Below are 144,179 nucleotides of genomic sequence, written 5' to 3' on the forward strand. Positions count from 1 at the left end.
AAAATCGTCAACACTCAGCTCACTCGGTACCTCGAAGACAACACCATCCTCGACCCGTCCCAGTCCGGCTTCAGACGCAACCACAGCACCGAAACCGCTCTCCTCGCCGCCACAGATGACATCAGAAGCCACCTCGACAATGGAGAAACATCAGCCCTCATCCTCCTAGACATATCAGCAGCCTTTGACACTGTCTGTCACCACACCCTGAAAACCCGCCTCCGTGCAGCAGGAATCCAGGACCAAGCCCTCAAATGGACCCCATCCTTCCTTGCCTGAAGAACACAAAGAGTCTGCCTCCCCCGTACCAATCCAAAGCCTTCAACATCATCTGTGGCGTACCCCAGGGCTCAGCCCGACGCTGTTCAACATCTACATGGCCCCCCTCGCACAAGTGGCCCGTCAGCACAACCTCAACATCATCTCCTACGCCGACGACACCCAACTTATCCTTTCCCTCACCAAGGACCCGCACACCGCCAAAACCAACCAGGGACTAAAAGCCATCGCCGACTGGATGAGAGACAGCCGGCTCAAACTGAACTCGGACAAAACAGAGGTCCTCATCCTTGGGCCCACACCCTCCGCCTGAGACAACTCATGGTGGCCGACCACGCTGGGTCCCCCACCGACACCTACCGACAGTGCACGAAACCTCGGCTTCACCCTCGACTCTTCACTCTCCATGTCAAAGCAGGTCAGCGCCATCTCCTCCTCCTGCTACAACACCCTCTGCATGCTTCGCAGAGTTTACAAATGGATCCCAACAGAAACAAGAAAAACAGTAACCCAGGCCCTTGTCAGCAGCAGACTCAACTACGGCAATGTCCTCTACGCCGGTATCCCATCCAAACTCCTACAACGCCTCCAATGCATCCAAAACGCCTCCGCCCGACTCATCCTCAACATCCCTCGACACAGCCACATCACCCCCCACCTAAGAGACCTTCACTGGCTCCCTGTCAACAAGACGATCCCCTTCAAGATCCTCACCCACGCACACAAGGCACTCCACAACACTGGACCAACATACCTGAACAACAGACTCAGCTTCTACACCCCCACCCGGCAACTCTGCTCTGCAAACCTCGCCCTCGCCTCCATCCCCCACATGCGGCGCAAATCTTCAGGCGGCAGATCATTCTCGTACCTCGCCGCCAAGACCTGGAACACCCTCCTGTTGGATCTACGACAGACCCAGGACCTTCTTTCCTTCAGAAAACTCCTCAAGACATGGCTCTTCGAGTAGTAGCAGCACCCCCCCCCCACACAGCGCCTTGAAACCCTCACGGGTATGTAGCGCGCTTTACAAATAATTTTGATTGACTGATTGATTGATAATGTATGGGATGCCAAGGGCATGGCACTGTTTTAACAGCTACAGAGTATAATTTCTATGCCTCACAAATATTTAAATACCTCTATCTTAAGCATGTACTAGCCTCATATATCCATGACACAGTTATACTGGAGGAATCACCATTGGAGGGCAGATTGCTAGGAATTTAGCAAAGGCAGACTCACAAACATATGTCACCCTGACGGCCAACACACAAAAATAGTTTACAACTCTGAAACCCCATTGGAAACAACACATATGTGCTGTGAAAGATGGAATGTGGGAGAAAGCGCTTTGCATCTCAAAGAAGTGTTGGTGCGATCTAGTTTGTCCAGCAAAACATTGTTCACAGGATATATTTTACAATGATCAATTTAAAGCATTTGTTAAATGTACAACTGAAGGGTGTATGAAAGTATGCAGCAAACGGGCACTCTTTTATCCATTGCCAACAGAGCTGGCTGAACACAGAGCACTTTTGGGGGCAGGATAGCTTGCATAGAACTGGAGGATACACTGAGATTGCTGCTAAAGCTGGAAAAACCCACTGTGTTGCCAGGGATATGAAGTACACAAGAGCTGAACAGTTATCAAGGGGTATCCACTATTAAAGGTTTTATCCTGGCACAGAGAATTGTAATGCAGAGGTGGGACAGCCTATTTTCCTTGAGGAATAGGGACTGAAATATAGACTGGTCGGCTGCTGTTTACAGACATTGGACCGTATTAATGATCTTGTTTGTGTTGCTCTTGCACCAAACAATTGTGAGCAACACAAATCTGAAGTGAGATTTATAAAGTCATGCAAGTCCACTGTGCATGGCCCTCCATGGCTTCATAAATCTCGACTAATGTAACGCAGCGAAAACCACTGCATTACATTACTCTGTGCCAGGGAGGCGTTTCCATGGGTGTTGCGTGGGTGTCCCCATGCAACATCCATGGATTTTGACTTATTCCCAGATTTACCAGAACTAATAAACTTGGGAATGTGCCAAAAAGATAAGCCTCCCATGAGAGATGTAATCAGGAGAAATATGTTTATTTCTCCTCGTTTTTTACTCTTCCTATGTGTGCTGCATTCTGAATCACACATAGAAAGAAGAAAGAGCCTCTTGGGATTGTTTTTGTGCAGGAAGGTGCCCCATCTTACACAAAAACAATCCTGTATGCAGTGCAGGAACCCTTGCACCATGGTTCAAGGGTGCCTGGGTTGGAACTAGGCTGCCATAAGGATGCCAGCTTTGGGGGAAAGGACAGGAGTGCACCATGTTGTATAGATAAGGTGACACAGGGCAGCCCAGCAAGGTGACTTGCCGCACTGCACTGCATGACATCCCCATCAATATGAGCCATTGTTTACATAGGCAGAGGCTCTCTCTCTAGAAGGTTTTTAAGGTCTGGGGGCCTGAGAGATGTATAACAAACTCAACTGGAGCATGGGTAAGCGTTTTGTCATTGAGCTCCAGCACATATTCTTACATCCCTTTGGATGTGAAGAACTCTGCAAGACATATTTTATTACTGGCGAGGTATCCACTTCTGCCAACGAAGGGAGAGAGGGCATGCTATTTTACTTGAACTGCACCATCGCCCATTTTCGTTTGAGACTAACATTTTGGAAATGCATTCCATGCTTTCCTAGTATTGTTATGCCATATGTTCTTATGAGCATGAAAAAATGATAAAAATCTCCATAAAATTTGAAAATAGTGGTAACCGTGGTCATGTTAGCAGATGTGGTAGTGATGGTAAGGAGGATGGTGGTACCACCAGTGCTATTAGAGCTAATGGTGGTAACAGTGGTAACAATGACAGTCTAAGCGGGTGTGATGTTGATGCTAGTGGTACTGATCATGGTGGTGGGAATGATGATTGTAGTGGGAATGGTGATGGTGGGAATTTTTGATATTGGTAGAGATGGTAGCTCCAATGGTGGTGGAGTTATGGCTGGTGGTAATGGTGATGGGGAGTAATGGTCATGGTGATGTCAACGGAGGTACTGGCAATGTAACAGCAGTAATAGTTGTGGAAAAGGTGAAGGAAATAGTGATGGTAGTCATGGTAATGTGTTAAAGGTGGTGCTAACAGTGCTTGTGGTAAAACTGAGGGGGATAATGATGGTTGTCATGGTAATAGTGCTGGTGGTGATGGTAATGGTCGTGGTTGTCATGTTGATATGCAGATGGTAGTGGTGGTAGCCGTGATCATGGTAATGATGGTTATAATGATATAGGTTTCAATGATGGTGCTGGCATTGGGCCTGTTGGCAGTGCTAGATTTGAGCAAGTGGTTGCAGGCAAAGCCCACTGGCACTCATGTTTTGGGCACCAACACCTATTTTTCATTATCAGACTTTGACTCAAAACGGAGAAAAAATAAAGATGAAAAACAGTGAAAAAGGGAGAAAGCAGGAAAGAAAAAGAATCCTCATGGGAAAGTTAAGGTGGCCACGGATGTATAGAGAGATGTATATTGGCAGATGAAGCCTTGATATTCTGCCACACTGACATTTGGCAGGACAAATGGCAGCATTTAGTCCAGACCCTGGCACTTATATGTTTACAAATTAAGCACTGCCTAAAGGTAATGATGGTTGTTGCAATGGAGATAGTGGTGATGGTAACAGAGATGGTGATTGTGCTATGAGTGGTTGTGGTAATGATTGTGGCAAAGCTGGAGGTAATACGGTGGTAATGATAATTGTAGTGGTGACATTTTGGATCACAGGAAGCTCTTTCACTGAGCAAACTATTTAGCTTACTCAGTTTCTTAAATGAACAGCTTTGTGGGGGACTATAGAAAAAATGCACCGGGAAGGCGGTGTTGTCTTGATCGGTCACTGTGAGTCTCTGCTGCTGCTGCCACCCCCACCATGTTACGTTGTGTGGGTGACCGCAGATGCCGCCACGCATGTGGCTGCCCTCTCAGGACTCACTGATCCTGTGCTGTGAAATGCTGGGAAAAAGATCCTGTGCTGGGAATAGTGGAGGAAATGGGGGGTGTTCGTGATAATTGCGGTGGTTATGGTAGTGATGGTAATTCTTATGATGGTGGTGATAGCGGTGTTAATTGTAAGGGTGGCCTTGATTGCTTAATGACTGTGTTCATATTGGTGGTGGCAATCAATGTCAGAGTATTTGTGTTGGTGTTAATGGTTATAGATGTAATGGTGGTGACAGTGGTGGTGGTTATGGTAGTGGTGGTATTTTTATGGTGATGGTAATATTGATGTTAATAGTAAGGGTGGTGCTGATTGCTTAATGGCACTGTTGATATTAGTGGTGATGGTGATGGCAGCAGTATTTGTGTTGGTGTTAATGGTGATAATTATAATGGTGGTAGTGGCAATGCTGGTAACAGTGGTGGTTATGGTGGGAGTAATAGTGCTGTTGATGGTGTTAATTGTTGTGTGGTGGTAATGATAGTGGTGTGATAATGGTGCTGGTGATGGTAGTGGTGCTGGTGCTGGTAAGTGGCAATGTGATAGGGGTGCTAGTATTGAAAATGCTGGTGGTAATAAACGTAATGGCGTTGTAATGGTGGCAACAAACTTAATTGTGATGGTACTGGTAAAGACGTGAGTGATGGTAATGATGGTGGTGATTTTGGTAACTGTGGAGCGGGATGGTGAAGCTAGAAGTTGGGGGAATAGTAATAATGGTGGTGGTAATGGTGTAGGAGTAATGGAGTTATAAGCTCCTAGAATGTCACAATCTCCAAATGTTTTGCTTGGTGCTATATAACCTTTTGATGGACTTTACCACGCACAGCTGTTGCTAAGTGTTTAGCAGTGATAAAAAAAGGAATACTATGTGATGTGAGCAGACTGGAAGCCGAGAGCACCATCAGCCTTAGTAACAAAGAGACAGCAAGAACGTCCTATTAAAGCAGGATTTGGGACCTGAGAAATTCACCAACTGGCATGCCTGTTACTCTTGTGGATGTAGACGCAAAATTAAGCAGTCACTATAGTGTCACTCAAACTGCTTGACCAAACACTGAATGACTATCCTACTGGCTGGAAATGTGACAAATTATTTACAAGCAAGTGCTCAATACAGCCGGTGGTTGCAGGTGGGGCTATCCAATACTCATTTTTGGGGACAGGCACATATTTTTCCTTACAAAACTTTGTCCCAGAGTAACTAGGGAAAGAAAGAGGCAGAGAAAGACAGTAAAACAGTGACAAAAGAAGAGAGGCAGGAAGAAAAGGGACCATCAAGAAAGAGATAAAGTGATAAGGAGTGCATGGTGATGGATGAAAGAGGGATGAGTCTGAACCAAGATTACGCAGCCTTAGGTATTTAACACCCATGACACTTGGGGGTGGTGGCCGCAAGCTTCCAAGAAATCTTTGGGCACCAGCACTACTTACTTTACAGATTAAGGGGGTCATTACGACCCAGGCAGACGGCGGAGAAGCGGCAGTCTTACCGCCAAACAAGCTGGCGGTAAAGATTTTGCAATTATGACCATGGCGGTTACCGCCATGGTCATCCGCCATTTCTCCATTCCGCCCGCCAGGGCGGAGACGACCGCTGGGCTGGAGATCTGGGTCTCCAGCCCGGCGGTCGTCACAATACCACCGGCGGTATTATGACCCGGCTGACCGCCATGGATTTCATGGGGTTTGGAACCGCCATGAAATCCATGACGGTAAGCACTATCAGTGCCAGGGAATTCCTTTCCTGGCACTGATAGGGGTCTCCCCCACCCCCCACCCCCACCCAAGTCCTTCCCCTACACCCCCCACCACCCCTGCCACCCCCCAAAGGTGGTAGTACCCCCTTCCCCACCCCTACCCCCAACATCACATCACTCATACACACCCGACACGCATGCAGGCACCACCAACACACATACACGCACACACCTCAACATACATGCCAACAGCCACACACACAGTCATACACGCACACCCACATTCAGACATACATGCACACATCCATACAGACATACTTACAGTCATACACGCACTCATTTCCAAACACACAACACCCCCGCAAGCGTACACGCACTCACACACCCCCTCTACATACACACACGCACACCCCCATGCACGCACACAACACCCAACACCCCCTCTACCCCCCTCCCCTAACGGACGATCAACTTACCTGGTCCGTTGATCCTCCGGGAGGGGATGGGAACCATGGGGGCTGCTCCGCCGCCACCACACCGTCAACAGAACACCGCCACGCCGAATCACAGGACGTGATTCGGTGGACAGTGTTCTGTTGGCATGGCGGTGGAGGTGGAGCAACCTCCACTTCCCCGCCGCCCGCCTGAATGGCTGCTGGCAGCTCTCCTTCCGAAAAAGGACAGAGGGCTGCCAGCAGTCATAATACGCTGAGGGGAAAACCGCCACCACTGGCAGTCTTCAGCACGGCGGTCCCTCTGCGGTCTTAGCAAAAGACCGCCGAGGTCAAAATGACCCCCTAAGGCCTGCTACAAGCTGAAAGAGGTTGACCCACTCACCCACTCTATGTACCCTGCCCTGTGGGCTGAACTAAAGCACGAATAACACATCAAGGCAATGGCTGAAGAGAGCTGACTCAAAGATCCCTTCTCTTTGTAGTTTATATACATTATTATTTTCGATATTACAATAGGCTGGCCAGACAATTAAAGCTGCTTCTTTAGCCCACTCTAAATACCAGGGATAGCAGAATGCCAGATGTTATGAAAAATTAAGTCAAGACTGTTATTATTAAGTAAGCCATGCAGACTTCAAGGATAATCACAGTATCTTTAATAACATGCATGTTGCTGAAACAACAATGCTCTTATGACAAAGAAAAATCTGTCAAATTAAAATCAAAGTAAAGGTAATTTAAATATTTTTGATTAGATAACTTTATAGGGAGAACCAGAATGACTATTTTATATTTACCTGAAGGAGCTGAGGAAGAAAATTAAAAAATTCTTCCCTTCCTGCAACACATATCCAGTGAAGTTAATCTTGTACACTAGTCCCCAGAATCAAAATCTCAAAGCAGAATTCACGTATCATGTGGCATTTCTATAGCACAAACCTAGCCAAAAGGCAGCAGAGTGCTGGACAGGGTTAAATACAAGCATAAATTCTAGAGAGAAAGCTGGTTTGTGAATGTTTAATGCATTGTGATTTTGCGAATGTTTAATGCATTGTAGTGTTCGTTAAAGAGTTGAGTCTTCAACTCTTTCCTATATCAGGGCGGTGTTGTGGTCCTGATGGATACGAAGATGGTCCTGATGCTTTGTGCATTGAGGGAAAAGGCCTGTTGTCCTGTTTTTTTCTTTTTTGATGTATAACTATTTTATATGAATTTTCATGGACATAAGGTGGCAGGCCTTCACGCAACATGTCACAGCTTGTTTGGACTTTTATCGACCACCCATCAAGTTTGCATTAAATTGTCCTCCTACAAAGTAAATATAGAACACAACCACGCTCTCCTACTTTTCCCCGCTCCCCTCCACGACACTCACTCAGTTCACGCACATTTGTTGAAAAGTTCAAGGAGCCCCTCATTCGTGGACATCTCATTCCACCTCCCTCCTTCCTCTTCAACTCCCTGGCTTTAACAGTGGGATTGGTCCCCTCCTCAGTGAAGAGGTGAGATAATTGTGCAGAGAGGACCATTTCATTTTAAATGTTTTAGCCATAGGCACCATGTTGTGGTTTTTTTTCCCCTAAACGACCGATCGCCGTAGACCTACCAAAGGTATTTTTCTTTTTCCAGTATAACATGATCAGTGTCTTTGCTGCTCCAAGGAGAAGGCATTGCAGTATATTGCCATGTGAGCCCCCCATTCCCATACATAGCTATGTTTCATATTTAGCAATATTACTTCTCAATCTCTTGGTGAGTGTTCGTCAGTATAGAGCCTATGGCTACGTATCTCTTTCCAGAATGGCTTCAGTATGTTATATTCCCCACTAGATATTGAGGAATGTTCCTTTCTCTTTCCCATATCACCAGCACCTCTCCGAAGTAGCAGGGTACATAGGGCCAGATTTACAAGGCCCATGCGCCTCCTTTAGCCAAACTAGCATAATTTTTAAATGCTAATGTGGCGTTAAGGAGGCCATTCTCCCTTGCCATATTTGCATGCTAGCATTGCGCCACTTTGATACCCCTTGCACCACATTATACCTGTGCCAGGTATAAGAGGGGCGTTCCAACCCAGACAGGCCTAAAAAAATGGCGATAGTAGATTTCACAGCGACGTTTGTTCAGTCATTTTTAACACCTGCTTGGGGCAGCTGTTAAAGTGACTGGCCCATAGTAACCTATGGGCCTTCCTAGTGCTTTTTTCCACTAGCGCCATAGTTTATGGTGCTAATCCAGCAAAGCGCCACAATAGCGTCATAAATCATGACGTAATTGTGGAAACGAGTGCCATGGTACGCCATATGTAAATATGGCACAATCATGGTGTCGTTAGGTGGGGCATCACAAGAAAAGGGGTGCATCGGGAGTGATGAACCACTTTCTTGCAGATCTGGCCCATAGTTTTGAGTCTGTTGGGAGTGAAATGCTATCCAACGGGTAGTTTGCAGTCTACATCTCTGTAACTGAGACTCTTAAAGTTCTTGTGGGTGTTGTGCCAGACAGAAGTCCACTCCTTCTTCCTGAGTCAGCCTCCCAAGCTGTTTGATAAGACCATCTGGTTTCATGCGGACCATCTGTCAGCATCTGGTACAGGTTTATAACTTGTCCTTTTGTGGTGTCATATGTCCCAACAGCTTTTCAAACGAGGCTAGGGTGGTATTCGCGATCTCTTTTAACTCTGTGTTCATGACCCAGTGTCCAATCTAATTTTAATACATTCTGTCTGTCTCTATCAGGTGAAATTCTCATTTACAATCTTCAAATGATTTAATTTGGCTTTTATAAAACATGTCTCGAATTCAGATGGACGGAGGGATATTAGAGCTTGTCTAAGTAAGACCTTATCACTTTGGGGTTTTCTCAGATAGAGAAGTATAGGGCCCTATAGAATTTAAGAAAAATAGCATGTATCCCTTGTTTGTTAGTGATCTTTGTGCATTGTGTAATTTATTTATATGCTCCTTCAGTCTCTGCGTTCTCAATTTATTGGCTAACATTCTGTCAGCTTTGTTTGCATTTCATAACATTTCTGTTTTAGTTTCAATAGTGTTGTCTTAATTTTCTTTGTGCTAAGGATCCTTAACTGCCCCCAAACATGGTTCCTTTCGCTTTCTGTTTGCATTGAGGGTTTTTTGTTTATGTTCATTTTCCGCGTATTCATACTTCTTTAGGAGTTTCTGTCCTTTAAGCCTCATCCCCCTTCTTACACTGGACGTCCTATGTATAGTGATAGAGCGAACCGTAGTAACAATTTACCTGTGTTCGGACGCTCTTTAGGCCGATGAATCTTTTGACTAAGTGGGAACTCTCTGTACTCTTAATCGATCAGTCGCATCAGATCAATAATCAATAACGTACATAAGCAATACCTTGATCAACATAACACTTAATGATTAATCCAGAATACATTTCGGCGAACCCTGACCTTTCAGTCAGGAATAACCACACCAGTTTATTGCAAAGTTAGTGAATTTATTTCCCTATATTAACAAAGCTAGCACGATATAGATGTGTCTCAACACCAAATGATAAACATAAATGAACATTAATAGCTGTCCATATCGTCGAAACAAGTGTAATCTATGTAGCATTTGAATCACAAGGCATTCGATAATGGCAATGCAAAGCACTAATACGATAATCTGTAATGGGCTAATTGCATACATTTAGTCAGCATAACAAGATCTCAAATTGCATCGTGCAACATGTGGGATCCTCATCTAACCTCAAATTAGAATCGGAATGTGGGACTTCATGCAAAAACAATTTAGCAACATAAATTTAGAAAACTCCTAAATAGGGATCTTATCAAAAATCAGCAGTTGGTTACCTAAAAGGAACACAATGAAATTTTACAATTTCCTTTCATATTTACCAATTACGATCAGCATACAAGGAAGTCTTCGTCTCACAGATACCGTTTCTCGATCAGCATGGGACGGGACAAAGGGGCAGGGGTGAACGGGGCAATCGCCTCACGGCGGCAAGTTAAAACTACTACTTCATGCAAAGGGACAAATCAAAGTTAAAGTCTCTAGGGCAAGAATCATTTAAGTCTCTTTCTCTCGACTAGAGAAAGCATCAAAGTCTCTCAAAATGGCGTCGCAGCAAGGTGGGCCATAATAGCTACGAAGTCTGCAAAATGGCGGGTATCGAGCTGGTAATGGCTGCAAAAGGCTACTTTCTCCTCGTGCACCTGGGTTTTATAGACAACAGTTCGAGTCCAGTAGGGTCTCCATTGGAGGGTTCATAGGTTAGCTTCAAATTGTCCAATCAAAAACGACAGTTCTCAAGCTTTTACTTAAGCATACATTATCCTTGGAGATGGGTACGCAAATCGCAACATTGTCTCCCAATTAGCTCACTTTCAGAGCCTCCATTGTCCGCACCTGCAAGTCGACCTTGAATTAAAGAGAAAATATGCCAGGCTGGCACGAAACTTTAAGATAAGCATGTGAACAGTTTCTGTGGAAAAGTACAGTTTCAAGCAGAAATACACGTTTAATAGCACATTGGAAAAAATGCGAACATCTAAACCGTGAGACCAGGCCACTAGGCCAAAGCCTCCTCTAAAGTAATGCTAAGCTAACGTAGTTCAAACAAGCAAATCGAAGCACACGTTTATGATTATGTCAGATTAGTGCAATTCTAATACACCACGTTATATAAAGCACGCTTATAAATGTTGGCAAACTACTCTGAGGGCACATTTTGTCCCCGTACAATCTTTATTAGTTTGGTTAATGTCACACATGATTATTTCACACTACGTTTATGCGTTAATAAATCAAAACCTTCATTTTCTGCTTCATCAACCCCTCCTCTGATGACTACTTGTCATCACACAAATTTAGCCCACAAATTTTATTCCATTAAAATTCTGTCAGTTCCCTTTTCCTTTTAGTTCCCCTAGTTTGTGCTTTGTATTCTTCTGCCATTCTCTTCATAATTTTCTCCTCCTTTCTTCTTTTAATTCTTTCCATAATCATTATTATTCCCCTTTTTATTCCCCAAATTCCAAATATACAAATTATTACTATTAAAATTCCCTCTATTATTTTTAACAATATTCCATTCCAAATTCCCCCAATCCAATGTCCCACTGAAGCAAGTCCTTTTCCAACCTCCTCCCACACTCCTGGTTCTTTCAGTTCCTTCAAATCTGCACTTTCTTTTGTTAGATTAGCAAGCATAGTTTTAATTTTCACACTATTGTCAGGTATATAGGTACAACAGTGTCTTGCACCAAGCATTTTGCAAACACCTCCATCCTTTGCTAAAAGAATGTCTAAAGCAAGCCTATTTTGAAGAGTCATAGCTCTTTCCGCTGCAAGTTCAGCATCTATCAGGATTATAGCACCTGAAAACTTTGTCAACATGTTATCCACTATAGTAGACAACTTTCTTATTTTGATGGAATTCAGCACAACTCCCAATGAAGGAATCATGGCTCCAAATATATCACCTACCACAGCAGCTGCGGTCTCTCTTTTCTGGATACGATGGGATCCAGATGTCTTTTGAATCATCGATAGGTCATCCAGTTGATAAACCTTTGGGAACACTATACCCAAATAACATCTTCCCCACCATCCCTTTGGAAGACGATAATAGGCGTTATACCCACAAATGTAATATACCCCTGGAATGACAGGGTCAAGTCCGTCCATCATGAATGTCCATTTGGCCTTAAAGATAAACGTGTGTTTACATTCACTCGCCCCTACAAAAATGTTGTCATAATAAGATTCACCTCGATATATACAAAACTTCCCTACATGCCAAGCATCTAAAGCAATTTTCCCTTGTGTCTTTATTGCAGCAAAATCATAATTATCTACTGAAGTCCTCTTATGTAACTCCTTTTCTAATTTCGCCTTCATTTGAGCCCTTCTATCATCTGTGCGATCTAAAAAGCTAATTTCTACTGCAGAGAGTGAACAGGTAAGATTTTCCCTATGAGCGTGAGCCGTTTCAAAAGGTAGCATTGGCTCGAAAAATTCCCTCATAATTTTTGCATCCCAATCCTTTGCAGTCTGGCTTAGCTGTGCTATTATAGGAACATAAGCAAAGGTAACATCGTAATTTGAGTAAAAATACTGTATGTTAGTTTGACCATAAAACCTAGACATTACTATACTACATGTAATCCCGTATGTAAGAGGCATGTGGTGATATGTCACCCCCTCCTTCACTGATGTTGGTATCTGGGTACATACATAACAATCTTTCGCATCCATTGTCTCAACATATTCTGTTAGTAAGCGATAGAAAACATTATACGAAAGCTCTTTCCTTTCATGCAAGAGTCTCTCATCCAGTGCTAGCCTTTTCAATGCGGTTAGTTCAGTGACAGTAACAGGAGCAATAGTAGAAGCCTCAATAGTCTCATTCTCACCTTTCCATGCATTCCAAGCACAATTGCCATTATTATTAGTACACATGTAACTACCAAGCCTATACACACATATTTACAATATTTCTTTCTATTGTTTTGCGTCATGATCTGTATAGAATCAGAGAGTTAGAAGCACTTATAAATGAAACTTATTTAGCAATTTAGTTACAGAGCTGAGCGAGCGCAATGTTCACACCGTCTTCTTCAAGAGGCCAGTCACTTATCGGTTAGCAGCATTTGTCTCAATTCGGCAATAACTCAGTCTTTATCGGTTTAGCAAATGTCTCATCCGGTTTAGCAATGTCTCAGCTGGTTGTTTGTTTCATATGGATATTGTAGCAAGCAATATCATTTATCACCCCTTCAATCAACACTGTCCATGAAACTTTTCTTTTCTATTGGTATCTCTTCCTCTTCTTCGTTCTCGATGCTTAGAGATACAAACTCGTCAGTCCAATCGTCATTGACTGCATATGCCCATTCAGGACCGGAATACCTTCTGTTCGGTATCCTTTTCCTTTTCAATTTTGCTTCTCTTTTCGATTCTGCCTCGCTGGTACTTTCCTCTTTTGTCAAGTCTTTTTCTTCACTCGAGGTTGGTACCACGACAGACACTTCTTTTCTTTTCTCTTTTACTTTTGGCCTTTCTCCGTCGTTCAAACCTTCTCCGGACCTTTGTTTTACTGGTGATATACTTAGTCTCCTCTTTGCGCCATGTCCATTTGATGGACCTGCGACCTTTTCTGTAGAAGTTTGAACTTTTTCGTTCTGCTCTGCCTTGTCCCCTCCTTCAGGGGAATCGATCACGTTCTCTTTTTCTTTTTCTGTATCGTCTGTTTCTGGGAAAGCCCCCTTCTGATCAGGCTCTCCTGCTTTTTCACCTTTTTCGAGCCCTTCGTCACCGTTACTTTCGTCAGGCTCTGTATCACTTTCAGCTGCTTCAGGTTCTTTGTCACCTTCAGCTGCTTCAGGCTTTTTGCTACCCTCAGCTGCTTCAGGCTCTTTGTCACCTGCAGCTTCTTCGTCGCTGTCTGAACTTTCTCCTTGGTCTTCCCCAAGTGAGTCGGACTCTTCGTTCTCCAATAATATCTCCTTTTCTCCTGCTGCTGCTTGTTCGCTTTCAGTTCGCTTTTGTTCTGTCTCAGGACTCGGCACTTTTTTATCAGGCACTGGCAATTTCAGCGCTTCAACTTCCTCATCTGTGGGACACAACACCTTCTTTGTGTGACTGGCGTGAATCCAGTTGGGAACCCCCGCACACTTCACAGCGGTAGTTGTCGTCAGGATCACTTGGAAAGGGCCTTTCCAACGGGGTTCCAGGCACGACTTCCTCACGTGCTTCTTCACCACGACCCAGTCACCTGCTTTCAGTGCGTGTCCTGGACCTTGGATCGGTGGCAAGGTGGTTGCTTCCACCTGGTGAGAGAAAGAGCGAACCACGTCAGCCAGACCTTTGCAGTAGTCTAACACCATATCATCTGTAATATTCAAAAGCGCGTTTGCGGGAACTGCAGGAAGTCTCATAGCCCTGCCCATGAGAATTTCGTGCGGAGACAATCCAGTTTTTCTATCAGGAGTGTTTCTCATTGATATTAGCACTAAGGGCAATGCGTCAGGCCATTTCAAATTTGTTGATGCACATATTTTCGCCATTCTTGATTTCAGTGTACCATTCATCTGCTCCACCAGTCCTGATGCTTCAGGGCGATAGCTACAATGCAGTTTCTGCTCAATGTTCAGCGCTTCGCAAAGTAACTTTATCACCTCGTTGTTGAAGTGACTTCCCCTATCTGATTCTAAAGAGATCGGGAATCCGAAACGTGGTATCAACTCTCTCAATAATAGCTTGGCAACTGTAAGGCTGTCATTTCTACGTGTGGGGTATGCCTCAATCCAGTGACTAAAAATGCACACGATCACCAACACATATTTCAGACCTCCATGCATAGGCATCTCAATGAAGTCCATCTGCATACGACTAAAAGGACCGCTTGCCCTACCAATGTGGCTCGCGTTCACAACTGTTCCCTTTCCTGGGTTCATCTGCTGGCAAGTGACACATCGATGGCAAACTGCTTCTGCAGCTTGACGAAATCTGGGGTTAAACCAATCAGTTTTGAACAATCTTATCATGGCATCTCTCCCTAGGTGAGCTTGCCCATGATAGAACCGCGCAAGCTGTGATAAGAGACTATTTGGCAAAACAAATTTTCCCTCATGTGAAACCCATAACTCGTCTTGTCTCTTTATACATTGTGATTTAATCCAGGAATCTCTTTCATCCTCCCTGACATTATTCTGTAGTGCTTTTAGTTCCTCTATCGTATCTACGACCTTCAAGGCAAATGCTTCAGCTGGTTCGAGTTCTGGCTCACTTATTGAGTTCCATTCATCTCTCAGTAATATACAGTTCAAGGCACAAAATCTTGCGACTTGATCCGCATATGCATTTCCCAGAGAAACATAGTCCTGTCCTTTCGTGTGAGCACTGCACTTTACCACTGCAACTTCAGCTGGCACTTGAATAGCGTGTAACAATTCCCTTATTCTCTCCCTGTTTTTCACTGGGGATCCTGAAGAAGTCAGGAAACCTCTCTGTGACCATAGTTGTCCAAAGTCATGCACAATCCCAAACCCATATTGGCTATCAGTGTAAATGGTGACTTTCATCAATGCAGACAGTTGACATGCTCTGGTAAGGGCTACAAGTTCTGCTACTTGTGCAGAATAAACTCCTTGGAGCCATCCCGCTTCCAAGACCCCTGTTACAGTGCATACAGCATATCCTGCTTTCAAAATCCCCATCCCATCTCTTAGACATGAACCATCAACAAAAAGAATTTGGTCATTTTCATCAAGTTTAGCATCCTTAATGTCCGGTCGGGGTTTTGTGCAAAATTCAGTCACCTGAAGGCAGTCATGCTCGACGTCTTCAGCGTTCTCAATTTCGACATTTTCTCTAGGAAGCAAGGTTGCTGGATTCAACGTAGTACACCTTTTCAGCTGCACATTCGGGGAGCCCAAAATTATCGTTTCATACCTTGTGAGTCTTGCTCCAGTCATGTGCTGCGTTCGGGAGCGGGTCAAAAGTATCTCAACTGAGTGAGGGACCATGACTGTTACTGGGTGTCCCATCACTATTCCTTCACTCTGAGTGAGGCTGATACCAACTGCTGCTACGGCGCGCAAACACCCTGGGAGTGCTGCTGCGACCGGATCCAAAGTAGCTGAAAAATACGCTACTGGTCTGTTTACGCCACCATGGGCTTGAGTCAAGACAGACAAAGAACATGCATCACGTTCATGGCAAAACAATGTGAAAGGCTTTGTGTAATCAGGCATACCTAAAGCTGGAGCCCTACACATGCATTCTTTCAATTCAACAAAGGCATCCATCTCATCTCCTTTCAGCTCAATTTGATCCAAAGCGTCCTTCTGGGTCAGTTTCAGTAAAGGCTTCGGTAGAGTCGAGAAGTTGGGAATCCACTGGCGACAGTAGCCCACCATTCCCAAGAATTTCCTCACCTCCTTTCTCGTCTTGGGCGGACTCATCTGAAGTACACTTGTAATTCTTTCCTTCATTATCCTCCGTGACCCTTTCTCTATCTGGTGACCCAAGTATTTCACCTTCTTCTGACAGAACTGTAATTTGGAAGGAGACACTTTGTGTCCATTCCTTCCCAAATGGTTCAACAGAGTAATGGTATCGGCTGTGCAGCCATTTTCTGTCTTTGATGCAACCAGTAAGTCGTCAATGTACTGTACTAGGGTTGACTCGAATGGCAACTCTAACTCTTCCAAGTCTTTCTTTAGAACCTGATTGAATATTGACGGTGACTCAGAAAACCCTTGAGGAATTCGACACCAACTGTACACTCTGTCTAGGAATTTGAAACAAAAGAGAAATTGGCTGTCCTCATGAAGAGGCACAGAAAAGAATGCTTGTGACAAATCGATGACCGAGAACCATTCGGCATCGCAAGGGATTTGAAACATTATCACAGCTGGATTCGGTACTACTGGGCAGCATTTGACTATGATGTCATTTATTTTCCTCAAGTCTTGCACAAGTCGGACCTTTCCACTTGGCTTTATTAGTCCCATTATCGGTGAATTACATGGACTACTTAACACTTCTTTCAGTACCCCCTGTTTTACAAATTCGTCAATGAGTTGGGCAACTTTCATGAGGGTGTCTTGTGGCATGTGGTATTGTGGGGTCTGGGGAAAGATTGCATTGGGCTTTACGGTCACTTTCACTGGTTCCACTCCTTTCATCAATCCCACCTCTTTCCCTGTCATGTCCCACACCTCTTTTCCGACTGTTTCCCGTAATTCAGCTGGAATATCTTCTTCAGTTATCATCGGGAAAAGACAAATCAGAGGATATTCTTCATCGACAGTTTCCATTTCATCCCCCTCTACGCTATCCTCTTCTTCCCCATCGCTGCTCGTCTGGATTGTTATTCCTTCGTTCGAACACATGATCGAACATCCCAGCTTGCACAACAGGTCTCTCCCTAACAGTGCTATCGGGCTTGAATCGCATATCACAAACTGATGCACCCCTTGATAGTTACCGATGCTGACTGGTACCGGATCTGTAATTGGGTTCGTCAGGTGCCTGTTTGCTACTCCCACCACTTGAACTGTCCTCCCTGAGAGTGGCAAATTTGGTACTTCACTACTCTTAACAGTTGAACGTGTGGCTCCCGTGTCCACCAAGAATGAAACACGATGACCCATTACTCTTCCCTCTACGTACGGACCCTTTTGATCAACTACTAAGGATGCTGCAAGCACACAATCTCCTTCTTCTTCTGAACTTTCACTCTCCCATACATTGTTTATTCCACTCTCACTGTGTAATGGGAACTGTTGTACGGTGCCATTTGTACTCATTACCTGACCCGAGACCTGTGGAGGAACCATCACTTGCTGCTGACTCATTGGTGCCAAAGGTATTTGCATTTGCTGATTAGGTACCATGGGTAACTGCTGTTGCATCGGCTGCATTTGCGTCATCTGCATACGAGGCATCTGCATCTGCTGTGGCTGCATAGGTTGTAATCCCTGCAATTGATTTATGGTCTGAAAATTTGGGTTTGGACCTCTCATTTTCGGTCCTCTCATTGTCTGAAATGCATTGACATCATTGTTTTGCTGACCAACACCTGCACCTGCACCTGCACCTTCCTGCACCACCATCGGGCACTCGCGTTTCCAATGACCTTCAATTCCGCACATGTGACACGGCATCACTTTCTTCATTGCCTGCACACCCGTCACAACAGTGTTTAAATCCGGACCATTATTCACAAAACCTCCTCTGCCTCTGCCTCTCGCCTGTGGCTGAAATGCCATGTTTCCCTGCAACTGCGGCTGCGGTTGCGGTACCTGCTGTTGGAACCCTTGCATCCCTTGCAAACCTTGCAGACCTGTCTGAGCTGCTTTAAGCTGCATCATCATCACCTTCTCTTTCAGCCTTTTCTGTTTTACCTCAATTTTGTCGCTACAATATTTCGCGTAAGTCAAGACCTCATCAATCGGTTTAGACTGCCAACAAATCAAATGCGACTTTATCATCTGACTTATTTCTGGTCTCAGCCCTTCCACAAATCTGAACACAAAATGAAGCATATCTTTTGCCTCAATTGTTTCCGTGCCACTGTAATTCTTGAACGCCTTCAACAACCTCTCATAGTAACTATGAATCGATTCTTTTGCCTCTTGGGCCGTTCGATCAATCTTCTGCCAATCCACATTTTTCGCGGCAACCTTCGTCTTCAAATGCTCAATCACCTTATAGTACAAACTCATCACCATAGGTGATGGTGCACCCGTCTCCCTGTCTCTCTCTGGTTCACTTGTCGGCCAACCTACAGCTCTTTTGCAATCCTCCCACAAATCTGCCGGAACCACGATCTCAAAGAGAGTGTTCAGGTCTTCCCAGAGACATTTTGCAAGTTTCACAAACCTATCAGTCTGTTGATACCATTCAATCGGCTTCTCTCTCAGTTTGGGAAAATCATCCGTAAATGACTGAATGTCGCTTCTGTGCCACGGTACATGTATTAACTTTCCCCCTGCTGTCTCCCTCATTGGTAACATGGTTACTGTCTCGCTGCTTTGTGGTCTTTTCTCATTATGCTCTGTAGCACTGTCCCTCCTCTTTTCCTTTCTCTTTACCCATCTGCTTTCCCACTTGTCTAAGCACCTCCACACTTGTGCACTCTGTAGCAATTCTCTAAGGTGTGTCTTCATGCCTGCTGACCTCATGTGTTCAAAATCTGTGGTCCCAAAATCCAACCTGTAGCTTCTGCTCAAGTGTTTCATCTTGTCTATGTCAACCCCGTTTCTGTCAGCTGCTTCCTGCAAGCCCTTATGTACTTTGTTCACTTCCTTCGTAATCCTGGGACATAGATACCTCAGTTCTTCTTCCGTGTAGGATTCTAGCCTATTTACACCCATAGTCCCTTCCACCAATTCTTGTGCTTCCATGTTCAACCTGACCCTATTCATATAGTCTTCTCCTTTCCCACTGGCTGTGTGGAATTTAAACTGTTGAACCACTGTGTCAGCTGTTGCGCATTTACCCCCATCAGTGTAGCATTCACATGGACTGCCATTGATGGTTGCGGCAACTTTCCAGTATTCGATGTTAAAGGTATTATCAGTGGGGGGCTCGACCTCACCAGTGTAGACTGAGCACATATGGGACTAAACTCCATCAAGGATCCAGATCCACTTGGCTGAGCCGCTATCGGAGTTATCCCTGGAGTGTTCTCTATGCACCTCCTCTCTGTCCCATTCTGCAGCATTGATCCCTGACTGTTCATGCCTAAGTTAGGCTGGCTATACAGAGGTACCGGTGGACCTACAGTAATGGGTAGGGATATCGCGTCTGGGTTCTGTCCATATCCCATGTTCTGAGGCATGCTCATCCCCATACTATGGGTCATCATTGTCGGCATGCCCATCTGACTCCCCGTCATCTGAGCATGAGCGTTTCCTCCCTGCATCTGCTTTTGAGGCATCATAAACTGAGTTGATTCAGCCTGTGTCATTGTTGGATTGTGACCATTCTGTACTCCCCTTACTGTTTGTTCTAGAACCATTCCTCCACTATTGTCACTGCTGTAGTACCCTGGCATCTGCGGTTGGTAATTTTCTGCTGGTTTCATTATGGGCACATCTGGATATATTCTCCTAACCTGCGGTATCTGCGGGGTGAACAGTAAACTCGGGTCCTTAGATCCCGATGGCGCTCCTGAACTCTGGGTTTCACTGTTCTGTACCGATGCCGGAGGGGCAGAACTGGTATTTGGACCTTGTCCATTCTCCGCGTAAGGTGGTGGACGGTCGTTCAGCAATTGCATTATTAACTCCTCATCCTCTAACTCCTCTTCTCTTCTCAATTTTTCCTCGTCCTCTCTATCCTTGGAACACTTCCTGTCTGTCTTACAGGTAGCTTTCTTACCTGTCTCCTCTTCCTCCTTAGTAATTGCGGGAAACAATTTTATCCCCTGCAATACATCTGACCTCCACACCTTCTGCGCATTATCCCACCTAGCATCCGCTAGTGTCTTTTCTACCTTCCTCATCCTTGTTTCAAACTTATTTTTCTGTTGCTGTCTAGCCATTAATTCCCAGATTGCTAGAGCCTCAAACTGGGCTGGCCTTGGAGGCACCTTCATGTCATACATCGTGAATCTCAGATTCTCTAGAATCCTTATATTGAATGTCCCATGTATCGGGAACGCTACGCTCCCATGTTTCTCTGTCAGTTTGTGCCATTGCTTTAGCCAAAGACACGGAGCTACCCCTTTTTCCTCCATTACAATGTAAGCTGGTGTGCCCTCGGGCGGCGTCTCCTCTCCTACGCTCGCTTTGATGTAAGACTCCCCTTTCATCGCGCTCCTAAATGCTTTAAGGAATTTCATTTTCTCGTCTTTTATTTTACAAAGTTTATAATCAATGGGTCACTTTTATTCCACAAAGTTTGTAATCAATAGGTGACTTTAATTCCCGGAATACTCTTCGCTTGCCTTTCCCCTTCCAAACGAGCCCCACGGACTGCGTCCAATCCGTGCGCGACCCTTCTCTCCAACCAACCTATCCCAGCGCGGCTCCTAGTGACGTCACACTCACACACACTGCGGCTGACAAAGCCTCGCGGCTAGTCTTCCTTCACTCAGCTCCTCTCGTAACAACTTCTTGCATGTATCGCGAGCTACCAAAAACTAAAACAGATCTGTTGGTTTACTACAGGAAGGGTAATACAATCGCTTCAGGACCTTAGGGACCTTTCACTAGCCTCGGCCGCTATTCCGTCTTTCTCAATCCCCACGTTCGCAAGCAAATCTGACCTGCAGACCTACCCTCAACTTGTCAATGATCTGTGCTAGTGCACTTAGAATCTTGTCAAAGCCCGAAGTCGAATTTTCTTTCACTCCCTAACACACGTACCGACTTGTTGACCACGCCCGATCAACCTACTAAACCGCCCAGACCACAACATGGATCAACATACTCCGGAGTCTCTTGACCTCGCAGGGCCCGTCTCAACAACAACAACCACGTGGACCTTTTTATGCACAAAGCGCCACACGCACATGAAGTTCGACGACTTCCCTACTCTCACACCCGGAGCCGCACCTCCGCTGTTTCTATGAAGTTCGACGACTTCTCTACTTCTACACTCGGAGTCGCACCTCCGCTATCCTTTAAAAGAAAAAAAATCCTCGCAACCTTTTCACACACCCTGTGGCAATAAGCTGTGCAAGCGCAAAAAACCCTAACTTCACTCATACCATCACTAGTACCGCCAACGCTGTTTCCACACCTCCGTTCTCTCCATTCGCAAACTCCGAGATCCCGGGAAAGTCTCGGTGGACCTAGCCCATCATCATTCTGTCAATCTATTTTATCCAAGAAAAATCTAATTCAACTTCTCGAATGAGGCCTCAAAATGCGTAACCGTTAATTCAACACCATGTACTCTAATAGTACAGGGTCCCAAAAGACGTAACCGTCCTCTGCTACCATCTACTGATAGAGCGAACCGTAGTAACAATTTACCTGTGTTCGGACGCTCTTTAGGCCGATGAATCTTTTGACTAAGTGGGAACTCTCTGTACTCTTAATCGATCAGTCGCATCAGATCAATAATCAATAACGTACATAAGCAATACCTTGATCAACATAACACTTAATGATTAATCCAGAATACATTTCGGCGAACCCTGACCTTTCAGTCAGGAATAACCACACCAGTTTATTGCAAAGTTAGTGAATTTATTTCCCTATATTAACAAAGCTAGCACGATATAGATGTGTCTCAACACCAAATGATAAACATAAATGAACATTAATAGCTGTCCATATCGTCGAAACAAGTGTAATCTATGTAGCATTTTAATCACAAGGCATTCGATAATGGCAATGCAAAGCACTAATACGATAATCTGTAATGGGCTAATTGCATACATTTAGTCAGCATAACAAGATCTCAAATTGCATCGTGCAACACGTGGGATCCTCATCTAACCTCAAATTAGAATCGGCATGTGGGACTTCATGCAAAAACAATTTAGCAACATAAATTTAGAAAACTCCTATCTAGGGATCTTATCAAAAATCAGCAGTTGGTTACCTAAAAGGAACACAATGCAATTTTACAATTTCCTTTCATATTTACCAATTACGATCAGCATACAAGGAAGTCTTCGTCTCACAGATACCGTTTCTCGATCAGCATGGGACGGGACAAAGGGGCAGGGGTGAACGGGGAAATCGCCTCACGGCGGCCAGTTAAAACTACTACTTCATGCAAAGGGACAAATCAAAGTTAAAGTCTCTAGGGCAAGAATCATTTAAGTCTCTTTCTCTCGACTAGAGAAAGCATCAAAGTCTCTCAAAATGGCGTCGCAGCAAGGTGGGCCATAATAGCTACGAAGTCTGCAAAATGGCGGGTATCGAGCTGGTAATGGCTGCAAAAGGCTACTTTCTCCTCGTGCACCTGGGTTTTATAGACAACAGTTCGAGTCCAGTAGGGTCTCCATTGGAGGGTTCATAGGTTAGCTTCAAATTGTCCAATCAAAAACGACAGTTCTCAAGCTTTTACTTAAGCATACATTATCCTTGGAGATGGGTACGCAAATCGCAACATTGTCTCCCAATTAGCTCACTTTCAGAGCCTCCATTGTCCGCACCTGCAAGTCGACCTTGAATTAAAGAGAAAATATGCCAGGCTGGCACGAAACTTTAAGATAAGCATGTGAACAGTTTCTGTGGAAAAGTACAGCTTCAAGCAGAAATACACGTTTAATAGCACATTGGAAAAAATGCGAACATCTAAACCGTGAGACCAGGCCACTAGGCCAAAGCCTCCTCTAAAGTAATGCTAAGCTAACGTAGTTCAAACAAGCAAATCGAAGCACACGTTTATGATTATGTCAGATTAGTGCAATTCTAATACACCACGTTATATAAAGCACGCTTATAAATGTTGGCAAACTACTCTGAGGGCACATTTTGTCCCCGTACAATCTTTATTAGTTTGGTTAATGTCACACATGATTATTTCACACTACGTTTATGCGTTAATAAATCAAAACATTCATTTTCTGCTTCATCAATAGCTTCCCCCAGAAAGTGGTTTTGAATAGTGTTCTGTAATGATATTTGTATTTAACCACCGACTCCATCTTGACCACTGACTACATTTTGTGCTCAGCTTCAGGTGGCGTCACATCAGTGGCGAAGAGTTTTTCCACACCAAGCTTGTTTTCCACATAGAACGTGTTTGAGCTTTTTCTCAACAGCACCAGGTTACACTGTGCAGGAACATAACATGGAGGATGTGGACAGTAGAAGGGATAAGAGAGTCTCGGCCTGAGAATGTTTTCAATGGTTTCCTTAACCCCTTCGCTGCCAGGCCTTTTACCCCTCAGGTACCAGGCCTTTTTTTGGCTATTTGGGGCAGGGCGTGCTTAGGCCCTCATAACTTTTTGTCCACATAAGCTACCCACGTCAAATTTGTGTCCTGGTTTTTCCAACATCATAGGGATTCTAGAGGTACCCAGACTTTGTGGGTTCCCCTGAAGGAGACCAAGAAATTAGCCAAAATACAGGGAAGATTTCGTTTTTTTTTTTTTTTTTAATGGGAAAAAGGGCTGCAGAAGAAGGCTTGTGCTTTTTTTCCCTGAAATTGGCATCAACAAAGGGTTTGCAGTGCTAAAATCACCAGCTTCCCAGCTTTCAGGAACAGTCAGACTTGAATCAGAAAACCCAATTTTTCAACATAATTCTGGCATTTTACCGGGACATACCCCATTTGTACGATTTTTTGTGCTTTCAGCCACCTTCCAGTCAGTGACAGAAATGGGTATGAAACCAATGCTGTATCCCAGAAACCCAAACATTTCTGAAAAGTAGATAAAATTCTGGATTCAGCAGTAGGTATTTTTGTGTAGATCCTACAAGGGTTTCCTACAGAAACTAACAACTGAAATAAAAAAATATTGAAATTGAGGTGAAAAAAAAGCAATTTTTCTCTATGTTTTACTCTGTAACATTTTCCTGCAATGTCAGATTTTTTAAATCAATATACCGTTATGTCTGCTGGACTCTTCTGGTTGCGGGGATATATAGGGCTTGTAGGTTCATCAAGAACCCTAGGTACCGAGAGCCAATAAATGAACTGCACCTTGCTGTGGGTTTTCATTCTACACCGGGTATACAGCAATTCATTTGCTGAAATATAAAGAGTGAAAAATAGGTATCAAGAAAACCTTTGTATTTCCAAAATGGGCACAAGATAAGGTGTTGAGGAGCAGTGGTTATTTGCACATCTCTGAATTCTGGGGTGCCCATACTAGCAAGTGAATTACAGGGCATTTCTCAAATAGACGCCTTTTTTTACACACTGTCTTATATTTGGAATGAAAAAATGTAGAGAAAGACAAGGGGTAATAACACTTGTTTTGCTATTCTTGTTCCCCCAAGTCTCCAGATAAAAATGGTACCTCACTTGTGTGGGTAGACCTAGTGCCCACGACAGGAAATGCCCCAAAACACAACGTGGACATTTCACATTTTTCCAAAGAAAACAGAGATTTTTTTTTTTTTGCAAAGTGCCTACCTGTGGATTTTGGCCTCTTGCTCAGCTGGCATCTAGGGAAACCTACCAAACCTGTGCATTTTTAAAAAATAAAAACTTAGGGGAATCCAAGATGGGGTGACTTGTGGGGCTCTGACCAGGTTCTGTTACCCAGAATCCTTTGCAAACCTCAAAATTTGGCTAAAAAAACACTTCTTTTTCCTCACATTTCGGTGACAGAAAGTTCTAGAATCTGAGAGGAGCAACAAATTTCCTTCCACACAGCGTTCCCCTAAGTCTCCCGATATAAACGGCACCTCACTTGTGTGGGTAGGCCTAGTGCCCGCGGCAGGAAACTCCCCAAAACACAAAGTGGACACATTACATTTTCTCAAAGAAAACAGAGGTGTTTTTTGCAAAGGGCCTACCTGTGGATTTTGGCCTCTAGCTCAGCCGGCACCTAGGGAAACCTACCAAACCTGTGCATTTTTGCAAACTAGAGACCTAGGGGAATCCAAGATGGGGTGACTTTTGGGGCTCTCACCAGGTTCTGTTACCCAGAATCCTTTGCAAACCTCAAAATTTGGCTGAAAAAACAATTTTTCCTCACATTTTGGTGACAGAAAGTTCTGGAATCTGAGAGGAGCCACAAATTTCCTTCCACACAGGGTTCCCCCAAGTCTCCGATAACAATGGTACCTCACTTGTGTGGGTAGGCCTAGTGCTCGCAACAGGAAATGCCCCAAAACACTATCTGGTCACATCAAAATTATCAAATAGAAAACTACCTGTTTTTGAGGGGGGCATCTGCGTTTTTGGTCCTGGGCTCAGCAGCCATGTAGGGAAACCTACCAAACCCAGACATTTCTGAAAACTAGACACCCAAGGGAGTCAAGGGAGGTGTGACTTGCGTGGATCCCCCAATGTTTTCTTACCCAGAATCCTCAGCAAACCACAAATTTAGCTAAAAAATCACATTTTTCCCACATTTCTGTGTGAGATCACCGCACCGGGACAGATTTCCTACCAACCAACGTTCCCCTCAGTCTCCTGGTAAAAATGATATCTCACTTGTGTAGGTGGGCCAAGTGTTTGTAACAAAGAAGAGCCAAAAACACGCCGAAATTGAGTGGGAACCAAAGTCGGTCCAAAAGGGCAGTGTGAAAAAAAAACATTTTTAGGATGACAAGCGTAGCAGAAATGTTATCGGAATAGATGAGGCAATGCTGGGTGGTAGGAATTTTGTGGATTCCTGCAGATTCCGGAAGGTTCTATCACAAAAATGTGGGGAAAATGTGTGCTTTCCAGCAAAGTTGCAGGTTTGCAGGGCATTGTGGGGAAGGAAATGGTGCGGGGTGCCTGTGAAGCACACCACCCTGGAATCAACTAGATGTTTAGGCCCATATTTATACTTTTTGACGCTAAACTGTGCTAACGCAGTTTAGCGTCAAAAAATTTAGCGCCGTCTAATGCCATTCTGAAGCGCCATGCGGGCGTCGTATTTATGGAATGGCGTTAGCCGGCGCTAGCAGACCGGCGCTGCCTGGTGTGCGTGGAAAAAAACCACGTAGACCAAGCAGCGCCGGCGTAGGGGGAAAATGGCGTTAGGGCGTCTTAAAATGGCGCAACTCAGGTTGAGGCAAAAAAATCGCCTCAACCCGATTTGCGCCATTTTTTTCGACGCCCAGACGCCATTGAAATGACTCCTGTCTTAGTAAAGACAGGAGTCATGCCCCCTAGCCCAATGGCCATGCCCAGGGGACTTATGTCCGCTGGGCATGGTCATTGGGAATAGTGGCATGTAGGGGGGCACAAATAAGGCCCCCCTATGCCACCAAAAAAAAATAAAAAAAATAAACAAATATACTTACCTGAACTTACCTGAATGTCCCTGGGATGGGTCCCTCCATCCTTGGGGGTCCTCCTGGGGTGGGCAAGGGTGGCAGGGGGGGTCCCTGGGGGCATGGGAGGGCACCTGTGTTGGCTCATTTTGATCCCACAGTCCCCTTAACGCCTGCCCTGAGCAGGCGTTAAAAAGTGGCGCAATTGCGAGGTTTTTTGCCCCGCCCACTCCCGGGCGTGATTTTTGCCCGGGAGTATAAATACGACGCATTTGCGTCGCCGTCATTTTTTTAGACGGGAACGCCTTCCTTGCATCTCATTAACGCAAGGAAGGCGTTCACGCAAAAAAATGACGCTATTTGCCCATACTTTGGCGCTAGACGCGTCTAACGCCAAAGTATAAATATGGCGTTAGTTTTGCGCCGAATTAGCGTCGGAAAAAACGACGCAAATTCGGCGCAAACGAAGTATAAATACGGGCCTTAGTTTTCAGATGCGTCTAGGCCTTGTGGATTTTTCTACATGGCAGCGTCCCAAAGTAAAAAAAAGTGCAGCCCTCACCATTCCAAGTGGGAGGATTTTGAGGGTTACCAAGCTCTCATGGCCCAAATGTAAAACAAAAGCCAAAAATAATCAAATGTCCTCTTGCTTGGCATGGGATAAGATGTTTTAGTGTGCGGGGGAGAGCTGAAAGACTGTTAGCCCCATCATTTCGGGTGGGGGCATAACCAGGCCCATACTGGTTGGTAGCCACCACCCCACTATTTTCTTTTATTTTTTTATTCCCTGGCATCTAGTAGACTTTCTGTCCCCCCGGGGTGTGGATCGGGGGTAATTGCCCAATCTGCCCACTGGTGGGCAGAACAACTTTGGCCCCATTTATTTGGGGTGGGGGTATGGCTATATCCCCCAACCTCTGATTTTGAACAAAAAATCTTCCCTGGTCTCTTGTGGGCTTTCTGCCCCCCTTGGGGGCAGACGGGCCTTCCAAAAATAGGCCAATCTGCCCCCAAGGGGGGCAGTTATGGCCAACAGTAATGTGCCCCCATGGGGAGCGACTCTTGCCCAAGGGGCTGCCCCCCCAAACAAAATACACACATACACACACACCAATCCATGGTGTCTAGAAGTTACTGCCCCCTGTGAGGGCAGATTGGCCTAACAAAAATAGTCCGATCTGCCCCCAATGGGGGCAGAAATGGCCTAAATACAATTTGCCCCCCAGGGGAGTGACCCTTGTCTAAGGGGTCGCTCCCCATACATAAAAACATAAAGTAAATTAAAAACAAATATATATCCATGGTGTCTAGAGGTTTCTGCCCCCCCTATTAGGCCGATCTGCCTCTGGGGGAGGCAGAAAAGGCCTAAAAATATTTTGCCCCCCCTGGGAAGTGGCCTTTGCCAAAGGGGCCGCTCCCCTTAAGCGTTAGTATTAAAAAAAAAAAAAAATCCCTGGTGTCTTGTGGTTTCGGACCCCCCTGGGGGCAGATCGACCTAATTATTTTCTGCCCTAGGTGGCAGAAATGGCCTAAAAATAATCTCCCCTCCCCCCCGGGAGCGACCCTTGCCTAAAGGGTCGCTCCCCAAACATAAAAAAATAAAAGTAAACAAAAATAAATGATCCCTGGTGTCTAGTGGTTTTCTGCCCCACCTGGGGGGGAGATTGGCCTAATACGATCTGCCCCCGGGGGGCAAAAATGGCCTAAAAATCATTTGCCCCCCCCAGGGGAGCGGTCTTTGCCCAAGGGGCTGCTCCCCTTATGCACAAGTACGGAAAAAGAAAAAATATACCCTTGTGTCTAGTTGTTTCTTTCCCCCCTAGGGGCAGATCGCAAGGCCGATCAGCCCCCAGGATGACAGAAATGGCCTAATAATAATTTGCACCCCTGGGAGCGACCCTTGCCCAAGGGGTCGCTCCCCAAACATAAAAAAATTTAAAAAACAAGAAATAAAATTATCCCTGGTGTCTAGTGGATTTCTGATCCCCCCTGGGGGCAGATCGGCCTAATAATATTAGGCCAATGTGCCCCGGGGGGGTAGAAATGGCCTAGAAATAATTTGTCCTCCAAGGAGCGGCCCTTGCCCAAGGGGCCACTCCCCTTATTTGAAAACAGCCCCTCCCAAAAAAATAATCCCTCGTGTCAAGTGGTTTCTACCCCCCGGGGGTAGATCTCAAGGCCGAGGGCAAGACCAGCTCGTCCGGGGCACCCAAACGGTTAAGGAAAAGCACTGCTTGTCTGTCTCTGAAATGCTCATTGGGCAGGGCCCGTTCCTCTGTATGTTTTTTGACGCATACCGAGTACAGTCAACATTTCAAGTCAATACCCGAAGGGAGGAGTCAATTGCTAGAATCTTGCTCTTATAAGGTGGGGCACCTTGGGACTGAGGCAGAAGATACTTATTTTGAGGGGTGGATGCACTGCCAAATCATATCCCATTAGGGAATTTTCTCCTGTCTCGGCGTCTAGGGTCCTCGGCTTGATGTTGGCAAGGATGATGATGGATTCGATCCCCATGGTGATGCATGTTTATTCTTAATTAACTAACTTGGCTGTGCGCATATATATCTATGTATTCACTGCATATATTAATTGCTGATGTATTGCAGTTTTTATGCCTGTCCTTGTTTAACTGCAGTCAGTATTTTGGCATTTACATGTTTTACAGCATTCAAGTTAAATGTGCATGTTCATATTTTCGTGTGCTTTTATTTGATATCTGGGAAGTGCCTTAATAAATTAATTACTCAAATTAGGAGTGTAGCATTCCTTGGCATTGTTTGAAGAAAAGCAGAGCATGTTCTTAGTAACATTTTCTGTAAAGAAGTTTCGTAAGCTTTGGGCCAGTTCCTCTCTATGTTCCCTAGCCCTAAGATCTCCAAACCCTCCCTCTCCTTTCCTTGGCAGCTTCTCCTATCCATATATTAATTTTGCTGTGATCAGAGCTAGTGCCCCCTGTTATCTGTACATCTATCATTTCCCCCCAAAAGTCTCTACTGATATAGACAGTGTCAATACATGTGACTGATTTATCACTTTAGAGAAGTATAACTATCTTCTGCTCTTTGGGTGGAGGCCTTTCCAGCAGCCTACTAGGACCATCTTTATGAATCATGTTCTAAACCACTTCAAGGCCATCTTAGCTGTGTACATGGTGTTCAGAGTGCTGTCTCTTTCAGTGTCCCAGCTCTCCCAAAATCACTCCATTTTGCTTTGAGCTCACTACTGGAGAGGAAAAGCTTGTGCTGGGTGTGGGTGGCTGTGAACAAATGAACTGTAAGTGGAAGTGTAAGGTGTCCAGTAATGTCTTAATAACTTAAATCTGAGCTAACCCCTCATTAGCTGTAGCACAGAGTTGACAGGCTTAAATTTGAAGAGGTGTATAAAGTACCAAGTGCCAAAATAGTTAAAAAGTAGAAAATACAACACAATCAAGATCCTGCTCCTATTTTTAAAAATAGAGGAAAAATGATAAGCAAATAGACACCAAAATGACAAAAAGGCAGTTGGAAGAAGCTGGAGATATGATTTGTCAAAGTTTAAAGTCTTTCTTGTGGCAAAAAGAATAAAGCTCCAACAACAGGTATCTGGTCACACTGTACTGGATCAAAGTCAAAAGTTAAGGCTAACCACAGTGGAGCATGGGTAGGATACTGGAACAGGTTCAGTCCAGTCGAAAGTTTTAGCTTCTGTCATAGAACTTTAGTTGAAGTTGTAAATCCTCAATGGGTCAAGGCAGCAGGCTGTGGCTGAAATGGGTTCCACGAGGCCAGGTAGCATTCAGATGAAGTCCATTGAATTTATTGAATTTTTTCGGGAAAGCTCAGAGTTGTGCAATGTTGAACTTCAGCCCAGGCAATGACACCCACCTGCTGAAAAGTTTTAGGGGCTTCAACTGAAGATGATTTCTAACTTGTGACTTTTGGGAAGTCAAACTTCTTTCACCTGGGCAAACCAGCAAGTTGAATCCGACCAGCGATGCAATGTCAGCAGCTTTTTTGGAAAAAGTTTGGAAAATGTTTCTAAGTGTCTGTTTTGTCTTGAGAGAGTCTAGTCTTCACCAGCCAAGTGTCTTGCACGTTTTGGGCACCACTTGGGGGTTAAGAATCAATCTCCTAGAGGCAACAGCAGAGTTCAGGACACATCCAGTTGGAAATGGTCAGATAAGATGAGCAGAGTATTGGGCTTCTTGCATCTTTTGCCTTCCTAGACCTGAACAGGAGTCTAGCCAACTAGCCCTTGGAGTACACTCTTCTCTCATAGTGTACGAGTGTGGAACAGATCCAGCCATTGGGGTTTCTCTCCACAGGTTTAACAGCAGGTGCAGCCCTGCTTCTTTCTTCCACAGGTCTAGAGGTGTCCTGAAGAAGGTACCTAAGGGTGCCACTTTTATGCCTGACACAAACTTGTGGGTGGCAGAGAATCCTTGACCAATAGGAAAAAAAGTTCCTAGGACCAACCCTTCCCCTGTAACATCACTTCCTGGGGGGTATCTAAGCAATCACATAGTACGCTGTTCTGCCAAAATCCAACATGGCAGAACCTTTCTTTCCCTGGGCAGAGCTCTAGGCACACCACAAGGTAAGTTTACGTAAATGAGGTACTCCCCATGCAAATCAGTTCTGAAACAGCCTCCTCTGCCCATTGGGATTTGTGCTGCTCATTCTAGTTGAACAGTGGAAGGGGCAGATATATGTGTGAGTTACATCTGCCTGTAAAAGGGGATGCACTTTCAAGTTTGGGCAGTTGTTAGCAGCCATTTATAGTGTATTTGTGCATGGCATTTTTTCCCTGACGCCATGCATCGCCACTGCTGCTGAGGACGAGGACATCACAGCACCAGCTGCGCACCTTGGATTCGACACAATGCCCTCAGCACTGACACATCATCTTCGCGTTGTCAGCTGTGTGACTCAAAGATGACACGTCACCTTCACCGCCAAGGGTCCATCGACAACTGCATGATCAGAACCGACACATTGCTTGCGTCTCACCTCCCATGCTTCTTGCATCAGGTCTCTGAGGTCAATGCATCTTCCAGCTGAAAGGTACTTTTACAGCAGGACCAGGTTGGTCCCTGTACCCAACTTGAACTTCATTGCGGTCCTCTTAACCTTTCAGATTTGATCCAGTCTAGCACTTTAAACTTCTAAGCACTATATTTGTAGATATCCCTCTAAAATTCAAATCATTGTTGTCTTGTTTTGTTCACTAAATTAAGCTCTATTTTTCTAACCTGGTATGGATCCTTTTTGTGTTGTGCCTTCACTGCTTTACTGTTTTAAGTGCTGCAAAAATACTTTACACCTTGGGTCATAAGTTAAGCCTCCCTGCTCATTGCCAAGCTACCAGAGGGTGAGCACTTCTTAATTTGTGGTGTGTAACTGAATTACCCTGACTAAGATTGTGGTTCCAGCTTGGAAAGGGTGCATAGTTCTGCCACCCAGAAACCCAATTTCTAACAGTGCTCACCTGCCACTATAGTACTTTCCAGACTCATAGTTAATAACCCAGCTGCCTATCGATTGTTAGGGTTTAGAAATAGTTTTGTGTAAGGAGTAGTGTGCTATTAGAGGGTTTATGTCCTCAGAAACTCCAGCTCAAACTGTATTATGGTATTCACTCTTCATTAAGAACACTTGCAGCTGATTATTTGTTTTTGCCCTTGTTCACTATGTGGTACCTGATTTTGGGTTGACGGATATTACCATGAAAGGCTCCACAAGGGCCTGTTTATCACATCCTGTAAGAATGCAGAAAAGAGGCAAACCAGGTTGTTCCCTTGGTATTGGTTTGGAATGTTGTGCCCGTGTCAGATTTACGAAGTTTTTGTGTTGTCCTTGTCATGCACGGGGATGCAAGGACAACGCAAAAGCTTCAGTAACACAAATACGTACAAGGGGCAGTTTGTGCTGCCTGTGTAGCTTTGTAAAGAAATGTAACTCAACAGAGCAGCTAGAGCTGCGTCACATTGCATTTCAAGCATGGAGGTATTCTATGTGTGCGCTATACGTTATAGTGCATTCCCAGATTTACTAAAGCTAGTAAACCTAGGAATGTGCCAAGATGCTATACCTTCCCTATTGAGGCATAACAGGCGTCGACAAACAGTAAGTTGCTTGGCGTTTTAGTTGTTCTCTGCCTGCAGCTTCCTGCCATTGGTTTTACCTTCCTTGTTTCAGGGTTCCCTGCTTTAGGGTTCTTTTTGACTCCTCATTGAGTCCCCCTCACGATGCGATTACTCTTGTTTGCTTTGCTGGATTCCTTTCTCGGTTGCACCCGCTCTTCAATCCTGGATATCCAGAAAAGCAAGGAAGAAACCCGTTCAAGCATTGACACTTTGCAAATTCCAAGCTGGGGTAATGCACTATGTGCACCTACATGTTTTAAAAGTGATATCAGAAAAATACTTCTCTGAACTTGCATCTTGTCTGTGAATTCCATATTATGAATTTGTCATATTTGCCTCTCATTATACTAAACAAGACTGTTGGAGTTGGGATGGCAGTCCCACCGGGCTGTGGGGAACTTAGTACAATTCCACACTTTGTGGCAACTGTCTGCCTAACCGTTTCAGCCAGCTAGCAGTACCTCACCAGCACCTAAAAGTGGCAGTGATTTGCGGCCCCTGTATGCATGACATTCTGACTTCTCAGGGAAATCGTGATGCAACAGATCTCATCCTTTTCTCCCAGTGACATTGGTCTCACACATGCAAAGACAAACAGGAGCAACGATTAGTTCACTCTACTGTATTGAATGAATAGCGCTCTAGATAAAATGGCATGTACTGCAATGATTAGGGTGATAAAAAATTATAATAATAACTCATTGACAAAGAAAGTGAAACATAAGAAAAGTCCCATCATAGTGTCAGAATGTTAGGTTTTGGAATGCCTACCTATGCCACTAAAATACTATATTAGAGCACAGCAGTGCTAGCCCTAATCCACACTTCAGAATCCCTAGGAAGACACCATCCCCCATACCTGGATTTGGTAGCATTGAAAAGGGCTGTTAGACTACTTGAGAGAAACGTCAAGTCTCAGCAGACAGCTGCAATGAAACAGCATGCAGTGGCAATCCTCTGGCTGGAACTCTCCCTCTAACGTATAGGTGGCACAGAGATGTTTTATAATAAACAGCTAACATTCTAGGGAAACTTCCCTAATGTTAAACACGCATGTTTCCATCAAGTGGCGGAGATTGTCATGTTCCATTTTGGGCAACATATTGGAGACAGCCTTGAGCAGAGCACAGAATGAGGATGTCAGAGTACAAAGAATAAAAGCAGTTTCTGTGCTATGAGCATACATAATAAAGTGAAATAAAACATCACCACAAAAGAGAGCTTCTGCTCAGAAAATAGAAATGAATAAAATGAATAGCAACTAGGCTAAAGGGCACAGGCCGTAGGTCTATGGGTAAAAGAATGTGCCCTTAAAGCGGCTAAGGTACCCTCATAACACCCTCCCCTTGTCGGTTCGAAGTGTAGAGGCAAACCTAATCAAACTCCATAAAAAATGAATTAAAATATATGTATACATGTCCATGTTGTAAAGCAAGCATACTTGAAGCAGGCCAAATAAAAAACTGTCAATTAAAACAGAACCATTTTGGAGATAAAAAGCTGAATGTCAAATTTAAAAGTCAGAGTCATTTTTTAAAACTGCCAGGTAAATCCAGGACAATTGAATCGAGGAAAGCTCCCACTTTGGCAGATGTTAAAGCAACCAAATTGGTGCCAAGGAAAACCAAAGAGCACTCATGTTCCAAGACCTCTGCTCCAGCAGAGGTGACAATATCCTGTGCCAGATGTTGAAGTGCCCAGAGCCACTTGATCCACAAAGAGCGGCTCATATGAGGCTTCCTATAGCCTCAACGTGCATGTCTGGTAATGAGCCCTCATCAAGAACATGAACAGATCAGCATCCAATGAAAGTAAGCGCTGCGTATAAAGTTACAGTTGTAGTGCACAGTCGAAAAGGCACCAGAGGCAACGAAACATGGGTTGCACACTGTTCAGTACCGTTCAGTACCAGTCTGAATAACAGAGACCAGTTGCACTCCATTTCCCCAAGGAATGGTAGTCCGAAATACTGCATCATGCGTTCATGCCACAGTTGCACTGGTGGAAACGCCATCAAACCTCCTTGTTGAATTGGGTCAGCCACTGAGAATGAAAAATAGCAACAGAAGAATGCCACCAATTAATGCCAAAGTAATTGGGAATCCCCCAAATACACCCAAAAGTATTGAGTGTATGGCTGAAGGTATTATGCCAAATATAGATGAAAAGATGCTCACAAACCCAGAACCAATAGCCTCAAAGAATTTTCAGTCCCAGTAGTATTGGATGCATTAAATATTCATCCCACGAGTTCACCAAAGCGTCTCGGAAAGTTTGTGTTGAAACGGGACTGTATTTCAGCAGATGACCTCGCTACTTCGAGTGCTTAGGTCTCCCACGCAGATGTAAGCACTACATTTTTTTGAAACAAACAAACTTTTAGTCAGCTCAGCATGTCAAAATGTACATTAGAAGTAGCAATATGAGGCCAGATGCCTACTACTTTCATCTGTTGCATAGGTGGAAAAAGGACGTTACCGCAGCAAGTATTCGGTTGGGAGACCAAAATTACGTGTGCAATTCCGGATTGCATTCCACAACAGCTCTCACTGTTTAGAAATGCATAGCTTCCATTTGAGAGCACCCTTCGGATAACAGGACAAATTCACTGCTGAAGCATTACATGCTCCATGCAAGGGAAGTTGTTTGCAAACCATCGAATGGCTTACCGAAGTCTTGCAATCGCTGACACTAAGAAAGACCTCTTTCATGCCATTGAAAGATTTGTACGAAAAGGGTAGCTCCCACACCTCATGAATGTAACTATCTCCCAGCCTTTCATATCTGTCTATAGGAATGTGTTTCAAGCAGGATGTGAATTGTAGTGTTGAAATATGCAGTTTAAAAACCACATGAATTAGCCTTACTGCAGGTTGTATTTCTGCTACAGTAAAATGCAACTTTTTGGATGTTCAGCATAGTATAAGTTGCTTCTTTCTTAGCCATTATTTGTTGTTGTTTCATCAAATTAAATTGCGAGAAGCAGGTGCTTGCCCTGAAATAATGCCATGGAATGAGACCATTTTTCAATGTCTGTAGTGTCCAACCTAACTGCATAATGGACCTAAGTCGACTCTGTCCGTGGTTAAAAATGACAAGTCGTTTGCAGAGTTAATCATGTTATTGAGAGTGTAAATTTGGTCGGACAAGGTGTTAATCCCATTATCTACAACCGCTAATGCTTTTTGTAAGTTTTCCTGATCTATTTGCCTTAACCGGGCTGCGGTTTCTTGTTGTGAAAATTTCCAAATTTCGTTATAAATTGCATATAAGAAGCACTTTTTTCACATATTATTCTAGGGCCTAACAAAAAATCTTGTAAATCTGTGTTAATAGACAGGAGACTGAGGTATTCTTTTACAGCATCTAGTGAGGAACTTCTTAAACGTTGCTGGCATAATTTTCCTACACTGTATGTTGACACAATACCTGAATGTTCTGGTGACACATAGTGAGGGTTCGGTCTGTTCGCTCTAAAACCCCCGTGGAGTTTACAAAACGCACATGACAACCATTTGTGTCCACTGGCCACAATAGCCACCCGCCAGGACTTGAAAGTGATGGATTAAATATTCTATTTTGGACCCACTCCTCAAGTTGATCTTCAGTTGCATTAATATAATTTGCCATTTGTAAAATGTTGCCGGAGTGGAGATACTAGATGCATTTAAAGGCATATTCATACTTTTTGATGCAAAACTGCACTAACGCAGTTTTGCATCAAAAAGTTTAGTGCAGGCTTGCGCCACTCGACAGCGCCAACCGGGCGCCATATTTAAGGAATGGTACAAGGTGGCGCTGAGCTTGGGCTAGCATCAAAATAAAAGGCGCTAGCTGGGTGGGTGTGGCAGTAGAGGAGATGGAGGTTTAGCATCAAACAATGACGCTAGGCTGGTTAGAGGCAAAAAAAATGCCGCTAACCAGCCTAGCGTAATTTCCTGACACACAACCATCCATAACACATGACTCTTGTCTTATAAAAGACAGGAGTCATGCCCACCACCCCAATGGCCAGCACAGGGGACAAGTGTCAGGGCCACCAATGACACCTAGAAATATTATTACAATTACTTACCTATACTTACCCTACTTACCTGGGATGGGATCCCCCATCCTTTGGTGTCCCTCTGGTGTGGTGGGGGTTTTCGTGGAGCTTGAAGTGGGCACCTGTGGGCCCATTCCACGGCGTTTAGCCATGGAAATGGGTCCACAGGTCCACTAACTCCTGGTCTGACCCAGGCATTAAATAATGGCGCTAAGCAAGCTTAACACCATTATTTGGGTATGCCTCCCACCTGTGCAAACTTATCCATATATGTTTTAAAACTCCCCAGCAGTGGGGTAGGACAATGTACCCGATGTGTATAGCTAAAACTAGTCCTCTGGGTACTTGCTCTATGAAAAAATTATGTTCATAATAATTATAACAGAACATATCAGCATATGGGACTTTTGTTTGGTAAATATCATCACTTTCAAATACAGTAAAATACTATAATTCATGTAGTATAGAATCAGCTGTTTTTACATCCCAGTCATCAGAAACAACCCCAATTATTATTACATTGTTAGAAATGGGGTTTTTGGTTGGCAGTCAGGTTACCCTCTGTCCAAGCAAAAGCCCTCACTCTAGTCAGGGTAAGTCACACACTATCCAAGATTATCCTGTGCCAACCCTCTGGTAGCTTGGCACGAGCAGTCAGGCTTAACTTAGAAGGCAATGTGTAAAGTATTTCTGCAATAAATCATACAATACCACCATATAGCACCACAAAAATACACCACACAGTGTTTAGAAAAATATATAATATTTATCAGGATAATTGTAGGTCAAAAAGAATAAAGTTGCAATGGGAAATTGTAGAAATATCACGGAAAAGTGATATAAAGTGTCTTAAGTCTTTAGAATACAAACAAAGTCTCTTTCAAGCACAAGTACCTGGTTGGGAGTGGAAAAATCTCCTCAGAGGGCCACAAGAGAAGAGGTGCGTGGAAAAAGGGTGTGTGCGTCGATTTCTCCCCAGCACACTCGGACTTGCGTCGTTATTTTCCACGCGGGAAAGTCGGGCGTCATTTTCCGGCGCGCGGACAGTCTCTTTCTGTGGATCGCGGGGATTACCAGATGTCCCGGGTCTGTGCGTGGATTTTCCTGCTTGTTCTCCGGCTGCGCGTCGGTCTGCGGGGCTGTGCGTCGAAATTACGATCTCACGGCAGGCGTCGCGTCGATTTCTCCTCTAGACTTCGATCTGCGGGGCTGCGCGTTGAAAATATGATCTCACGGCAGGCGTCGCGTCGATTTCTCCTCTAGAGGTCGGGCGGCGTTGTCCTTGCGAGGCCGTGCGTCGGATCTTCGATCGTCCCCAGAGCGTCGCGTCGATCAGCGTCGGAGTGCGGCGTTTTTCTCGCCGCGAAACAAGCTGTGCGTCGGAATTTTCGGCGCACGGAGCGTCCAAGTAAAAGAGAGAAGTCTTTTTGGTCCTGAGACTTCATGGAACAGGAGGCAAGCTCTATCCAAGCCCTTGGAGAGCACTTTCACAGCCAGACAAGAGTTCAGCAAGGCAGCAGGGCAACAGCAAGGCAGCAGTCCTTTGTAGAAAGCAGACAGGTGAGTCCTTTGAGCAGCCAGGCAGGTCTTCTTGGCAGGATGTAGTTTCTGGTTCAGGTTTCTTCTCCAGCAAGTGTCTAATGAGGTAGGGCAGAGGCCCTGTTTTATACCCAAATGTGCCTTTGAAGTGGGGGAGACTTCAAAGAGTGGCTAAGAAGTGCACCAGGTCCCCTTTCAGTTCAATCCTGTCTGCCAGGGTCCCAGTAGGGGGTGTGGCAGTCCTTTGTGTGAGAGCAGGCCCTCCACCCTCCCAGCCCAGGAAGACCCATTCAAAATGCAGATGTATGCAAGTGAGGCTGAGTACCCTGTGTTTGGGGTGTGTCTGAGTGAATGCACAAGGAGCTGTCAACCAAGCCCAGCCAGACGTGGATTGTAAGGCACAGAAGGATTTAAGTGCAAGAAATGCTCACTTTCTAAAAGTGGCATTTCTAGAATAGTAATATTAAATCCATCTTCACCAGTCAGTAGGATTTTGTATTACCATTCTGGCCATACTAAATATGACCTTCCTGCTCCTTTCAGATCAGCAACTGCCACTTCAACAGTGTATGAGGGCAGCCCCAATGTTAGCCTATGAAGGGAGCAGGCCTCACAGTAGTGTGAAAACGAATTTAGGAGTTTTACACTACCAGGACATATAACTACACAGGTACATGTCCTGCGTTTTACCTACACAGCACCCTGCCCTAGGGGTTACCTAGGGCACACATTTAAGGGTGACTTATATGTAAAAAAAAGGGGAGTCCTAGGCTTGGCAAGAACTTTTAAATGCCAAGTCGATGTGGCAGTGAAACTGCACACCCAGGCCTTGCAATGGCAGGCCTGAGGCAAGGAGAAGGAGCTACTTAAGTGGGTGGCACAACCAGTGCTGCTGGCCCACTAGTAGCCTTTAATTTACCAGCCCTATGCACATAGAGTGTACCTTACTAGGGACTTATAAGTAAATTAATAGTCCAATCAGGTATGATTCTAGGTTACCATGTTTTAGGGGAGAGAGCATATGCACTTTAGCCCTGGTTAGCAGGGGTAAAGTGCGCAGAGTCTATAAACCAGCAAAAACAGTGTCCAAAAAGTGGAGGGAGGCAGGCAAAAAGTTAGGGGTGACTACCCTAAGGCTGTCAGGTCTAACATACATCATTTAAAGATAGTTTGAAAACATATGAAATTTGAAGAACCTCGCTGACTGAATATATCAAAGGAAACTTTACCCCAAACAATCCCATCAGGAACTGATATATTTGCAATGTTCATTAGGGACAAGTCTTGACGGATCTTGTGTGAAGAAAAATGTGGTTTTAGGACCTCATCTAGCAGTTCAACTACATACCGTTCAGGAAGGTAAGACCATGTATCAGTAAGAAAAACATGATAATAAACCAAATCAAAAGAAGAAAGGCAAGTATAGTTAATAAAAGCCACAGATAGTTCCATGGATGAGTGATGTAGTTATCTTTAAGCCAAGTTATAAGATAGTTATCTTTAAGCCAAGTTATCTGCCTACGTGCTCTTGAGGGTGGTGTTGCAGAAGAAGTGGATGAGTCAAAAGAGGAACCATCTCAATTGGTGAAGTATCCAGAAGCAGTTTGTGCATAAGGAGTTGGAGAACTGACAGAAGTCTTCCTCGGTGGTTCATAGTAGACAATTTCATCCGTTTGAGTTGCACTTATGTAGTAGACTTCATTATTTCTCTTGTTTTCTCTTGCTCGGGGAAGTGTCAGCATCGCTGCTCAAAACCTGTAGAGGAATATCCTGGTCTGTAGTGAGCAGGATTCAGGAACTACCCAGGAGTCCACTAGGTCTGCTGTGGAGGATCTGACATATGGTGTGGCTTGTCATTGTCAATAGAAACAAAGCAATTTCCTTTTGATCCAGGCAGTGGTGGTACAATAACAGTTCTGGTACTGTGCATTTCCAGAACTGGAACCGGTGAACTATATGAAGGACCAAACTCCTTCTTCACAGCAATCTTTTCTTGTACTATATCCCCAAGTTTCAGAATCCAGCCGGTAGATGTTATTGGTGCGGCCCTTAGTCCCAGTGAGGTGGCACAGGCAGAAGCATTTTTGTACTGAACTGTTGTAATTCCTGCAAGACAGTGACACGTTCATTTATGTCAAAAGGTGTGTCTGCCACCTCCACGCTAGAGTCATCATGATCTGGATCATGTATTTGTGTCCCAAACAGCCCCTCCTATGGGGTATGCCCTCCCAAGGACCTTCTGGGCAGATTATAAAGTACTCTCTGGACTCCATGCAGGTGACTAAGATAACTATGACCCATGCCTAATACTCTTGCTGTTAAGGATTGCTTTATGTCTTGATTTTTCTGTTCCACTACACTGTTACCCTCGGATGGTAGGGAGACAAGAAATTTAGTTGGACCCCTAATAAACCCTTGGTGTTCCTGAATACCCTTGAGTTGAATGCATGGTCTTGTCCGAGTGCAAAGCCGCAACAGCATATGTATCGATAAGGGCATGGAAATATTTAATAGCAGTTTGAGCGTCAGTTGATCATTGTGTCCATACCCATAGAAATCTGGAGCATGAGTCAGCAGCAACTAAGATGTATTTGAATGCACCACCAGGTGTCAGGGGACCACAATGGTCCAGGTGCCCACATCGTAATGGTTTGTTTGAAATTAGAAGGGGTGTGTCTGCTGGGTGTTTGCCTCAAGCTCCCCTTTTATCAACTCAGATCTTTGATCTTGGTTGGCAATCACCCGCCCATGTTATTGTTACTAAAGCAGTGTTTAGGCTAGTTATCCAGTAGAAATATTTGGCAGGATATGCCTTTGGTAACGGTTTGCCATCAGCTGAAGTTTTCACAGCAGCAAGTGTTTCATCATCCAACCTCATTCGTGAATGAGTTATTGCAGCAACAGAAGCTATAGCTACTGCTGACTTGGCCGCTTCATCAGCCAAGGTATTGCTTGCAACATGTACTCCTACACGTTGATGTCCCAGGTATACAGTACATCGGCATTTGGTAGCATTTCCTTCAGATACACTACTTTGCCCCACAGTTGCCTTTTAAATCTCTGAACCCATTTTGATGTCAATAATGCAGGTATTTATTGAAGGACTGGACACAGTAGTACGAATCACACACTACCAACGTTAGCTGTTCTGGTGTGTTTCAGTGCCATCACCAGAGCTTTAAGCTCTGCTAGTTGTGCAGTGCTGTCCCCTAAGGTCTGCGTGTAAAATTTGGTGGATGGAATTCGCCATCCTTTATGCAGCCACTCACAGCTGCGCAAGCGGCGCAATATTGGTGTTTTGTGCCCATGGCTGCTTGGACTAATCCATCAGTGTAAATAATTGTTTGATATTGATCAACTGGCAAAGTGTTTGTTGGCATTCAATATTCTATTTCATATTGAAGGAATTCTTGAGTTTGTCATTTTGGATCGAAGCTGTAGTCTACATCAGTGGCTGTCAGAGACGTTACCCATTGAAACCACCGTGGATGTAATGCTTTTGTGTTCGGAATGCTAGCCTTTGCGACATCCTCAAGGACTGGGATTGGAGAGACGACAATAATGTGTTTCCCCTAAGCCAGAGGTCTCTCTTTAATGACCGCCATCTGAACAGCAGTCAGATTTTTTTCTGCAGAAGCAAAGAGTTGTTCAGCTTAGAGTACAAGTGTGATATTTATGCAATAGGGACGGTATCAACCTCTTTAACTGTTACGCAGGTGAAACCAATGGCACTAGCAATTACTCTGATGACCAAATGTGTTTTGTTGTCCCTTGTGTGTAAATGTTTGGCTGCAAGCATGTTTTGTTGCAATGTTCTTAGGATGCGTGTATGCTTGAAAAGTTGAGATGTATTAAATCATACAATGATTTAATGCAATAGGCATAATCAGGAATGTAAGTTGTGCCAAAGTTTAAAAAGCTCAATAAAGACTCAAGCTTTTTTATGGTCTTTGGTGGTTGCAATTGTGCTAATTTGTTCTAGTAAGTGGGGCGCTAGGCTGTTGCCTTCATCTGATAACTCATATCCAAAAAACTGATAAAGGCAATTTATTTTTCTTAAAATTGAGATTGCAGGCAAATTTGACAAGTCCCATAACAATGCAGGCCACCCGTTTCAGAAAGTGAACGAGATCATCATCCGTTAGGTAGAAGTCATTAACATAGGGCAATACTGCAGGGTCAATGTTGTGTAAAATGGATGTTACACGTGTTGAGAACTGCCCGGGACTGTTTTTATTTCCCTGTGGAAGCTTTGAATTTTTTCTGTGAGTCTAAAGTGCTAAAGCTCATTAGATCTCTGCTTTCAGGTGCTATATTTTGGTAGAAGAAGCCTTTGGAAACATCCAAAGTAGTTTTGTATTTTATGCGCACTATATTGTTAATGAGTGCTGTTCTGTGTGAGTTTTAAATAGCAAATGTGCTCATCTGACTTTTTAAATGTCTATAATCTAAGATTATTCTATATGAGTGGTCTAGTTTGTCAACAGGAGATAGAGTATTGTTCATTGGTGAGACACAGAGCTCAGTTACACCCTGGTACTCTAGCTGTGCGTGAGTCTATCTCACAGGAGCGTTAGCCTCATGCTTAATAGGATATTGCAGTTGAGGTTGCGATTGGGACCTGATTGGTATCATGTGGTAGGGAGAATCCTTTGCCCCCCAACATGGTTGCGATACAGCGCAGTGGCACAGGCTGCAGGCCTATGGCTAAAATAATATGCCCATAAAGCTGCTAAGGTACCCTCACAACAGATTCTAAACTTACCCAAAAGGGCAAAGATGCTATGAGTATGATGGTTTCTAAGGATTGAAATGTTACACATTGTTTACATATTTGTGCACTAATTTTAATGCTCCTTACATTTTTTATGTTGACTTATGACTAGAAATTAAATACATATAGGAATGTATGTTCTCTCCTTTTTTTCTTTTCTTTCTTTTGTCTGTATTTCTAGTCAATGTTTTTGAGCTGTAAAACCTGAGGTGTGCTTTACTATAGGAACTACACGTTCTAATCACACCTGTTGCTCCTTGCCATATATGCATACTCTCTCCCTTTTCCCTTAAATATACAAAAAAATTATTTAGCTGCCATTTTCTTTTTCTGCTGATAAATGGAAGAGGGTAATTGTCCAGGTATTTCATTACACGTAGAAAGGTATATGTACATTGACACTCACCTAAAAGGCGATTTCACTGACTCCTTCTTTGTCTCTATTTTTCTATTAGGTCATAATGCGGCTGGTAGTCACGGCAACAGTCTTTTGGCGGGCGGCGTCGCGGCGGTAGGCGGTATATGCCGCCAATGTTTAAATGAGGGCCTATATGTCTGCTATTTTCTGGAACAACAGCTCCTAGATTTTATTAAGTTACAAACTCTTCCTTCTTTCCCGAGGATAATATCTATCGCTAAACACTTCTGCCCAGTCATAATAGCATAGCAACCATTTCTGCATTAACCAGCTGAAGTAAGAAAAAAAGTGGAAACTAAGGGCCAGATGTAGCAAAGAAACATTTTGCGAGTTGTAAATAGCGAGTCATAGCAAAATGTTATGCAGAACGGTGTCTCAGACACCGTCTGCGAGTCGGTATGCGGCCCCATACCGACTATGGGCACTCGCAAACATGGAGGCCTGCTGCAGTCAGCAGACCTCGGTGTTCGTGACTGCTTTAAATAAAGCAGTTTTTTTTTTTTTAAGTGTAGCCCGTTTTCCTTAAAGGAAAACGAGCTGCACTTAAAAAAACAAACCGAAACCTTTAGTTTCGGTATTTTTTCAGGGCCTGCCCTGAAAAAATGTTTTTGGGTCCAGTCACAAACTGGAAGGGGTCCCACGGGGACCCCTTCCAATTTGCGAGTGGGTTACCATCCACTTGAAGTGGATGGTAACTGCAACACCATTTGCGACCGCATATGCGGTCGGAAATGGTATTGCATACCACTAGGAATCGCAAATAGGAAGGGAACACCCCTTCCTATTTGCGATTCTGAAATGCATTTTGCGAGTCGGTCCGACTCGCAGAATGCATTTCTGCATAGGAAAATGCGATTTGCAACTCGCAAACGGCAGTTTTTGCCGTTTGCGAGTTGCAAATCCTTTCCTACATCTGGCCCCAAATGTTTTCTAATTCTCACTATGTTTACATATTCGTGAATCATTCTACTACACGTTATCTTGACAATCAAATCATGAGCTAAATTCTTGTTATGTTCTGTCATATCATGTTCCAAATTATTGCCTACAGTATTTAATTCATTAGATGCATGTCTCATGGAGAAAGTAAGCACACCAATAGCCAGGCTAAAATGAATAATATTATTAATATTTTTACTAACCATACAATTTTTGCAGCATTTATTGTACACCATCTTCTAATTCAAGACAAAAACTCATTGTGGTAAAAATTCAAAATGAATAAAGTTTTCTTTAAAACAATAATACAACTTTTCTTGTTATTTTGTTAAACCAATTATCAAAACGTAAAAATATCAAAAAATCTTCTCTTTATGGTTTTTTAATAGTTCAGTTTATTTCTGTCATTATGGGCCTCATTAGTGATGGCCGTCAGAGTTGTGGCCATGAGAAGGCTGGTGGAAAGCTAGTGCTGGGGGGAAAAAGGGGTCCTTGCACTGCAGGGTCACTCCTGCCAGCACCCTCGGAATGCGCTGCAGACAGTGCACATTCCAGAGTGTGCTGGTGTGCCACGGCATTATCCTCTGCACCCTTAAGGGAGCCGAGGCAAATGCTGGGGCACTGTTTCTGCCGATCTGACCAGTAGAAGCATCGTAATACAATGTTTCCGGTCATCCAGGTGGAAGCATTGAAATACAACTGGGGAGAGGCTGCCGGCATGATGCCAGTCTCCTCCCCGGTGGTTTTGGCCGTCAGCTCAGCCCGACCGCCAAAGTAGTAATTAGGCCCTTTGTTTTTAGAATCTCTTGTTTAATTTAACAGCAATTGTTTATTGAAATGTTGGTTTAACAGTCACTTTTCTTTTTCAAGGTGGTTCTTTTTCTACTTCACTCTCAGATTAAACTTCAAACTTGTACTGCCAATGACTCTCAAAACTGTAATTTTCTTCTTCTTCTTTTTCTTCTTCTCCTTCTTCTTCATTTACTGTGGCTAAATACACCCATTTAGGTGATGCATACTTTCAGTTTAGTACTCTCCTTCTTGTTGATCTTTTGCCAACTGATGATTAAACTGGCTATTTGCTCCCACTAAGTTCAGATTCTATCTATCTCTTAAGTTTTTCTTCTAATTCACACTGTTTTCTTTTGCAAGTTCTTTTCTTTGTAATATCTTCTTCAGCTTTTGTCAGTTCACCAACAGTCTTTTCCAAAGTCTCTTTATTTTCCAAGGAACTTAGGGCCTAATTTAGAGTTTGGCAGACAGGTTACACCATCACAAACCTGACAGATACCTAGTTTGCAGTATTAGAATTTCCATAGTATATAATGGAATCATAATACAGCAGAAAAGATATCCATCACATTTGTAACAGAGTAATCCCATCCGTCAAACTCTAAATTAGGCAATCAGACTTGAACTTGTGCTTGAACTTGAACCTTGAACAACTTTGCATACTTGGGTCACTTTGTATGTCTTACTTCCTCAGGGTGTTCTTGTAACTCTGAATTTCAACTGCAAATTCTCTTTGTTTGGATTGGAAACTACTTCCTCTTGCACCTACCCATGCTTTTGTCTTTAACAGCTCTTCACTCTGATCCTTGCTTTGAAACTAGACTTCAGACATTTTAGGTTCTTCATTAGAGCTTTCCATAACTTGAAACTGTAATTTTCTCACCTCTTTACTTGCCTCTTTACCCGTTTCAAACCTTTTGCCCTCCCCCGCCCACCTTCCAGATTCACACTGGAAACTCAAGTTTGGCTGATAACTTCGCTTTCAAAATTGGGATCAGTGGTTGAGTCTACCACTTCTTCTGCTTTCCCTTGCATTGTGTGAGCAGGGTGGGTCCATTGCTGTGCTCCAGTGTGCATCACCGCAGTGTCCGTCGTCAAAATCACCTGGTAGGTTCCCTTTTACCTTTCGTCAAAGCAGCTTTCTCTAACATTTTGCTTGCTATGCAATTTGCTGGATTCAGATTGTGGAAGAGAATGTCTTTTGTTTCTTCTGTTTGCCATATTGACCTGATGAGAAACAGATGTTACCATGTCAGCTACACCTTTGCAATAATCCAACACAATGTCATCAGTTAATGAAGCTAGTGCAGTTGAAGCAACCTATGCAAGACTCAATGATCTCCCCATAATGATTTCTTGGGGCAACAAACCAGTCTTTCTGTCCAGAGGACTTCTCATGCTCATCAAAAAAAGAGAAAGTAAATCAGACTATTTCAAACCAGTTGAAAGAAAGATTTTGGGAAATTTACTCTTGAGAGTACCATTAGCACTCTTGACTATTTCAGAAGATTGTGGACGGAAAATGTGGTTGATATGAAATGCTCTACAAATTATTTGCAAAACATTATTTTTAAAGTGAGTACCATGATCAGTCTTATTAGAAGTGGGGAAGACAAATCTAGGAATCAATTCCCTCAACAACAAGTTGGCCACTGAAAGGCTATTTGATCTCTGGGTGGGATATGCCTCAACTGACCCATTTAGAGAAAAGGCAGATCATTACTCAGATATGTTTCAATCCATTTTAACTAGGCATCTCAATACCATTTGCCAGACGCCTCATAAGTGGGCTCTCTGATTTGCCAATATGGTTCATCACTGTCATTGTCCTCCTGCCTTGATTATTAAATTGGCATATCACAGATCATTCTACAGATGTCTTCAGCAACATTACTAAAGTTTTTATTTTTCCCAATATTTTATAAATATTTACACCAGAAAATGTCTTTCTGCATGTGATCTACTATGCAGGTACTTTCCCATTGGGTACACATATTGGGTACACATATGAATCTGGAGGGATAAAGCTAGTTTCAGGATTGACATATAAATACTGACAGTTTTTCTTGTAACCCAAGTTTTCCCATTTCTTTTTCTCACCGTCTTGAGCTTGTCCTGGAGATATCTCAGCTCACTCAGAGAAGTTTTGTATAACACTTATTCTTGATCCATCATTCTCATTTTCCTGCACAAGTGCCTCAGTGTGTAATGCACAATATTTTGCCATTGATTAGCATATTTATTTTCAAATGTGAATAAATCCTGTCCAGCCTAATGGGCAACACTGTTCATCACATCTTTAAACTTTTGGATAGCTTTCAATAAATACAATATATAAACACTATTCTCTTTAGGAGCTCCTAATGATGTCTGTCATAAACCACTCTGCAATCAAAGTCATGCACAACTCCAAAACCATACTGGCTGTCTGTGTAAATCATCACATTCAAATCCTCTGACAAGCAGCAAACTCTTTTCAATGCAAACAATTCTGCCACTTAAGCAGAAGCTACTTTCGACAAGTAGGATGCTTCCAAAGTCTCTGAAATAGAAAATACTGCATAAGCAGCTTTCAGTTCTTCACATTGGTCTATTAAACAAGAACCTTCAACAAATAAAGCCAGATCAGCCATTTAACAGGTGTGGCTTTAATATCCGTGCTCAGGTTCCTCTGCAGTTTTATCAGTTTTCCTGCCCTCAAAATTTCTGTCTGAAAAAGTTCTTGAGTTTAATGAATCACACCTCCAAATAGAGATGTTTTCAGCTTCCAGAAGAACTTGCTCAAAATGAGTCAGCCTGCTATTTTTATATGCTGAGTCCTCGTTTGGGTCAAAAGAATCTTCACTGAATGTAAGACATATACAATTAAGCTATGACTCAGCACTACTCCTTTACACTGTTCAATGGCAATGCAGACAGCTGCAACCGATTTCAAGCAACCTGGAAGACGTACAGTTGGATATAATACGATTGACAAATAAGCCAATGGGCACATTCAATCACCATGTTTCTGATTGAAAATTGGAAGTGCTCATCCACCTTTTTCATGACAAAACAAGTAAAAGGTTAGTCCGTACTCAGGCTTCCTAAGAGCTGGTGCATGACACAAACTCTCTCATTTGCATCAAAGCACTCCTTGTCAAATTGTACTAGATTTTGTATATCCTTGCATGCCATTTATAATAAAGGTTTTGTAATCAAGGAAAAGTTAGAAGCCATTGATGAGAGTAGCCAACCATTCCAAGAAACATCTGAACCTCCCTCATGCTGGGTGATGAGCTCATTTTCAGAATTGCAGAAACACGTTCTTTTGAGACTTTCCTCACATCTTTTTCAAAATGGTGTCCTTTTAAAAATACTGCAGTTTTATTGGGGAAACCTTATGTCCATTCTCAGCTAGATGATTTGTATCCAGCATACAGTCTTCCTTTGTCTTAGATGCAACCAGTAGATCATCTATGTACTGCACTAATTCTGAATTTAAGGATAACCTTGAGCTTCCTAAATCTTTCTTCACAATTTGACTGAAAATCAGAGGAAAACCAAAAAATAGAAAAAGTAATCAAAAGGATATCACTGAAAGAACCAATGGGGGATGCAAGCAGAAGCATTAGTGTTGCGAAAAAAAGCTTTCATGTGCCTGCGGAACATGGAATAAGAATTAAGGCTCATAAAAATGTGGATGGAGTGTATTCCATAACCATGCTGCTGCCACTGAAAAAGCTCATTCACCCCATCTAGTTTTATGGTACCGAGGAACAATCACTTTCCTTCATACTGCAGGTCTTAACTGTATTTGGTAAGTATCATTTGAAGGCATTTCTCAGATATCTGGAGCCCTGCTGATGAAGAGCCTTATAAACCAAACAAAGTGCCTCATTTATGAGGAAGTGGTGCAGTGTGGGGCTGCAACAAATTTGGCAATGCCACGCTGAGTCACTTCAGAAAAGCAGGGATACACTCTATTTACAAAAGGATGGCACACAACTGTATTTCCCCTAGCACTGGAACTAAATTTAGCTGCCTAGCGCCAACGCAGGGCCCCTTGAACCATAGTGCAAGGGTGCCTGTATTGCAGGGAATGACTGCATGTGTGCAAGAAGGTGTCCCTTCTTGCACATAATGATAATTTGCTACTTCCATATGTGCTACAGATTCATAACAAAGTCCTACACATAAACATCAAAAATGGCGATAGTTCTGTGTGTGCTGCATTCTGCAGCACATATAGCAAATCGTCATTATTTAAAGATTGTTTATGTGCAGGAAGGGATACCTACCCACACATAAACAATCATTCATGGTGTTTTACTCTTTCTATCAATCAATCAATCAGGAAATTTGTAAAGCGCACTACTCACCTGTGAGGATCTCAAGGGGCTGAGGTCCGGGGAGGGTTGCTATTGCTCGAACAGCCAGGTCTTGAGAAGTTTCCTGAAGGTAAGGAGGTCTTTGGTCTGATGCAGGTGGGTGGGAAGAGTGTTCCATGTCTTGGCGGTGAGGTGCGAGAATGATCTGCCGCCGGTCATAGTTCTGCAGATGCGTGGGACAGTTGCGAGGGCGAGGTCGGCGGAGTGGAGAAGCTGGGTTGGGTGTAGAAGGAGAGCTGACTGTTGAGGTATTCTGGTCCCGTGTTGTGCAGTGCTTTGTGAGCATGGGTGAGGAGTTTAAAGATGATTCTCTTGTTGACTGGGAGCCAGTGCAGGTTTCTCAGATGACCTGTGATGTGGCAGTGGTGGGGGATGTCCAGGATGAGGCGTGCGGAGGCGTTCTGGATGCATTGCAGCCTCTTTTGGAGTTTGGCTGTGGTTTCTGTGTAGAGGGCATTGCAGGTAGTCCAGTTTGCGGCTTATGAGGGCTTGGGTGACTCTTCAGGTTTCGGTGGGGATCCATTTGTAGAGCTATCGGAGCATGCGGAGGGTGTTAAAGCAGGAGCAGGAGATGGCGTTGACTTGCTGGGTCAAGGATAATGAGGAGTCCAAGATAAATCCTAGGTTGCGTGCGTGGTCGGTGCAAATCGGAGTGGCTCCAAGAGTGGCAGGCCACCAGGAGTCATCCCATCTAGAGGGGGTGGAGCCAAAAATGAGGACTTCTGTCTTGTCAGAATAAAGTTTGAGGCAACTGTTTTTCATCCATTCGGCGATGGCCTTCATTCCTTTTTGGAGGTTGGTCTTGTTGGAGTCTTTGGTGAGGGAGAGGATAAGCTGGTTGTCATCAGTGTATGAGATTATGATGAGTTTGTGGGATCAGGCGATGTTAGTGAGCGGGGCCATGTAGACGTTGAAGAGGGTAGGGCTGAGGGACGAACCCTCGGGTACGCCGCAAATTATTTTGGTGGCCTCGGAGCAGAAAGGGGGAGGCGGACTCTCTGGGTTCTGCCGGTGAGAAAGGAGGTGACCCTTTCCAGGGCTCTGTCGCGAATTTCTGCAGAGGATGGGGTGTCAGACGGTGTCAAACGCGGCAAGAGGTACAGGATGATGAGGGCTGCGGTTTCGCCGTTGTCCAGTATAGTTCTGATGTTGTCGGTGGCGGCGATGAGGGCAGTTTCAGTACTGTGGTTGCTGCAGAATCCAGATTGGGAAGGGTCCAGGGTGTTGTTCTCCTCAAGGAAGCGGGTTAGTTGTCTGTTGACAGCCTTCTCTATGGCTTTTGCCGGGAAGGGGAGCAGGGAGATATGAGGTCTTTTGGGTCCGCCTTGGGTTTTTTGAGGAGGGTGTTGATCTCAGCGTGTTTCCAGCTCTCCTGGAAGTTGGCGGGCTCGAAGGAGCTGTTGATGATCTTCCGTAGTTGGGGAACAATGAAGGAGCTTGCTTTGTTAAGGGTGTGATGAGGACAGGGGTCAGATGGAGAGCCGGAGTGGATGGTGTTCATAATTTCAATGGTGTTGTTGTCATTCAGCGGGAGTCCAGGAGAGCAGGAGGTTGGTCGGAGGTGAGTTTGTGGTGTTGGTGGTTGCTGGGGGGGTCTGGGTGCTGAAGCTGTCATGGATGTCTGCAATCTTGTGGTGGAAGTAGGAGGCTAGGGAGTCGCAAAGGTCTTGAGATGGAGGGATGTTGTTGGCGTTGGAGCTGGGGTTGGAGAGTTCCTTCACGATGTTGAAGAGCTCCTTGTGGCTGTGTGCATTGTTCTTGATTCAGTCTTTGAAGGCGGTTCTCTTGGCAGTTCGGATAAGTTGGTGGTGTCTGCGGATGGCGTTTTTGAAGGTTGTCCAAAGTCTGATCTTTGCGCCACTTCCTTTCAAGTCTTTGGCAGGTTTGCTTAGATTCGAGGAGGTCGGCGGTAAACCAGAAGGCTTTTCTGCCGGTCAGGCTGTTGGAGGGATACTTGATCGAGGCAAGAGTATTGACACAGGTGTCGATCCATTGCCTGAAGTTGCGGCAGCTGTGTCAGTGTTGGTGGTGTCGATGTGTGGGTTCCGGGAGAGGGTCACGATAAGTTGGTGTTCGCAGACCTTGTTCCAACTGCGGTGGGGGATCCGTTGTGGGTTTCTTGAAGGAGCAGCGGTGATCTGTCCAGTGGAGTTCAGTGGTGTGGCTTAAGGAGACGTGATTGCTGGCGGAGAAAATAGGGTCGAGTGTGTGTCCTGTGGAGTGGGTCGGTGTTGTGACAAGGTGTTTGAGGCCGAGGTTGGAGAGGTTGTCGACCAGGGTGGTGGTGTTGTTTTAGTTGGTGTTGTCGAGGTGGAAGTTTAAGTCCCCAAGGAGTATGTAGTCAGTGGATGCAAGAGCGTGCGTGCTGATGACGTCAGCTATGGAGTCGCTGAACTGCTGTCGGGGGCTGGGAGGCCTGTAGACCAGGGTCCCTTGGAGGGTGTTGTTTGGGTTGGTGTGGATCTGGAAGTGCAGGTGTTCGGTGGTGCTGAGGGTGTCTTCAGAGCTCGTCATGATCCTGAGGGTGTTCTTGTAGATGATGGCGATGCCTCCTTCTGGTTTGTTGGAGCGGTCCCTGTGGATGATCTTTAAGCTGTCCGGGATGGCTATGTCAATGTGAGGCGCTGAGGAGGGGTTCATCCAGGCCTCGGTCAGGAAGGTGACGTCGGGTGAGGCTGAGTCGAGTAGATTCCATAGCTCTACTGCTTGTTTGTGGACGGAGCGGGTGTTGAGGAGGATACATCTGAGATGGTTGCGTCCTGCCTTGGTGTGTGGGTCATTGGCGTGGAGGCTGGTGAAAGTGCAGTTCGGCAGGAGAAGGATCCGTGGGTGGTCTGCATGGAGGCTTGAAGGCAGGTGGTGGAGCGGCAGGTGTTGAGGACACGGAGGGTGGTGGCGTCGTAGTGAAGACGTGCATGGCAACGGTGGGGGGGGGACGAGATCCAGGGATTCCAGCTCTGGGCGCGATCCAGGCTCAGACGGGCTTGCCTTTGGCGAGGAAGAGTGTAGCACGAAGCAAAATGAGCACAAGGGACAAACACAAAACAGAAAGCAGAACAGAGAGCAAGTAGAACAGAGAGCAAAGCAGAACAAAGGAGGAGAGAGGCAGAGGGCAGCCTAGAAGCAGAGCTCTCCCACTAGACACCAGTGATGATGCACAGGCAGAAGCCTGCGGGTGGAGGAGGGCCTCAAACTCCTGACAGGGGTCAGGAGTTCAGAGGAGCGAGGGATGAGGGCTCTACTTACCAGGTGGAGACACGGGAGGCAGAGCAGTGCACTCACCAGGTTAGTGGTATTGCTCAACCTACCACGCAGCGGCCGCCATTAAGTAGGGAGGTGAGGGGGAGCAGAGGACAGCTGGGAGGCGGGGTAAAAATGGCACAAAAAAGGGGGTGGGGCCGCGGGGACAGCAGCGGCGGGAGTGCACTGTGAGAGAGAGAGGAGGTGGGTGGGCCCACAGGGTCAACAGCAGCGGGGGAGAGAGAGAAGGGGAGAGCAAAAGTGAGAGAGAGAGAGATCGGAGTGAGGGTAGAGAAAAACAAGGAAGAGTGTAGTGCGAAGCAAAAGGAGCACAAAGGGACAGACACAGAAGAGAAAGCAGAACAGAGAGCAAGCAGAACAGAGAGCAAAGCAGAAAATAGGAGGAGAGAGGCAGAAGGCAGCCTAGTAGGAAAGCAGAGCTCTCCCACTAGACACCAGGGATGAGGCACAGGGAGAAGCCTGTGGGTAGAGGAGGGCCTCAAACTCCTGACAGGGGTCAGGAGTTCAGAGGAGCGAGTTATGAGGGCTATATTTACCAGGTGGAGCCACGGGAGGCAGAGCAGGGCAGTGCAGGATGCAGCACAGATAGAAAAAGCAAAAACAAGGAGAAATAAAAGTATTTCTCCTCGTTATACCATGCTAATTCCACCACTTTAATGGGTGTTGCAGTGGATTGCCTACAGCAACACCTATTGCACGCACCTTCCACACTAAGTGATGTGTTTAAATTTGTCTTGTAAACACCGGAGCATCGCTAAAAGTGATGCTCTGGTGGTGCAAAGGCCTCCTAAATGAGGACCTAAGTGTTTTAAAAAATCATCAACTTCCTCACTGGTAATCAATGGAGTGTCCACAGTCCCTCCCTCACGTAGATATGTTTGGGAGCACCCAGGACCAACCGAGCAGCCGCATTTTGGATGACCTGGAGTTTATTGAGCGAATACTGGTTGACGTTTAAATACAGGACATTACAGTATTGAAGGCGAGGTGTAATGAACACAATGACCACTGAAACTTTTAACTCCCTGCGTAGAAAGGGAAAAATCTTCTTTAGGATCTTAATAATCTAGAAGCAGGAGCTCACCGTTTTATTGACCTGAGGGTCAAATGTCAGAGTATTATTAAGATTGTTAGTGGAGGCTGCCAGAAAGGGTAACGGACCACATGCTTCAGGTCACCAAAGATCAGTTATGAGGTTAATTTCAATTCTAAAATATCCCACCTCACACCCCTCGATGGCAAGAATGTTAACAGGCCCTAAGGAGCAATTCAGCTGGTCCCTGATGATAATGGCTAGTTTCCCTCCTCTCTGAGAGACCCGGTCTACCCTCACAATGGTGTCACCTGGAGGAGTGGGTGCCCCCAGGTCCAGTCCAGAGTCTTTCCTCGCCCAGGTCTTCATAGTAAACAGACAGTCTAACTGTACTATACCAATCAGCAATCAGATTTTCGTGTTGTGTTTTATCATGGAACGCGCAAGGAATGTTATTCAAGAATTGGAACGTGCAGGGGCATTGGCTTTCTTCAAACAGAGGAATTGAGAAGAACACTCAGCAAAAGTTAATGACTGTATACTGTTCTGCACCTGATGGAATTTGAAGAAAAGCATGCTGGATTCAGTAACACTGGACAACATGGTACAACAATTGTATTAATCTTGAGCAAGTGTTGAATTATGCGCCATTTGCCATTCGGCTTTTTAATTCTGATCACATCACAGGAGAGTTACAAGGACTATCAAGTACCCCACAGAGGAGTTCCTGCACAATAATTTTTTCAAATACTGGCTTCATTCCCTTCTCTGCTCAATTTGAAAGTCCGTAGTGTCTAGGGTGAAGAAATAATACAACTGGCTTCACTTTTATTTTAAATGGTTTTGACTTTGTAATTCAATACATCATCTTTTATCAAAGCTGTGAACAACTGAACTCTAGCACCTGGCGAGTTTGATTTAAACATCTTGGGGCATATTTAGGAGCACCTAGCGCCTCCTTGTGCCACATTTGCGTCATTTTTTTTTATGCAAATGTGGCCCAAGGAGGTCAAAACCGCCATGCCATATTTATAACCTCTTGCACCACATTATGCCTGCGCCAGGCATAATGTGAGCAAGTTGGTGTTCCAGCACTAGGGGGGGCCATAAAAATGGCACATTTTTATTGGCATTGTTTAACACCTGCTAAGTGCAGGCATTAAACAGAGGCTCCGATTGATTACAATGGGACTCTGGGTGCTTTGCAGGATTAGTATCATCATTTTTTACACTAATCCTGCAAAGCGCCGGGCTAGCATAAAACATTATGACACTAGTCACCCTAACTACTGCCATGATGCGCCGTATTTTAAATATGGTGCTACCATGGTGGTGTGAGGGTGGTGCTAAGGGAAGTAAGAAAAGTGCAGTGCCATTTTTCATAACTCTGCCCCCTTGTGTTTCACTTACAAGAACCTCTTGTGTGCAATAGGTCACACAATTTATTTAGCCAAGCAAGTCCTTTCGCAGCAGATTCACAGGGCATGAAACATACAAAATGAATTGGAGTTTGTCTCCAATTAACCAATGTTAACTGGTACATATTTTGGGACCTGATTAACAATTTTTTAATTGCTGATCCCTGCAATGTAGACTTCTTTTCCAGAGAGGAATACATTTGGGATTTTCACAAAATGAACTGGATAACTGGTAGCCCTTGCATTAATTAAACATGAAATGAGATGGCCATTGACTTATCCGTCAACATATGGGCCACTTTGGTCTACCTCTACGTCAAGGATAGGAGGAACTCATGGAATTCGACTCAGCAGAATTCGGCAGAGTTATGTAAAAAACAATGGTCAGAAATAAGCATGTTATGTGCTCTGTGATCTAGCTCAGAAGGGGATTGGCTTCAGCCCTTTTGAACTTCTGTACATGCACCCTGTGAGAGGGCATCTCAGTTTGGTGAAGGAGGTCTGGGAGCAAGCTCACAAAAAGCCACCCCAGGATGTGTTTAGTTACATGCTGGCCTTCAGGAACCAGACAGCCCGCTTCCAGAAGCTTGCCAAGGAGAACCTGGAAGCCAGCCAGGAGAACATGAAACACTGGTATGACCAGTATACCCCTCTGGTTGAGTTTCATCCTGGCCAGAAAGTGTGGGTGATGGCCCTGGTAGAGCTCCATGCTCTCCAAGACCTTTGGCGTGGGCCATTTGAGGTAAAGGAGCGCAAGAGTAATGCCACCTACCTGGTGGACTCCTAGGAACCCTTTGAGGGTCCTGCATGTAAACCGCCTCAAGCCACACTTTGAGAGGTCTGAGTTGACCATGCTCTTGGTCACAGATGGTGGGGTGGAAGAGGAGAGTGAACCTCTCTCTGACCTTCTGTCTTCCAAAAAGCAGGATCGGTCAGTAGAGGGTGTGACCATGTTGCCTGCTCTGACCCTAGAGCAGCAGAGGAACTGTTATTAGTTACTGGGACAGTTCACCTCAATGTTTTCCCTCACCCGGGAGTCTCCCAGTGGTGTACACATGACACTGGGGACAGTCTGCTTGTTAAGCACAAGTCTTACAGGGTGACAGAGTGAGAAGTAACATCAAAGAGAAAGTCTCCAGATGCTGAAATTAGGGGTGATTGAACACATAAACAGTTCTTGGTCCAGCCCATTGGGTCTGGCAGCTGAGGCTGCTCCACAAGGTGTCACAACTGAATTGAGGTTCTGTGTTGATTACTGGGGGCTCAATGTCATTACTAAGACTAACACATACTGCATTTCCTGAGCTGACAAGCTCATCGATCGGTTAAGACCTGCCAATTTCCTCAGCACATTTGACCTAAGGTGTGGGTACTGGCAGATTGCCTTGATTGAGGTGGGCCAAGGAGAGGTTAGTATTCTCAACCCCAGAGGGGCATTATCAGTTTTGGGTTATGCCCTTTGGGTTGAAGAACGGCCCTCCCACATTCCAGAGGCTGGTCAACCAAGTCCTGGCTGGGTTGGAGGACTTCAGTGCCACCTACTTAGACGACATTGCTATCTTCAGCTCCAGCTGAGAGGACCACTTGCACCACCTCCAGGAAGTGTTGAGGGTCTTGCAGAGTGCAGGCCTCACTATCATGGCCAGTAAGTGCCAGGTAGGGCAGAGGTCTGTGGTATATTTGTGACACCAGGCAGCGAACGGCCAGATGGCACCCCTGCAAGCCAAAATTGACACCATTTTGGCTTTGGCACCCACCAAGACCCAGACAAAGGTGAGAGCCTTTTTAGGTTTCACTGGATACTATAGAAGATTCGTCAAGGGATATGGCATCATTGCTGCCCCCTTCACAGAGCTGACTTCCAAGAAGCAGCCCTGTCAGGTGATCTGGACAGGTGCGTGCCAGACCGCTTTTGACACCCTGAAAGAGACTATGGGGGTTATTCTAACTTTGGAGGAGTGTTAATCCGTCCCAAAAGTGACGGTAAAGTGACGGATATACCACCAGCCGTATTACGAGTTCCATAGGATATAATGGACTCGTAATACGGCTGGTGGTAAATCCGTCACTTTTCCGTCACTTTTGGGACGGATTAACACCTCCTCCAAAGTTAGAATAACCCCCTATGTGCACAGCACTTGTGTTCGAGGCTTCTGACTTTTCTAAGGAGTTTGTGGTACAGACAGATGCCTCAGAGCATGGTGTGGGAGCTGTGCTTTTACGCTAATTGAAGAGGGCCTAGATCAACCAGTAGCGTCCATTAGTAGGAAGTTCCATACCAGGGAAACAGAATTGGAGCGCAACAGAAAGGGAAGCTTTTGCTGTGGTCTGGGCACTGAAGAAGCTAAGACCCTACTTGTTTAGGACTCACTTCTGGGTTCAGACAGATCACAGGCTCCTCAGATTGCTAATGCAGATGAGGTGGTCCATCTCTCTACCAGTGGCGGCTGGTGGATTTTAAAAGTTGTGGGGTGGAAGGTTTATACCAGAGTATAATGAGCGAGTGAAGTGAGTGAGTCTGAAGTGTGAAAAAAAGGGTGCCGGGGGTTCTCCTCCCACAAGAAAAGTTTGAAAAAAAAATATTCAAATGGTGGATTTTACACCACAAATTTACTGCAAATTGTTGAAAAAGGGAATCCAAATATAGCATTTTGAAGCACAAGTGTGAAGAAAGCATGAAAAACAAGTCAAAAATGTGCCCAATCCTCAAACTGGTCTGCTTGCAGAATTACCCCCAAGCCAAGCACATCCATCCAACGGAAATAGGCTTCCTAAGTGTTTCCTACCTTTAAAACATCTCTTCCTGCGTTTGCGCAGTTTTGCATCAAAAAGCATAAATCTGGGCCTAAGGCCCAGATTAATACTCTGTTTGGGCTGAATTAGCATCATTTTTTTACACTAATTCAGCGCAAGCTTAACTCCATATTTATATTTTGGTGCTAGACAAGTCTAGCGCCAAAAATTGGAGTTAAAGTCATTTTTGGGATGTGTGAACCTACCATGCGTCAATGAGATACAAGGTAGGCATTCCCGTCCAAAAAATTACCCTCAGGCCCTAACGCCTTATTTATCCTCCCGTGCAAAAAAGGTGCACAGGAGGGAGGCGGGCCCAAATAATGGCACTAAGCCTGCTTAGCACAATTATTTAACGCCTGGGTCAAGGCAGGCGTTAGGGGACCAGTGGACCCACTTCCATGGTCAAACACCATGGAAAGAGCCCACAGATGTCCACTCTAAGCCCCACACCCCCACCCACACCAGAGGGACACCAGGAGATGGGGGACCCTATCCCAGGTAAGTATAGGTAAGTAGAGGTAAGTCATTTTTTTTAATTTGTAAAGTGCCACTGCGGGCTCTGAAATGGGACCACTACATGGCACTGAGTGCAATGGCCATGCCCAGAGGACCCTTGTCCCCCGTGCTGGCAATTGGGGTGGTGGGCATGACTACTTTCTTTTATAAGACAGGAGTCATGTGGTATGGATTGCTTTGCGTCAAGAAATTACGCTAGGCTGGTTAGAGTAATCTGTTTTGACTAACCAGCCTAACGTAATTTTTTGGTGCAAAACCTCCTTCTCCCATACCGCCACCCCCACCTGGCTAACGTAATTTTCATGACATTAGCCCACCCTCTGCGCCAGTTTGCACCATTCCATAGATTTAGAGCCCGGCTGGTGCTCAGGAATGGTGCAAGCCAGCGCTATGCTTTTTGATGCAAAACTGTGTTTGCGCAGTTTTGAGTCAAAAAGTATAAATCTGGGTCTAAGGGCCTTAACGAGGCAGTATGCCTGACACTCTTTTTCACATTCCCCTATTGCACTATAGCGTCCCTCTCACCCAAGCAGCCCCCACTTACGACAATGAAACAGTATATGAAAACACTGCGTGTGCATTAGTAGTAGTACATAATACAAATAACTTTATTTTGGTCGGAGCCATAAAAGTTCCAATAATATCAGGTAATATACAAAATAGAAATAAACCAGAAGATAAAAAGCATTTAATTACATTAAAATAACATGAATAGCAGTGTGATTGTAATAAAACACGGGATGCTAGGGAACCTAGCTAAAAAAAATGGCATTCCAACAATCAACAAAGTGGCAGAGAAACAGTCCAACACATCCACCAATGTGGAGCCACTAAAATTGTAATCACTAGATTACAGCCCTTCTTTTCACCCACATCAGGCCCATAAATGTAGCAACCCCACAAACATCCAGGCTAGTGTAAATGTGCACTTGTTTTGGGAATTTCTGACTGTGCAAGGGTTTTTATGTGGGAGTGTGTGCCAGCGTGTGGCTGTGATGTCTGTGGTTGATTGTGTGTCTGCTGTGAGCGTTCTTTTAAGTCAGACAACCTTATCTACAAAGTGGGATGTGTTTTCTTAAGGAGGACTGCCTCTCTCCGGGTGTCGAACCACATCTTCAGTTAATGTGTCTTGTGGGCACTCTTTTTCTCGAGATATCTCTGGTAGAATATGTAATGTCTATGCCCTTGACATGAGGCCCATATGCGATGCGTGTGTGCAAATGCTTGTGTACACATGACCACTGCTCCGTGGGAGGTGCGATAGGAAAGACCCCCACACACCACATAAGCATTTCCTGCACGCAAATCCAACCAATCCTGGAGCTGCTCTAATGCTGTATTCCGAATGACAGGGCCTCCAGGACTGGTTGGAGCAGGCTAACCCGGTGCTCATCTTGAGGCTGTGGGCCTTTGTCTGCAATCTCCCAGCTGCTTTACAGCACTGGGATTGCTGTAGCTGAAGTGCGCATGTCAGATAGGCCTGCTGTAGACAGCCGGCTTATCTGACATACACACTGAGCACTGGCAGCAGTCATCCACCAATCTGCAGGAGTCTGCCCCTCACACTCACGCTTCAACAGCGAGGCCGGCAGCACACAGAATAATAAAATGGTAATGACCATTTTATTAATCTGTGTTTACCGCTTCACTCGCAGTAGGCGGGACGACGCTCCTCCGCCCTTTAGGAGGAACTGCCGCTGCTCCCTACAAGGAATGGACTGTACTGTGGAACACCGCCCTGGAACCGAACAAGTCAGTGCTGATGGTCTGTCCAGGTTTTTCTGCCTTAGTGATGAGAACACAAGAGAGGTTGGGTAGTTCTCCTCACTTTCAGCTGGGGGACACACATGTTAGACCTGCCAGCTCTTTGCGTGGTTTCCCTTATCTTTTGGCTTCTGACCTCTTGTTTTTGATCCTGTGCTTGATTTCGTTTTTGCTGGCTTTCGGACTCTGTCTAAATTGTATTGGTGATAAGTTTATCCATGATTGGCATATCTGATTTACTAGTAAGTCCCTGGTATAAAGTACTATATGTGCCCAGGGCCTGTAGAATAAATGCTACTAGTGGGCCTATCACTGATTGTGACTCCCAGAGGAGTAGCGTGGAAACATGTCTCAGACCTGCAACTGCAGTGTCTGTGTGTGCAGTTTTGAACTGCCAGTTCGACTCACTTGCCAGGCCCAAACCTTCATATTTTTCTACATGTAAGTCACCCCTAAGTTAGGCCCAAGGCAGGCAACCCCATGGGCAGGGTAGAGTTTATTTAAAAGGTAGGAAATGTACTGGTTTGTTTAACATGTCCTGATAGAGAAATACTACTAAATTCGTTTTTCAATATTACAAGGCCTATATCTCCCATAGGGTAACATTTGGTTTACCTTGAAATAGCTTTTATGTGTAATTTCCCATTGGGAGAAGATACAGATATAGACTTTGGGGTCTCTGAACTCACAATATAAAAATACATCTTTTGGTGAAGTTGTTTTTTAAAATTGTAAGTTTGAAAATGCCACTTTTAGAAAGTGGGCACTTTCTTGCTTAACCATTCTGTGCCTCTGCCTGGCTGTGGAATACACGTTTGGGTCAGGATGACAGTTGGACTGTTCGTGTATTCACTCCAGACAGTCAGACAAAGGGAGCAGAGGTGTGCCCTGCATATTCTGATGGGTCTTCCTGAACTAGAGTGGTAGAAGGAGTTGACACTTGCACCTGAATAGAACTGTCCCTGTCCTTACACAAAGCAGTCTCCAACCCCCTGGGGTGTGTCTGGGGCAAGGACAGGAAAGTCAGGGTCTTGTGCACTACAAAGACTTTTCTTTGAAGTTTGTCTACTTCAAAGACAGAAATGGGTATAAATACTAGACCTCGGACCCCACAAAGTTAGAACACTTCTGAATTGAGAACATTCTGCCAGGAAGAAGAGATGAATGCTTTAGGAGGGACTGCCACTCTGCCTGTTGCTTTGTTGTGCTGGCCTGCTGCTTGCTGCTTCGGTCCTGGGAGTAAAAGGACTGGACCTTGCTTTCTACATCCTGCTTTCCAAGGTTCTCCAAATGCTTAAACTGAGCTTGTCTCGTGTTAAGAGGTGTCAGGGACATCAATGACTTAATTTGCCAGTGCCTGAGCTCTTCTGGTGAGAGTCCTGACTTCCCAAGTGGTACCAAGTGTAAGTGTAAGCTGGTGAACTGATGGAGAAAACCCATGCACTGATGTGCCACAGCTGAAAAATAGATGCAACGCCTGCAGAAATGACGCAGCAGCTATCCTGTGGTTGAAAAATCGACACAGTGCCTGCAGAATCGAAGCAGTGCATATTTTACAGCAGTTCCATCATCGAAGAGCATCCAGATTTTGCATGCATCATCCATGGGCGTCAATTTCTCTTTGACTCCACACCAGAATATTGAAATGAGGCATCATGCCTGAAAATCAACACATTGCCTTTCATGCGAGGAAAGAATCAATGCATCACCTCCACTGCCAGTAAGAAACTAATACATCACCTTCCCTGCGCAGTAAGGAACTGTAGGAGACTGGCCCTCTATGTAGTGTACAGAACGAGGCACACTGTGCACGAGGTCGAGGAAACTGCACTTTGGTTTACAGAGGTAAAAACTAGACCACCTAATTCTCTACTTTTTATGGTAGCTTGGCAGAGCAGTTTTAATCTTGGAGAAGTGCAGAGTATTTGTTGTACTCACAGTATCAAAAGGGGGGTGGAGTGCCACCAAACTTGGCACACTTGCAGGGTTGGTCCCCTTGGTCTTTCGGGTGAAGTGTGGTCTGGCTGTGGTGTATAGTTCCTTGGTTAGAAGCCAGTCAGTGAAGTGGCCTTCACCAGGTCTTTGGTTCCCTGCTGCTGTAGAGTAATGCATTCAGTCTGGAGGGAGTTCTTTGGTGATTTTCAAAGTGTAGAGGACCTCTGGGGGTTTGTAGAGTCTGTCCAGTGTCCAAGCAAGCCCTCGGCGATGATTGTCGAGTCCGGCGTGCAGCAGGCAGGGTTTGGCACCTTTTCTTGGAGCAGAAGGACTTCAGTTCTTTAGCCTTAGGTCTTCTTTGTTGCTTGTCTTCTTTTGTCTTTGGAATCTGATAATCTGGTCTATGGATGATCACTAAATACTGTAATTAGTGGTGTTTAGGGAAGTACCTATTGGTGACCAATGGATCATCTACCTTAGGGTGGGCACACCCACTAAGTGACCACTTCCTGTGGGAAGAGTTCACTTCCCTAAACCTGATTGGCTATTTTCCTTCCATTCAAGATGGAGGAAAATGTAATAGAGGGGTCACCTTGCATGCCACATCTTAAAGGTGGTGCAAGCTGGAGCTGACCATTCCTTCTGTTCTTTGTGTGTTGTCCCGCTGTCGCTCCAACTAAAAGAGGGAGTTTGCAAAGGGGGCAGCCATCTGCTGCTAGCAGCAGGCTTAGGGGTTGAGTTTCAAGGGCAGTAAGCCCTTTGAAAATCGCTAGCCGGGCAGCGCACATTCCTGAGGGAGGGGGTGTTTACACCTCCATCGATAAAGGACTTTGTTCTGCGATCCAGAGAGCAGAATCTTTCACTTCAGGGTTCCATAATCTTGTCTGGTGGTGGGAGGCTGGTTGTGACCGGCCAGCAACCATGCCAGGGTAGTTAGCTTCTTTTCAGGGGGCACCTCTAAGGTGACCCGTGGGTCCATTTTAGAATAAATCCAGAGCTGGTACCAGATTGGATTTATCATTATGAGTTGTTTGATACCAAACAACCCAGGGTTCAGAGTAGCTATCATGTAGCTGTGAAACTCGTACTGAGCACATGTAGTAAAATGGCTGCTCTGTTCACTTACTATGTCCCAGGTTTGGCAGGGACACAGTAGGGGCATATCGCTTCACATACATTATAGTGCACCCTGCATTAGGGCTGGAAGGCCTGCCGGGGGGCGACTTACCGATATTCCATGCAGTGTGTATTGGAAAGGGCACACAGGCTGTGTGCCATGTTGAGTTTGCTTTTTAAGATTGCCCCAGGACACTCAGCCTGCAATAGCAGTACTGGGTGTATCTGGGTGCAGCGCCCTTGAGGGTGGCACAATCTGTGCTGCTGCCCTCAGGGGGTCTTCTCTTAGTACCCCACGCCCTGGGTACCTAAGTACCATTTAATAGGGACTTACATTGGCTGCTAAAGGTGTTGACAAATGTGTCAATACCTTTGGAATTTTTAGGGAAAGAACACTGGCACTGGGGACCTGGTTAGCAGGATCCCAGTGCACTCCAGCTCAAGTTGCATCCAGAAACCAGGCAAAAAAGTGAGAGGGTAGTGCAACAGGGTGTTAGTTTCCCACAGGAACCGGCACATCACTTTGCTTTTTTCAGCACCTCATCTCCCCTGCAGCTTGCCTCGGCTTTGGTTTTGGCGCATCCCAGGTACTTTGTGCTAAAAAGATACAACAAATGATTCCCATGGACTAAGATTAATTTAAACCTTTGAAAAGAGATATCTTTACTTGTGTATACTGGATTGCTTGCTGTTTTTGGTCTTGTATTACTCAGAGATATTGCTATTTTTTCTAAACTGGTGTGGAGTACTTTTGTGGTGTTTTCACTGTGCTACTGTGTGTGTGTACAAATACTTTACACAGTGCCTCTGAGATAAGCCTGACTGCTCGTGCCAAGCTATCAAGGGGGTGAGTAGGGGTTATTTTAGCTGTGTGACTCCTTTACCCTGACTAGAGTAAGGGTGCCTACTTGGACAGGGTGCAAACCACTGCCAACTAGAGACCCACTTTCTAACACCTGCCGATTGGAGAAATTTGACCAGAACTCCTCATTACAAGAGTACGTTGGGTTGGCCAAAATTCCACCAATTCTGTGGGTGAAATGAAATATTCTGGCCACCCCTAGTCTATGACTGTTCCAAGTGTGCAATCCTACTCCCCTTCTCCTCCCATGGTCTGTCATTGTGAACTGCTCCCTCCCAATTCATCAATCAGAAACAATGGATTCCACTGACACTTTGCAATATAGGGCATTTTGTTTCTTATGCTTTGAAATGATCTCTGATCCTGGACACTTTTTTTCAGAATTTGGTTTTGTCAGAATTACCACTTTCTCTGCATTTGTGGAGCAACATCCCCTTAAATTCAATTTGAATTCCGGCGATGCTGCCTCTTCCAGTAACTGATTTTCCACAGAAGTAACAAGCAGTGTTTTTCTTCATCACATTTGTTCCATCATTGTTCATCATCCCTTTTCCACCATTGTGCATCTGCACGCCTTGAATTTAATTAATTCCAGGCTGAACAAAATTAATCTTTGAATGCAATCGGCTTTGAAACCTGCTCTCAAGATTGCTTTGTCTGGGAAATCGTCAACTTCTCCTTAACGATCTTCTGCTTTGCTTCAAAATAATCACTATAGTATTCCACTGTCTTTAACATCTCATCTATCTTCTGCCAACAGAGATCACTGTGCTGAATGTGATAGCTAAGCTCTAGGCTCAAACCCATCACAAAAGCTGGTAAGAAACCACACACTATCTTTCTCAGGATCATCAACTCTGCTGTGTTTCTTCAAAATATGCATTAGCACTGACTCTTTCGGCTCCTGTAAAGTTCTCACAATTTTTATCCAATTTGTGTCCTTTTCAGGCACTTGTTTCTTTAAATATGTAATCACATGCTTGTGTGTTTTTGCTACTGCCTCCAAAGGAGCATTATTAGGAGATCTTCTAGCTGGTGCTTGTGATGGTCATCCATCTACAGCCTTACATTTTGTCCACAAGATACTGGGAATCAAGTTCTCAAAGAATAAAATTTGAATCAATCCACAACACTTGAGAAATATTTGTCAATCTGTGTAACTCTTTGTGCCAGCTCTTTGGTTCCTCTTGCAACTTTAGAAGGTTTTTAGTCAAATCAGCTCCAAGTCCAATTCATGTGCACCAAATTCCCTCTATGCACTTCCCTTAAGGGAAATTCTGATTTTTCCTGTCATAGCGTCAGAATCCCTTGCTGTTTCCTTTGTCCTATCTTCAGGTCCTTTAAATTTCTTTTTACTTGCCATCCTTTTCTTCTATCTTTCTCGATAGTTCTTCAAATCCATTTCTGTAAGAAACTGAGTTACTGGCTGAGGAGGGTAAAACCCTGCTCAAGCAGCACCCACAATCCTTGTCACGATGGACTCACAAGCACACCCCAAACTAACCTCTGCTCAACCCCCGGGTAGCTTGGCACAGGCAGCCAGGCTTAACTTAGAGGTAATATGTAAAGTATTTGTGTAACATTTCAAACAATAATAAAATAACAACATACCACAAAGGAGATCCTACACCAGAGTAGTAACACAGAGTAGTTTTTAAAAAGTAAAACAAGACCAAAATGACAGAAATCCAATTATTGAAACCAAAGAAATGTAATTTAAAATATTTGAGTGAAAATAGTGCCAACAAGCCTAAAGTAAGCCAGTCACATCTGTCTGGTTGTGCGAGACTGGGAGGAAGTCACAAGTTCAGGGTGACAATGATGGAGATCTTGGATTTTGGGGAATCCAATAAGCTGTGATGATCAGGAATGACTCTGGCTGTTTCATGTATATTTCCATGAACAGGAATAGTAAAACAGAAAAGTTCCTTTATTTTACAAGGCGATGAGTGCCATAATCCTGTGCTATGATCTGGCTGAGCATTTCCTGTTTATAAGGTAGACACATCCAGTTATCAGTGCTTATTATTCGAAAATCTCTCACTGGATGGAGAGGAGGAGTTCTCTCTTTTGCCCAGTTTGTCGAACCCATGAAATCGTAAAAGGAAAGTTTTTTATGACTCGGCAATCAGATTCCTCGTGAGATTAATTGCTCATGAATTAGCCAAATGAAGGGGCCTCTGCTCCACTTTTGTGATGTGCGGAAGCAGCTCTGGAAGGGCGTTCTGAGAAATCAAAGTAACATCTGAGAATATCTGACTTTGTTTTCTCTTTAAGTCCGGAAGACGTGCATTTGTCTTTCTTGGCAGTGAACACTGTTGATAGAACTCAGTTTAAAAACAAAAAAGACTATGCCAAGAATGAACTCTTCAGAGAAAATATGTCTCACTTTGTTTACCAAGAAGATTGAGGACATGCAATTAATAATTGTTTAGAACTGCGAGGTCCCTGAGAAACACATTTTCTTTGTCAAATTATGAACTCAGATCAAAGTATCATTGACTTTGCTTTTAACTTAACAAGAGCTGGGGATAGTTGTTCTATAACAGTGTTAATGAAGCATCAAGCTCTGGGCAAAGAGCAGTTGTTTGGAGACTCAAAGGCATAAGTGATTAACAAGGGCTGAGGAAATCAGGCTCAATGGTAAGAAAACAATCACAAGGCAATCATAGCTAGGAAGTGAAAGATACGTGTTATTTTTAATTTATGAGAGAACATTGTGGAAATTCAACCGGATCAAGCCTTTCTTATCTCATCAAGAGAGTACATGGATCAAGTGCTGTTTAAATCTTACTTGATTGTTCCCTTTCTGTATTTTTTCTTTCTACATTTCATGAAAGACAAATAAGGATCTCATATTAAGAAAGATAATCCACTTCTGGGAATGTAGATTTTCAAGACAGTTATTGAAGGTACCTTTCATATAATAAGTGAATACATTACATGTGATTATAGAATTTGAGACAGAAACATAGTATTCTCATTTTTCTTCCAGCTGTCGTTTCAAGGCTCCCACCCAGCAGTCCCTTTCCCATTTCCTTCCCCTCACCTGGCATCGCACGGGTCATGTATTTGTTTTTTGGGACCCAGTGGTGCCTGGATTTTCGGTATCTTCTAGCATTGTGCCATTCCCAAGAAGCATCAGACCCTTCCATGGCAAAACCAAACAAATCAATGCAAGAAATCAAATGAAATCAAAAATATGAATAATACGTCAACAAATCAGAGATCAATCCACCAATTGAGTCCACAATGAGCATTCATAACCAAATATCTCATACTGATCAAAGCAATCTATTCTTCAGACTCATGTTTTAACATGCCATAAAAAATATTACCCATCAATAAATCGGTTAGACCTAATCATCCAGGTCGTTCAGAAACCCACAGGAGGTCACTTCACAAGAATCTCCAGCACCGGAAAACTTTGTCAAACTTCCATAAAATCCACTATTCCCCAGACCAGCCATCAGGGACTAGGAAATCCTTTGGTGGAGCCCCTAAACAGACGAGGTGCTCTTTGAAACACAACCATTCCCTAGTAACAATTTGGGAGAGCAGAACCCCATACCACAAAATTCAAGACACCCCAAAATTTAACCCCCCCAAAATGTACTTCTGGCGCTCCTACTCGGGTGTTGATCTTGCACTAAAAAGCACCAGTCCCAACATCAGACCCAACATTAGTTTAGCAGAGTAGCAAATAAGTAACTGGGACCACTCGCATTTTTTTAACTTATTGAAAAATCTCAGAATCAAGTGATACACAATAAATGCCATGAAGGCTCTCAGGATTCAAAGTACAGAGTATCCAGAAATCGAGTCCCAAATAAACCGCAAAATCATAAGACATTGAATCGCATCCATAGCTGTTGGAAGTTCACGTACAGCTCTTCTGGCTCACCCCCACGGTCAAGAATTTTTTATACAACATTCTTGCTTAACAAATAAGAAGAAAACACAGTCTCATTGTGGCTTGATCAAAATTACCAAGTGTTAGAAAAGTCAGCGGTTATAGCATCCCAGTTAGGTTCATAACACTAGCCAACTTTTTAGCATTGAATATCTTCTGCATTATTGCTATTTGGAAATGTACACATATGGAGCATTTGTATAACAACTACACACCAATGAATGGCTCTAAGCAATGGAACTAAGGTGGAAGGGTATTGAGAAAAGTAACATTAGGAACACAAGGAAGTTAATCTACAATACAAGCACACAGTAGAATTCAATTACGTTGACCTGTCTTCTCTCATGAAGAGGCAGTGGGGAGACAGATGCACAGAGGAACAAGCTAGGACTGGAAACACAAGAGTGAGCAGCAAACAGCATCCATGTTAACCGGGTTAACTTAGCAGCATCCATGTTATCTAAACCGCATCCATGTTAACGACACTGACATTTTCAACGGAATGTGTCCTTACTAAATTACATTGATAAACACATGCCTGTACATTATATTAAGCTGGTTTTAACTGTAATCATGTAAATTAATCACTTATGCATTAGATCCATGGTAAAAAATTATTATTCATCATCATTTATGTTTTGCAACCATGGTGTGTCCCGTTCAAGCCTAAACATACCAAAGTACTGAGATAATGTCTGGGATCACATAACGTGCTAATCCAGAGCAGATATCGGGGTACCCTGTTCAAGGCATTTATGAAATCGATAAAAGGCCTGAAAGTTCATAGAATTTCAACCGAGTGGTCCTTCCAGAGCTGCCAAGACTGCTTACCTCCTTTCCACAGTTCTCAGCAACAGCAGGTTTTTACTCTTTATTCCTGCATTATGGTCCCTACTCCTCCTGGTGGCTAAATCAAGTGCCCTAACTGGGTCTTGTCTTTTGCACTGATGTGCATGGCACATTACAGATGTATGATGAACATGAATGTCTGGCTCACAGTGCCAGTGTATGGTCACAGTGGCAGATGTGTCTAGCCAATTGGCCACTAGGGTATATGTTTGTAGGAATACAACCACTACCAAGTGGTTGTATGATGGAACCACACATGCCGGAACAACGCATGCCTTAACAACATGGTCGGAACCATGACTGCATCATTTCCACTCATGCCTTTACTACGCATGCCTTTACAACAAATTTAGTTGTGAAAGCATGCCTAGTAAAGGCATGTGTGGAAAATGGCATGCGTGATTCTGTCATGTAACCCCCGCCCGCCCTGGGGCCCAAAATTACCCCACCACTAATACCTAACCTACCTTGAAGCAACAAGTGTTTCTTGCAAGCACAAAGTACCTGGTTTGCGTTCAAATTGACCGCAAGGGACCGCAGAGGAGATGCGTGGAAAACGGGGAGGTGTGCGTTGATTTTTCCGGTGCACACAGACGATGCATCAGTGAGTTTTCAGGCAGGGCAGACTTTACGTTGATTTTGGTGCGGAGACTGGGATCCTCTTCGGGTTGCGGGGTTTTCGGCCACTCCCGGGGCTGATGCGTCAAAATACTGGGCGTGCAGGACGAAGTCACAGGGGCTGTGTCGATCCGGTGGGCAATGGGTAGAAGTTTATGCTGCATGGTAGGCGCTGCATCGATTCCTCTCAGGAAGTTGGGCTGCATCATTCTGGCTCGGTTTTGCGTCGATCCAGTGGGCCATGGGTCGAATTTACATTCGCAACGCTGGTACTGCGTCGATCATCTCCTTGCAAACTCGGGCTGCATCGTTCCAGTTCAGCATGCAGTGATTTTCTCACCGCAATGCAGGCTGTGCGTCGTTTCTTGCAGGCTGTGCGTCAATTTTTGCCACACAAGTTCTTTTGCAGGAATTAAGTCTTTTTGGTCCTGAGACTTCAGGGAACAGGAGGCAAGCTCTATCCAAGCCCTTGGAGAGCACTTCTCAGCACAGCCAGAGAGCAGCAAGGCAGCAGGGCAACAGCAAGGCAGCAGTCCTTCTCAGAAAAGCAGTCCACATGAGTCTTTTGGGCAACCAGGCAGTTCTTCTTGGCAGGTTGCAGGTTTTGGTTCAGGGATTCCTCTCTAACAGTGTCTGATCAAGTAGAAGTGTCTACCTCAGAAGTGTCTGAGTTGGTAGGGTCAGAGACCCTGCTAAATAACCAAATGTGCTTTTGAAGTGGGGGGAGACTACAAAGAGTGGCTTAGAAGTGCACAAGGTCCCCTTTCAGTTCCATCCTGTCTGCCAGGGTCCCACTAGGGGGTGGGGCAGTCCTTTGTGTGAGGGCAGGCTACTGTCCTTTGACATGTAAATGTCAGGCCGTCCACCCCCCAGCCCAGGAAGACCCATTCAATATGCAGGTGTGTGCAAGTGTGACTGAGCATCCTGGTGTTTGGGGTTGTCTGAGTGAATGTACAAGGGAGCTGTCAACTAAACCTAGCAGACGAGGACTGGAAGGCACAGAAGGATTTAAGTGTAGAGAAATGCTCACTTTCTAAAAGTAGCGTTTCTAAAATAGTAACATAAAATTCAACTTCACCATTAAGCAGGATTTTGTATCACCATTCTGGCCACACTAAATATGACCTGGCTACTCCTTTCAGATCAGGATCTACCACTCAACAGTATATGAGGGTAGTCCTAATGCTATCCTATGAAAGGAGCAGGCCTCATAGCAGTGTAAAACAAATTTAGGAGTTGTACATTACCAGGACATATAGAACATACATGTTCATGTCCTGCCTTTTACCTACATAGCACCCTGCCCTATGGGCTACCTAGGGCCTACCTTAGGGATGTTTTATATGTAGAAAAAGGGGAGTTTAAGTTTTGGCAAGTACTTTTAAATGCCAAGTCGAAGTGGCAGTGAAACTGCACACACAGGCACTGCAGTGGCAGGCCTGAGACATGGTTAGGGGGCTACTTATGCGGGTGGCACAACCAGTGCTGCAGCCCACTAGTAGCATTTAATTTACAGGCCCTGGGCACATGTAGTGCACTTGACTAGGGACTTACAAGTAAATTAAATAAGCCATTTGGGTATAAGACAATGTCACCATGTTTTAAGGAAAGAGCATATGCACTTTAGCACTGATTAGCAGTGGTAAAGTGCGCAGAGTCCTAAAGCCAGCAAAAATGAGGTCAGAAAAAGAGAAGGAGGAAGGCAAAAAGTTTGGGGGTGACTCTGCAGAAAGGTCATTTCCAACACAACCCCTCACCCCTGCCCCATAAAACTAAGCTACCCCGACACCCCCACCTGCCCTGAGCCCTAAGAAAAAACTGCCCTGACACCCACCCCTAAAAAGTAAACTACCCCAACCCTCACACTTGCCCTGAGCTCTAAATAAAAAAAGAAAAACTACCCGTTCGTGCCCCCTTAAAACTAAACTACCCTGACAGCCCCACCCACCTTGAGCCCTAAAAAAAGAACTACCCCAATCCCCACCCCGCCCCATAAAAGTAAACTACCCTGAGCCCTAAAAAAAAAAAAATCAACCCCACCTCCAAAAACTAAACTATTCCAACCCCCCACCCACCCACCCTAAGCTCTAAAAAAAAAACTATCCCGACATCCTACTCCTGCCCCAAAATTACCCCAACCCCTAACCCACCTTAAAAAAAAAAAGAAACTGACCCTCCCACACCTTCCCCTAAAAGCTAAGGTACCCTGACACACTCCACCCACCCTAAGCCCTAAATCCACCCCCACTGCTAAAAACTACCCACCAACCCTGCCCAAACCCCACTTACTTCACCCTGTCCTCTCACGATCCTTCCTCCTCTTCTCTCCTCCCGTCATTCCTTAAACCTTCCCTCACCCCCTTTAAAAATAAACTACCCCACCCTAAAACCTAAATAAAAAGAGATTAGCCAACCCCCCACCCCACCCCACAAAATATGTACCCCAACCCCCACCCAAATCCCTTTAAAAACATACCCTAATCCCTTAAAAAAAATACCCATAACCCCGCCCCCTTTAAAAAAGATAGCCTGCCCGACCCCCCACCCACCCTAATCCGTTAATCCACCCCCACCCCCACTCCTTAACCACACATATGCATAGTTCAGCACATGCATGGTTAAGGCACAGAAAAAGCCATGCGTTGTTCAAGCAAGCGTGGTTACGCTTGCGTGGGAAACGTCTGCAAGGACGTTTACCCCACCAAACACACCTTGATTTATGTGCTGTTCAACATTTAAGCCTGTGCGGGATTGAGGATGTGGGTAAGGGTCTGTCTCCCTTGCGAATGAGTTACGTGGTGCTCAGGCCATACTTTTGACTGGAGTTCCTTGCTAAAGCTCTCTTTCTTTGAGACTGAAGTCTCAACTGATAATACCAGTTAGATTTGGGGAAGGGGAAAACACAAAGAAACCTCCCTACTCCGCCGAAAGGGGATGTTGTTTCAGAACAAATCACAAAACACCCACCTGGAGAAGTGTGGCACAATGGTTAGAGCGGCAGACCCTGAATCAGGGATCTGGCTCAAGACCAGGGTTCAAGTCCTGCTTCGGCAGGTCTTGGGCTCAAATTCCCTTGGACCAGATAATTCTTGACTTGGTGCCTAATCTAATTAATGGGTGCAACTCTGGGCAATAGCTTGCTTAATCTCCACAAGGGCCCCACCAGTGCTGGGATGCCTGGCTTCACGCTGGGGGTGCCCAGGGGTGGGCACCTCACAGGGAAAAGCCAGGAGGGGTTCCCTAGCGGTATGAGTACAGCGCCTTGGGACCCTAACAGGTGAGTAGTGCGCTATACAAGTGCAAAGTTAACAGTTTACCTTGCAATGACTGATGCAGTAAAAGGAGAGAGCAGTGCAGGTGGACATTCAGGCGAAGGTAGACAGTGTACTTTCTAGCTACCATCACTTTCTTGGAGCACCCCACAGTTTTGAAAGGTGGAATGTGGCGGCTACACATGTCAATCTTTACAGATTTTACCAGTGAAGTATGAGTGGTCCAGGAGGCCATCTTATGAAGTTGGAGTGCAGATAAAAAGGATTGCACACTACAACTATCAATCAGCTGACACCAATCATTAGTAATACAGTTTTCTGGACACGGGGGCAGTAGACAACATAATAAAAGGAGTTCCACTTTTGGTGGACACCTACAGTTCATTCTAGATCTCTGCTGAGAAGCAACAGAAAATCATGTAGACCACCCGCTAAGGCACCTTACTTCCGGCACGTGGGGGCCAGTGTTGATTTTACTTGCCAGGATCTGCCATGTCTTGCAAGGATAATCACACTGTGGTGTAAACTTGGATGTGAGGTGACGGTGGGCTGCCACAAATAACTGATCACCAGCATTAGTCCTCGCCCTTACACAGCTCAAGGGAACAACATGCATGGCAGAGCAAGAGCACTGACATTGTATGACAGAACTCCCTGTTTACCAAATCCTAAATTATTAATTTAGTTATGAGTAATAATTTGATTCCGACCATGGGTCAAGACTGAGTAGAGGGGCCTTCATGTATCCTTAATCAATCCTTGAGCAGGAACTGATGCACGGCAGGGAGTTATTGCAGAGCAGGGACTAGTGCTATTCTGGATTGGGAGCTGAACTGGGCAATGAGATGAGATTTTACCCCAGGATTGCCATAGACAACTGAGGTGGCAATTGGTGGCAACTGGTGCTGAAGAAGGGAATCAGTGTTTATGCTGAGATTATGCTGTGATCTTAGATTCTGTCCTAAGCCTGACCTCTGTGCTTGACGTGGACTTTAATCCTTAGAAAGGACGTGGTGATCATTAAGAATTGTACAATGAAAAGGATCTCATTGGCCTCTCCTTTGAAAACTAAATATGATTTTACAATCTGCACTAAGTATATGCATTCAGGGGAATTTCTACAATGTTTATGATCTTCCTGATCCAGCATGCTGTAGTGCGGCAGTTTTGGCTGACAGTTTCCATGCCAAATTATATGTGGGACAGCAGTGGGAAAAACACAATTCATTGACCTCTAAATAAGGCAGGGGAATTGGAGCTGGTCAAATGAGACGGCTTCAAATGTTTGGCAATTTTCCAATTACCATCTAACTTCAAATAAGACCATTTATACTTTGTAGGAACTGATGCTAAGCAAGGATTTGCTGCTAGACAGAGTATCTACTCTGAGCAGGCACTGTGTGCTGTGTAAGGAATTGGTGCTAAGAAACCATTTGAGAACTAGGGACTCAGTGCAGGAACATGGCTCTGAGAAGAGTTCCAGGTATGAGCAAGTACTCAATTCTGAGTAGGCATTTGGCACCAAGCAAGTTAAACTACTCATATCAAAACTATTCCAAGTAAGAAAATATTTTTCAACTATACTCCTGAAATGCAGAAATGGAAAGGACATGGAACCAGAGGTCAGTGTTGTTGATGATCTGTATGACATTGTCGTTCATTTGGGTGGTTTGCACCTCCTGAGTCCAGACAGGTAGTCATAAGGAATGCTATTGCTTGTAGTATTATCGTTGAGTTGGTGGGCAGCGGACTTCTCAATGACCTAAGAATGCTAGACTGATGATGAGACAATAATTTTCTGAGACACCAGGATCTAGGCTGAGCTTCTGCAGGATGGTTTCTATTAGTGAGTTTGGGTCAGAGCACCTCATTCAAGGTTTTGATCACGGAAATTTTGGGATAATATAATTGTACATATATGGCCGGCTTTAGGTACTGCAGGAGCCTTGATCTAGGACATGAAATATGATATTATTGCTGTACTGGCTGTTGTGGGTATACTCATTATGTGCTGCCGGATACTGTAATGATCTTGTGGTGTGGTGGCATGTGGTGTTTGTAGAGTGTATGGTCTGATGTAGGACACACAATAATTCTTGTGTTGAAGCACTTACGGCTGGTAGTATTGTTCTAGGTGAAGTTGCCTTCTGTGATAAGAAAACATTAGGTGGTGGAGAGAGGGCTTTATGGTGTGCAGATGTGGTGTACATCTGTGCTTAACACCTCTTATTTTCCTGACATCTGATGATGCGTTTATTGTCAACTAGTTTTGCTGCTTTATGGTGGGGAGGGCTTATCCTTCAAAGCGTAAGACTTGACTGAGCTGAGAACATCAGCTCTTATTGCAGAGTGTGGTCTCAACATCTATGATGCAGTCAGATGTGGCTGTCAGGGGCACCATGCAGTGGAGGGCATCAGTCAGGACTGATTGAAGGGCCTCAGCCATTGCATTTCATGTTGTTTGAATACATTGTTCCTAGTGAGAGAGGACCACAATCCTAATATTATGTGAAGTGTTTGCAAACAGCTTTTTGATCTTGAACAGCACATTGATTGTGAGCAGTACATTGATTGTGAATAGCCCATTGATCCTGAAGAGCACTTTGACTGTGAACAGCACATTGATCCTGAAGAGCACATTGATTGTGAACAGCACATTGATTGTGATCAGTGCATTGATCTTGAACAGCACATTGATCCTGAAGAGCACATTGATTGTGAACAGTACATTGATCCTGAAGAGCACATTGATTGTGAACAGCACATTGATTGTGATCAGTACATTGATCTTGAACAGCACATTGATCCTGAAGAGCACATTGATTGTGAAAAGCACAATTATCGTGAACAGCTCATTGATCTTGAACATTCGATTTTAGAAATAAGCAAAAACTGTCCAGTATGGTAATTTCGAATTCCATAGTGTTTGTGTTCCTGTGTTTACGTGATACATTTTCAGCAGTTAATAGGTAGTTCTGCTGCCTTTTGGCTAGGGTTTGGCTACATAAATACCAAATACATATATATAAATTCATAGTTTTTCATGTTTCTAAGTAACTATGGATGCACATAGCATCTTTACAAAGCATGCATTGATGTTGTGATACTGTACCTAGTCTCAACCTTCACACCATCTCCTTTGAACTCCACCTTAACTGCACACCCAAGCTACTTTGGACCCATAATGTGGGGCTGTCCAAGCACCTGCCATCATCACAGGCAGGAAAGACATATTCTCGGGAAAAAGGCTTGACATGACCCCACCTATCCCGTGGTAGATCACAGTCACAGCTCAGTCCTGGATAATGTGTTAACCTCTGCCAGGTTATTTGCCGTAGTTCCTTAGACTCTTTCACGAGTTCTCAGACTATCTGGCCTAAATGGAGACTTCTTTTCTTATATATCTCTAATAACACGTCCAGCATGACAGTTTCACATATCTTCAGTGCTATCCTTTATTTTTTATATGGCACAAGCATAGTTATAGTAATAACTATAGGTTGCAAACAATTTACAATATAAATTAGCCAGTATATGAAAAAATGTAGGGGTATATTTAAGAAAAGTGGTCCTGCACACAGTGTATCGCCACTTTTCTTGCACCCCTTAGCGTCCCCCTAACGCCACCATGTGTGTGTCATATTTTAAATACGGAGCCCCATGGCGGTAGTTAGGGGACTAGCATCAGACTTTTTTATGCTAGTCTGGCGCTTTGCAGGATTAGCATCATAAATTTTGACGCTGATCCTGCAAAGCACCCAGAGGCCCATTGTAACTAATGGAGGCCTCCTTTTAATGCCTGCTCCGAGCAGGCGTTAAAAGTGACGAAAAAAATGATGCAGAGAAATCTCTTAGATTTCTTTGGCCCTCCTAACGGGTGGAACACCCCCTTTGCATACATTATGTCTGTCGCAGGCATAATGTAGTGCAAAGGGTTACAAAGTTGTGCAATGCATGCATTGTACAACTTTGTAAATAAGCCGCTGCGTTTTTGGCCTTCTAAAGCCACATTAGTGTAAAAAAAATGATGCTAATGTGGCTCTAGAATGGCGCTAGGGGGTCTTAAATATGCCCCATAATGTGCACCTTCTTCATACAGAAAATATCACACATGTTGCTTACCAACAGTGAACAGAAGCTTAGTACTGGAGCCCAGATGACAAAGCCATTGGTACAACTAATGTAAACATAAGAATCCACATGCCATGATTTGTGAGTACAGGTTCACATGCAGTACATACGAATGGTGAATTTACACTTGAAAATCAATTTAGTTCATATGCAATACTACATCACTACGGAACACTATTACTCCAGGGGTTGAGACCTTGGACATTTGTTCAATATGCACAAGCTTCTGAGTTTGGAGATATTTACCAACCTTCTAAAGGCATGGTGCCACAATGTGGGAGATTTGCTCTTGTCAAGGTCATGAGTATATCTCTGTAGACAGTGGAACTGGGAGGTGAGCACCAAAAAACTCGGTGTGAGTGCAAGTGAAGAAAGTTTTTCACAAAGAAAAATATTTCCTACTGGAGAACAAAAGTTAGCAAAAGTCAGTCCAATTGCATGGACCAATATTCAAGTGAGCTGCCCTTGAAACCTGCACAGCAATACAACCCTACGGCCATGACATGTCCCTGGTCCCTTCCCTACCCGGTCGCAACAGAGCAAACCCTATGAGCGCAGTTATGCCACTGGCCCCACGGAGAGTAAGGCAAGCGTCAAGCCTTGAGGGAAACCTTGAGTGCCCGCCAGAATGTTCCTGATGCAACCCTACACAATGTGAACTTGAGCTGTGCAGAGGTCCCAGCAAGGGGCCAGTCAGTGCTTTAAATGGGCGGGTACTGTCCAGCACTTTTTTATTTTTAGAAGGAGAGTACCGGCACATCTCAAGAAAAACTTAATACTTTTGATTGGAGAGTACCGGCACTTCTCGGAAACAAGCAGGTACACTGGCACAGAGTACCTGCACTTTAATTTTTCAATTTCAAGCACTGGGGCCAGTACTATATAGTAGAAGGGACATAGGGCCAGCAGCACAAAAGGTGTTTTGCAGAACACAGCTTAAAGAGCACATTTGTATTGCCTCGCTAAAGTCAGAGACAGCACTGTACACAATACTATTGTCAGCCTTATTTCATGATTGGATGCTTACTCGTCAGTCTCACCTCCCTGCTCTTTATTGGATGGCGTTTCTCCCTATTTATTTCTTTATCCTGTCCCTGCAGCGTAGTCCGTGTACTGTCGATTTTGATTGGTTAAGACAGGGATACTCAAAGTACGGCCCGCGGGCCTCATGCGGCCCTTCTGACCTTTACATGCGGCCCCTGGAGCAACAGGAGCAATGGGCAGCTGTTTGCTCGACTCCGCACTGACAAAAATATTAAATACCCACACAGTCTTTTATTTCAAACTTAATTGGTGTTAAAGAAAGGAAGGGACTCCAGCACTTAACTTTGGAAACGCCTTCATTTTTAAAGACATCTTGCAGCATAAGTGTAAAACTAAGATAGTCTCTTCAAAAATAATTAAGTGTATTTAGTTAACATGCAGAACCTTTTTGCCTTAGTACAATTTATTTTATCAGTGCATTGAGATGTATTTATTTTAAAGTGATAGTTTTCAAACATAAATTTGGAAACATTAATTATTTCCCTTACCCTGAGAACACCACCAATAGTAAATTAAAGAGGCAAGTCACTTGGTATGTGCACTTTATAGGTGGCCTGGGTTCCTATCATAGATAAACAACATTATAGTTTAATAAATCAAACATAGAAGCAGGTTATGTGCAGCGCACATGATGAATCATGTATTTCGAGGTCATCTTAAATGTGATAATGCAGAAAAAGGAGTGAAGTGAGACTAAACAATTGCCTAGGATCACACAATTTGGAAAAGTCAGTAAGCTGGGATTAATTCCAGGTTTTCTGGTTTCCCATTGTTTATTTCAGCCACTAGATGTATATCCTTTGTTTCCCCTACACCTACCTTGCCACCAATCCCCCTAGTCACCCCACCCGACCGCCACCGACCTGGCATCAGTGCGGCCCCCAGGTACGTCACAGACCAAACTTTTTGGCCCAAGGGAAAATGTTTGCGAGTACCCATGGGTTAAGGTGTACCCTCATGCCGGTGGCTGAACATTTTAAAATTCAGAGGTATTGGCCAGGCCCATAGCACAGCACACACATCACTGACATGAGACAGGTTAGCTTTGCCAATGCATAATACCTTCAGAGATACTAATACGAGGAAAGCAAACTCCAACAGCGGACCGGTCTTAAAGCATTCAATTCAGCCCGGCCCATCCTCCGCTAGCCTGAAGTTAATGGCTAGTCCACACCTATCCTGTACCCTGAGCGAAGAAGCATTCATGCTGGGGGCTATGACCCCTCCGGCTATACCGAGGCCACCAGGAAAGATGTTTTAGAAGGATCTTTTTGGCAACCCATAATGAGTGTTTTTAGATTTGTTTGTGCTTTAAGCTGCCAAGAAGCAAATAAGCCTTTCAGCAGGCAGGCGTCGTCCCATGATTAGCAGGCAGGCGCCCGCCCCATGATTAAATACTTGGTTTTCTTTCTAATTGAGTAATAATGCTCTGACAATGAGGAACTCTTAGGCACCTTCCTGCTGGGAAACTTCCTTAAGCTCCTAATATATGTTTGGGTGTTTTGACTCCTGACTTCCCCCGGCTTCTGTCTCCTGCTCTGAGGCTTTCACGTATAAACTGATAGATGGTTCAGCAAGTAAAGTGTGTAGTTTTGTTGTAAACGTATTTCTTTATATATAACAGTCCTTTTGTTGTGGGAGTGGTTGCTACAGCTTTGTGAAGCTTAACACCAGCCTCAAAGGTTATCACTGTTTTCAGATACAGTGTGCTATCACACGTTGTTGCTTCGTGGCGCTTTAAAGAAGAGGTGTTACAAATAGTGTCATCATTTTTATGTTTAGGAGTTTGCCAAGCACACTGAGCAGATGCCAGAGTAAATTCAAATGTAGCATTCGCCATATGACAATAGGCACTGTCAAAACCTATAGGTTTGGCTTACTTTGCCTAAGTGTGTAAACACAGGCAATCGTCAATGCTCTTCACTCATGTTACACACAGGGATGCTCTTTAGAATGTATATAGGAGGCAAAGAAGGGGACTTGACGCACAGCGTGATGATTAAATGTACTTTTCAAATGTAAGATAGTCTTTCGTGAATTTCTAATAGAACTACTACCAGGAAGATGGAATGATATAGTAATTAGCGTGAGGGAAGAGAGTGATACTCCTCTGGCTGGAACCAAATCACACTCCGGGCCTCACTTCAAGTGCAGGTGCCATTGATCACTCCTGGTAAATAAAGGGCTTCGTCATTTATCAGGTGTGAAAAATAGCATATATTGCTATTCTCCTGAAGAATAAAATGCAGATTTTGCTGTTTAATTCACCAAAATCATTGTGATACGATGATTACTGTGTGGTTTCCCCTGTTTAATTTTGGCAGGTTTGACCTACCAAAATTTAATGAAGGTTGAATTATCGGATGCGTTACTTGACACGCAACTCATAATTCTGACCCATGCGTAAACAGGTATTTACGCATGGGTCAGAGTTAACCAACCCACTTGTAATCAGGCCCTCCATGTATTGTTTAAACAACTGGTAACAATACATATTGCAGACAGATGTGCTGACATTTCAGACTTTGAAATGACAATCGAGGTAAATCTCAATGGAAGAGACGACAGGTTTTTGACGTGGACGTTGAGACCTCGGAATGACCAGGGTAGTGGAAGTGACATCACACATCCTTTGACCTCGGATGATATCACATCCTATATTCCCCCTCATTTCCCCATATATCCTTAACAAAGACAACAAGTGTGAACTGCAGAATGTAAACTTGGCTCAGAGAGCCCGATTTCTGTTCCTTTCCTACCAATGCTTTCATGATCTCTTAGATCTGGGTAGCAAGCACCAGGCCAATTATACGAAGGGCAAGGTAGGGATACACATCTGGGTCACTGGTTTAGCCAGGCTGAAATGGGCCTTAATTCAAGCAAGGACAATGTTCTCTTCTACAGATAGACTGGTAGTGAAAGTGACCTATAGAGGGAGCATCATTGGGTCACAGTCCCACTTCAACTGCTTCACTAACTGCACCAACAATGACTTTGCCCATTGTTTGATGTTTACAAGCACTGAAGTAGAAGCAGCAGAAAGGGAAGATGGCAGAACATGCATTATCAGGATCAGCTGAAGAGCCAATAGTGTTTGTCAGATTAAGCAAAAGAGGTGCAAGAAGGAGTGTTTGAGTACAGGTCAGAAAATTATGGAACGAGTTAGGACAGATTAAACCCTCAATGCAAGGAAAATGATCCAGAGTTTGGGCTTCCAAGGGGAGATGGCAAGTGACTTCTTCTGTGAGGCCAGATCTTGAGATCCATGAGAATGCTGAGGACGTTGGGTGGTCATTGTGACAATCAGGGCCGTCTTTAGTGCTGGTGGCACTCTATGCAACAGTCTTTTTTGGCACCCTCCACCCCATGGCCACCTCCTCGGATTCCCACACTACCAACTGGCAAATGTGCCCCTCATCTCTTCACAGTCCCCCTTTCACATACATTCATTTGTTTTAAAGCACTTGTAAAGGCTGGCTTTACTAATCCACTCAGCAATCCAGATAAAATAAAGTTCTGTTCTTTGCAGCAGGCACTTTAACCCTCTGTGCTATTTTATGGCGAGTCAAACCTGCTGCTGGACAAAGCTCCCCTCTCTCTCCCTAGCAGGAACATTAATCAGAAGACATACCTTGACATTTGAATTGCTTCCCGAGGGCTGGACGCACAAGGAACCTTTCAGCAGGTGCTTTTAAATAGCAAGTTTCGTAAGTTACTGCTAAACATAGCTCCCACACCCTTGCACCATCCTAAAGCTGGCCCTTGTGACAAGCATTGCCTGAGTCCGCGAAAAACTCAAGCACTCTGTACTACTGAAAACAGGGAGTAGTCAAGTTGAACAACCAAAGAATGCTCTTTGAGGATTATGCAGGTTTAGAAATGTAGTGCCCAATATACCAAAACTTAGCGATTTGCATACCAGTTGCAAACTGATTTGCAACCACAAAGTCATGAGGATCCAGAAGGTATATTTGTAAAATTTGCTTAATGACTCAACTTAATAAAGTATCACAATGTTCATTTAAATTTTGTAATGACCTAATAGTGAATTCCTAATAGCAATTTTCAATCAGTACATGCTACACATTTGCAAGTTGCAAATAATCTCAGAATATTATTTTGCATCTGCTAAATACTATCAAATGGAAGCAGATGGTTACCAAGTGCAGAGTATAAAATGTGTCATTTGTGTTTTTTCTGCTTCAAAAATGTCTGCACCTTATGTGATGTAGACGAGAATTGCAGACAGTTGAACAGGGAGAGAAGGACTATACCAACTACAGGCTCAGTATACAGATAACATCAGCCATAACTGATGGGCTTGATCCAGTATTAACCAGGAGCACAGAAGAAGCAAGGCTATATCTGCACTTGTCCTATGTTCATTGCAACTGCTTGCCTCAGGCAGTTTTCATTACATTTTACTGAAATAAGAGATGTGTCATAGAGTGACAATTCTAGATTTTTTCAAAATTTACCAGACCAATGTTGGACAGGATTGGGATCCATATCAGATTACCAAATACACAATAGGAAGTACAGGAAACAAAGATAGATGCTTATTGAATTTCACATTGCCTCTAAGTGATAAGATGTATGGAGTGAACACTTCTTGATTTGCCCTCCCTCCGAGAAATAATATTTATGTTGCAATTAAAATATCAGAACTCTTTAAACATGCTGGTTGTTTGTAATGCATACAATTCGAACACTTTGAGAAAACCTGTGTTAGAAACAGGGCTTCTGGTTGGCTGGGGTATTCACCTAAGCCAGGCAGAACCCACCCACTCTAGTCATGGCGAGGGAGTTACACACCCAAGATAACCCTTGCTCACTCCCTTGGTAGCGTGGCATGAGCAGTCAGGCTTATCTCAGAAGCAAGTTGTAAAGCGATTGCACAACACACACAACATACGTGACACAATAATGACACCACAAAAGAAACATGACAACCCGTTATACAAAAATAAACTGTATTGTAAAAAACATCATTAGACCAAACCCGACATGTATAAGTACTACCCTGCTACACAAGCAGTTGTCAGAACATTACACCGGTTACTGGTACTCTGCGAAAATAAGCAGTAGTCAGGTAAACACATAGGTTACTAGTAATACCCTGCAACACCAGCAGTAGTCAGGTCATTATCACCAAACATGCACATCAGAATAAACACATAGGAGATACCAAGACACCATCATGAACAAAACATTCCCCACGTGGTAAGTCCTCCGTATCTCCAACATAGATATACATAGCATGAAAACATTCCCCTCTGCATATGTCAGGGGTCCTGAGAGAATATACATCCCACCCAACAGGGCAAGCAAGACATTTCACAAAGGTCAGGTCATAAACCGAAAATGCAGAAACAATAGGGGCAGAATAATTGCGGTGAAGTGCAACGTCTAGAGGTATCCCCAACAACCACCTTCTACATAAAGGTTGAAGCGTGAGGGAAAACGAGATCAAGGCCCGTAAGCACAGGTAGACCCCATTGCGGCTCGCCGGACTGCTGTCTCTGTGCTCCACAAGGCCACTGACCGCTGCAGGTGAGGCAGCGACTCACGTTATTACAGTGATGACTGGGCGTGGCTACCCACGGTGGTGGTGTGGCGTTAACACTCCCTCCAGTTCTGCCAGGGGAGGACACAGTCTGTCGCAGCTCCTTGCGGCGGTGGCGGCCTCCCGGTGCTGTCTTTTGTTGACTTGGGCTACGCTGGCGGAAGCTCCCCGGGCAGAGTAGGGTAGCAGGGTACGGCCATTTCCCCACCTCCGACGCAGCAGTAAGGCCCTGCTAGGGCCCTGGGGACACTAGAGATCGCGCACAATGGTTGCGCTATCTCCAAACACCGACGTTGCCCTCCTCATTCTCCTCAGCCCTTCCTGGGACTAGAAACCACCTTCTCACAGAGGAAAAGAAAAAGGTCAGGAACTTCTACTTGGGCTACAGCACTTGCCTCGCGCTACAAATCCTGAAACAGGGGTGAAGGAGGGCACATCATCCAGCCCCTGGAGACAGCAATGGGGCACAGGGTTGCAGGGTCCCAGCAAGCAGGCCAGCATAAGGGTTCCAAGGCAGTGGCAGTCCATCTCAGTGACGTAGCAGGTCACAGGTAAGCACAACAGCAGGGCAGTCTCAAGACAGTTCCCGGTGAGTCCTTCCAACAGCATCCAGTGTCCAGTTCAGTCCATTATTATCTAAAAATATGGTGGGAGACCCCCTGTACTGATACTCATTTTACCCAGCTTCCACCAAAGGGGGAGAAGAGATTCCAACCAGTACTGACCAGTTCCAGAAGTGTCCCCTTTCTCCTCCAGCACTGGCTCCAGACATCAGTGGGGGATAAACAAGCCCTTTGTGTGAGGCCAAGCACAGCCTTTAAAATGCAGGTATCTATTCTTCTCCTAGCTCAGGAAGACCCTTCAAAATGCAGATGCACCTCTGTGACACATCCACCCTCCCTGTGTATAGGCTGTCTGAAAGGTATGCACAAAGCCCAGATGCCACTCTGCCCCAGACGTGGATTGGAGGTAAGCTGCAAAACACCAGCATCATAATCACAGAGAAATGCCCACTTTCTAAAATTGGCATTTCTATGTTGGTAATAAAAAATCCACCTACACCAGTAAGCAGCATTTCTCACCACCACTACAACCATACCAAACATGCCTACGCCACCCCTCATAGTTCAGACAATACTACTTAGACATGAGTTAGGGCATTTCCAATGCAACGCTAGGAAAGAGGCAACACCCACAGCTGTGAGAAACCAAATAGGCTGCCAGGACATGCCACACAACCAGGCACATGTCCTGCCTTTTACCCACACAGCACCCTGTGATAGGGCTAGCCAAGGCCTACCTTAGGAGTGCCTTATATGTAGTAAAAGGGGGTTCCAGGTCTGGCAAGGGAATTTAGATGCCAGGTCGCTGTGGCAGTAAACTGTGCATGCAGGTCCTGCGGTAGCAGGCCTGAGACAGGTTTGAAAGGCTACTTCTGTGGATGGCACAAGCTGCGCTGCAGGCCCACTAGTATCATTTAATTTACAGGCCCTGGGTATGGGAATACCGCTGTACATGGTATGTACATGTAAATTAAATGTGCCAATTAGGTGTAAGCCAATCATACCAAATTTAGAAGGGAGAGCAGATGCACTTTAGCACTGATCAGCAGTGATAAAGTGCTCAGAGTCCTAGAGCCAACAAAAAGAGAGACAAAATAGGAGGAGGAAGGCATAAAGTTTGGGGATGACACTGTAAAAAGGGCCAGGTCCAACATCCTGATTTGTATGTGATGCACAACTGTGAACAAAACAACTAATCGGCCAGATGAAACTTTGGTGTCAGTTATCTGTTAACTAAGGCACAAAAAATAAAAGGAAATTCCATCAATTACATAAATAAAGTTGATACTTTTCATAAATACCCACACATACACAATGTTTACAGATATTATAAAATAAATTGCATTTATTCAAACATTTAGATTTTGAAACATAAAGAAGAAATGATGATCATTAATTTATACAATTCACATAATGGCGTGCAGTAATACGCACATTCAATACCAAAATAAAATAATGTGTTAAAAACACTTTATTGTCCTTTTAATTGCCCTTTTAATGTGTGTGTCCTTTGTTTCCAGTTACCATTAAGGTCCCTCCCTCAAGCTCAGATGATTCCCTACTATGATGTTTAGTGCAGGACCCAGTATGGACCACAACCACTGAAGCGATGCTTAGCATTGATGCCCCCTCACTGTCCTTTGCAGGTGTAACACTTGATCTAGAAGGCAGCTGAGAGGTTTGCATTACTTCAGAGGCAGTTGTTACCTGCCTGTCCCTTTCCTAAATCACTGCTTCAGTGTGAGAGCTTGTCAGAGTCACCAGATCCTCGGGGTCTGCACACATTCCCAACACGTCCACCACTGAACAGCTCCAAGACTCTGATAGATAAATCACAGAGGCTAAGAGAGTTCAAGAGGGTAAGAGGGGATTAGGAAGGGAAACAGCTGGGAAGGAGACCTGCAGTAAGAAAAAGGTTAGAACACACAATATGAAAATTATATCTCCTGAAATCAATACTAGACTATGACTCTAAGCATAGTCATTTTGAAAGCATGAACAATCTAAGAATATATATATATATATATATATATATATATATATATATATATATATACATATATATATAGTAAACACCATAAAAAGGATTGTGCACCATGAATAACACAATATGGATTCAGGAAAAACAAATCACATAACTTGTCAACTCGAATATTACATGATAAATATCTTAGAATAGTGGCATACAATAAACAACATGAATTAAACTCGAGGAGAGAATCGTGCGTCTTGCTGATTCGAGTGTCACCATATAAAAAGCCAAGAAATGGTAGTACGCAATGAATATCAATGTCAAATCATCATTAAACGAATCGCGTGTCTTGCCGATTCGTAAACCACAATGTAAATTCCAAGAAATAACAGCTCTCAATGAATAACAAGATCAAAGTACAATGAAACGAATCGCGCGTCTTTTGCCGATTCTTAAGCCACCATGTAAATGTCAAGAAATGGTAGCGCGCAATGAACAACAAAGTTAAAACACCATAAAACGAATTGCGCGTCTTGCCGATTCTTAAGCCACCATGCAAATGTCAAGAAATGGTAGCATGCAATGAATAACAAGATTAAATTATCATGAAACGAATCGCGTGTCTTGCCAATTCGCAAGTCACCCTGCAAATGTCACAAACACTCAAGCGCATATTTCACACGCGCAAAATACTCTGTCAAATCATAAAAGAATTAGGCCCAAGTACATGAGAGTTCTCGATAACTGCATCGGGATGTCAGCCCAACCACCGTCTTACAGCCCAGATGAAGGATCTCCAAATGAAGAATGAAAGTCAGATGTCTGGAAGATCAAATAGGCCACAGGGACAGGAGCTCAGGAAGTAGCTGCTGCTCTGCACCAGGACCTCTGAATAGTGAGCACTTTAAGCTGTGCTGGCTCCTTTTTATAGAGTCTTGGCCCAGCTCACAACCACACCCAGGCATGTTGCAGGGAAAGTCTCTAGAAAGCCCTGGAAAGGGACCACACCCTAACACACTCTGAAAGCCTGCAGCAATACATTGCAAATGAACAGCATTTGTAAGCACCTTAAAAATAAGTCTTCAGGATTGAACTTTGCAATGCAAAAGGTTAAACAACAACATATCGGCAAAATGCATAAATTACATTGTTTTGAGAGTGCTGGGTTTCTGCATTCTAGTCGCCAATAGAGCGCACACTGCCCTGGTGTTGACAGATCTCTCTGTGTATTTTGATTTCATGCTGGTTAAAGCCACAGGTGGCTGTGTTTAAGCCAACAGACATGCCATGTCCTTCTTTAGCTGACAGTTTGTGGCACTAGTGTCTTCTCTGTCTCAGCTCTCATGAGTGGGAGGACCACAAAATGCAGTAACAGTCCCCATGATGGAATCCATGCTCTTTGTAACTTTGCTAAAGCCATTGCTAATCTCAGCACTCAGTGCACCCATCTTTCTTCCAGGGCTTCCATGGCTAGGAGCTGCTTTCTTTCTACTATTTCTCTGAAGAGATACATTGTCCTCTAGTTGGTACCCAGCACCTGCCTCCTCATTGGCATCTCCCCTCCTTCACAGGACAGCCTTGCATGTGACAGTGCTCCTTGCATGGGCAGAAGAGCTCTTGCAGATGTCTGTGCTTCGAGCCTTCTCACAGTGATGGTTGCTTGTTGAGCGGTGCCCGCGGAGGCACTGGTGAAGTGTGGCCACTTCTACATTGCTTTGTGACCGGGTGCTGGTGTTAGAAATCTCTACGCTTTCAGCTGCAATGTGTCCTTCAGCTAATTCCTTTTCTTGCTGCCCACGTCCTCAGCCTGGAGTGTATGTTACGTGTGAAGAAGTGCAGGTGTGGATGAACTGTACATATCATATTTTATAAAGTTCAGAAGTTGTAAATATGGCTAATGAACTACGTTGCATAAATGGCTATAGTAGATGTTTTGTAGGAACATGAAAGGCTTTCGTCATAATGATAGAGTACTACAGCTCCCAGAATGCATTTTACTTGTCATGAAGACTGATGTTATCGATTATTTCACATTTAAAATTAAAACGCATTGGCACGTTTATGTAATTATTACAGACACATGCAAGAATATGATGCACTATATCAGTATAGTATGGACTGGGGTAAAACGACTGCCCTGTTGGTGTTGTTGCAGATGCATCGTTGGCACGCTCAGGTACAAGGGTGAGGTCTACTGCCTCCTTTCGCGATAGGCCCATGCAGTTCCTTCTGACTTCTGCCTCCCGCAGTGATGTGCCTATGCAGTGCCTTCTGCCTTTTGGTTCCTTTAGTGATGGGCCTTTGTAGTGCCTGAAGCCTTGTGTCTCCTGCAGTGATGGGCCCTTGCAGTGCCTGAAGCCTTCTGCCTCCTGCAGTGATAGGCCCTTGCAGTGCCTGAAGCCTTCTGCCTCCTGCAGTGATGGACCCATGCAGGGCCTGAACCCTTCTGCCTCCTATCAATATAGGGGCTCATACAGTTCCTTCTGACTTCTGCCTCCTGCAATGATGGGCCCTTGCAGTGTCTGAAGCCTTCTGCCTCCCTTAGTGATGGACCCGTGCAGTGCCAGAATCCTTCTGCCTCCTATATTGAGGGGCCCATACAGTTCCTTCTGACTTCTGCCTCCTGCAGTGATGGACCCTTGCAGTGCCTGAAGCCTTCTGCCTCCTACAGTACTGGGCCCATCCAGTGCCAGAATCCTTCTCCCTCCTACATTGAGGGGCCCATACAGTTCCTTCTGACTTCTGCCTCCTGCAATGATGGGCCCTTGCAGTGCCTGAAGCCTCATGCTTCCTGCCAGTGAGCTTCTCCTTGGTTCTGCAGGACAAATTATACAACTTTTTCCTTATTTCCTGTATCCTACTGTCAACTCCAAAAGCATTAACTCCCTCTTGAATTCTTTGCATTAAGCCTCGTTTACGGCCTTAGGCATATCCAGGAGAGACTTTCCAAAAGCTCTGCCATTGAAGGCCACACATTCTTCCATAAAGAACTCAAGCTCCATTTTTGAAAACATATATTTTTTTCTGGTACCCTGTGATCTTTCAGGCTCCTCATTTGCCATGGCTGCTCTCCTCCACAGTTCAGTGTGACTCCACTCCTCCGAGATGCTTTCCTGAACCCTCACGAGCTCCCCGTTGACTTACAGTGGAAGTGGGGGGCCATTTACTAATTATGATGTCATTAGGAAGGGCCAGAGCTAGAACTACATAAAAAATGTAAACAGATTTTAAGGAATCACTCTTTCAATCAAATGCTTTTATGCACATTTAAATTTGGCATTCGGTAATTGTGATACCTCATAACTTGCAAATTGTGAATCACGTTTTCGTATATTCCTTCATCTAGCCCACAACTACAGGTAACACATACAAAGATACACAATGCATGTACTGTCTGGTCAGTGATATAGCGGGAGAAAAATAATAGGAATTGTATTCACTTTAGTGTTATTTGATCGTGTCACAGTTTTTTCAGTTCTGCCCTGCAGGAGGGCAGCTTGGTTTCTTTTGTGCAGCTGCTGCCTAGGATGGCCACATCACTCCATGTCATCAGGGGCACTGTTTCCAGTTCTGATCTTTCTCATCCCAATATAATGCATTCTGGCTCGTGATTTTCTCCTATTTAGAGTAAAATGCTTGATAGCAATTATTTGCTAGTAAAAAGCCTAGCTTGAGAATCTCTGTACATGAGGACCTGGACTAAGGTACCCACTCTAGCCATCACTCTAGCCAAAGTCTCTGTTGTTCACAAGATCCTGCCTTGTCCAGGCCTGGCCTCAGACCCACACACCAGGGGGTTTGAGACTGCATTGTTTGAGGACAGGCACAGCCCTTTCAGGTGTGTCAGCTACCCCTCCCCACTCTAGCCTAGAAGACTCATCAGGATATGCAGGCTACTCTCCAGGCCCCTTTGTGTCACTGTCTAGAGGGAATTCACAAACAGCTCAACTGTCAGTCTCACCCGAGAGTGATTCTGCAGGCAGACAGAGGCACAGAATGGTTAAGGAAGAAAAAGTCCACTTTCTAAAAGTGGCATTTTCAAACTGACAATCTAACAACCAACTGTACCAAAGGATTTGTTTTTAAATTCTGAGTTCAGAGACCCCAGACTCCATATCTCTATCTGCTGACAATGGGATACTGCACCTAAAATCACAGATCTGTGACTTGTGGTGACTTGAGGTGAGTGTTTGAAAAGTTTCAAATCTCCATCCATCATTTCATTTTGTGATGTTGCATTGGGAAATCAACATGTCTAGCTTGGATGTGGGGGCTGTGAGAAGGTGATGGTTGTTTTGGGGTAGGTGAATGCTGTGGCTGGTTGTCTGACTGCTGGGAATGGGCAATCCTCTGAGGCAAAGTGAGAGGTGCAGTGCTGGTTGGACCTGCTGTTGACTTTGGTCTTTTGCCCTGCAGGCCAACAATGCACTCCTGAAACTCCTCCTCCTTGACCAGCACCAGATCGTCTTCATTATCCTCTTCTTCCTCCTCATCCTCCTCTTTTATTTGGAAGCCGGACACCGACAAAGGTGCTTGACAGAGGTTTGGGCTCTCTCCTTAAATTGCCCGCTTCCCTCCACTGGTGGATGGCTCAGTTTCCTCAAGTGACTCGTCGTCCTCAGCACCTGAAATACAGAGGTTGCAACAGGATTAGTATTTGCCTTAGTATATCATGTGCTACAGTACAAGAGCTGGGTAAAAAAATCTTGGCATTGATCTGATGTTCCACATGTGACCTTGTTTGTGTTAAGTTATATGTGGCAGCTCACACTGTAGCCCTAACGTGTTCAATGTAAATGAAAAATCAGATCCCCATGATGTCAGCTGCTGAACCTGGCTCCTTGAGTGTGTTGCAGAAGAGGTGGTCATCGATCCAGCAGCATGAGGAAGAACTGACACCAAAATTAATGTTCAGCATGATTGATATGTGTATATTCAAGTACAACACAGATATTCATGATTATACTGGTAACATATTACACACCAACTTCAGATGCTATAAACAATCTGATGATATCCTTTCACAAGAAGGTGGTTTATGGGCACAATTTGAGAATCAATAGTTTACAACACTATATGGCACACTTACCTGAGAAACGGAAGGCAGAGGGTCTGACTACTGCAGCCAAGATGTCTCCCAAACCCGTGGATGGTGCTGTGGATCACAGAGGAGGTCCTGACAGCAGCTGTAATTTGGCACACATATCAATATTTCAATACAGTGGAAGATGGTAATGATTTTCCAATTATATGTCATAGGTATAGACCATTGCTACGCTTAGTATAGCCCAGGGACCACAAGCAGACATCCTGACTTTTACATGCGGCCACCCTGGTCAACAGCAGCACTGGCCTGCTGCTAACTCAACACAGCACTGACATTGAAAAGTTGTGTGGAAATGTGTATGTGAAGGTAAATGTAGGAAAAGAAAGGTAATAGATGGGGTGTCCTACATAGCTTCTAATGTTAGAAACACTTTCAATTGTAAAGACATCTTGCAGCATATGTGCAAAAGTATGAAAAACGATCTTCAATATTCAAAGAGGGAAAGTCATTGACAAGCTAGACTGTTTCACCTTTGTATTTGTAGATTATATTGGTGCACTGCAGAGTAGTTTTTCAAAGGGATATTTTTCTGAGATGAATTTAGTAACATTTATTGTTCAACTCACCACACCCCCTGACTTCATTGCCGATAGTGAAGTAAGAGATTAAATCAGTTGTAATGTGCACTCTGTTCTGATTAAACAGAAACAACATAATCACTTTTCATATCCAAAACTACTGAAACCTTTGAACAGCACACATCCTGAACCCATGCATTTAAAGGTTCTCTAACATGTAATCATGATAGAAGAGAACGGAAAGTGAAATTAAACAATTGCTCTAAATCATAAATTTTGGTTGAGTGGGGAAACAGGAATGAATCACAGATCTTCAGGGTTCACATTGTGCATTTCAGCCACTAGATGTATATGCTTTGCTTCACCTACAGCCACCTTATTGAAAACCCCTTCCAGCATCCCAAACACCCACCACCACCCTGCTGGCACCAGTGTGGGCCTGAGCCACATCACTGACCATACCTACTTGCCCCTGGTAAAATGTTTGAGAGTATCCATGGCAAAAACTTTCAAGCCAGTTGTGGCTACTCCTCTTTAGATGAGATAATGTAGGCAATTCCGGGAAGTATATGGTGTAAATGTAGAGTCATCCTTTCATTACTCAACATGTTATGAAGTAGTATACTCTTATGAGCCATATCTGAGCATATGAAGATGAGCAACAACAGGGGTATGAGATGCACACCACATACTACTGACACATTTTCCAATATGTAAGAGCATTACATTTGTGTACATTCCTTATTAAGTGCACTTACCAGGGTCTGACATCCACCCAGGATGTGGTGCCTGACCAGATGGCACACCCATCCGTGAAGCAGAGATCCCTGTGGGCTGTGTTTTTCTGCCACAGTCACAGTGCCTAAAATGATATGAGTGTATTTAGTTTACATTCAAGTTGACACATGTAACATACCACATTTCCTAGTTCAGTTCACATGTTTGAAACTATTGATGAATTCTATGTAAAATATCTATGGGTTGTCTGATCACACAGTAGTAGATGGGACCCTCTATGGGCCATATTTATATACCAGTTGGTGATGGTGGAATGGCTTGACGTGCCCCCTTGACACTGCCTCCCTGCAAGTGCGGAGACCTCTGCTCTTGCGTGTGATTCTTCTCTGGCTGTATGTGGCAATGACAATGAGAAGTCATTATATAATAACAAATGATAAGTATGTACAAAAATCTACATATTTACTCAGTTGTATTTACAAGACAACAGTGATGGTTACAAACTCAGGACATCTAGTGCCATTTACCACTGTATGATGAAATAACAAGCAGTGATGGGCCATTGCTTGTGAATGTGAAACTGGATGTTACCATTTCCGTCACAAAAGATTCTGAGACTTGTAGTGCAATAGACAAAATGAGACGCATGAGAATCTAACTCACTGTGAATATCTAAACAACCTAGGACTGGCTTCAGTAGTCATATTTGCAGTATATCATAGAAATTTAACATTTGAAGTAGTTTTTTTAAAATCTTCACTTATTACATGGCACAACATTAGGTTCATCAGTCACAGGCAGCCAGTGGTGTGAGTTGGAGGCGGGTTCCAGATGGACCACTAGGGAATGCTTTGGCTACCTCTATAATGGTGAACTTTTCACTTACCCACCTCTTCTCATTCTGACACTTTTTTTTTTATGTCTGTGGCAGTCTGTAAGTCTCTACCCATGCAGTAACTGCAGTTGCCAACTGCTGCCATAGGGCTGCCTTCTCTGATGCACTGGCACGGTAGGGTGGAAGGCCATGCAACTTTTTGTAGTTTCTGTCTACAAAATTCACTATCATGGTAGTCTCCTGCTCTGTATAATTCTTCTTTGTCCTCAAAGGTAGCATGTTGTAAGAATTTGCAGGCACAGAGCTGGAAGGCGCAGTAAGGGTGTGGAAAGAGCAGAGCCTTGAATTTGTGCTGCTTGTATGTGGTTTGTTGAGCAGGGTTGCAGGTGGTATTAATTGTCTTCAGGTGTATGAAATTACAATTACTCCAACCTGAGATCTAAGATTCCACCCCTAGTGTGGAAATTCCTACCCGAATGCAGAACTACCACATGGACTGTGGAAATTCCACACAAGTGTGAACGTAACAATACTACTCGTAACTTACCTTTCTGAATACCGAAAGTTGTGGACTTAGGGCACGATTTAGATCTGGCTGGACGAGGTACTCCGTCACAACGGTGACGAATATCCTATCCAACGAAATATAAATCCCATTATATCCCATGAAATTTAAGTTTTAGTAGACGCAATAGCCGTCACCGTTATGACGTAGTAACTTGTCCACCCACTTCTAAATCAGACCCTTAGACTTTTGGTCTAAGTTTACCTTTGTGATTCAGGCCCTGCATGTTTAACTATGGCCAGTTACTGGGTCAAGAGGCTCCTAGTTGGGTGCCCAGCTTACCTCTTTGCATCCTTCTTCCCACAGTGTGCACCTGTGAGGGGGTTTCGAATAAGAATGTATCCTATATCAATAAGAAAGGTCCAGTGTCATCACTACTATGACAACCAGTGTAATTACATCTTGACACTACTCAAGCATTCAATGGCTGCCTATGGTGAACAACTTGTACTTCACTGTGTGAGCACAGAAAGCACTTTCTAACATTCATTTACTGATTCCAGTCAATACAAAATCATTTCTGGGGGTAGATGTCTGCAAATAGAACTGCAAAGAGTTATGTTAAGAAACAAGGGATACAAAGAGTTGTGCTCGAACTTTGTTAGAGTTAGTGCCGCTCCCTAGAGCACCTTGCTTGTGCTGCTCGCCGGAGGCTGGGATGTAGCCAAAAGCCATCCACAGTTTTCCTATCATCCACAGGCGACAGTGCTCCCCCTGAGGCCCTGGTCGTTAACTCCCAGTCTGCATCCTGTCCCTGATGGGGAGGACAATCACCACTGCACGCTCATCAGGACGAAGAGTACAAAGGAAAGAACATTCGGGGCACGTACACGCCGCTTCCGCTGCGCGCGTGCTGACGTAGAAGCCATTCCAGAGCATAACATAAATCCTCTCGTTATGCAATGGAGCAAAGAACCGGAAACGTCAATTTCCTAAAGATGCTGGTGATGGTGCTTGGGATAAAGATGGGCCTGGGAATGTTAACGCAACCTAAGGATAATATATAGGACGAAGGCCCAGAAGTAAAACAACTAATCTTTGAACACTTCTTCTTAAAATATTATTTTCATTTTTTCAACAATATTTTAGCGTGCAGTTGTTTCGTTAATTCAAGCAAGACACTGTTATTTCTGCTAATCACACATGAAGAAGATGCTTTCGCATATCCCAGCCTCCTGTGCATGCTTGAGAACTGCTTCTCGATGGAAAATACATTAGTTTTTGGGAAATCACAGGCGGCATGAATTTAAAAAAAGTAAATTTTTTCAAAAGATACACTCCAGATTTACATTTGCTTTCCTATTTCAGTAAAATTGCAGAGAAAATAAAAGGTTGAGAACCTTTAGCAAGCTCCTTGCGTCCTCGAGAGAATATACATCACAGCAAAGCACAAGTGTGGAGCTCAAAACTCTAGTATCAAACACTCCTCTACCATATACTGATGTCAGACACAGAGACACAGCATCCACCACACTCCCATTTCCACCTTTAGTCAGCCACAGTTACAGATACATGCCAGGAAGAGAGGGAAGAGTTCAATTTGTTAGTCTTCCACAGTGAGTATAGTCCTTAAGAGTAATATCCGTAATCAAAACAAGAAATCTAGCATTGCGAATCATTGGCAAGACTACAAACACAATATCTCTCAGCTCAAGTTGCAAGTGTTAGAAGTGATTCCATTTTCAGAGGAAGCTGACAACAATGAAAGCTTGCTTGAGAGAGAAAACGCGTGGATAAAATTGTTGAATATCCTACAACCAATGGGACTGAATGACAGGATGGAGATGTCCTGTGATTTATAATGAGCCTCCATTTGGCAACACAGGGGAACACAGACCTTTTTAGACCTTTTTCTCTTGCAGAATAAATATGCATTACCTGGAGGACACCCACATAAGATTACATCTCCATATGGTTTTTACACTGGGATCCAGTGTTGTTCACCGCAGTGAGCATCAGAAAGACATATTGTTGTTACCTCTCATCTTCTTTGACAAGTGGATTGTGTTTTATAATTGATTGTGCCTTTTTGTATACATTACAGCTTAAATAGAACAGTTTGATATACTAGAGTTTGGAATTTGCGGTAATGACACAATTTTCGTTTTTATTCCTTTCACTTGGGTTGCTCGGTCATGATCTAATCTTTTCTGCAAAAGTGTTGATATGAACAGTGTTGCCAGCTTTTACAAGCCTTCTAAAGCCCAAGCTGCTCAACTACCAGCCCAAAGTAATCCTAAAATGAACCGGTCCTAGACCAAAAAGTAGCCCAAAGTTTTAACATTCAAATAATGCCTACCACATTGTCCCTGATCTCATGTGGTGTTGAAGCAATAAATAACTATAGCTGGCTAGCTAGGGATAAGGACGGGGCAGCCATGCATGAGTGAATCGAGTGGGGCTTGCCTTTTGTTATTTCATTTCAGGCAAGAAACTGATACCACAAGGCACGCAGCCGATTGGCCCAGAACAGCGGTGGCAGCTTTGTGTTTTCAAGTGCAACTGCTTGCCCCAACGGGGCCCTGAGTTCTCTGCCTCTGTACATCACAGTGACACTATCTGGGCAGCAGAGCAGCTGCCTGCTGTGAGTGTGACTCCACAGACTGGCACCACCTCGAGGCAGCAGGCATCTTTCTCAGCACTGACAGTGTCTCTGATTTAGTGAGTCAAAGGAGAGAGACCGGAGGATGGTCTAGTGGCATAAAGCAGCAGAGAGGGCGAACATGCACCATGATATCACAGAACTGTATTTTATGTGGATAGCTCAGTGAGTTACTGTTTTTGCCACAGAGATCCTTTTGTTACTTGATTCAGCCACACCTGCGACATAACCTATGGGTGTTAAATCTCCTGCTAGAAGGTTACCTGTGGGTCTAGCAGTTTTCAGGCAACAATAAAAACATCAAAGATAAATGATGATTAATGTTCCTGCTGGAGAAAGATGAGGTTAGTCTAGTTGCAGTTTTGACACACCATAAAGTAGCGGAGAGGGTTAAAATGCCTGCTGAAAGATCAGATTCTTTGCACCAGTTTTAAGATCTTATTAGAGTTTTTCATTTTCAAATGGGTGTAATTTCTGATATGTATCTTTTACCAAAGACTTCATGGCTTGACTTTGATTGGGAGGAAGTGTCTCTCAAAGTGTTAAACGTTTGGTCATTGTGTCACTCATAAGTACACTGAAACCATGATGAAAATTTCATAAGCAATCTGAAACCTTGACAGCGATGCAGGCCCTGCCGGGCAGTGCTTTTCTACGTAATAGGGGAGCTGGCTGGCAGGCTATCGTGGCATCCACAGTAAGTTACCTAAACCAGCAGTAAAAGTGCTCATCCTCAAATCTTTTTGATTAATGGTTTCGGACAGTGGACACACAGCAGCAGTGGTTGATCATGAGAGGCTTGTGTGGCAGCAGGGGCTGGGAGGATGGGAGAGGGGGGAATTGCCTTTGCAGTTTGTACAAGCACAACAAATAATGTGCACACACCAGTCCAGCCAGTAGGCAGCAGCACTTAACTTTTTTTTTCACTTACAGGGTAGACTGTGTCTGAGACCAGGTTTGGCATTGGGCTGGGACTGGGCTGCAGGCCACTCACAACCAAGAGCCACTGGCACCCACACAAAGTGAGAGGGAGTGGCCAACGTAATATGGACTGGAGACTCAGAGAGAGTAGAGACATGAGTGACAGGGAAGTCACAGCGGCTGCCCTGATACACCAGTCACACACAATTACTTAGCCCCCACCGCCACCGGCTGGGCCTGCCAGCCACGGCTGAAGGAAGGTGGTCAGATCACTGACACCGCTGTAGTCCCTCCAAGGCCTGACGTGCCGCACAAGAGAGAGGGCATGTGTGCACCATTGCGGCTTTTAACAGCACCATGGGGGCAGGACAATAATTTTTGACAGTGCTGTCAATTGGTAGCGATTGGACACACACAGACAAGTTGTGTCTGCGTGTGTTCAATCATGATACTGAACCATTGGGGCCTTCGAGGAAGCAAGAGCCTAGGCTGCATGACTGTTTTCCAGTGATAAAGAGGGCAGACTTTAGACGCATGGTCAAGATACTGAGTTCTACTAGCGAAAAGGGCTGATCTGTCTGCTCATCTTATGAGCAGTGTAGTAGGGGAGTCTTCAATTCCCTGTAAAATCAGAGTTTTCCCATCAAAGACACTCCACAAGTAGAGGGGAGGTGTGGGGTTGCTGAGACCCATGAACAGATTTGTATTCTGCTGTTGAGTATAGTCCCTTCTTTCAGACTAGCCTCTATGGGACAATTTGCCATTTAGGCCTGATTTAGAGTTTGGCAAATGCAACACATCAGTCAAAAAGTGGTGGATGTCCCAAGTGCTCTATGCAGAGCACCTCTATACATTCTAAAAATGGCGGGCAGGGCATCAGTGACTCTAAATCAGGCCCTTTATTCAGACCGTAACTCCCTATTTGTGCTTGGGATGGCACTGGATGCCGTACATACAGTATCCAGAAATTTGGGGTATTGGTTGATGGGCCTAATATAATTTTCGGTGGTCTTTGAAGAAAGGTGGATCCCAGGCTCTGGCTATTCCTCTTCAGTGTTAATCAGGTTAATTTGTGAGATGAAAAACCCAACACTGTTTTATGGTATGTTATCGAACAATACCAACACAGGACAACATTTTGAAATTTACTTCAGGGTAAAGGAGTTGAAAATACCAAATGCTATTTTTCATGAGGGACATGTTAGACAGTTTGTCTGGGCATTAGAGCTCCTCTTCACATATGAAGAAATACTTTTGAAAATGCTGTATTTGAAATTTATCTCCAGTTAAAGAAACCAGTTGAAGATATTCTGTTATTTTACTCATATGTATGTGTACTTGAAAACACAACTGCTGATGTTGGGACAAAGGTTTCGTGTCCCAGTCACCAGGGGATGTTACCTAATTCTTGCAGTCCACCAGCATCCTCCGTACGCACCATCAACATGTGGATGGTGTGAATAACTATGAAAATACAGACATGTAATACCGTGTAAATAGGAATATACTATTTGCATAGTTATAAATGGTGGTGTCCTGGCTGCTCTTAGGTTCAGGGAGAGCTGAGTGTGGCTGAGGTGAGCTAGGTTGGGCCTTACCCAGGAGCAGGTACTAAACACATCCCTAAGATGGGCTGGACTGACAAAGGATGGAGAGGTTTTAGCACTCAGAAGGCTTGCGTGAAGTGCTAGGGCTGGGATGTAAATGGGACTGGTCTGAACTGCGCAGCCTACAGTGCTATGCTCTGAGTTTGCCCAAACTATGTGCTGCATTGTGGGACAGACTGAGAGAGACTGAGCTCTTAATAGAAATGGATAGAGGTTGGACTAAGAGTTGGATAGGACTGAACTTGGAGTAGGGCTGTAGGCCCAGCAAAATAGCCAGTTGTTTTTAGTATCGCAGCAAAACCGTGCAAGTCAAAGATGGGAAAAAATCTAGGCCTCTGTGTCTTCATAGGCACCTGAAGGTTACAGCTTCTGATCATTAATTTAGGTGGTCATTATGAACATGGTGGTCTGGACCGCCACGCCGGTGGACATTACCGCCAACAACATGGCGGTCCACACCAGCATATTCTGAATAAAGTAGTGAACTCATTACCACCCACCGCCGGTGGAGGCCGAACCGGTGGAGGGATTTTAATCCCATTTCCATCAGGGATTTCCTTGCGGGATACCCCACCAGGTAATCCCTGGTGGAAAGCATACAAGTGACAGGAATAACCATTCCTGTCACCTGTATGTGACACAGCAGCCCCCCCTTGCCACTACATCCGCCCACCTCCCCAAACCCCTAGATCCACCTCCACCCCTGAACCCTGAAAACTGACCCTCCACCCCCAAAACCCCTTGTAGGCCCCCCAGCTCAACCCTCACCATCCCCCACCCCCACACACAGGTCCCCCTCCAAACCCCAAACCCCCACATCCTCATGCAACCATTCACGTACATGCACACATGCATACATACACTCAGACACACATTCCCCCACATTAATACACACCCCCAATGCACTCGCACACACCCCCTGTCCCTCTCTCGCACAGCACTTACCTCTTCCGTTGCGCTGCTCCGGGAGGGAAAGGGCTCCCTGGATGCTGCTCCTCCGCCATCGCTGCCTCTTCATACACCACCAAGCCTATGAATGCATCATCATAGGCGTGGCAGTGTCTGGACTGACATGGCTGTGAGGGTGGAGCAGCATCCACCCCCACCACCAACCGCCAGCATGGCGCCTGGCGGCCCTCACCGCCATCAATGACTGTGAGGCTCCAGGCATCATTATTTGGTGGGATACTGACCGCCGCCACTGGCGGTCTTCTGTTGACTGCTGGCACAGTGGGCGGTGGGGCATCCCTCCAAAATCTAAATGAGTGCCTTAGTCTTTTACTCTTGCAAGTTTGTTTCATTGTGCAATATGGGACTGTGCAATAGCACCGATTATTGGAGCTCGTAGAGGCCATTTTGTGTTTTTATGTTTGAGACAGACTTTAGTATAAAGTACACCAATGTAGAAAGTGAAACAACCTGACAATATGTTCATCAGCCAAGTAAACAACAGAAATGGGGTTAGTTTCTGCACCACTATACGTTAACTATCTGCATTTTGCAGCACACAAAGAAAGAGGAAAATGTCTCTCATGATTGTTTTTGTGGAGGAAGCTGTCCCTTCCTGCGCACAAACAATCAACCTTGCAACACAAACACCATGTTGCAAGGGTGCCTTTGTGGATGTGTGGCAGCAATTCACCAGCGAAGGGGAAAAGGACAGAATTGTGCTGTATCTTGTAGATACAATGCATTCCTTCCCCTTTGTTCTGACACAGCGCAGCTCAGCATAGCAAGAAGGCTTATGGCCCTGCCCTGCGCTAAAACATGGTAAATGAGGCTGCAATTGTATAAAGAAAAATGCAAAATAAGGATTGTGCTGAACTTCTAAATTGCAATGGAGAGCAGGGCCAGCTTTAGGGCGGTGACTCATTTGCCACCTTACCAGCAGGGACATCTTAGGGATTTTAGGGGCCCTGTGCCAAACGAATTTTGGGGGCCCCTGTTCGGAATAGCTTTGAATTTATGATCCAATTTCAGCTTTTATTTGTGGGTGTTGCGTGAAATATAAATACAACGGGCATATTTTTGACGCTCCACTGGCCTATCAACTCTATCTATCAGGCCACGCAAAGCCACTTTGCGTGGCTTTGCATGACCTCTTATATATGGAGTAAGACAAAGCAGCCAAAGTCACTGTGTTGCCTTACTCTGCACCAGGGAGACGTTTCATGGGTATTTAAGTGGGTTTTCCCACACAACACCGATGGATTTTGAGACTGTCCTTGCGTTACTTAATCACGTAAACCTGAGGCAGTGCCAAAACCTTACGCCTTCCCAGAGCAGGTGTAACAAGGAGAAATATTTTAATTTTTCCTCGTTCTTTCCTCATTGCATCTGTGCTGCATTCTGTGGCTTGCATAGAAATAGAAACATACCTCTCTGGGTTGTTTTCATGTAGGAAGGTATCTATTCCTGGACAAAAACAATCCTGCATGCAAAGCAGACACCCTTGCACCGTAGTGCAATGGTGCCTGTGCTGGCACTAGGTAGCTGATTGTGCACCAGCGCAAGGGGAAAGGATAGGAATGCACCGTATTTCATAAAAATTATGCATTCCTTCCCTTTCATATTGGTATATGGCAGAGCCGCAAGAAGACTTGCAGCGCTGTCCTATGCCAATTCCCCATAAATATGGGCCAACATTTCTCTGCAAAATGTCTGCAATAGACTCTCACACTTCACCCACATTAAAAATAAACTAAAGGAAAACAGTATTTAAAACAATCTGTTTAACAATTATTTAAGGTCATCAGTGCAAGGTTCCCTGCAGAACAGAGCTGGCTCTTTCAGGGCAGGGGACCCCCTGAAAGTCTGGAGCTGTGGGCAAGAGCCCACTTTGCCCATGCCTTAAAACGTCTATGCTCACCGGGCGTTAAACTCAGGAACCTGTTTTTTTAATAGATGAGGGGTTTAAAAGCACCTGCTGCAGAGCTCCTAGCCTGTATAGGAATTTTCAGGCAACAATAAAAATGTCAAGCTAACTGTGGTGATTAAAGTTCCTGCTGGGGAGTGAGGGAGTATTGTCTAGTAGCAGTTTTGCCTCATCATAAAGTAGTGCAGAGGGTTAACATGTCGGCTGCCAAGAACATGTACTATGCAGATTGCAGATCTGTATTTTATGTACATAGGTCAATGGGTTCTGTTTTGTCACATCGACTGTTTTGTTACTTGCACTTCATTAATTAATATCCTAATAGTAAGCTATGAACTACCCTCAAGCAGCTGTATATAAACTGTAAGGTGCAGGTTAGTAGTTATTTTAGTTAGTTATGTATTTTTTCAAGTCATTCATTATCCTTAAATTGCTAAAAAGAGTTTGTTTGGGTAGAAATAAATTCCAGTTAGTAAAACTAACCCCAACCACTGTGTTACTTTTAAAATCCTGAGTTTGTTCTTCTACAGACCAAGCACTGTTGAAATATACTGCTTACCAAAGTGGATGGCATGCAACTCCTACACCTTCTAGTCCTCTTTGTCATATGTAACATTTCCTGTACACCGATTTACAAATCTTTCATTCATTGTCTCTATATAATGTGTGTGTGATGTAAAATTCTCTGACATCCTATACTGGTCTGAGTTACTACAAAACAAATGAAATACATTTAAGAGCAGGGCTATGGAGAGATGAGGGCACTTTTGGAAGGTGGCAGTGTGAGAATTGGGGGGCGCCAATAAAGACTATTGCACTAGGCTCCATCAGCACTAAATCCGGCTCAAAGAGAGGGTATATTTTTCTTTGTTCTTTTACAGTTCCTGAAAGTTTAATGCAAAGTTTGTTATTGCTTTGCATCAATAGGTGAAAATGAATAATACACCCAAAATGGCTCAGAACTGGGGGCCCCAAAGAATGTTTTGCCCAGCACCCTAAAAATCCCTAAAATAGCTCTGCGTTTGACCACGCTTTTGCTAGGCGATCAGTAAGTTATGAAGAGAAGCACTGAGTGAAAGTTGGTTCCCCAATTTTTTGAACTTACCTGATTTCAGTCATCAACGGTGGACTTCCTGGTCGGATCACCTTCTCTGCATGTCTCCAGAGAGGACACAACCAGAAAAGAAAGGAACAAAAGAAGTAAAAATGCTTTGAAAATCAGTTTAAATCGGCACTGAGCAACAAAATAGCTAAAATAAGCAAGTGCTTGCCTACAGAGACATCACGCACAAAGCCTGTACTTAACCTTACTCCTGATCTGAGTACAGAGAACTCAAGTTGTGATTCTAATTAGCTTTTAGAGGACAGGACAAGCAGTAAAAGCCAATGCTTATGTTGTGCAGTAACAAGATTGAAAAAAACTAATTACTTTCATGACAGCAAACCAGAGTTTTAAAATGTTAGAAAGTGGGTTTCTAGTTAGCAGAGGTCTGCACCCTGTCCAAGCAGGAACCACAATCCTAGTCAGCGTAAGTCGCAACACACCCTTAATTATCCTGAGCTAACCTTACGGTAGCTTCACAAAAAGCAGTCAGGCTTAACTTAAGAGGCAATATATAAAGTATTTGTGCAACACTTCAAGCAGTAACACAGTGAAAAATCACAAAAACACCCCACACCAGGTTAGAAAAATATCAGATACTTTTATAAATAAAAGAGGACCAAAATGACAAAACAACAACAAGTAGAAGTCAAGATATGAATATTCATAGAATAAATGTAAAATACTACTTAGACGCAATAAGATTTTAAATGGGGCATCTGGTATTGCTGGACCAGAGCAAAATCAAAAGTTCAGGCCGATCGTGATGGAGCGCATGCTGGATACTGCCCCTTGTGAACCAAAGTACCTTGATCCATGGTGCGTTGTCGATGAAGATGCGAGATGCAGCCAAAGTGGTGTCTCATTGTCAAGCCACGCAGCGGACACGATGCATTGATTTTCTCCATTCAGTGGTGGCAATGTGTCAGTTCTGAGTGCAATGCGCTGGTTCCGAATGAGATGCATGGCTGCTGCTCCTGCAGTAGGCGATGCGTCGATTCTGAAGGCGATGCACTGATTCTGAAGGCGAAGCACCGGGTCCACTCTTTGCAATGAAGGGGAAGCGCTGATTTCGAGACATGCAACGGTGAAGATGCAGCAGTTCCAAAGAGGATGCATGGGTTCTGGTTGAAGTAGCACTTTATACCCACTTCCAAGGGCCCAGGAGTGGGTTGGCACCACTTGGCAGGACAAGACCTGCAGCAAGCAAAGTTCAGGTGCTGTAGCAGGGTGATTCGAAGCCTTTGTAGTCCCTGCGTTTTCAGAAAACAGGAGGCAAGCCATAAAGCCCTTGGAATCACCCTGTGTTTAAGTGATAGAGGTCCAGTCCTTCTCCCCTAGCCAAGTAAACAGCAGTGAGCAGGACAGCTCAGCAAGGTAAGAGTCCAGTAAAGCAGTAGTCCGGCAGAGGGGCAGTCCTTTTAGCAGCACAGCAGTCCTTCTTCCTGGCAGAGTAGTCACAGATCCAGTACTTATACCCAGTTGTGGGGAAGACTTCAAAGAAAGATCACTGAAGTGCCCATAGGTCCTCCCTTCCTGCCCTGGCTCCAGACTCACTACAGGGGATAAGTAGCTCTTTGTGTGGGGGACAGGACATCGCCCATTCAGGTCTCATCCAATCTGCACAGGATGGCCTGCCATACTGTGGATGGCCCATCATTCACACCTAAGCTCCCTTTGTGTGTGGCTGTTTAGAGGGAATGCACAAGCCCAGCTCTCTCCCCACCCAGACGTGCATTGTAGACAGGCAGAGGGCACCAAATGGTTAAAGTAAGAAAATGCCATCTTGCTAAAAGTGGCATTTTCAGAACTAAGGGCCAGATGCATCAAGGTTTTTTGCATTTGCAAACGGTGCGAATGCCCATTTGCTAATGCAAAAAGCCATTTCAGAATGTATGAAAGACATTCTGAACGCAATTTTAAGGAATCGCTAAAATATCGATTCCTTAAAATTGCGACCCTGTTTAGAGAGTCACAAATTGCGACTCTCTAAATAAGAAATCGCAAATAAGGATTCCTTATTTGCGATTCCTTAGCACATGTATGAAGAACTTGGTGGTAACCATGTGCAAATTTTAAAAATGCATTTTAAAAATTTACATGTAAAGCACACATGCCCTTTTGGCATGTGTGCACCCTACATGGTGAAAAAAATAATTTTGGGGTGCAGCAGAGGGGGCCTTAGGCCCCCAGCACCCTGGGGTTTTGCATTTCCAAAATTACGATTTCTAGTTAAGAAATCGCAATTTTGGAAATGCAACAAATTCGCAGATATGGGCCAACAGGCCCATAGGTGCGAATGGGGCCGGTATCGCAATTTGCAATTCGGTAATAGCATTTGCAATTTTTAAGAAATCGCTATTACCGATTCGCAAATGTGATACATGGCATTTTGCGAGTCGGAAATAGCGATTTCTTAAAAATCGCAAATTCCGAATCGCAAAAGGCCTTCATGATACATCTGGCCCTAAATTTCAAAATCTGACTCCACTATAAGTTGTGGCTTAAAACTGTGAGTCCAGAGACACCAAACCTGAAAAGCCTATTGGTTCACAACTGGGAATTCCATTTAAAACAAGCATTTGCAATGCAATGGGTCTCGCGTTTGCTCATGTTAGAGCTGATAGCGTTGTAAACTCCTAACCCGACTTTTCACTTATCGGGCAAAAGTGCATTTATATGTGTAACCCGAAAAAGTGCAATTAACTATGTAAAGCGCTCGACTTCTGCCAAGGGAGATCGCGCTCGTAAATTAGAGAAACAGAAGGCCACGAGCCCGATGGAAAACAGCGAGCCTCGCATGTTTTCTGTACTTGGTCGCTGCGCTCGAGGAGGGCTAGCCACCGGAAATGCCTTCCACTAATGAAAGCAAGCAGATTTTATTAGGCAAGCCCACGAACCAATGACAGACACTGACGTGATGTTGACAGGGCTCCGAGCCCTTTTCTGAACACTAAAGAGTCTCGCTGAGAACGCAGGCTCGACCCTAAAAAGGTAGTAAGGTAATCTCAATGTCACCCTACAGTAGATAGAATTTGGGAGTTTTTCATTACCAGGGTATGTAAAACTTAAAAATACATGCCCTGCCTTTGAAATACATTGTACCCTGCCCTGTGGGTCATATGGGGCCTAACTTAGGGGTGACATATGTATAACAAGCATACTGCAGTGCGATAGGCCACGCATTTGCTTGAGTTAGAGCTATTGACATTGTAAATGCATAACTGGACTTTTCTTGCCACATAAATTGGACAACCCTGCCTCATAACTTGGTCTTTTCCTGCTACATAATTCCATTGGCCCTGCATATAACTAAAGCACTTCCATTTACCTTCTTCCTCCATCTGCAGCCAAAAATGAAAATGTTGCCATTTACCTTCCTAATTTAAATCTGCCATGCTAATTCCAATAAAATACCACTTTGATCACCACACCATCAGAGTTGCAGGCTGGCTTACACAATTCCACCCAAAAAGACTCAATATAGCCACAGAGAAATAACAAGAGCAACACACTAGAAGGGCCACCCAAACATAGGCCCTCATTCTGACCCTGGCGGTCTTTTCGCAAGACCGCCGAGTTACCGCCGCGGTGAAGACCGCCGACCGCGGCGGTATGCCGCTGTGCGCATTCTGACCGCTGGGAGCGTTCCGCCGGAAAACCGCCAGCAGCCACACTGGCGGTCGGCGGGAAAGTGGAGACTGGTCAACCTCCACCGCCACGCCAGCAGAACACCGCCCACAGAATTACGACCCACATTTCTGTGTGGCGGTCTTCTGTTGGCGGTCTTCTGTTGGCGGTCACCTCCCCATGGCTCCCGTCGCCTCCCGGAGGACCAACGCACAAGGTAAGTTGATCGTCCGTGAGGGGAGGGGGTGGGGGGGTGTTGTGTGATGTGGGCGTGCATGGGGGTGTGCGTGTGAGTGTGTAGAGGGGGTGTGTGAGTGCGTGTATGCGGGCGGGGGGTGCTGCTGTGTCTATGGGTAATGTGTGCTGTTCGGCAGGTGCGCATGTCTGCATGTATGTGTGCGGGTATGTGTCCCCGTTGTGTATGTGTGTGTAGGGGGTGTGTATATGTGCATGTTGGGGGTGTGTGCATGTCGGGGTGCATGTATGTGCATGTCGGGCTGGGGGTGGGGAGGGGGGTCGTACCACCTCTGGGGGGTGGCAGGGGGGTGGAGGGTGTGGGGGGAGGACTCGGGTGGGTAGTGGGGGGTGGGGGAGACCCCTATCAGTGCCAGGGAAGGAATTCCCTGGCCCCGATAGTGCTTACCGCCATGGTTCGCACGGCGGTTCCCGCCCGCAAGAAACCGCGGCGGTAGGCAGGGTCATAATACCCTTGGCGGTCTTGGGACGACCGCCGGGCCGGAGTGCGCAAACTCCAGCCCGGCGGTCATGACCGCCGTGGCGGTCGGAGTGGAGAAGTGGCGGTCGGTCGCGGCGGGGACCGCCGCGGTCAGAATGCCATTTTTAATACCGCCGGTCTGTTCGCGGTCCGACCGCCGTCTCTCCGCCGACCGCCAGGGTCAGAATGAGGGCCATAGTGTTCAAACAGTCATAGTGTAATAAGGATGTTAATTTGGCCTGAATCATGGTAATAATTGTAATAAGGAGAGATTAATAAAGCATATACAATTAACATGTAAACCCATTAAAAACCTTTATAGGAAAACCTTCATTAGACATTTCTCAGAACAACCCTAGAGAACACCACAATGAAAATAGCATCTGTAAGAAACATGGTCATGCAACCATATAGTCAGCCTCTAGAGGGCATAACCAGATGAAAACAGACTGGCAGAAATTAATGCAGTGTAACAATATATTTAGCCCCTAGAGGACGTAGTTCATTACATATTGTGAAGGCTAGCATGCCTACTACAATGATATAAAAAACAAAATTACTGCTAGCTGCAAAACAAAAGATCCAGCAATGAAGGAACTTAAAAAGTCACTGAATGGTGTGAGGGTTATATTTTTGTGGTCCTCAGAGGACATCACAATGAAAATAGCATTTGTAAGAAACATGGTCCTGTAACCATATACATAGCCCCTAGAGAGCATAATCACATAAAAAGAAAATGCCAAAAAGGAATGCAGTAACCATATATTTAGCTTGTAGAGTGTATAGTGCATTTTCAGGTCTAACGGGCCTACTGAAATGAAATTACAAACAATGCCTTTAAAACACAAAACACAAAACACAAAATACTCCCAGCTTCAAAACAAGTTCCAGCCATGAAAGAGTTTAAAAAAAACACTGAATGGTGGAAAGGGTAATTATTTTGGGGTCCACACTAACCTCGTGTGGGGACCCAGAGATGATGTAGACAGAAAGAGCACATTGTCGTTAACGTTTTGGTGGTGATTCTATTGCCCTAGGACCACCACAGGCTGAGTTATGGGCAAAAATGTTTTCTGAAAGTAAAGGCCTGGAAAGCAGTATGGGGTGAGTTTCCTGAGTGCAGTGAATATTGTAGTATTTGCTCTCCCACCATGTAGGGAGAGCTGATTTGAGGATTTCTGTGGTTTGTACCTAAAGCAATCATCAATTACAAGTTGGTTTGTGAAAGCTCTGGAGGATAAATGGGAGAGCCAAAAAAAATGAGTCTGATTAGGTAACAGTGTGAACAATATGACCAGAGCTTCAATACCGCCGTTGGAGTTTGCTCTGTTTTGCGCTGTGCAAGCTATGGAGCACGAAGGGGAGAGACACACTGAAGTATATCGGCAATTGTGCAATAAACCATGTAACAGAGTCAGTCTGCAAGGTGGTAACAAAACCACCCTAAGGCGGGACAAACTTAAAGCATTTACCAATGACATCAAGGAATTTATGACAGGCAAGCTCCCCAACAAGTGAAAGTGATGGGCATGGTTAAAAGCCCACAGAATACTTACAACAGGTTGAAAAGCACTTGCGCACTTAACCTAAAAGTAGAAGGTTTAGGCCTGGAAAGAGGTTTATCCTGCTAGGTCGAAGTGGCAGTGTAAACTGCACATATAGGGTCTGGGGTAGCAGGCCTGAGCCAGGGTTAGAGGGTTGCCTAGGTGGGTGACACAACAAGTGCTGCAGGTCCACTAGTAGCATTTAATTTATAGGCCCTCGACATATGCAGTGAACTTTACTAGGGACTTCTAAGTAAATCCATCTTCCCAAGTTGGGTTAAGCCACTATTGCCATGTTTAGGAGAGAGACAGCACAAGCACATTAGCACTTGTCAGCAGTGGTAAAGTGCGCAGAGTAATAAAGCTAGCAAAAACGAGATCAGAAGATGGAGGGAGGCAGGTTAAAAGTTGGGGGAAGATCACCCTAAGGCTGTTAGGTCTAACATAAAGAATGAGTGAAACTCAAGTACAAGTGAGCACTAGCAAAGTTAACGCTAACTAAGGAGTGCATTTTAAGGGAACAGAAATTGAGTTTTTTATTGTGCAACTATTGTTGGTAACTTTTCGTATATGTTTGAACAATCTCATTATTCCTGCAGCATATCTAAGTTACTCAAGAAACCCGCACCCTCTAGTGTGATCAAGTGTGCAGCTGAAGCCCCCTCTGAGATGTACAGAGCTGTGGCACTGCTCCATAACACGAAGGAAGGTATCTGATATATTCACTTATGTTTCCCCCTTTTTCTTGTCATTCTTGTAGGACAGAGTGCTTACGAGCATCCTTCATAGTGAATGCAGTTGAGCATCAGTGGTATAGCTTTTGTTCATTGCTCCTCCTCGGCAACTGGACAACAGGTTAGTGCAGCTGAATGTGGTTGTTGAACAAGTCCAAATCATACTGTGATACTCTCCTTTTGATTCACTCATATTACTCACAATCAGCTACACTCACTTTAATCTCAGTCACTCATTCTCACATATTTTCACTACTCTTAATCACTCATGTTCACTTCATGTACTCATTCTCTCTCACAGTTACACTCCCTCATTCTCAAACACAACCTCACACTCATTTGTCCTCAATAATTCTGTTTGTCACCTACTTGCTATCACTCTTACTTTCACATACTCACTTCCACTCACTGTGACTCACTCATGCTAGTTTACTGATAATCTCACTCATTCTCTCCCACTACCTGTCACTCTCACTAACCCACTTTCATTCACACACCTACAGGCTCACACAAACTGGCACACATGCACACTCTCTGTCACACAGACACCCTCTCAGTAGTACGCATGCTCACAATACACAATTAAAAGCATCTCCAAATTCTTGTGCTCAATTTTTATGACAATGGAGTAGCACATTTAAACTCCATCTTTTACGCATTATCATGCTGCAATTTCACATTTATTTTTTACATATTTACTTTGTGCTGTAATAATTTTAACATGTGTGAACATTTAAGCTCATTAATTAAATGTACCTATTGAGAAACTGAAGCTTTATAAATATGTGCACTGTTCATTTTAAGTTGCTTTCATGTATTCAATATCCATGTTCATGTTAACACTTTAGGTTTTATTTGCAGAAGGAACATCCGTTTTTTTATTCATGTTCTGCATTTATTTTGAAAGTTACATGTGTGCCTGTACGATCATATATTTGAAATGCACATTAATGTTTAGTTGAAGTTAGCCTGATTATAGGCCTTTATTTTGAAATGTATCTTGCTTGGTTAGTGTGTTCTTTTTTTTGAAGGTGGGTTCTCAAGGTTCCATTAGCTACAGAAAGGAGTACTGCTGCATGTATTAGTTTACTGATAGCAAGGCCGTAGAAGGAAAATCTTGGCAAGAAACGTGAAGACCTAATGAGCAGATGAATCTTTCTATTCATCGCATATCAAGAAAAGGGGTTGCTCAAGATTGCTTTAACTGTCCAAGATCAGAAGTGATGTTGCAAATCCACACCACAAGAAGATAAATGATTGGTTCTTGGTGGGGTGGGAAGAGATACTATTGTTGTTGAAGTTTATGTTTGTTTTAATTCATGATCACTCTGTCAGAAGAGGGCAGATTCCCTTAGACTTTGAGGGGTACAGACCTCTCTACTTCCCTTATTCTGCAAGTGTGTAGCTTCAGCCTAAACTCGTATTCCAATTCTGGGAGACATCTGCCAGAGTCTTCCTATTCTGACACCTTCTCACATTTCTCAGTTTCGTTGAGACCCCTTTTACGAAGCACCTTTATTCTAACTTAGCACCTTGATTATATGACTTTAGAATTTATCTATGTTTAGAAGAGATAATCCGAGTTGTTTAAAGAAACACCTATTTCTAATTTTTGGTTTCTATATTGCTGTGTGTGAGAAAACAGGGCTGATTGCAGAGGCCCCATAACTTTTTGCTCCCATTTTCCTCTTTTTGCTGGTGTTTTCCTGACTTTGATGGTGACCTGGGTACTGCTAACCAGTCCCAGGGCCTGTGCTCTGTGTAAAATGGATATGCAAATTAGGCTAATTATAATTGGCTAAGTTAACCTACCTATAAGTCCCTAGTATATGGTAGGGCATGTAGGTTTAGGGACCACAGCATAGGTGGTGCACACCTAGGTTCACTGCTGAGGTGCCCAGTGTCATTTTAAAAGCAAGCCTGCCTTGCTGGCTGCTTTTAAATTAAAGTTATATGCAAATTCGACTTTGGAATTAAAGGTACTTCCAAAGTCTTAAACTACCTTATTTTTACATATAAGTCACCCCTAAGGTGTGCCCTATGTGCCCCTAGGGCTGGGTGCCATGTAACTATAAGCAGGGACTTTATAAAAATAGATTTATAAGCCCTGGTGAGGTAAAAACAGCCAAATTCGTTTTTCCCTCATTGAAGTAAATGGCCTTCATAGGCTAGAATGGGCAGACTTTATTTTTAATTATTTTAAAGTCTCCTTAAATGTTACATACCAAAAATTTGGTATCAAATTAATTGTTGTAATAAATCCCACAACTTCCAGTTGTTGGATTTAATATAACTTGTTCAGGTAAAAAGTTTAGACTTTACCTAAAAAGTTGCCAATTTCAGCTCTGCATTGTTTTTGCTGCTGTGCTCTGATTGGCCAGCCTGCAGCAGCTTCTGCCAGGCTGCCTTGATGAGGTGTGAAGTGGCCTGGCTTCACACAAAGGAATGTGCTTGGGGGAGAGAATCTCCCCTCAGCAGATGGTGAGGCAGGAAGGGGGAGGGCTGCCAAACTGGTCTTCAAAGGCAGAGAAGGACATTTGGAGCACCCAGCAACACCCCCACATCCTGCAACCCCAGACAATTAGGTGCCCCCTTGATTAGATTAGGAGAGGACAGGAGAGGGGTGTGTTTATGATTTTTAGCCACACCAGTGGGTGGGCTCAGCCAGATGTAACCTCCAAAAATCAGATTCATCCATGTTGGATTTTTAGAGACTGTTGCCTTCTGGGATGGATTTTTGCCACACTTCCCAGGAAGTGGTCATCACAGGGGGACGACCCTGTCCCTGATTGGAGAACCAGTGCCCCCCTGCTTTTCACCCAGGAGCAAGGATAAAACTGGCAGACCTGCACCCACACCTCAGATCCCTACCAGATTTCAACAAGAAAAGAACTAAAGGAGAAGAAGGACTGCCCTGCTGGACCCCTGGCCTGCACCTGGAACCTGCACTCAGAAGGACTGCACCAGCTGCACACTTGGGCTTCACCACAAGAAGGACTTTGCCTGGCTTCAACTGGTTCAAGGAGGGACTCCCTGTTTGCTACAGGTGACAAATTGCTAACCAGAGTCCCCTGCACCAACTCCTGAAGAAAGCGACCAGCTGACCACTGTCCAGTGGCCAAAAAGGAGTTTGCGCCAGGTGCATTCTGGGAGTTGAGGTCCGCACCCCCCAAGGACCATCACAGAACTTCTGGACCCTTGGGGTGAGCTGTGGACCCCAAAAGAACCTTAAAAGAACATCTGGGTGAAGCCCCAGAAGTTTGGAGAAGATTTGACAAATTTTGTAAAAAAGCTCCAGAGAGGGACCGACCCGCCGTGGAAATTCTAGCCGGCTTGCCTCAACCGCGACCCGGCCTGACTTCGTGGTTCGTCCCGGTAAAGAAAAACATCCGAAAAAGAGACTAAGTCCGAAGGTAAAAAGTTGACCGGGACCTCCCAGCCATCGTATCCGAGAAGGGCTCCACGGACGTCGGATCAAGATCCAGGTTTACCCCGGTCGAAGGATTTTCATCTCGAAAAAACGACTAAGTCCGAAGGTAAAAATCACCACCGAGGAAACCCACATCGCGTATCCGGACAAGGGCTCCAGGAGGTCGGATTCAACTGGCAGGTTCGTCCCGGTGAAGAAAAACTTCAAAATAAAGACTAAGTCAGAAGGTAACTTTTTAACCGAGGCCTCCCGCGACCTGTAGCCGAGCAGGGCTCCATCGCGGTCGGCCTGAAAGTTTGACTTTGCCCCGGTCGAGGTGCAACCAGATGACCCGATTGGCGCTTTTTGTTTCTAAGCGCTAGAAAAGTAATAATTCTTTAAAAATTCATATCTCCGGTTCCCCTGAACCGATTTTAATCGTTTTTGTGTCATTTTAAAGATAAAAATATAAACTATTTTTATAAATTGGTTTTGGATTTTTAAACTGTTTCCTGTGTTTTATTTAATTACTGTTTTGTGATATTTGAATGCTTTACACTTTGTCTCCTAAGTTAAGCCTTGACGCTCGTTGCCAAGCTACCAAGGGTTGAGCTGGGATTAATTTACTGAGACCTAACTGTACCTATGTGGAGGTTAGTGGCTTGTTGCTAGGTGTAGGTACCTACCTGCCCTACCAATAACCCATTTTCCAACACTGTGGCTGTGATTATTTTGCATCTTATCCTAGTGAGACTCACCCTATTGCTATATTTCATCTGACCAGTAGTAATCTTGTATTGTTTTACTATTCTCCTGACATATATATATACTGAACTGATTATTAATTGGTTGGCAAACTTCAATCACAGATTCCTGGTCCTTACTGTGTGGCCAAATAGGCTTCTCGAAAATGTTATTGTTTTATTATTGGTAACTCCTTTGGACTCTCAGTCAATTTAAAAAGATCCATTAGATGAAAGATTGTAAACCATGTACCTGAGCACTCTCAAAATTAATAGTGAATATGACAGTTTGTCAGAAATAACTGTCAGAGAATGTTAACCAAAGTAATTATACCTTACACCCCCTCCAAGTCCCCAGGTTCTCAGCGGAGGAGCTAAGGGTCATGGTGGAGGAAATCACCCGGTTAGAGCCACAGCTATTTGGATCACAGGTGCAGCAGACATCTATTGCAAGGAAGATGGAGCCATGGCAGAGAGTCGTGAACATGGTCAATGCTGTGGGACAGCTCCCAAGAACAAGGGATGACATCAGGAAGAGGTGGAATGACCTATGGGGGAAGGTACGTCCCGTGGCAGCAAGACACCAGATAGCAGTACATAGGACTGGTGGTGGACCCCCACCTCCTCCCCCACAACTAACAACATGGGAGGAGCAAGTCTTGGCGATCATGTATCCTGAGGGCCTGGCAGGAATAGCGGGAGGACTGAACTCTGGTAAGTCAAATCTTTAATACTTTATGCCCACCCTACCTGCATTCCATCACAAACAACAACCCCTACCCTCACCCCCATCACCCCACCACCTCACATATACCCCGCCATCACAGCCCACCCATCCCAATACCAAGCGCTGCACGCAACACCAATGCATGGATCCCCATCACAGACCTGCATGGACACCCATCAGCACAGCATGTACACTGGTGACAATCACTTAGCCAAACCAAGCACAACTCACACAAGCCAAAGCTGCCTTGCTAATAACAATCATAGAGGGAAACATATCCATGCACAAGATGGCACATGCATATACAATAACACTATATTTACATCCCAACAGGACCCCCACTCAACGACACTGGAGAGGAGGTGCCAGCCACATCCAGTCTCCACCCCCGAATAGGCCCACAGTGATGACAGCAGCTCTGCACACCTGTAGGAAAGTACCATCTTGCCTGGCATGTTACCCCCATTTTTCACTGTATATATGTTGTTTTAGTTGTATGTGTCACTGGGACCCTGCCAGCCAGGGCCCCAGTGCTCCTAGGTGTGCCTGAATGTGTTACCTGTGTTATGACTAACTGTCTCACTGAGGCTCTGCTAATCAGAACCTCAGTGGTTATGCTCTCTCATTTCTTTCAAATTGTCACTAACAGGCTAGTGACCAATTTTACCAATTTACATTGGCATACTGGAACACCCTTATAATTCCCTAGTATATGGTACTGAGGTACCCAGGGTATTGGGGTTCCAGGAGATCCCTATGGGCTGCAGCATTTCTTTTGCCACCCATAGGGAGCTCTGACAATTCTTACACAGGCCTGCCACTGCAGCCTGAGTGAAATAACGTCCACGTTATTTCACAGCCATTTTACACTGCACTAAAGTAACTTATAAGTCACCTATATGTCTAACCTTTACCTGGTAAAGGTTGGGTGCTAAGTTACTTAGTGTGTGGGCACCCTGGCACTAGCCAAGGTGCCCCCACATTGTTCAGGGCCAATTCCCCGGACTTTGTGAGTGCGGGGACACCATTACACGCTTGCACTACATATAGGTCACTACCTATATGTAGCTTCACAATGGTAACTCCGAATATGGCCATGTAACATGTCTATGATCATGGAATAGCCCCCTCTATGCCATCCTGGCATAGTTGGCACAATCCCATGATCCCACAGGTCTGTAGCTCAGACCTGGGTACTGCCAAACTGCCTTTCCCGGGGTTTCACTGCAGCTGCTGCTGCTGCCAACCCCTCAGACAGGTTTCTGCCCTCCTGGGGTCCAGCCAGGCCTGGCCCAGGAAGGCAGAACAAAGGACTTCCTCAGAGAGAGGGTGTTACACCCTCTCCCTTTGGAAAATGGTGTTAGGGCTGGGGAGGAGTAGCCTCCCCCAGCCTCTGGAAATGCTTTCATGGGCACAGATGGTGCCCATTTCTGCATAAGCCAGTCTACACCGGTTCAGGGACCCCTCAGCCCTGCTCTGGCGCGAAACTGGACAAAGGAAAGGGGAGTGACCACTCCCCTGACCTGCACCTCCCCTGGGAGGTGCCCAGAGCTCCTCCAGTGTGCTCCAGACCTCTGCCATCTTGGAAACAGAGGTGCTGCTGGCACACTGGACTGCTCTGAGTGGCCAGTGCCAGCAGGTGATGTCAGAGACTCCTTCTGATAGGCTCCTTCAGGTGTTGCTAGCCCATCCTCTCTCCTAAGTAGCCAAACCCTCTTTTCTGGCTATTTAGGGTCTCTGTCTTTGGGGATTCTTTAGATAACGAATGCAAGAGCTCATCCGAGTTCCTCTGCATCTCTCTCTTTACCTTCTGCCAAGGAATCGACTGCTGACCGCGCTGGAAGCCTGCAAAACTGCAACAAAGTAGCAAAGACGACTACTGCAACTCTGTAACGCTGATCCTGCCGCCTTCTCGACTGCTTTCCTGGTGGTGCATTCTGTGGGGGTAGTCTGCCTCCTCTCTGCACTAGAAGCTCCGAAGAAATCTCCTGTGGGTCGACGGAATCGTCCCCCTGCAACCGCAGGCACCAAAGAACTGCATCACCGGTACCCTGGGTCTCCTCTCAGCACGACGAGCGAGGTCCCTTGAATCCAGCAACTCTGTCCAAGTGACTCCCACAGTCCAGTGACTCTTCAGTCCAAGTTTGGTGGAGGTAAGTCCTTGCCTCCCCACGCCAGACTGTATTGCTGGGAACTGCGACTTTTGCAGCTACTCCGACCTCTGTGCACTTCCGGCGGAAATTCTTTGTGCACAGTCCAGCCTGGGTCCACGGCACTCTAACCTGCATTGCACGACCTCCTAACTTGTCCTCCGGCGACGTGGGACTCCTTTGTGCGACTTCGGGTGAGCACTGTTTCACTCCACTTTGTAGTGCCTGTTCCGGCACTTCTGCAGGTGCTGCCTGCTTCTGAGAGGGCTCCTTGTCTTGCTCGACGCCCCCTCTGTCCCCAGACGCAATTGGCGACATTCTGGTCCCTCCTGGGCCACAGCAGCATCCAAAAACCCTAACCGCACGATTTGCAGCTAGCAAGGCTTGTTGGCGGTTTTTCTTCAGGAAAATACTTCTGCACGACTCTCCACGGCGTGAGGGATCCGTCCTCCAAAGGGGAAGTTCCTAGCCTTTGTTGTTCCTGCAGAATCTTCAGCTTCTACTGTCCAGTAGCAGCTTCTTTACACCCACAGCTGGCATTTCCTGGGCATCTGCCCATCTCCGACTTGCTTGTGACTTTTGGACTTGGTCCCCTTGTTCCACAGGTACCCTCGTTTGGAAATCCATCATTGTTGCATTGCTGATTTGTGTCTTTCCTGCAGAATTCCCCTATCATGACTTCTATGTCCTTTAGGGAACTTTAGTGCACTTTGCACTCACTTTTCAGGGTCTTGGGGTGGGCTATTTTTCTAAACCTAACTGTTTTCTTACAGTCCCAGCGACCCTCTACAAGGTCACATAGGTTTGGGGTCCATTCGTGGTTCGCATTCCACTTTTGGAGTATATGGTTTGTGTTGCCCCTATCCCTATGTGTCCCCATTGCATCCTATTGTAACTATACATTGTTTGCACTGTTTTCTAATACTATTACTGCATATTTTGGTATTGTGTACATATATCTTGTGTATATTTGCTATCCTCATACTGAGGGTACTCACTGAGATACTTTTGGCATATTGTCATAAAAATAAAGTACCTTTATTTTTATTATATCTGTGTATTGTGTTTTCTTATGATATTGTGCATATGACAATAGTGGTACTGTAGGAGCTTCACTCGTCTCCTAGTTCAGCCTAAGCTGCTCTGCTAAGCTACCATTATCTATCAGCCTAAGCTGCTAGACACCCTATACACTAATAAGGGATAACTGGGCCTGGTGCAAGGTGTAAGTACCCCTAGGTACTCACTACAAGCCAGTCCAGCCTCCTACAACACCTGAATCACGATGACCAACCTAGCCCATCAGGGACCTCTGGACAGTCGGTGACCCAGGCAAAGTCCCAACCCACCACAGAGCATCGCCCTCAGGAAACACCACCACAGCACCCACCCAGCGGGCCCATCCTTCTGTCCCCAGGACACGTCAATCAGCAGTGTGTCCACCACTACAGGGACACCAGGCAACCCCCCAAACACAGGATGATCAGGGACCTAGGGTCAGTGGCAGTGGCCACATGGGTCAGGGGACAGAGGCACAGGACAACAGGGAAGCTGGGAGGACTGCTGTGCGACAGGGGGAGGACAGGGCCAGGGAACCCACTCTCCACAAGGCACTAACCAACATCCTGGGACCATACCACCATTGCCAGGAGACCATGGGCGAGATACTGTCCAAGCTGCAGGAGACCCAGCGGCTGCAGGAGGGACATTACCTGGGGATCAGGGAGGACCTGAGGGACATCCACACCACCCTGGTCACCATTGCAGGGGTGCTGGCTGACATGGCCAACACCATGAGGGAGGCAGTGGCACACCAACGGGCTCCTGACACTAGCCAAACCGAAGAACAGCCCTCTACCTCCGCTAGTGGACTGGAAGCCCCGCACACAGGAACAGCAGGCCACCAGCACCCTACCACCTGCAGAAGGCAAACCACCCCGCAAACAGTCCCTGCCATCCAGGCAGAAGCCAGAGAAAATTGCCTAGACCCCCGCCAGGAAATAAGACTCTCCTTATTGTCACCTTTCTGTCCCACTATGTCACCCTGTCAACCTTGAACTGCCATTGCTCCCCTTCCAATGCCCCCTTGGACAATGCACTTGTGATACAAAGAGAATGGACTCTACCCTGGCCTTTCCTCCATCGGCAACCCAGCCCACTGCAATACCCCCTACTCTTATTATCACAGGAATAAACACCCTTGGAACAAAATCAAACATGGAGTCTGTCAATTGTTTGACAAATGTATTCGTTTCACAAACTGTAAACATTGCAATTCAAATGTTCAGTAATATTTACATAGGTATGACCTGTAGTGGGCAGCAGTAAACACACCAGGAGCCAGAGTGGGGCACAGAGATCTGAAAATAGAGATGCCAAGGGTACAGTAAGTGGCCATAGAAATAGGGAAATCAGGCTGCCATGTTCAATGTCAAACACAAAACTGCAATGGAAGGTGAAGTTAGTGTCTTACCTGTGTGTCACTGGAAGTACTGTTGACTTAGTGTACTTCTACTTCCTCTGCCTCCTCTTCGTCACTGTCCACAGGCTCCACCACTGCCACACAACCATCCCCAGGCTCATCCTCCTGCAGAAAAGGCACCTGGCGTCTCAAGGCCAGGTTGTGCAACATGCAACATACAACAATGATCTAGCACACCTTCTTGGGTGAGTAGTACAGGGATCCACCTGTCAGATGGAGGCACCGGAACCTGTCCTTCAGGAGGCCAAAGGTTTTCTCAATGATCCTCCTTGTTCGCCCGTGTGCCTCATTGTAACGTTCCTCTGCCCTTGTCCTGGCATTCCTCACTGGGGCCAGTAGCCATGAGAGGTTGGGGTAACCAGAATCACCTGCAAATATTTGAGGGATACCTGTTAGCCACACACTCACCCTTAGGGCCAACCCCACACCCAATATACCTACATCAACTGGGTGGGGACAATGGGCTCACCTATTAGCCACACCCAGTGCCTCTAGAGTTGAGACATCACATATGGGGTGCTGCTATTCCTCAAGATAAAGGCATCTTGCACAGAGCCAGGATACTTTGCATTGACATGCGAGATGTACTGGTCCGCCAAACACACCATCTGCACAATCAGAGAGTGAAAGTTTTTCCTATTTCTGAACACTTGTTCATTTCTCCGGGGGGGGCGGGAGGGGGGACAAATGCAATATGTGTACCATCAATGGCACCAATGAAGTTGGGGATATGTCCCAGTGCATAGAAGTCAGCCTTCACTGTGGCCAAATCCTCCACCTGGGGGAAAATGATGTAGCTACGCATGTGTTTCAGTAGGGCAGACAACACTCTGGTCATCACGTTAGAGAACATAGGCTGTGACATCCAAGATGCCATGGACACTGTCACTTGGAAGGAGCCACTTGCCAGGAAATGGAGCACTGACAGGACCTGCACTATAGGGGGGATACCTGTGGGGTGGCGGATAGCTGAAATCAGGTCTCGCTCCAATTGGGCACACAGTTCTTGAACTGTGGCCCTATCAAGTCTGTAGGTCAGGATAATGTGCCTGTCCTCCATTGTCGCCAGGTCCACCAGGGGTCTGTACACGGGGGGATGCCTCCATCTCCTATTCATCCTCAGTGGTTGAGCTCTAGGGTGAAAAACGGTGAGCAGAAGGTCATGTTCACACATATGTCAAAATTAATATGCAATTTTTCCTTTACAGAAACAGTACGTGAACTCGTAAGTCAGTTGATGTGCCAATGTCTGCTGTGACGCAGTTAGGTGCCATGGCCTGTACCCCCCTGAAATGGCAGCTGCCTGACCTGTAAGGAGAGACAAGTGGAAATTAGGTAATTCCACTGGCGTTGTGCGCCGTTGTGGTCAGCAGTCGATGACCGTCGCGCAACATCGCATTGGTTATCATTGGGCCCTATCGGTTCCAGGAGCCAATGGTGATGTACGCGGGTGGTGACGGTACGCACCGCAGCGGACGTGACCGCCATTTTCTATCTGTGCAGTCACTTGCTACCTGACCTTCAACAGGAGAGGACCTACACTGCAACTGCTGCCGTGACCTGTGTCTGGAAGCGACAATGGCTCGAGTTTCTGGGGAAAGGGCCCCTGCCTTCACTTCCGAGGAGTTGGAGAGACTGGTGGATGGGGTCCTCCAGACAAACAGGTGAGTACACTGTGAGCATGATGCGTGGGCCATGAATGCATGGATTGCTGTGTGTGTAAGCCCCATGTAGGTGGGGGTCTGAGGGGTCCTGGGCAGAGTGATGCATATATGGTGGGCAACGTATGTGCAGAAGTGGATGGGGGGGATATGATGGGCCATGATTATAACAGTCCGGACAGTATGACTAATACCTTTTCTGCTGTTTTTTTCCTGCAGGTCAGCGCCCATCAGAAAAAGGGTATTTGGCGTGCCATTGCCAAGGAGGTGAGGACCATGGGGGTCTTTGATAGGCGGAGCACCCACTGCCGCAAACGGTGGGAGGACCTGCGCAACTGGGCAAGGAAGATGGCGGAGGCCCAGCTGGGGCTGGCTTCCCAACGAGGAAGGGGTGCTCGTCATACCCTGACTCCCCAATGTTCCGCATCCTGGCGGTGGCCTATCTGGAGTTGGATGGGCGCTTGAAGGCATCACAGCAGCCACAAGGGGGTGAGTACAGATTCAGAATCATGACTTTATGCGCATTAAGGTATTACCTGGATGGGGGATGTGGGCTGTGGGTGCCCCTAGGTCAGGGCGAACATGGCAGGGTATGTTCAATGATGGGCAAGCTCAGATGCACTCTAACCCCAATATTGTTAGTGGGCATATACTACTGGGCAGGGTCCTGTGGGTTTCAGTTGTGCAGCTAATCATGTTAGGCATTGTACCCGATGGGCTGGTGACTGGCAGTGTAACTGGTAGTGCATGGCCTAGTGCATAGGGTTGTTCCCTGTGAGCTGTGTACGCCAACGGTAGTGTTGTTGCTGGCACTGACCAAGTGTATCCTCTGTCTCCCCCCCTTTTGTTTTGCCACCCAGTCCTTGTGTGCATTAGCATCATCTGGCGGAGGAGCAGAGGCACCGGCAATGGAGGGAGCTGTATCCCACAGGGGCCTGGAGGCCGAATCCACCGATGGTGAGGGCACTAGTGGGACAGAGGGCGAGGGGAGCACCATGACGGAAACAGGAGCGGGCAGTACCAACAGCGACACCTCCTCGATGGAAGCTCCCTGGCGGTGGCGGACACCTCTGTGCCCACCCCAACTACAGGTACAGCCTCCACCCCCATACCAGCACTGCCCTCCCAGCAGCCCTTCAGCATTTTTCCCGTGGCCGCTCACCCAGGAGGGTGGGCATCTCCTTCGCCCCAGGCACCTCAGGCCCTGCCTTAGTTTTCCCTGCTGCCCTCAGTGAGGAGGCTATTCACCTCCTGAGATCCTTCTCTGTGGGCAATCAACCATACTGAATGCCATCCAGAGTGTAGCAGGGCATTTGCAACAAACAAATGCATACCTGGAGGGCATTCACTCTGGTGTGGCGGCCCAACAGAGAGAATTCCAGGCTCTGGCCAACACACTGATGGCAGCCATTGTCCATGTCTCTAGCCTCCCCCTCCAACTTCCTCTACCCAGTCCCAATCCTCTAAACCACAGCCTATCCCAAGCACACCTTTAGACCAGCAATCAACCAACTCAAAACACAGAAGTGGCTCAGACAAACACAAGCACCACACTTCATCTCACAGGAACTCACACAAGCACCATCCACATGCAGACACATCAACATCCACTGCCTCCACTGTGTCCCCCTCCTCCTCCTCGTCCACCTCCCTCCCAGTAGCGTCTCCACTCACACTTGCATACATTCCATCCTCATCCACTACCTCCATCACCATCACACCTATCACTACATGCCCCTCACTGGTAGTCACCACCCCCACACCCATGCACACGTCCCCTGTGCCCTCTCCACTGTGACTGTGACCCCTCCTTTCAAAGTACACAAAAGCAAGCACACAGACACCCAACAGCCATCCACATCACAACAACATCCAGCCCATGCACCAGCACCCAAACACAGCAGACTGACACCTCCTACAACCACTCCCTCTTCCTCCACTCCCAAACCTTCACCCTCTTTGAGCCCCAGTGTCCCTAAGAAGTTTTTTCTCGCCACCATTTACCTATTCCCTACCCTCCGTCCTTCACCTCGAGCCAGGGTGGCGAGAACCCAGCCCAGCACCTCAGCCACCCAGTCCACGGCCACTGTGGTTTCTGCAGCTACTGCAGGTGTGAGAGGCTCCAAGAAGGCACCCGTCAGCACAGCCAGTGTGCCAGCACCACCTGCCAAGGCCAAGAAGGGTCCAGCACCTAGCAAGGGCAAGAAAGGGTCACCAGCCAGCAAGGGGAAGGAGGCACAACCAGCAAGCAAGGGCAAGAAAAAGACACCAGCAGGCAGAAGCAAGGAGGCACCACCATCTGCCAAGGGGAGGAAGGGGCACACAACACCAGCCATGGCACTTCAGCCATCCGCGGCTACAGGTGAAGGCCTGGAGGCTACCACCACCACTGCCAGCACCACCACCTGCAGCGCAACTAGCATCCACTGAGCAGCCATCACCGCCGGTGAGCAGTGTGTAGTGGTGACTACATGGGCTACAGTGCGTCCTGGCCCCTGCAACACCTGTCGGTGTGACACACAGGTGAGAGACTGTGGCCTTGCCCCATCCAGGATGAAGCATACTGGGCACAAGCCCCCCTTCAGAACCAGTGGAGGAAGCCATCCACTCACCCCCTCCTTGCCAGCATGAAGCACAGTGGGCAAAAGGCCCCCTCCAGAACCAGTGGAAGAAGCCCTCCACTCACCCCCTCCTTGCCAGGATGAATCACACTGGACACAAGGCCCCCTCCAGAACCAGTGGAAGGAGGCATCTACTCACCCCCTCCTTACCAGGATGAAGCACACTGGGCACAAGACCCCCTCCAGAACCAGTGGAAGAAGCCATCCACTCACTGCATCCTTGCCAGGATGAAGCACACTGGGCACAAGTCCCCATCCAGAACCAGTGGAAGAAGCCAGCCACTCACTGCATCCTTGCCAGGATGAAGCACACTAAGCACAAGGCCCCCTCCAGAACCAGTGGAAGAAAACATCCACTAGAGAGACTGTGGCCTTGCACTCCCCAGGACAAAGCAGTGGGCAAACCACCCACTTGAGAGACTGTGGCCTTGCACTCCCCAGGACCAAGCAGTGGGCATGGGGCCCCCCTCCAGGCCAGTGGCGTTGTACCATCTTCCGGCTGAGGTGCCCCCCCATTCCCCATCCCCCTGAGGTGCCTGTGTGTTTTCGACCTGATGCCCCTGCAGTGTTCTCTTCATATTGAGGCAGGAGTCAAGTGTGGCCTTGGCCTATGTGGTTTGGCCCAGTGAGCCACGGACATTTTGGAGTGGGCATTGTCCCTCCTTTTGTATATATTGTACATACTGTTTATTGCTTTAAGAACATATTTTTCAAAATGTATAATATTACACTAATTTTACTCCATTCCTTTTGTCCTTGCGTTATTCCTGAGGGTTACGGGGTGTATATGTAATGTTGTTGCGTCTGTTTGTGTGCATGTTGTTGGGGGTGGGGGTGTTGCGTGTTGAGTGTGTGTGTCACTCTCTTTTTCCTCCCTCCTCCCTTGTGTGCTAGGTGCAGTACTCACCGTGGTCGTCTTTGCCGGCGTTCGTATTCCTGGTGTATGAGAAGGTACACCAGCATGGGGAACACCTGCAGTTCGGGCTCATGGCGTCGTGATTCTTCCTTGAGTGTTGAGAGGTGAGTTGTTTCCCTTTAGAGTACTGTTATCGCTGTGCTTTTGATGGCGTTGGTACTGCCCCGGAAAAGGTGGCGGATAGGCATGTTGTAATGCAGTGGGCAGTACATTGTCTTCCACCTGGCTGCTGGTGGTTACCGCTGCAGTGTTTGTTGCTACCGCTGTGGCGGTCGGTGTGTTAAAGTGGCTGTTTGTGTTGGCGGTTTCCGCCGTGGTCATGATTCCAGTTTTTTTACTGCCGGCCTGTTGGCGGTGTTACCGCCGCTTTATCACCGACCGCCAGGTTTGGAATGAGGGCCATAATGTTCATCTTGTGACCAACCAATGTGAGTGCAAGTTCCTGCAGGACTCACAGAGCATCTCACTTCCGCAGGAGTGAAACAGGCAGTAGAAAAAAAGCTTGTTTGGCCAATCAGATTGCTCTAGTGACTCCAGCATAGCCAACCATCCAGATATCTATAAATTCTGAATCATAATTTCTAAAAAAAAACTACTCAACAGATTTATACCAAGTCACAATAATCATGCTTTCTGGGTAAGGATCTTTCTGCCAAATTTGGTCTAAATCCCTTCACCCTTTTGGCTGAAGTGCTGTTCAAAAATCCCCATTGAAATTGCATGGTAAAATTGAATTTTGGGACTCCCCATTGTTTTGGCCGCATCTTGATGGATCACTGTGAAACTTTTCAGAAAGAAGCTGAGGTGAATAAACTATTCTTTTGTAAAATGTGAGGATTTGTTAATGGTGCTGAGATGGCACAAAGTGGGGTTTGCACTGTGCATATCTTTGGTGCCAATTCAAGTACAAGCAAGTACAAGCTGTACGTGAGTGGATGGACCTTTATTTCAAATTGCCGCTTGATATCAACAGTTCAGCCACATCGTAATGACAGCAAAGCACATTTTGCCCACAATAATGAAAAGGAGTAGTAGATTTGCAAACCATGAAGGTTTACTGGCAGATTAGCAAAGTTACACAAGGAACTCTTACAGGTTAGTCATAAATCAAGATTCATTTTATAAACCGTACTTTCATGTAATCCAAGGCAAGTCAAATGAGCAAATACAAAGACTAGTTATTTAAGGATAACATTTAATACGATACAGTTTCCCCTGAAGGGAAATTTCCTAAAACTAAGGTAAAGATTCAAATGAGGTCAGGGAAGTTAAGCAGGTGGCGTCAGCAAGTAATGCCTCCAAAGGCAGAAACCAACAAAGGTTCTATCAGGCAAAGAAGAAATAGATTTGCTCAAGATAATAGCATATTGAGTGGAGCAAAATAATCATAGGGTCTTGAGAGAGAAAAGGGGCATCTGCTTCCGAAAAGGAAGATAGGTGCACCTGATACCAATTAGCTAAGCAATGCATAATTAAACATACAATTTCTAAAGAGAAGTGCAATTTACAACGATTCCTAAGAGGTAGGAACAAATCAAAATCCAGCATTTTTTGGTAAGGTAACTTGATACTTTGTGATCAAGCCATCCTAAGAACATATGTAGAAAACTCATGAAAGCACTTCTGTGAAACCTATGAAGATAAGCCTTTAACATAAAACCCAAACTAATTGCAACTATTTATTGCATTTAAGCTACTGCATCCAGTTCCTGAAACAAGATAACCACAAATGCATATTTTAACTTACAATGAGTTAATTATATTGAGACCTGTATTAACTATGGCTAACTCAATGTGAACCCGCTTACTATGGCTAATTATAACGTGGGATTCACTAACTAGGATCAAACTTTAACATAAAAGCACACTTTATACATACATTTATTTTATATGCATTAGCATAAGTCTAAGCAAAACAGGAAATAGTGGAAAGGCATCGCCAGTACCAAAACGATTATCAAACCTGTAAAATTAATTCCCTAAGCTAACTAGGTCCTAACAAAAACTACACAGTGGCATATATACACAGAGGTACAAGAAACACTAGTGTTTTTACATTATGTAGTTTGACCACCAGAGTGGGTCAACGCCTGGGGGTCTCTGCTTAAATACATTTGGGTTGGAGAGAGTGAGTGGGGTCTCCCCCCAACCCAAATACATATTCAAGGGGCAGGGGCATGCACTCTTCCTCCCCAAGGCTCTCCTGGGCCCCTGGCACCCCCTGCCCCAGGTCAAATGCATATTGATGGGGAGGAGGAGCACAAGGTGTTTCTGGTGGAGTGTGTCTGACAGTTTGCGAAGGGTGCGAAAGAGCTCTTGGTAGTGCATAATGCTAGACAGGCCTTCTGGTAGCCTATGTCTGCTAGGCGTGAGGGGGGGATTTGACAACGCTCTTGGTGAGGTTACGGCTACTCAGTGATTGGAGTGAGAGTGATCTTGCTGTTGTGAGGGCTGTGAGGATGCTGTTGGCAGTGTGAGAGTGCTACAGGATGTTTGGTGTCATTAGTGTTAGTCCTGTTGGAGGGCGTGACCATTCGTCTATGAGGGTTGTGACAGTGCTTCTGGTAGTTCCTGAATGGTAGCCTGTGAAGGGTGTGAGAGCAGTGGCTGCTGCTGCAAATCTCAAGGTGAGGGGCCGGAGGGGGGGAGGGACATGGACTGGGGGGTGGAATAATAAAAAAACAAAAACTTACCTGTTCCCACCACCTACTCTTCTTCTGGTGTCCCAGCATTCACAGGAACACCATGCAATCCTGGTGCTGCTCATGCTAAACCTGCGTGAGAGCAGCATCAGGATTGGTCTGGGTGGCTTGCACTGCTGTTCAGACCTAGGGTCTGTGCATTTTCACCAGGCCAGCTGTGCAGCACAGCTGGGTGGAGAAACCTAGGTGTGGATGTGTGTTTGGCTGTCCTCAAACGGCCAGCCAAGCACACATGCACACTTAGTGCAAAGATTCCACTTGCCTTCCCCCCTCCCCAAGGTAGCCCAGCTCCCTCCCTGCAACTGCTGATGGCTGAGCCAGCAGCTGAAAGATACAATGATGATGAATTATCGTTTTATCTTTCAGCTCCAGGATAAGCCGGGGGGGTGTACGCTCCTTGCTATTGGTAGCATGTGTCTGCTAGGCAGTGGTTCTGACTGCATTTGCCTGCTAGTGAGGGGTGGGTTGTGAGAATGCTGTTGGTGAAGTGAGACTGCTACTCAGGGCTAGGTGTGAGAATACTGTATCTGTCCTGCGACTGCTAGTCTAGAAGGAGTGTTGTTGGAAGCATGAGACTGCTAATGCATAAGTGGTGTGAGAGTCTGTCATTAGTGTCAGTATTATTGGTAATGTGTGTGAGGGCTGCGAGAATGCATCTGGTAGTGTGTGACTGCTACTCTCATGGGTACAGGAATACTGTGCTAGTATGTGAGGGCTGCAAGAATGCTTCTGGTAGTGTGTGACTGCTACTCTCACAGGCACCGGGAATACTGTGCCAGTATGTGATGGGTGTGAGAATGCTTCTGGTAGTGTGTGACTGCTACTCTCACGGGTACAGGAATACTGTGCCAGTATGTGAGGGCTGCAAGAATGCTTCTGGTAGTGTGGGACTGCTACTCTCACGGGTATGGGAATACTAAGCCAGTATGTGAGGGCTGCGAGAATACATCTGGTAGTGTGTGACTGCTACTCTCACGGGCACAGGAATACTGTGCCAGTATGTGAGGGCTGCGAGAATGCTTCTGGTAGTGTCTGACTGCTACTCTCACAGGCACGGGAATACTGTGCCAGTATGTGAGGTGTGTGAGAATGCTTCTGGTCATGTGTGACTGCTACTCTCACGGGTACGGGAATACTGTGCCAGTATGTGAGGGCTGCGAGAATGCATGTGGTAGTGTGTGACTGCTACTCTCACGGGTACGGGAATACTGTGCCAGTATGTGAGGGCTCAGAGAATGCTTCTGGTAGTGTGTGACTGCTACTCTCACAGGCACGGGAATACTGTGCCAGTATGTGAGGGGTGCGAGAATGCTTCTGGTAGTGTGTGTACGGGAATACTGTGCCAGTATGTGAGGGGTGCGAGAATGCTTCTGGTAGTGTGTGACTGCTACTCTCACGGGTACGGGAATACTGTGCCAGTATGTGAGGGGTGCGAGAATGCTTCTGGTAGTGTGTGACTGCTACTCTCACGGGTACGGGAATACTGTGCCAGTATGTGAGGGGTGCGAGAATGCTTCTGGTAGTGTGTGACTGCTACTCTCACGGGTACGGGAATACTGTGCCAGTATGTGAGGGCTGCGAGAATGCTTCTGGTAGTGTGTGACTGCTACTCTCACGGGTACGGGAATACTGTGCCAGTATGTGAGGGCTGCGAGAATGCATCTGGTAGTGTGTGACTGCTACTCTCACGGGTACGGGAATACTGTGCCAGTATGTGAGGGGTGCGAGAATGCTTCTGGTAGTGTGTGACTGCTACTCTCACGGGTACGGGAATACTGTGCCAGTATGTGAGGGCTGCGAGAATGCATCTGGTAGTGTGTGACTGCTACTCTCACGGGTACGGGAATACTGTGCCAGTACATGAGGGCTGCGAGAATGCTTCTGGTAGTGTGTGACTGCTACTCTCACGGGCACAGGAATACTATGCCAGTACGTGAGGGCTGCGAGAATCCTTCTGGTAGTGTGTGACGGCTACTCTCACGGGCACAGGAATACTGTGCCAGTATGTGAGGGGCGTTAGAATGCATCTGGTAGCGTGTGACTGCTACTCAGGGCTAGGTGTGAGAATGCTGTATCTGTCCTGTGACTGCTAGTCTAGAAGGAGTGTTGTTGGAAGCATGAGACTGCTAATGCATAAGTGGTGTGACAGTCTGTCATTAGTGTCAGTAGTATTGGTAATGTGTGTGAGGGCTGAGAGAATGCTTCTATTAGTGTGTGACTGCTACTCTCACGGGTACGGGAATACTGTGCCAGTATGTGAGGGCTGCGAGAATGCTTCTGGTAGTGTGTGACTGCTACTCTCACGGGTACAGGAATACTGTCCCAGTATGTGAGGGGCGCGAGAATGCATCTGGTAGTGTGTGACTCAGTGCTTAATTTGTGCTTGTTGTTTCCGGTGCTGAGCATCGTCACTTATTATTCAGGGCCGGTGCTTATTCGTCTGCCTAAATCATTTAGTGCCAGCAAAAGACACATATGGGAAAGACAGGGGAAGACAAAAACGAAAAAGCGTCACAATGTGAGAAAGCAGAAAGCTGCAAGAGTGAGCTGAAGGGGCAGGGAGTGGCTGTAAATGGATTAAAGGGCCCGAGACGGCTTCAGGATTACGCTGCCTCAGTATTCAGTGCTCGCACGTTTAAATGCAGCAGCCGCAAGTTTAAGTGGAGGGCTTTGGGCACCGGCACGTTTTTAGTTACAAATGAAGCACTGGTGTGACTGCTACTCTCACAGGTATGGGAATACTGTGCCAGTATGTGAGGGGCGTGAGAATCCTTCTGGTAGTGTGTGACTGCTACTCTCACGGGCATGGGAATACTGTGCCAGTATGTGAGGGGTGCGAGAATGCTTCTGGTAGTGTGTGACTGCTACTCTCACGGGCACGGGAATACTGTGCCAGTATGTGAGGGGTGCGAGAATGCTTCTGGTAGTGTGTGACTGCTACTCTCACGGGTACAGGAATACTGTGACAGTATGTGAGGGGCGTGAGAATTCTTCTGGTAGTGTGTGACTGCTAGACTGTGAGGGTGTGAGAGGACTAAGGGGGTGATTCTGAGTCTGGCGGGCGGCGGAGGCCGCCTGCCAGACTTCCCCCACCAAAATACCGCTCTGCGGTCGAAAGACCGCTGAGGGTATTTTGGGATTTGCCCTGGGCTGGCGGGCGACCGCCAAAAGGCCGCCCGCCAGCCCAGGGCAAATCAACCTTCCCACGAGGACGCCGGCTCAGAATTGAGCCAGCGGAGTGGGAAGGTGCGACGGGTGCAGTGGCACCCGTCGCGTATTTCAGTGTCTGCAAAGCAGACACTGAAATACAAAGTGGGGCCCTCTTACGGGGGCCCCTGCAGTGCCCATGCCATTGGCATGGGCACTGTAGGGGCCCCCAGGGGCCCCGCGGCACCCCCTACCGCCATCCTGTTCCTGGCGGGAGACCCGCCAGGAACAGGATGGCGTAGGGGGTGTCAGAATCCCCATGGCGGCGGAGCGCGCTCCGCCGCCATGGGGGATTCACAAGGGCAGAGGAAAACCGGCGGGAGACCGCCGGTTTTCCGCATCTGACCGCAGCCGAACCGCCGCGGTCAGAATGCCCTGCGGGGCACCGCCGGCCTGTCGGCGGTGCTCCCGCCGACCAGAGACCGCCGGGGTCAGAATGACCCCCTATGTGTATTCTTGACTGTCTCTAGAGAAGAATATTACTTCCTTTTAACGGTGAGGCTGCCATGTTTCTCCTCCTTCATTCAGTTTCGTTTTAAGGCCATTCACAGAACGAGGGTGACGTCCATCGTCGTCAAGTAATTTTCTGCACATTTTTGCAGTCCAGTACTGACCAGTAAATACTGGAAATCTTCGTGTGAGGGCGGCAGGATACTTTCCCTTTACTCAACTTCACCTTTATTTCAGTAGTAAAAGAAGGCCTTCCAAGGCACCATCATATTTCATCTATTGCTTGTGCAGCGCTCGCTTCTCCACAGGTAGAATACTCAGCTTGATGGGACTCGACAGGGAGTGAGATGTGAAAAGTTGTTTTTCCCTTTTACCACATCCGTTTTAGTTCTGCTTGTTCCAGGCAGCATCACAAATGAACTGGGCCAACCATCTGTCTGTAAATCCATCCAACCATCAGTCCGTCCGTCCAGTTATCGACCCAATCCATCCATCCATCCATCCATCCTTTAGAGAATGCATATAACGCTGTGCCATCAGGTGTGTGTTAACGTTCTTTACAAAGAAACACAAATGAATAGATGAACAATATGTGGTGCTTACAGGAGGGGAAAAGACAGTGGGATGAGGTGGAGAAGAACAGGAAAGAGATGGAATTTGGAGAACAGACAGAATCTATCTATCTATCTATCTATCTATCTATCTATCTATCTATCTATCTATCTATCTATCTATCTATCTGTCTGTCTGTCTGTCTGTCTGTCTGTCTGTCTATCCAGCCATACATCCATCCATGGTATGGAGTATTGAAGTCATAAGTGTTCCATCCATGCATCCATCCATCATTTAGAGAATGCATATAACGCTGTGCCATCAGGTGTGTGTTAACGCTCTTTACAAAGAAACACAAATGAATAGATGAACAATATGTGGTGCTTACAGGAGGGGAAAAGACAGTGGGATGAGGTAGAGAAGAACAGGAAAGAGATGGAATTTGGAGAACAGACAGAATCTATCTATCTATCTATCTATCTATCTATCTATCTATCTATCTATCTATCTATCTATCTGTCTGTCTGTCTGTCTGTCTGTCTGTCTGTCTGTCTGTCTGTCTGTCTGTCAGTCTGTCTGTCTATCTATCTATCTATCCAGCCATCCATCCATCCATGGTATGGAGTATTGAAGTCATAAGTGTTCTCCGTTTCACTTTCCTGCTTCCCTCCAGATGGCACATCTGCTTTTCAGCTTTTTCTCATTTTAGACCCCATGTGCCTGGTGAAGATGAGGCATTGATGGGGAAGAAGTAGGAGGAGGTGCAGGCACTAGAATCAAATCTCCTTCTATGACCCTTCAGAGGGGCGTGATCCAGGATGCTGCGGTCTTCTCCCTACTAAGGTCTGCTGCCTGTTTGTTCCTGCTGGACCCAGGAGTCATCCAGCCAGAGCCCATTCTGCTGCTGTGTGACTACTGTGCTGCTGGATGGTGTACACAAAGGGAACATTCTGGGAAAGGTAACCTCAGGTCTGCTTTCAGCTTTTGCAGTCCCAGGATGACAAAGCATTCTGTGAGTGCGATTCACCTGGACTGTAGCCTTTTGTAGGTAGTTTGCTTTTTAATCTCAGGCCACAATCAGTCTTGCCTTGTGCAAGAATAGTGACAATAGTGGCAGAGCTCCCTCAAGAAATGCCCTGATTACTTACAGATTCTCTTCATTGCTCTAAGACCTGGTCTTCTTGTCACAGCCTTTAACAAGCAGGAGTTGTGTTGTGCTTTGACAGCCGCTCCTTGCAGGGGACAGATATTAAAGCTTTGGATTTTGACAGAGGGACCTGCTTTACAAGTCCTGCTGTCAAAAACTGAAGTGTTTGCTGTGGCTTGACTGCAAAGGAACCCCTTTTATTTTTTTAAATATTTGTCCCGAGGGATGATCGTCCCCGGAGGGGGGGGGGGGGGGGGTCATGTGTCCCCCACCCATAAATTACATTTTGCCCCGGGGGTGGTGGTCCCCAGGGTGTGGTAGAGCCACAGGCCCACCCGCATATTATTTCTTAAATGACTTGTAGAGGTGGTGGTCTCCAGGGCAGCATGACGAGGTCAGGTGGCCCCTCTTGCGTAGTATAACAGAGCCCTGTGGAGGTGGCGGTCCCCCTGTGCAAGGGGGAGACACACGCCCCTGCATATACATTATAAGCCCAAAGGAGGTGGCAGTCCCCGAGGCAGCAGGAGGGGGCCAGGAGGCTCGCCCGCATTTCTAAATAAATACCCCCGGAACTTTCCCCACCTGGGGGCTTTATGATAATAAAGCGTGGGAGATCACACTTCATTTTTTTTTAAATGTAATGCGCTCCGAGCGTAAAAAAAAAAAAAAAAAAATGCCTTTTATCCCTAAGGGGTCCCTTTGGGACCCCTCCACCAGAGCTAGGGGGTCATGGTGTTCATACCCTGGCCCCTTTTGTATTTTTTAGGGGCAAAAGCTAAGCGCTCTGTCCCATATAGTAATCTCTATTTGGGCTTCCAACCACGCCCATGTCACGTCAGTCTTTCATTTGTGAAAGGCATGCATACGTCATGCCTTTTCCAGTGTTTAGCCCACCTACACAGCACCGGTAAACTACTAAAAACATACCAGGCTCGATGTTTTCAGCATGGTTTCCTGGCTACTTTATCTGTTTATTTTCCAAACAGCGTGATCGCGCTGGGGTTTACATAGCACGAACACGCTCGGTTTTTCCGTTTCTAATTTCAGCACGATCGCGCTACATTTCACATAGTGCGATCGCGCTGCGTTTTTTTTCTTTTATTTGTGCGGCAAGAAAAGTCAGGTTAGGAGTTTACAACGCTAATAGATCTAACTCGAGCAAATGCAAGACCCGTTGCATTGAAAATGCTTGTTATTATTTGTTTCTGGAACTCGGCTTCAGGTGAGTCCCAAGATGGCTGACAGCACTTCTGTTGTTGAAGTGTTATCAGCCAATCACATCTCAGCACGAGATTGGGAGAGGTTGCAAAGCTTTCGCATCTCTACATATAGAAATTTGGATTTTCTTAAATTTCTCAAAAACTACTGAATGGATTTATACCAAAAAGGACTATTTCTGGACCAAGCTCTACCTTTCTTCCAAATTTGGTGTAATTCCGTCCAGTGGTTTTAGCATTATTGTTGTTCAATGTTTCCTGTGGGAATTAACATTGGAAACGCTTTTCATTTCACCACCCTTTATATTGGTTCCTGCTTCACAGATCACCCCAAAACTTCCCAGACAGCAGCTCACACGACTGTCAATTTTTTAATGAACATTTTGTGAAGATTCGTCAAGTGGCGCCAATGATATAGGCAAGCAAAACAGCTTTTTCTATAGAAACCAGGTCCTAACTATAACTACCTACTGGTGACTGCCACTGAAAAAAGGTTACAGAGATACAGAGACCCACTCGAGATTTATGCATCCACTCACAGACCCATTGAAAGGCTCACACACCCATTCAAAGACCCACTCAGAGACTCATGTACTCACTCACGGATGCACTCAGACACTCATGCACCCACACAAAAACTCAAACACTGTTACAATCCCTCTCAGACACTGGTGCATCCATTCTCAGACCCATTCAGGGACTCACACCCACTCACAGTCCCACTGAGAGACTCATGCGCCTACTCACAGATGCACTCAGACACTCATACACCCACTCAAAAACTCAAACACTGTCACAGTCCCACTCAGACACTGATGCACCCACTCACACGCTAATTCACCCACTCACAGATTTACTCAGACAGTGACATACCCACTCAGATACTTACTCTCTCATGCATCCACTCACAGACCCACTCAGAGAATTCACAGACCCACTGTGAGACATGCACACTCTCTCACAGACCCACCCAGACTCATGCACCCACTCACAGATCCACTCAAAGACTCACACACAACTCACAGACTCACACACTCACAGACTCGCTAGGAGACTCACATACCCACTCACAGACCACTCAGAGACTCATGTACCCAGTCACAGACTCACCTAGAGACTGAAACACCCACTCAGAGACCCAGTCACAGACTCACACACTCTCTGATATACCCACGTAGACAATCATCCACCCATTCACAGACCCACTCAGCCGCAGAAACACCCACTCACAAACACACTCAAGCCCTCACACACCTAGTCGCAGACCCACTGTGAGAAATATGCACCCACTCACAGATCCACTTGGAGACTCACACACCCACTCACAGACCCATTGATAGACTCATGCACTCATTCACAGACCTACTCAGACACCAAGTTACCGACCCATTCAGAAAATCACAGTCTTTCACAGACCCACTCAAACACTCTCTCACAGATGCATTTAGACACTCATGCACCCACTCACCGATCCACCCAGAGACTTACACAGCCACTCACAGTTTAACTCAGACTCTCAAGCACCCATTCACAGACCCATTCATACTCTCGCACACTCACTCACAGACCCATTGAGTTCCTCAAGCATCCAGTCACACACCAACTGAGACCTTCATGCACCCACTCAAAGACCCACTCAGACTCCTTTGCACGTACTCAGAGACCTACTCAGACAGTTATGCACTCACTGCGAGACCCACTCAGAGACTTATGAACTAATTCACAGTTTTAGTTACTTAGTGACACACTCACTCACAGACACACTTTAACTCTCATAAACAAAGTGACATACACAGCAGACAGTCATAAAAAGTTATTTACAAAGTGTTGTTGATAGTGTGATGTAATTTTTTATTATATAAATAGTTATACATTTTCAATGGGCTGGTTTCTATTGAATGCCTGCTTTTGTATCACATAGTCGGGACTATTTTGCGAAGGTCACATTGTCATTGCGATTATCGTATAAAATTGAATGTAAATTTTTTCTAATGAAGAAATTGTAAAAAAATGTTGGGCCCTGAGAAGAGGCTTTGTGTTGCGTGTGAGCATGTAATAGCTACATATCAGAGCGGATACAGAGTTTCAGGTTGCTAAGAAACACCCTGTTGCCTTCGTTTGTGAAGTGCACACTGTCACGTCTATAGATACCTTGCATGTAAAAGGGCAGGTTGTTGTGGTAGATACAGCCCATGTTATGGTCTCTGAGAAATGCAGAAACAGTTTTATTAACATGTTTCCTGGCTTGCTCAATTTGCAGACAGAATTGATTTGACCAATTCTATTTCTGTCTTTGGCATATGTTGGAATATACTAAGACAGTGTGAGGGAAAAGTGGTATCAATTGTGAAAGGTATCGTTCCTTAGGATTTCCAGTCCCCTATCAGTGTGCCCAGGTCATTACCACCAAAGTGCACATTCATGAGGTCAGGAGGGTTGGTAATCTCAAATGCTTTTAACCAAAGGCATCAATTGATGGCACTTTCACCCTCCCTGGCCAATCCAATTAATATTCACACTTGGCAAACCCAAGTCCCTGTCAGGTTGTGCTAAGAGTGCTTGGGAAGAAAGGTGTTAAAGAGAGAGTTCACCTTTAGCAACAGATAAAGGTGTTCATATTCATTATTGCTTAATACTTTTTTGATTTCCTAGTAAGGGATTTCAATTACAGTGTACTGTGTTTCTAAATCCTTAAAATATCCAGGTACATATGTTTTTGGACACCCGTTTTTTTGCCAATTCGCCGCGAAGATCACAATTAAGCCCCTATTATGTAGTTAAAGTGCTCCATGTTGGTTCCTTAACAAAAGTGCATGAAAGGGTTAACACATGGTAACCATACAGAACTGGACATACAAAAGTAAAATATGAAAGGTATGTTTCTGTTTGCTGACTTCCACAGTATCAGACAGAGCAAAGTTGAAAAGGTTGCCATTCATGGTTCCTTTGCCTGAAAGTGGTGTGTCATTGTTATGCTTAGTTTTTACAATTCCTGATACGTTTGAATCTATCCAATAAGAGGAAAAAAACCTATTTTACCAACAAACTCAATCTTCAGGTATGTGAATTACAGTTAATACTGAGAAGAAAAAAGTATTAAAATTGCATATGTGTATGTCAGATTGTTAAAAGACTGTTTGAAATATATACGAAAGTTTGTAAAGTAGGTGAGATAATTTATAAGTGGTACAGTAACTGGTTTTATATATTTATTAATATGCAACTACAATGTAATTCATTGAGGTACAGAATAGCTGTCTAAGAAGTTACTGCATATAATGTTGTCATGGAACAGCATACTACATATGTGCTGCATTACTTTATGGTGTAATAGCTAAACAATTAGTACAGTAAGGCTTAAATTTATACTTAATAATGTATCACTATATATGAAAATTTTAAATATGTGTACATGATGCGTTTTTGAGAAAGAATGATAATGGTATGAATTCTGGGAGTTGTAGTCCTCCTTATTCCATTTTAAAAGAAGATTATAAGACTTAAAAATGAAAGGGGAAATCATGCACTGGAGGTGTATACGAAACTTGAACCTTTTGAAGTTGATAGCAATGTATTAGATACTCATTTTGTCAGGTGCTGGTACATTATGTCAGTTTTGTATGTGGTTAGTTGCTTAGGTTTGTTCTTTGAAGTAATACCGAGTGTCATTTGTAGTAGAAAACTGGTAGGCATACTTAAACATAAGGAGTTTAAATAGTAGTGCAAACCCTGTCTATGGTGTCACACAGGAAACGTCCTATGGCATGTGAAAGGTGTTTGTTTTCCAGTAAATTTAGTCTTTTAGTAGCCATTACTCATTTCCAAAATATGATGTTGGTACTTCATAATGTATAGTGGTTTTGTTACAAACAAGACAGATTTGTTTTTAAATTGAATAAGTAACTTATGCTTTTGCAGACTTCTATGGCAAGTACTATACATTTATGCAGTACTATCAAAGGCAACTGCAGACACACTCACATACCTCTATATTCCCTAACAGAGGCAGTAAAGTATTTCTTCAGCCACTTGTATACACATTTGCAGAAGCATACAGGTACTGAAAGAGGCAATCACATACCAGTACATGTACTAAAACATCTCATGGCACTACAGTAGACACACACCTACATTCGCTGAGATATATAGGCAAGTGCTGACACAATCTTGTCATTCATCCAGACAAATACTGCTATAATACTAGTGCAGGGCCCATGTTTGTTCTGTCACTGGGCACTGAAAGTGGTCTGTAAAACCCCTTTCTCAAGTCTCAAACTCAGGTTCTTGTACAAATAAGCCACCTCTGTGATATGCTGTAGGTATGCCATCAAGGATTGTGCATTGTGCTTAAGTGATTAAGAAATGTGCTTTTCAGTTTTAGATTCTTGGTCATTCACTTGCAAAGTTATAGGACAAGCATACTATAAGGCATACCACTCATAAATAAACTAACATTCATGTTTAAATCATGCATTATGTCTCTCAGTCGGAGACAGGCTGATAGACAGACTTATACATTCACTTACATACTCAGAAACCAGCTATGTATGCAGCACTATGAAAGGCAATGGAACACACACTCACATACCCTTGTATTCCCTAACAGAGGCAGTTAGGTATCTGTTCACCTACTTATGTACACATTTAGAGAGCTATACGACTTCTAAAACAAGCAGTTACAAACAGCCAGATGTACTGAAACACCTCCGGGCACTACTACATGTAGAGAACTACATTCACTGAGTTTTATAGGATTATACTGACACAATATTGTAATGTATTTGCACAAATACTGCTTTAATCATGGCTGAGGCCTGGTAGTGTAAAGCGTGGGTGTACTCTCTCACTGTCTATCTCAAGTTGGCATGTAAAACCCCTTCCTCAAGTCTCAGCCTCACATTTTAGTTTAAAAAACTCACCTCTGTGACGTGCTTTAGGTATGCCATCAAGCATGCTGCAATGTGCCTAAGTGATTAAGAACTGTGCTTTTCAGTTTTAGATTCTTACTCATTCACTTGCAAAGCTGTAGGCCAAGCCCAACATAAAGCATATCATTCAATAATAAATTGACGTTCATGTTTCCAAAGCTTGCATCCTGCCTCCCAGGCAGTAACAGAACGACAGACAGACTTCTACACTCACTCATATACGGAGAAAGCAACAATATATGCAGTACTATAAAATGCAATGGAACACACACTCACATATCCCTGTAATCCCTAACAGAGGAAGTAAGGTATTTGTTTAGTACTTAGTACATATTTAGAGAGCTATACCATTTATAAAACAGACACTCACATGCAGCCAGATGTACTGAAACATTTCTGGGCACTACTACATGTATTGATCTACATTCACTGAGATGTGTAGGCAAGTACTGACACAATATTGTCATGTGTTTAGACAAATACAGCTTTAATCATGGGTGAGGCATAGTAGTGTGCAACCTGTGTATGCTTTCTCATTGTCTATCACAATTGAGTGTGTAAACCCCCTTTCTAAAATCTAAAACTCACGTTTTAGTACAAATAACTCACCTCTTTAATATGCTGTAGGTATTTCATGAAGCATAGTGCATTGTCCTTAATTGATTAAGAAATCTGCTTTTCTGTTTTAGAAATGTACTCATGCACTTCTAGACTGGTAAGCCAAGTACTAAATAGAGTGTACCACTCACCAAGGAACTGGCATTCATGTTTGCAAAGCATGGATCCTGTGTCTCAGACACTGACAGAGCAATACAGAAGTTTCTACATTCACTCACGTACTCAGAAAGTACTTATATATGGAGCACTATCAAAGGGAATTGCAGACACACTCATATATTCCTGTATTCCGTAACACAGGCAGTGAGGTATTTATTTACCTACTTAGGTACAGAATTACAGACCCATATAGGTCCAAAAACAAGCAATCCTATACCGGCAGATGTACTAAATCATCTCCTGGTGCTAGTACAGGTGCAAACCTACATTCACTCAGATATATAGTCAACTAGTGACCCAATGTGTGTTGATATGTTAACACCAGAACTGGTTACATTGGTATTGTTAGAAATGGGGTTTCTGGTTGGCTAGGGTATGCACCTAAGCCAGGCAGAACCCACCCTCGCTAATCAGGGCGAGGGAGTTACACACCCCTGCTCACCTCCTTAGTAGTTTGGCACGAGCAGTCATGCCTATCCCAGAGTCAATGTGCAACCAGCAGCACTACCATTACAACCATACCAAACATGCCTATGCTACCCCTCATAGATCAGACAATACCCTCTAGACATAAGGCAGGGCATGTCCAATGCAATCCTATGAGCAAGACAGCTCTCACAGCAGTGAGAAACCAAATACATTGTTTGTCACTACCAGGACAGGCCACACAACCAGGCACATGTCCTGCCTTTTACATACACAGCACTCTGCCCATAGGGCTAGCTAGGGCCTACCTTAGGGGTGACTTACATGTAGTAGAAGGGGACTTGGAGGCCTGGAAAGTAAATTTAGATGCCAGGTCCCTGTGGCAGTACACTGTGCTCTCAGGCCCTGTGCTAGCAAGCTTCAGACAGGTTTGAAAGGCTACTTTTGTGGGTGGTGCACACTGCATTGCAGGCCCACTAGTAGCATTCAATTTGCAGGCCCTGGGTATAGAGGTACCACTGTACAAGGGATTTACAGGTAAATTAAATGTGCCAATTAGGTGTAAGCCAATCATTTCAATTTTAGAAGGGAGAGCACCTGCACTTTAACACTGATCAGCAGTGATAAAGTGCTCAGAGTCCTAGAGCAAACAACAAGAGGTCAGAAAAAGTGGGAGGAGGAAGGCAAAAGGTCTGGGGATGGGGATGACCCTGCAAAAAGGGCCAGGTCCAACAGGTATTTTGCAATTAAAATGTTTAATGTAAAAGTATATAACTTAAACAAAAAATCTATTGTTTTTTCTTTCTTTTCAGATATAAATTTCTTCTTAACTACGCACAGTTACAATGCCCTTGAAAAGTCAGAGAACAAAGAAACAGAGACAACTATAATATCTCCTTGCAACTGACAAACAAAAGGGGCAAAATGTGGAAAGAGCAGCGAAAGAAAAAGCAACTACTGGTAAGAGAACAAAGACATTTCTAAAAATACTGTGTGGTCAACTTAAAAGACAGCAAAATGGAGTACATAACAAACAAGGTTTGCCATCAGTTAAGAAAGCAGTGAAAGTACATGATAAGAAAAGTAAAAAATCCTTCAATCCTTTCACTAGAAGGCAGCACCAATTCAAGGACATTAGAGTTAGAATGTTTCGAAGCAGAGTCATTCAGAACTTTAGTGAGACTTATGAAGAAGTATAAAAGGGGACAAACTATGACTCAATATGAACTTGTTGAGGGTGTGGTTGATAAGGCTTTTACTCTGAAAAGGAAGCCGTTTATTCTGATTCTAAACAGGATGAAAACACTAGATAAAATAGTCAAGTATGAGGAGAAAAAGTCAAAAGAAAAAATGTGTTAATATAACTAATTTTTGCAAAGTTTTCAATGGTGAATGGAGACACACTTCTAGTACAGAGTCTTTCTTTAAAGAAGAGAACTACTTACAAGAGAACACATTGATGCCTGCAGGTGGATGATGTTATGAAGTAAAGTATGGTTATCTTATTAAAAAAGAGGTTCTGGTACGTAGAAGTGTAGAAAGTGTAGAGACGGTCATAGCTGAAGAGGTACAGGGAAGGGGTGGACAGGGCCCTGTATGTAGATGGAGCTGTAGTATTATTTGTAGTTTATGACAGCAATCAATTGACATTCTCAGTAATTTTCTGGGTTTTTTTCCATGCAAAAGTCTTAAATGGAACATTTTAATTTTGCAAGGATTAGATCCATGTAAAGTAAGGAAATATACAAACTTGCAGGGACACTCACTAGCATGTCTATCTAAGAAAGTGTTCCAAAGCACCTTTCATTATTTTAGAATGCTAGCTGTACATCACTATCAAATGCGAACTATAGTTTGGAGGCTTTACCATGTGAAGACTCCTGCACTGTGTTTAGAAGAAATGAATACAGCCTTTTTGCATGGTACTTTGGCACAGGTACAAAAGATTTGTGATAATGTACAATTTTGTTTCTTTGGTCCTGAAGAGGAGCATAGAGAAAATTAAGAGTTGATATCTACAGGGGCAGCAGAAAAAGAGACAGGTATTAGTCTTGATAACTTTACTGAAGAGATTAGAAAGTCTGTTCAGAGAAACTGGACTGTATCTGTATCTGCTGTAGACGTACTAACTATAGAAGTCAAACTCCTTATGTTATTGTATCTTCAAAAACTGAAGAAGAGAATAGAGACAAGTGGCAAGAATTTGCAGATTATTTCTTTATAGAAAAACATTTTGATTATTTCACATGTCAAACTATAAATATTGTTACAATGAGCTAGAGCAATGTAAAACACATTAGAAATGGATTCAGTTGCATAGTAGCTTCAAGATTTGAATGTTTATGAGTCTATACTAATAGAATGTGTGATCCACTTCTAGCTATAGTCCGTATGGAGCCAAAGAAAGGAAAGGTTCCTCTAACTGCACGCCAGAAAGGTCTTAAAGATAGATTTGTGTACTTACCATTAGATTTCAAGCAGAATATTGAAAGTGTAGGAATGCAGAATGAAGTAGAAGAAGGGCTTGTTTTCCTAGGGAATGGTGTCCCAACTGTAGGAAAGTAGCCTCTTTCTAGCTTAGGTACCCCCACTTTTGGCCTGTTTGTCAGTGTGCTTAACTGCGTCTACTGGGATCCTGCTAACCAGTACCCCAGTCGTTACGCTCTCTCCCTTAAATTTGGTTGTTGGTTACTGTTAATACAGTATTTCACCCACAATTGGCATACTGGTGCCCCCTTATAAGTCCCTAGTATATGATACCTAGGTACCCAGGCACATTGTGGTTCCAGGGGATCCCTATGGGCTACAGCATATATTTTGCCACCCATAGGGAGCCCATGCAAAGGCTTCTGCAGGACTGCCATTGCAGCCTGCGTGAAAAGGTTCAAGCACCCTTTCACTGCCATTTTCACTGCATCAGGTCACTGATAAGTCACCCCGATAGCAGGCCCTCCAGCCCTGAGGGCAGAGTGCAAAGCACCTGTGTGTGAAGGCACCCGTGCACTAGCAGAGGTGCCCCCAGGACCTCCAGAACCATTGTCCCAGACTTTGTGGGTGCGGGACGCCATTTAACATGTGTACTGGACATAAGTCACTACATATATCCAACTACATAATGGTAACTCCGAACATAGGCATGCTTGGTATCAAACATGTTGGAATCTTACCCCAAGGCTTTTGCAAGTATTGGTTGTATGATTCCATGCACTCTGGGGGCTCCTTAGAGGCCCCCCTGTATTGCCATTCCAGCATTCTGAGGCAGCCCCAGCTGCTGCCACCTCACAGACAGGTTTCTGCCCTTCTGTTGCTTGAAAAGCTCAAGCCAAGGAAGGAGAGCAAAGGATTTCCTTTGGGAGAGGGGTGTTACACCCTCTCCTCTTGGAAATAGGTGTTACAGGTGTAGGAGGGCATAGCCTCCCCAAGCCACTTGGAAATGTTTTGAAGGGCGCATTTGGTGCACTCCTTGTATAAACCAGTCTACACTAGTTCAGGGTCTCCCAGTCCCTGCTCTGGTGCAAAACTGGACAAAGGAAAGAGGAGCGACCACTCTCCTGTCCATCACCACCCCAGAGGTGGTGCTCAGAGCTCCTCCAGAGGGTCCCCGGGGATTTGCCATTTTAGATTCAAAGTTGGCAGGGAAATCTAGGAGCATCTGAGTGGCCAGTGCCAGCAGGTGACGTCAGAGTCCTACCCTGATAGGTGCTTAACTGGTTAGGTGACCAATCCCCCTTTCGGGGCTATTTAGGGTCTCTCCTTTGGGTGGTTCCTCTGAGTTGGATTGCAAGACTCCAGCAGGAATCCTCTGCATCCTCCACTTTGACTTCCTCCAGGAACTCTACAAGCTGCAACAAAGAAGCAAGACTCCTTCTGCAACATTGCATCTCCAGCTCCTGCCAGCAACTGCAACTCTTGTCCCGTGCTGTGGGACTCCTGTGTGGACTGCCTGGTCTTCTGTGGGCTCTCTGAGTTGCTGAGGGCCCCCTCTAACTCCACCTCCTGGGTAGAGTCTACCTGGTCATTCCTGGTCCCGTGCAGCGTTATTTTCCACTAATTGCAAGCTTTGCATGTGCTAAGGCTTGTTGGCGGACTCTGATGACCCAGACCTGACTGCAGTCCTCCATCATGCATGGGACATCACTTGCATCATCCAGGA

The sequence above is a fragment of the Pleurodeles waltl genome, chromosome 7, assembly GCF_031143425.1.
Source record: "Pleurodeles waltl isolate 20211129_DDA chromosome 7, aPleWal1.hap1.20221129, whole genome shotgun sequence".
Taxonomy (NCBI): Eukaryota; Metazoa; Chordata; class Amphibia; order Caudata; family Salamandridae; genus Pleurodeles; species Pleurodeles waltl.